Source organism: Protomyctophum parallelum, assembly GCF_964188405.1.
Source record: "Protomyctophum parallelum genome assembly, chromosome: 17".
NCBI lineage: Eukaryota > Metazoa > Chordata > Actinopteri > Myctophiformes > Myctophidae > Protomyctophum > Protomyctophum parallelum.
In genome coordinates, this window is record NC_139719.1 from 20,704,833 (window position 1) to 20,849,011 (window position 144,179).

The window sequence follows — 144,179 nt, forward strand, 5'->3', positions numbered from 1 at the left end:
GCCAACAGTAAATCATATTTTGTGGCAAAATTAAGTCTTCTATCAAATGCACTAAGCATTCAACCTAGCCCAAACATTTAGACTCTCGTAGAGGTTTTTTCGATTCTGAATCTCTCTCGGAATCTCCATTGTAAATGCGCAACAGAACATTGGCCGCGCCCCTAGCGGCCTGGGTTCTGTTGCGCATTTACAATGGGTGAAAACCAAGATGGCCGCCAGATTCCGAGACAGAGTATGGACATAAATACCTTTTTTATTGAAAACTACGGCCGTACGGAGTTTAATTGTTTGCCGAACACACACCGGACAAGTGGGGCAAAAAATAAAGCAGCTTAGATTTTGCATTTGTACGAGGTAAGAGTGATTTTGAGGCACAAACGTTCGCCCTGGACAAGCATTTCTGGTAGATCCGTTTAGACTCTCGTAGAGAGATTCGTCAGAATCGAGAAAAAAAAACCTTGAGTCTAAATGTTTGGGCTACATTCAACCAATGGATTGGGTCCAAGTATCAGAGTGTAATGGTTATGGGTGCAATGGTAAATCAAACTCAATTCTATTAAAATAATCCATTTTCAAAAGTCACACAAATAAGAGATCTAAAAGTTTGTAGGTCGACACATTTTGCACCTTGTCTGACCAAAAACGCCTTCTAAATAATGAAGTTTTCCCCACAAATGTTATGTTGCTATATACTGTAGTAGTGTACAAAGCAACAAGAACCCCGAAAGGGGTTCCCGTTCCCGTCCTGAACGGGTAAAACACCAAAAGGGGTATATCTCTTCAACATGTCCATAACTGCTCCAGCTGCACTGGACACGCTGAATTCATTCAGTTTTATTTCAGGATACAAACGTAAGAGATTTCAACAACCTGTTCAAGGCCAATTTTGAGCCATGCCTACTTACAGTACGTATGCGACAGGACTTTGAGCGATGGATTTTATTTGGAATTAAAAAAAAAGACCCTAGTCTCCGTAAGCATTTCTTTTTCACAAAAATCTAAACCATTATAGCCTTACCAAATTTCTGATTCTACAATCGGGCTGCTAATCTCAGTATGCTACAACTCTAATGTCTAATATAATATAACAGTTAAGTCGTCTCTACAAATTTGGAATTCGTTTAAACGACACTTTAACCTACAGACCTTCTCCACCCTGTCCAAACTAATAGAAAACCATGTGTTTCCTTTCCTCCCTCCAGATGGGGCATTTGCTTTATGGGCCAATCTGGGAATCAAACAATTCAAAGATTTATATATTAACAACGTTTTCGGCTCATTCCAAGAACTTTCAAATCTGTTTGATCTCCCCAGACATTTATTTCGCTACCTACAAATCCGGAGTTTTGTGCGTAACAGGTTTCTCCAATTTCCTAACGAACCCGCAAAAAGCCCCTTAGATAACTTTCTGGTTCAGGCACCGGTGAGAAAAGGTAGAATTTCATATTTTTATAATTTAATTCAGTCTCTATCCTCTGTATCTGCGAATAGTGTAAAGGAGCTCTGGGTGGAGGACTTGAAGATGGAAATCTCTGATGATCTTTGGCAAGATATGATATCGTGTTCACACTTGGCAAGATAAAAGATATCGTGTTCACACTTCAAAGGCTTGCGCTAGACATAGACTACTCCAGTGTAAAGTTGTCCATTGGACCCACTGGACGAAAGCTAAGCAGTCAAGGATATGTACGACAACATTGATCCCACCTGTGTAAAATGCCATCAGCCACCCGGTAACACACACATGTTTTGGTCATGTTCATCTCTGAGCACATTTTGGACTGAAATCTTTGAGACACTTACAGTATTAACTGGAACACTTATAGTGCCCAACACCATTTCAGCGCCGTTTGGCAATTCTCAACTGCCACCGTCTAGATCTCGAGCAGACCTTATAGCCTTTGTAACACTATTGGCAAGAAGCCTTGAGATGGAAATCATCCACCCCGCACTCCCATACACAATGGACGAGAGATATTTTTAAGAATTTGCAGCTTGAAAGGATTATATACATAATGAGGGGCTCTGTCATGAACTTCCACGTAGTATGGGACCCTTTCTTTGCCTATGCAGAGGGAATCACTTTCCCAGTCATCCCTGAATGACTCCACTTCCTCTTTTTTCTATTTTTATTATCTTTTTGTACTACGGACCCAAGTGCTATTATAAACTATAGTGGTGAAGAAGCTATGGTGTGACCAAAATGGTCCCCTCTCCCACGTGTTATGTTATGTTACGTTATGTTATGTTGAAGAAAAACCCAATAAAAAAGAATTGTAAAAAAAAAAGAAGACTAATCAATTTACTTGATTTTAAGTTGACTATAATAAATATATACATTAAACAATGTACAATGTAATGTGCTCCTCGAATATATTTAAAAAAAGTAATCAATAGAATAATTGCTAAGAAGAATCGATAGTTGGAGCCTCAGTAATCATTATTAATCACATGATAAAGCACATCACATCACATGCAGCATAGATTGGTTCAACCTGTGCAGAAAACGACACATTACCTACAATTAACTTGAATTTGGTTCGGCGTACTGACACATACAGTAATATACTGTATCTAGGATTAGGGCTTTAAGCAACTAGTCGACTATTCAACTAGTGGACTAGTAAATCCACTAGTCGACCATGTTGGTACTAGTTGACTAGTTGATACGGTTTTCTTTCTCTCCCCGTTTTTGTAGGCCTCAAGATCAGCTAGATTACAGTTATAGTCACCAATGTACACAGTTTTTAAATGTAGCCTACAACAAAAAATTTATGTTGTTTTTTACATAATAGGTAGGCCTAGTTAAACAACTAGTAGACTAGTCGACTAGTTAACTAGGAAACTAGTCAACTAGTAAAAATCACTAGAAGTGAAAGCCCTAGCTAGGATATGACGTGCATATAATAGACGGAGGACATTCTGAGTGGAGTTCTGCCAATACATAGTTACCAGTAAAAAAAGAAGAAGCCCGCAAGTGACAACATTCCTCCTTCTAACTGTTCACTAATGAATGCTTTCTGGAACAAACTGGGTCTGTCAACACTAGGCAAAAACAAACGTCGTGTCCCGACTCCCTACACTGCTGCAGATAGAACATAAATGCCTGCCAAGTTATTAGGGCTGCGTAACTAAAAGAACAGCCAGTCTCATCACGATGCAGATGTTTGGTTGCATTGATGTAATGTGACTGAATAATATTCAGTCATTTCAGTCACATGACCTATTACTGACAACAAGTCAGTACAGTATCCAAATACCAGTATCCAATAACTATAATAATATAGAGTTCTATTAGCAATAGCCAATAGTGCTGCAGCTATCAATATGGCTTATTGTTGAACAACTAAACATCTTCTACATCTAGAATGAGACATGCTAAAAATAAAACATTATATCTCACTCAAAAATCGATTACTCGGCAAACAATATTTTCCATCCGTGATAGAGCACACATCCTCACTACTGTATTGTTTCTTTGTTTTTAGAAGTGACCCACCCTCACCTTAGTGACCCATGCCAATCAGTACAGCAGGAAGCTGGCATGATCTCCATGTAACAGCCTTCCAACTCAAACACTCAAACACTAATGGTGGGGTTATTATTGTATTCACAATTCCCAACTATGTGTTTTGACTTTTGAGCCAAGATAGGTATGTTGAGTAAAACACACAATTTACTCAGATTTATGAAAGTCTTGCCCTCGCCTCACCACGGCAAGAATAACCATCTTAAAGAAAATACCAAGAGCAAAAGCAGCAACTGACCAGCCAGGCATTACCTGCAAGCTACCAAACCGGCCTGCAAACTGCCAGTTTGCAGATTCAAAAGACCACAGCACCCTCTAGTGAGCCAACATGCTTTCCTCGCTCTTCTGCAATTTGGTTAGTCAAGTGACAAATTAATCCTACACAAACAGCAGTGGCGAATTCCTTTTTCCCACCCCGAGTCAAAACCGTCCCACAGCAGTGGGGGGTTTCAAATACCTTAACATCATCTGCGGGTCTCCCCTCGTCAGATTCTTCCATGTCCTATAAAAACAAAAATGCAGAGAGATAATTCAGAGATTAACACTGTAGGTAGTACTAAAATGAGATGAGATCAGGAGGGGGGGGGGGGGGGGGGGACCACACAGCATTACAGGCCCAACATCCAGAAGCCTAATACTGTATTTCTCGCACCACATCCAAGACTCTCACACGACAACTTCGACAAGCAGCGCTCAACATGAAGGATGTATACAGTCATCCCGGGGGGACAATAAAAACAGCGCCTGACCTGACGGTGTCTGGGGCAGTAGACAAACGCATCATTACATTTATGCACAATGGAAGTATATCATTTTAACAAAGGTAAGGCGGCACCGACAAGCTCCACGCTACGTCACATGAGCGCACTTGCACACAAAATAAATCAAAGAGACCCACACGGAGGCAAGAAAATCTCACCGTCATCAAAATGCTTGCATGAAAAACTGTGCGTACTTTACTGTGCACACACAGTACACAGACAGAAATATGCAGCACCAGGCCCATTCTTTTCATCATCATAACCTATGAATCTGCACGTTTTTCTGCACAAGCTTGATTTCCACTGGTTTGCCATGATATGAATGGACATGTAGTAGATGATAACCCTAAACAAGCACTTTGTCCTTTTTTCCAAACTTGACTACGGTAGCAGTGGTCTCAAAAACATAAGGGAAACTTTGACAGAAAAAGCCTCGCTCACCGTATAGAAACTAGAAGTAAAACTCCTTAGACTGAGACTTAGAAAATATTTTTTCCTTTATTTTATCATGCTCATAAAGTGCTCTGTGCTCAAAGTGAAATTAGAAAGCTTTTTAATTGCACTTTGAGCACAGAGAACTTTATGAGCATGATAAAATTAACCCATTCTGACCTGAGATCAGATTCATACGAGGTTTCCGCCGGACACACACTGGTCTGATGAACCCATTCTGACCTGAGATCAGATTCTAAAAATGTCAGTCGTTTTTTTAGATTTTTCAAAAATAGCAGATCTACAAGCTCGTATCGCGCCACTCGGTGGCGCGATATGAGCTTGTAGATCTGCTATTTTTCAATAGCTAAAGCATAACATGATGCTGACACCAAAATGGGTGCCCGGTCAGAATGGGTTAAGGAAAAAATATTTTCTAAGTCTCAGTCTAAGGAGTTTTTAACCGTAAACATCAGTAATATATCCATTAAATTTGTGCTTATACTATGAGATATGTTCAAAGTATAAGAAACACGTTTGCATTTGCATTGCATGAATTGCATGGATTTATTTATCAAACATCAAAATAAAGACCAAAAATAAGTCAACTAGGGGTTTAACAATTGAATTAATTCAACTAATCGATTATAAAAAAAAATCAATAATCGATTTAAATAAAACTAAACTAGAATTCAAGACAGTTGCAGGACCAAAAACTTAACTTTTGAGCCCTGATGGCAAAGACAATACGAGCATGTACATTGGCTATTTTCGGCTAAGAGATCTGGAGCCCTATCTCGTGCTAAACTAATTTAAATAGTTCAAAGAGCCCATCTACAAGCTCGCCACGATGTACGATGCTATTGCTTGTCGATGTAAATCTGCTATTTTCACCATTATACAATGTTTTTGAAAATTAAAAAAGTTTAGACATAGGGGGTACTGTGAGGCACAAGATAGGGCCCCTGGTGTAGAGAGAAAAGAGGAGGGGAACAAGTATGTGGGAACCTTTTCACACAAGGAAATGCCAAGGGTATGCACGTGACATCATCGATTCGTCGTACCTGGAAGTCATGCGGGAACGCCCACTGAGTGGCAAAAAACTACTTTCTGGCCTTGACGGCTCATTCATCCAAACAGAAAAGTCCTGTCTGATTGCATTAAACAATGTTAAACTCACCAACATTGCTGTACGAAAAGCTTGAATTATCCTCTTTCTATCCGCAACGTTTTTGTTGTTGTTTGTTTTTGTAAAAATCCACCATAGAAACGTTATGAGCTACTTTCTGTCAAGAAATGTGTCAGAGTTTGGAAGTGCTTGTTTTCAATAACACAACATTTTGCTGCGCCCTGCATTATGTGACAATTAGAAATAGGTGGTACGCAGGACGGTTGAGTGATTTCCAACAAGCGCTTCCAAACTCCAACACTCCATGCTGCTCAGGCTTCGTACACACATATCAGACGAACATGCTCTGTGCTGTCCGTGTTTGATGGCCGCCTCAATGCTTTTCCAATGGAAGTCACGTGGTTTGACCAAACAGTTGTGTGTGATGGGGGGAGGGGTGGGGGGGGAATCAAACACAAGTGTCTTCCATTGGAAAAGCATTGGGGTGGCCATGAAACACAGGCAGAGCACAGCACAGTTGTTCTTTATGTGTATACGAAGCCTCAAAGTTTTGCCACAGTCTAGATGAGGGGGGGCGTGTCCTGAAGGGAAAATCATGCATGTGCATAGTATTTTAAACAGACTTATAGCTTGTTACGTAGACAGCATTAGAATTGCATTTTATGTAGTCATAGCACTTTATAGTACACATGTATAATATATAATATAGTATAGTATGTATAGTTTACATAGATACTCCACTGTTATGTTCTTAGTTTATACATTATTCATGATAACTACTTTTTATATATGTGATGTATGCCATGTTTTTGTTATTGCTTAATGTAAATCGCTCTGGATTAAGAGCGTCTGCTAAATGCCTAAATTGTAAATTGATCACCATGTCTGTTTAGAGGTGAAGTCATTAAGAGAATGTGAAACTTATTTAGGCAGTTGTTGATTATATATTCTACACATGAATATCTTAGTCAACAGTTGTGTCGTTGCCTAGGGAAATCTGATGCTTTCATTCCAAGTCCACCTGCATAGAAATGTTAAAATAATTATACAAGGTCGAGAGTGGGAAGATAGACTGAAATAAAATGGTGAGCGACACTAGCTCCTTTTCCGACATAACAAACACCAACATGGAACATTGCCAGAACATTCCCAGTGGATGCCAGTGGGAAAGGATTCTGTATAAATTGGCATAATCACAATTTCATATTGACATTAGTGCTGCACAATTCATCGAAGAAAGATCGAGATCTAGATTCAGAAACTTATGCAATCTCATTTATAAATTTGAGCGAGATTCGTGCAGCACTAGTTGGCTGTAAAATTCATTTTAAGGCTCATACATAGTCTGGATTTAGGTGGTTAGGTGACCACCGAACTACAACATGACGTCACGAGTCGCGGTGAAGAGCAAACCACCGCCACCGCTCCAGCCCTTCTCTGTTTTTACTCACCACCGCTCAACGTTATTTCAGCTCCGGTGGTCAGCTCACCACCGGAGCGGTGGTCACCTCACCACCGGAAATCCAGACTATGAATAGGCCTTAAGTCAAGCACTTGATGTTGTCTGTTTAAAGCCATAGTAGTTGGTTCCAGGTGCCACATTTCGAATGTAGTAATGTAATGTTCACCAACTACAGACAATGAATATTTTCATGGAAAAAACAAGAATCGAGTGAGAATCTTGATCTCAATTCTTGTGGAGGAAAAATCGACATTCACATTCGAGAAAGAATCGTGCAGCACTTATTGACATAATGTCAAAAGAATTGCAGTAACTTTTTGTCCTGGCTTTGCACCCAACAACACATCTGTAGTGAAAGCTCAACAGATAATGCCAGATGTGTAAGTTTAACAATTGTATCTTCTTCTCAGCAAGTATCATGACTCATGAGTGACAAAAACAAGCGCACCGAGAAATGAAAAGTCAAACACTAACCGAGTTGCGGGAACTGTCTCTACTGTCGTCATCTCCAGATCGCCTATCATCGGGATCGGCCAGCAGGGTCCCGTCTTCATCACCATAACTTGACGAGACTAGGCCCCCTCCACGGTCCTCTTCTTGGGAACAGAATGAGCAGATTAATGAGTTAGACGTTATCGCAGTGAATGGAGAATCTTAACGCCAACTCCTGGACAAACACAATGTGTGATTTAATTCTGACAAGCCAATGCAGACCAACGTTAAACAATGAGAGTGCGTGCGTGTCCCATCTCTCTCCCCCAATTCCTGTCTATAATATACTATACACTACTAATAAAATGCAGGAAAAAGTCAACGATTATAAAAACCAGTATTTTAGTCAGTATTGGCAGCTTTTTCTTATACTCTAATCTAGAGCCATGACAAGGCTGGTGGACTGCACTGGACTAATCTCCCGACAATAATGATTTTGGAGCGTTTTTTTATTTATTTAAGAAAGGCTAAAGTAAAAGGGAGTTTTTCTACAGGCACAAACATATTTTATCAAAAGCATTTGCATTGGAATATTAGTAGAGATAGTCACAGGAAGAACTTGCAATCCTCTTGTCGTTTTAAATGGCCAGATGTGCACCAATGTTGTCAAGTCCGATTATTATTAGTGACTTTGTGCTTGTTTGTTCTGCAAAGTTGTTTGCAAATATTGGGAGTTGCATTTCTTTTTTGCCTTATTTCTATTGCAGTTGCTTATTTGGGCTTGCTTCAGTTGAACCACTTTAACCCATCAGCTATTCAGCTATTTCAATTTGGAAATAGCTGAATGGATCTACAAGCCGATGTGAACTACAAGCTCGCAGCGCGTCGCTTGTAGATCTGGTATGTCTTGAAGGAAATGCGAAAAATCTGGAACATTTAAAAATACACAAATCTATTAAGGGGATCACTGCCAATGGCACAACATATCTTCAGATGGGAATTGACATGAAAATGTCAATAAATAAAAGACAATAAAGTTTGACTGACCTTCCCTAGATGATTATTTTGGGTTTGTTTTCATAGACCTGGTTGCTTGTTTCTCTCGCAAAATTTGCCAAACACTAACCCTAAATTGGTGCACTCTGGAGTGCATCCAAATATCTGTCCAGTGCAGCATGACCGCAACTCCAGTGCAGCATGACCGCAACGCAACTAAAGATTTTAATTGGCTTCACCACTGCACCTTTAGCAACGTTAGCCTTGGATCAAGACTACCATAGATGTATTGTATCGAGTCTGACTAATCAAAATACATCTAGGAGGGTCTTGATCAAAGGCTAGGTGAACCTATGCTGGTGAAAAAAATTAGGCACACCAATGCAACCAACTAAAAGTTGATTCGTAAGGTCGCCATTCTCTGCAATAACCACCGTAAGTACAATAAAAAATTGTTAAATCTGATAAATACACATGCACAACTCATGAACCCAACCCAAGTACTACTAAACTTGTCTACCAAAAATACTTCTTTAATGTCAACGAAGTCTACACTCGATCACAACACCAGAGGGGAGTTCAACAAAGGACCCAGATTCGGCTCAAACAAGGGATTAAATTAATTTAGCTCCTATGCCACTAAAATGTGTAACGCCCTACCAACAGCCATTATTAGCCCCTCTCGGAACCCTACATAAAGCTTTTCTGAAATTTTGATGAGTTTTATGTAGGGTCCCTGTTCATGACTATATTTCCGTATGGGAATTCTGGAACGCGGATGATAAACATGCTCTCTAAGATCGAATCTGCGGCGTTTGACGTCCTTTTTTTGTTTGCGTTATTCTGAATTCGGGAACTTTAAGTACCTATACATTCCGCTGCGAATATCTCCTGTGGTGCGGAAGCCGTTAAGTATTTTTAATCTTTGTTTGACCGATTTGGTCGCTTTATTTCTTCTTGTTTGTTTACAGTTTATTGTACCGCCTCCCGGTGTGCGGTTGGCTTGTGCCGGCTACGTCCCTGCCTCTGATCTGCTCTGTCATAGCTATAGCGCCACTAGCTAGCCAGATAGGCGGTACAATGAGGTGTCAATAAACAAGGAAGGAAGAGAAGAATCAAAGCGACCAAATCGGTCAAACAAAGATTAAAAATACTTAACGGCTTCCGCGCCACAGGAGATATTCGCAGTGGCATGTATGGGTACTTATACTTCACATATTCAGAAACCCTCACATGAAAAAATGTCGTCAAAGAGCGCAGACAGGCCATAAACACGTTGTTTATGTTTCATGTATGGCTGCGTACCAGGTGGCAGGATACTGCTGCAACAGGACCCAATGGTCTGTGTCGTCAAAAAGTCAGAAACTTCAGTACCATTGGGTTATGCTTGGAGGGCTAAGCCATTATGTGAGTGAGTTCCCCCCACCCACATCTTTTTTCCCATACTGTACATGTTTTTCCCTATTTTACTTCCTTGATCATTTTCAGTTTAATTGTTATGATGAATTGAAAATGGTGAACCCTGATGAAAACAAGTCTTGTGCTTTTCATGGATTCGTCCACAAAGTAGCAGTTTTGGTATTGACTTGTGCTTTCGTCTGAAATGTAAATGTATGTAATCTACATACTGTGAAATAAATAAATAAAAATGCAATCAATCAAACCTTGTTTTCTATTCTCTTAAGTGAAATGTTAAATGTCCTTTTGTAATGCGTTTGTTTCTTATGTCTTCTTGTTTTGTGTAAAGAACAATGAAATAAGACGAACATGCCTTGTTGTGACTTGTGAGTGGTAGCAACTAGCTGGCACTGCAGTAGCTAACACGATTTGGGCGAAAAGGGAACGTTAATTTCCCCCCTGACTTCAGTTTACTTGAATTAGATGATTGCAATTCATATTGTGTACCTGGATCGTCTGTTTCGGGTTCTGAATCGGGCTCAGAATCGTCCCCATAAGCCGCTAAAGATGAGAGAAGTGCACTCCTTTTAGCACTCGCCATTTCTGTCTCTAGATCCTTACACGCGTCGCATAAACGAAACGCAACAGGGTCGCACAGTGATGGCGTCAGCGACTATGAAAGCGGACGACGCATGATGCGCTCATTTCTTGTTTGGGAAATGTAGTCTACTCTTGACTCTTGATGTTTATATTTTTCTTTCATTTGAACAATGTTTGCTACTATTAAAATAGAATAATTGTAGGGCCTAAATGGTTACAACGTCTTTATTTGTTAGGTAAGTTCTTTATTTTCTTGTTGGAGTTCAAATTGTCATTATAATGTATATGACAGTAGTAAAGCTAATAAACGGCATGTAAAATAAAAGAAATGGTGAATGACCAATATGGTCAAAAATATGAATTAAATGGGTATTTGCCTGTTATATTTATTCGTTTGCCCTTGCGGCAGTGGGATAAAATTGTAAAGGTGTTTACAGGAGGAGTCTTGTGTTTCAGCTTAAAACAAATTCTGATTGATATTAAAGAGATACATGTGAATAATACACATTACATTATTTATCATTTGATGCTGTACCAGTGTCTTTGATGCTGCTATACTAGTATACTCTCTCTCTCTCTCTCTCTCTCTCTCTCTCTCTCTCTCTCTCTCTCTCTCTCTCTCTCTCTCTCTCTCTCTCATTAGTGTGGTTGCCCGAATGGGCAACCAGACTCTTGTAACTGTGACACTTTATTATTTCACTGGAGTAGTCTTTATTTTGACGCTTTATACCTCCCACACTGTACGCTGTACGCACTTGAGCCATATGTCAAATTGACCGGAAAAATCGGGAATCGTGTGCTTGTATTTTGTTAAGAGAAATGTTGTAGGCCTATAGTTTAATTGATATGAATTTATTAGTGAATTAAATTTCCCCATTGACATGAATGGGAAAAGGCAAAAATTCACATTCAAGTATTTGTTCCTCGGAGACTGTAATCACTATAGTTACAAAACCTTTAGGGATAATTCAACATTATCCCTAGAATTATTTAACCCTAAAATTTTATCGGTCGGCCTCATGGTGGCGCTATAACAGCCCACTTTACCTTTTGGCTTATAACTCTTGAACCGTAGGTCGTAAAATAAAAAATATTTTTTCCCTGGATTCCTTGGGTCATGACGCATCTCCCCATATAGGCCACGCCCATTTCCGCCATGATAGATTTTCCGCCATTTTGAATTTTGTCCAAAACACACTTTTTGCTTTTCCTCCTACAGATGTTGTCCAAATCTCACAGAAATCGGCACACGTGATCTCTGGACCCATCCAATTAAAACTGAACTGCAGAATTTTGTGCGTATCGTTCGGCCGTAATCGTCTTCCGAAGTTAGTAGGAGGGGCCTATATCACAAAAAATGCCATAAATCACGATGCCATTCAATCACATGTCCGGGGTGGTTCAATCAACCAAGTTCTAAAAGCAATTCCATTTTCATCCATAGGGGGCGCCGCAAATGCGAGAAATGTAACCGTTTGTCGCAAAAACATGAATTTCGGGGGTTAAACCCCTCCGAATTACTTACGCATGATCTAAGGCGTGACTTGAAATTGTAATTGGCTGGCAATACTAGTGGGAGGGGCATATGTAAGCCACTGCGGCAACCACACTCTGCAATTTTTTAAAATTTGTGATGCCTTTGACAGATGTTTGTAGAAGTCGTTCAGTTATTGTTACATCATTTTGTAATTAACCTCTTAAGTCCTACATAATATATACACTTAGTCGCACAACAATGTTCAATTGTAAAAATGGCTGATCTACAAACTCACAACACAGCATTGTGAGGCTGTTTTTGAACATTTGTAAAGGATAATTTCACATGTTTCAAGTGATTAAAGGAAGGATGGCTTTGCCGGCATTTAATGTGAATCACCACCAGCCCAGGTGAAATGTATGCATAGTTCTTGTGAGGCTGGAATCTATTTTACAGTATGGCTCTAGATGCGGAACATAGAAATGTTATGTCAGATTTTCACATTCAGAACCGTGTTAATCAGACCAGTGTGTGTCCATGTGGAAACCTCGTATGAATCTGATCTCAGGTCAGAATGGGTTAATCAGACCAGTGTGTGTCCATGTGGAAACCTCGTATGAATCTGATCTCAGGTCAGAATGGGTTAAATACTACTGAAGTTTCACTTGTAAGTTTGGGTAAGAAACTGTTTTTTTTTTTTTTTTATCAGCTTGCAGAGACTTTTTGTCTAATCACGTGGTCTGGTTCTTTATTTTCTTTACTTTATACGATAAAGCGTCCAGTACAGGAGTTATGTACAATTTGTCAATTTGCAGGTATTTAGAACAAAATTATAGACTCAAAATCTATACATGCTGCAAGTGCTCCGTCTTCCAATAAATAAGGTTTATCAAGTAGAAATACATGTTTGGTTATGGTGACATACATTTTGTGCGTTGTACATTTACATGACATTGGCAGTTATAAATAAAATTGATATCAATTAACATGTTTTGAGTACTGAGTTATTTCACCGAGCTGGTTCAGTTCAGGTGAAGAAGTTTAAATGGTTTAATGTTTGAAATTATGTTAATAAATTTATTATTAGCCAAATTTGTTTGATACATATCAAGTAGTGTCTAATGGGGGTCTAATGGGGGCTCAACAAATGTGGATTTGGGAACAACTGCAGACTGCAGTACAGTATTAAGTTATTAACAGATCCCTGATTGATCTAAAAACGAATCCACAAATCACCAACAACACAGCAATAAGGCATTGAAACGTTTCCTTTGGAAAGTCAGAAAGTGACGTGCAAAATAAAAAATAAAATCTGCCAATTTATACACACTATGTTACACGTATACCGACGGTAGGATACCGTGTCTTTTAGGGGCGTTTCTGTGGTCAAGATAGGGCTTTTTTTGGGTAGGCTACTGTAGCCTACCTGTCAGTTCTGCTGCTGGAGTCGGGTCTTCATGTAGGCTATAGCCTATGTGGTCTTCAATGTATAGCCTATGTGGCGTGAACACTAAATCCAGGCTAAAATCGCGAGATAGTCAGCAAGTCATTAATTACAGAAGTATTTCACACACCTTTGATTCGCTGTAATAAAGGAACTAAAAGGTGATGAAGCAGAGGGAAACACAAAAGTCAGTTGGCAGCGCCACAGCCCAGCGACACCCACGTTGTGGCCAGAAATGTCACTCCGTTTGTAAGCTAAAAAAGGATCCCACATAATGTAGGTTTGTAATAATGTAGTTTTTTGATGAATTGAACAATGTGGACTTTTGATGAATTGAACAATGTGGACCCTCTTAAACAAGTGTAATGCTTAATTGGGTCGTCCACTCACAGTTAACAGTCTTTGTATTGAGTTTGTGCTTGAAATGTACTGTAATTCTACAAACTATTAATAAAATATTTAAATCAATCAATCAAACCAGAGCTAGACTACACCATGATATATTATTAGGAGTACAATAACTTGGCATTGTGAATAAAAAGGTATTAGCCACAGTGGGGTTGCAGTGTAATGTAATGCTGAAGGTTTAATCACAGGGCTGTCTGCTTTATGTATTATGATTAAACGTGCATTCTGGTATATTGTGAATCAATGATTGAGAAAAACATCAGAGGGGTTTGAACCCGTGAAGTTACATAAAGTTGTATTAAAAGTCGGGTGTCTAAACCGCTAGACCACTGAGGACGCTGCCAGGAAGGGGACTGATGTCTGTATTGACTATTTATAAGCCGTGACGTAACCCGCTTCCGGGTCTTACTCAAGAAAGCTCCACGTCCTCGCGGGCGTGGCCTCACGTCACACCCGGAAGGAAGTGCCGCCCCCCCTCAAATACGGAAGAGACGCGTGGAGGGGGTTTTGCTCAGTGTTGTTTTGCCACGTCACCATGTCGGTCGTCGTCGTGTCCGCAGCAAGCAGGTACGTTCAATGTTATTTAATACTTAACGTTGTTGTTGTTCAAACATCTGTGATCACTTTATGATAACTTTGTTGTGATGTTTATATATTATGTTCGTGCCACTCTGTAAAACCGTGTTCGAGTAGCCGAATGGTTACCGTCGGCGCCTAGTAGACTACGGCCAGGGCCCGGGTTCGAGTCCCCACCGAGGACTGAGAGTTTAGCTTCATTTCTTACCAAACTAACACAATTGTTTTAGCTTTTCTCGTCGAGGTCCATTATTCATTCAGTATTTGAGCCTAAAAATGGTGGTCCCGTGGCTCAGATACCGAATGAATAAAGGACCTCGACTTGATGCAGACAAACAGTTGTGTTTGTTAAGAAGAAAATAAACTCGGTCATCGACTGGGAAGTGAACCCGGGCCCGGTTGTTCACATTATTACCATCGACGGTATCCATTGGGCTACTGGATCATGGTTTTATAATGTAGTTAGTAACATATATGAACACAACACAGTAGGAACAGAGCATTCTGGTTCACGACGGCAGCACGCTAGCTAGCTAACGAACTAGCGTGTTCGTTAGCTAGCTAGCGTGCTGCCGTCGTGAACGTGCACAATGATAGTCAACGGACCAGCGCGTTCATGTGTTTGGGGCCAGGCTGCAATACCTTCATTCGGCCACTATGTCCATTTGGCCTCAGGGTTTCCTCTGGGTGCCTTTTCTCTATTCATAATATACTCTATGCTCACAATGGTGGTCAGTGGCTCAAATGGGTCTGAGAGGCTAAATGGCCTCAAATGGTGGTCCGTGGCTGAATAAATAATCGACTAGAGGTGAACAGAGTAGTGTTTAGATGGTTCTGTTATGACTGCATGCTGTAGTGTTTAGATGGTTCTGTTATGACTGCATGTTGTAGTATTTAGATGGTTCTGTTATGACTTCTCCTCTGCATGTTGTAGTGTTTAGATGGTTCTGTTATGACTTCCCCTCTGCATGCTGTAGTGTTTAGATGGTTCTGTTATGACTTCTCCTCTGCATGCTGTAGTGTTTAGATGGTTCTGTTATGACTTCTCCTCTGCATGCTGTAGTGTTTAGATAGTTCTGTTATGACTTCCCCTCTTCATGCTGTAGTGATTAGATGGTTCTGTTATGACTTCTCCTCTGCATGCTGTAGTGTTTAGATGGTTCTGTTATGACTTCTCCTCTGCATGCTGTAGTGTTTAGATGGTTCTGTTATGACTTCTCCTCTGCATGCTGTAGTGTTTAGATGGTTCTGTTATGACTTCTCCTCTGCATGTTGTAGTGTTTAGATGGTTCTGTTATGACTTCTCTTCTGCATGCTGTAGTGTTTAGATGGTTCTGTTATGACTTCTCCTCTGCATGTTGTAGTGTTTAGATGGTTCTGTTATGACTTCTCCTCTGCATGTTGTAGTGTTTAGAATGGGGGTGGGCAACTTTGACGATGGAGACTATATTTCCACTATATTTCCACTCTCACTCCAGAGGGCCACGTTGCATATTGCTGTTGTAGCAAAAATAGCCGATGTACAAGCTCAAAACGGGTCACAGTGCAACGCGTTTGGGGCTTATTGATCAGCTATTTTTTTCCCCCCAAGACGGTGGATTGTGGCCCATGCCTTCCTGCTGTTATTTGTCATGTTGGTGTTCTCTATATCTTTTCGTCCTGGGCATGACGTTAAACTGTTCCGTTCGAGAGGACCGGCGACCCTCGAATGTAAACAGCCACGAAAGGAAACTATGTGTGTGTGAGGTGTTCTATCATTTCATTCCAGTACTACTACTTTGGGTAGTGGCTGGACGTTTGTGTAGATATTGAAAAGGAGGGGACGAGCAGGCTACCTTGTGGTAGGCCGTTCTTTTGGGCTTTCCATTTACTCCTCTGGTCATTTAACTGGACATAGAAGCGCCTGTTGTTGAGGAGGCTTTTCCCGACCATTGTGCGGTGTTGGACAGTGTCATAGGCAGCAGAGAGAGATCTCTGAATGCTGCTCCAGTTATTTGTTTTCCCTCAAACCCATCCTCCATGTGTTGGGTGAGGTTGAGCTCTGTCCAGCACAGGAGCGGCCAGGACGGAAACCAGCTTGGTCTTTAGTCAGCTTGGTGTCTGTGAGTGGTATGAGGCGTTGGAGTAGCAGCCTCTCTTGTAGGTGATGCAGAGGAGGGAAATGGGTCGGTAGCTCTTTGGGGGTGATGGGTCTTTGCCAGGTTTGGGGATTGCAACCACTTTGGCCTTTCTCCAGACAGAAGGGATGGTTTTCTGTGCCATGCATTTATTCAGTATCCCCACGAGCCAGGTCTTTGCGTTAGGTCCCAGGTGCTGTATCATTTCTGCCAGTATGTCATCAATCCCTGCTGCTTTTCCGGGTTTCAACTTTCCCATTGCAGTTTCGAGTTCTTCTAGGTCGAAGGGTTTGGTTTGAGGGCTGGCTGATTGAGGTTGGTCTGATACCACTGTGTGATGGTATTCTCCTGTGGGTCGGTGGCGGTGTTGGTCACAACTGGTGGCCAACAGTCGTAACCAACACCGCCACCGACCCACATAGAATACCATCGCACAGTGGTATCAGACCAACCACAATCAGCCAGTCCTCAAACCAAACCCTTCGACCTAGAAGAACTTGAAACTGCAATGGGAAAGTTGAAACCCGGAAAAGCAGCAGGGATTGATGACATGCGGGAAGAAATGATACAGCACCTGGGACCTAGCGCAAAGACCTGGCTTGTGGGGATGCTGAACACGTGCATGGCACAGAAAACCATCCCTTCTGTCTGGAGAAAGGCCAAAGTGGTTGCAATCCCTAAACCTGGCAAAGACCCATTATCCCCGAAGAGCTACCGACCCATTTCCTTCCTCTGCATCACCTACAAGCTCTATGAGAGGCACTAACATTTCTGAACAGACTATATTACATCAATATGTCTGGGTCCCCACATACTCACTCAGGGTTGACGTGTCACACCTGCAGTGATGGGAGGGGCACCAAAATGTGGTGTTTTGATTGGTTGATGGGGGCACTCCCTTAGTATAAAAGTGTATGTTTTGTGTACACATGACCTGATGAAGATCAAATAGATCGAAACGTTGTCAGTATTTCAATACAGAACGTTTTTTTTACACCTGTGATGTGCGGGCTCCATCCAATACCTACACCAGTTGTGATGCAACAGAGTTTGCTGTGACCTTTGTGAATTATGGGTGGTGTGGTCTTTGCCAAGACGGTGGATTGTGGCTCATGCCTTCCTGCTGTTATTTGTCATGTTGGTGTTCTCTATATCTTTTCGTCCTGGGCATGACGTTAAACTGTTCCGTTCGAGAGGACCGGCAACCCTCGAATGTAAACAGGAGTAGCAGCCTCTCTTGTAGGTGATGCAGAGGAGGGAAATGGGTCGGTAGCTCTTTGGGGATGATGGGTCTTTGCCAGGTTTGGGGATTGCAACCACTTTGGCCTTTCTCCAGACAGAAGGGATGGTTTTCTGTGCCATGCATGTATTCAGTATCCCCACGAGCCAGGTCTTTGCGTTAGGTCCCAGGTGCTGTATCATTTCTGCCAGTATGTCATCAATCCCTGCTGCTTTTCCGGGTTTCAACTTTCCCATTGCAGTTTTGAGTTCTTCTAGGTCGAAGGGTTTGGTTTGAGGGCTGGCTGATTGAGGTTGGTCTGATACCACTGTGCGATGGTATTCTCCTGTGGGTCGGTGGCGGTTTTTCGCGTCTCGGTTCCTCAGGTGCAAGCTGCATAGTTGGGTTTGTGTGTGTCTTTCTTTTTCTGTCTTTCTTTCTTAGGACGGAGATCAAGGCAGACGCCTTTGGAAGGCTCAACACAAGCCGATGCCCCTAGAGATCCATCCCAAAGCTTCCCTCAGGGAGTTCAGCAAGCCAGCTAGCCAGCAAGCCTGCCCAGTCAGCGAACGCAGCCAGTCGGCTCCGCCAGTCAGCCAGTGTAGAAAGTCAGGCTGCCAAGCCAGAGCATATCAGCCGTTGCAGTCAGCCACTGCAGCCATACCAGCCTTGCTCAGTCAGCTCAGCCAGGCCTCTCTCGAGGCCTGGCTCTCTGTCTGCCTGGCCCGGTCTGCCCTGCCCTGCCTTGCAGCAACAGAACCAGCCTTTCTGGCAAGCCAGCCAGCTCAGAATGCGAGCTGAGCAAGCCAGTGCAGCAGCAAGCCCAGACTAGGTTACCGCAGCCTTACTGTGCAGCCACAGCCACTCAGCCAAGACCAGCAGGAGCTGGCCAGGCTCCAACCCTTGCAGCGCAGCCTTAGGCCGGATAGTCCCCCTGCCTGCACTTTGTTGCCTTCCTGGCCTGTCTGCCTGCCTAGGCGCCTCGGTCTTCCTGTCTGTCTGCCTTGGCCTGCCTGTCTGAAACTGGTTTAGACTAACTGCGTGCTTGCCAGCTGCGTTGGCTTGCTGAGCTCGTATTCTGAGCTGGCTGGCTTGCTAGCAAGGCTGGTTCTGTTGCTGCAAGGCAGGGCAGGGCAGACCGGGCCAGGCAGACAGAGAGCCAGGCCTCGAGAGAGGCCTGGCTGAGCTGACTGAGCAAGGCTGGTATGGCTGCAATGGCGGACTGCAAGGGCTGATATGCTCTGGCTTGTCAGCCTGACTTTCTACACTGGCTGACTGGCGGAGCTGGCTGGCTGCGTTGGCTGACTGGGCGGGCTTGCTGGCTAGCTGGCTTGCTGGGCTCCCTGAGGGAAGCTTTGGGATGGATCTCTAGGGGCATCGGCTTGTGTTGAGCCTTCCAACGGCGTCTACCTTGATCTTCATCCTAAGAAAGACAGACAGAAAAAGAAAGACACACACAAAGTCAACTAAGCAGTTTCCACATGAGGAAGGCAGGCAGGAAGGCAGGCAGGCACGCAGGCAGGCACAAGCTGCCTGCGTGCTTGCTTCGCCCTCCAGTTGCTGCTCCAGTTATTTGTTTTCCCTCAAACCCATCCTCAATGTGTTGGGTGAGGTTGAGCTCTGTCCAGCACAGGACGGGACGGAAACCAGCTTGGTCTTTAGTCAGCTTGGTGTCTATGAGTGGTATGAGGTGTTGGAGTAGCAGCCTCTCTTGTAGGTGATGCAGAGGAGGGAAATGGGTCGGTAGCTCTTTGAGGATGATGGGTCTTTGCCAGGTTTGGGGATTGCAACCACTTTGACCTTTCTCCAGACAGAAGGGATGGTTTTCTGTGCCATGCATGTGTTCAGCATCCCCACGAGCCAGGTCTTTGCGTTAGGTTCCAGGTGCTGTATAATTTCTGCCAGTATGTCATCAATCCCTGCTGCTTTTCCGGGTTTCGAGTTCTTCTAGGTCGAATGGTTTGGTTTGAGGGCTGGCTGATTGTGGTTGGTCTGATACCACTGTGCGATGGTATTCTCCTGTGGGTCGGCGGCGGTGTTGGTTACGACTGTTGGCCACCAGTTGTGATGCAACAGAGTTTGCTGTGACCGTTGTGAATTATGGGTGGCTCCCTGAGGTCCTTGATCGCCATTGGGTCCAACAGTGGTCATTGAAGCGTGCACACACACATGCACACATGCACCTACACACGCACAGGCGCACATGCGTATGCACACCTGGACCTTTAAATGAACAACAACACAAAAACTAAGGCACTGGTGTCGGACTTCTGGTTTACCGGAACGGGGTTCAACTCCCTGCAGTGCCCTGCTCAATGTGTTGTATTTCATTCATTTTTTTTTTTTTTTTTAAGATATTTTTTTGTGGCTTACGCCTTTATTGATTTTTTTTTAAGGGACAGACAGTAGGCTGACAGGAAACGGGAGAGAGATGGGGGGATGACATGCGGTAAAGGCCGTGTCGGGTCCGGGAGTCGAACCCGCGGCACACCGCGACTGGATCACCAGTCCGGTGCCCAGACCATTACGCTATGGCCTGGGCCTGTATTTCATTCATTGGTCCATGGTCTCAGGTCATTGAGCGGCGCGCTATAGTGCGCGATTCTTCATCATTGTTGAGGATTTTTTAAAGGTGAAAATCAAGGAAAAGCAAAAGGCTATAGTCCATGGTCACGGACCGCATACTGGTCAAGGTCATTTATACTGGTGAAGATCATTTACTAGTCTTATAAAGGTCATTTATACTGGTCACGGTCATTTACTAGTCTCATGAAGGTCATGTATACTGGTCACAGTCATATACTGGTCACGGTCATTTCTACTGGTGAAGGTCATTTATACTGGTCAAGGTCATTTATACTGGTCAAGGTAATTTACTAGTCTTATTGAAGGTAATTTATACTGCTCAAGGTCATTGATATTGGTCAAGGTCATTAAGTGGCACGCTATAGTGCACGATTCTTCATCATTGTTGAGGATTTGAAAAAAGGTTAAATCGCAGAAAAGCGAAAGGCTAAAGTCCATGGTCACGGAGGGCATACTATAGTATGTTGTTTTTCTTTTTTTGGTGGTGTGCGGGCTCCATCCAATAACTACACCAGTTGTGATGCAATAGAGTTTGCTGTGACCGTTGTGAATTATGGGTGGTGTGGTCTTTGCCAAGACGGTGGATTGTGGCCCATGCCTTCCTGCTGTTATTTGTCATGTTGGTGTTCTCTATATCTTTTCGTCCTGGGCATGGCGTTAAACTGTTCCGTTCGAGAGGACCGGCGACCCTCGAATGTAAACAGCCACGAAAGGAAACTATGTGTGTGTGAGGTGTTCTATCATTTCATTCCAGTACTACTACTTTGGGTAGTGGCTGGACGTTTGTGTAGATATTGAAAAGGAGGGGGCGAGCAGGCTACCTTGTGGTAGGCCGTTCTTTTGGGCTTTCCATTTACTCCTCTGGTCATTTAACTGGACATAGAAGCGCCTGTTGTTGAGGAGGCTTTTCCTGACCATTGTGCGGTGTTGGACAGTGTCGTAGGCAGCAGAGAGATCTCTGAATGCTGCTCCAGTTATTTGTTTTCCCTCAAACCCATCCTCAATGTGTTGGGTGAGGTTGAGCTCTGTCCAGCACAGGACGGGACGGAAACCAGCTTGGTCTTTAGTCAGCTTGGTGTCTATGAGTGGCATGAGGCGTTGGAGTAGCAGCCTCTCTTGTAGGTGATGCAGAGGAGGGAAATGGGTCGGTAGCTCTTTGGGGATGATGGGTCTTTGCCAGGTTTGGGGATTGCAACCACTTTGGCCTTTCTCCAGACAGAAGGGATGGTTTTCTGTGCCATGCATTTATTCAGTATCCCCACGAGCCAGGTCTTTGCGTTAGGTCCCAGGTGCTCAACTTTCCCATTGCTGTTTCGAGTTCTTCTAGGTCGAAGGGTTTGGTTTGAGGGCTGGCTGATTGTGGTTGGTCTGATACCACTGTGCGATGGTATTCTCCTGTGGGTCGGCGGCGGTGTTGGTTATGACTGTTGGCCACCAGTTGTGACGCAACAGAGTTCGCTGTGATCGTTGTGAATTATGGGTGGCTCCCTGAGGTCCTTGATCCCCATGGGGTCCAACAGTGGTCATTGAAGCGTGCACACACGCACGCACACACACATGCACCTACACACGCACGGGCGCACATGTGCATGCACACGCTAACCAAATGTAACTCTGAGAGTGTAACACATGTAACCAAATGGACCCTTACAGCTCTAACTCTGAGAGTATATATGGTGGCCGACGGGCACGTACAGGTCTAGTGTAACCAAATGGACCATTTGGTCCATGTCTGTAAGTCTGAGAGTGTAACACATGTAACCAAATGGACCCTTACAGGTCTGTCATTCTGAGAGTGTAACACATGTAACCAAATAGACCCTTACAGGTCTTTAACTCTGAGAGTGTAACACATGTAACCAAATTGACCCTTACAGGTCCAACACTGGTTATCGAAGCATGTACACACGCACGCACGTGTAACCAAATGGATCCTTACAGATCCAACACTGTTTTTTGTTAATCATCGAATGAAATGTGGGAGGTCGGCAAAAGAGAAAGTTTAAAAAATCAAAGCAAAGGTAATTCGAAAATGTTATTTTTGTGCTTTTGTGTTTCTCTTCTTTATACATTACTTTACTGTTTGAAATGTAAAATTTACATTTCAACGATAGGACCTGTAAAGGAAAAAACCTAAGGCACTGGTGTCGTACTTCTGGTTTACCGGAACGGGGTTCAACTCCCTGCAGTGCCCTGCTCAATGTGTTGTATTTACATGGTTCATTGAACGGGGTTCAACTCCCTGCAGTGCCCTGCTCAATGTGTTGTATTTACATGGTTCATTGAACGGGGTTCAACTCCCTGCAGTGCCCTGCTCAATGTGTTGCATTTACATGGTTCATTGAACGGGGTTCAACTCCCTGCAGTGCCCTGCTCAATGTGTTGTATTTACATGGTTCATTGGTCCATGGTCTCAGAGGTCATTGAGCGGCGCGCTATAGTGCGCGATTCTTCATCATTGTTGAGGATTTAAAAAAAGGTGAAAATCGCGGAAAAGTGAAGGGCTATAGTCTATGGTGTCGGACTGCATACAGGTCAAGGTAATTTATACTGGTCAAGGTAATTTACACTGATCAAGGTCATTTATACTGGTCAAGGTCATTTATACTGATCAAGGTCATTTATACTGGTGAAGGTCATTTATACTGATCAAGGTCATTTATACTGGTGAAGGTCATTTATACATGTCAAGGTCATTAATCCATGGTCTCGGAGGTCATACAATAGTATGTCGTTTTTTTTTCGATTTCGGAGGATTTGAAAAAAAAAGGTGAAAATCGCGGAAAAGAGAAAGGCTATAGTCCATGGTCACGGACCGCATACTGGTCAAGGTCATTTATACTGGTCAAGGTCATTTATACTGGTCAAGGTCATATATACTGGTGAAGGTCATTTACTAATCTTATGAAGGTCATTTATACTGCTCAAGGTCAGTGATTGATTGATTGATTGATTGTCGAATTACAGTACATTTCAAGCACAAACTCAATACTAAAAAGTTCCAGCATGTGTCTCCACAGTAAGCTGAATAACAAAGTGTGAATGTAGTTTCTAGGTGAAAGTGATTTTTTAATTTCCCCATTGACATGAATGGGAAAAGGCAAAAATTCACATTCAAGTATTTGTTCCTCGGAGACTGTAATCACTATAGTTACAAAACTTTTAGGGATAATTCAACATTATCCCTAAAATTATTTAACCCTAAAATTTTATCGGTCGGCCTCATGGTGGCGCTATAACAGCCCACTTTACCTTTTGGCTTATAACTCTTGAACCGTAGGTCGTAAAATAAAAAATAGGCCACGCCCATTTCCGCCATGATAGATTTTCCGCCATTTTGAATTTTGTCCAAAACACACTTTTTGCTTTTCCTCCTACAGATTTTGTCCAAATCTCACAGAAATCGGCACACGTGATCTCTGGACCCATCCAATTAAAACTGAACTGCAGAATTTTGAAAGTGCGTATCGTTCGGCCGTAATCGTCTTCCGAAGTTAGTAGGAGGGGCCTATATCACAAAAAATGCCATAAATCACAAACGGAATGTCCAATCCATCCCACATTTCAATCACATGTCCGGGGTGGTTCAATCAACCAAGTTCTAAAAGCAATTCCATTTTCATCCATAGGGGGCGCCGCAAATGCGAGAAATGTAACCGTTTGTCGCAAAAACATGAATTTCGGGGGTTAAATCCCCTCCGAATTACTTACGCATGATCTAAGGCGTGACTTGAAATTGTAATTGGCTGGCAATACTAGTGGGAGGGGCATATGTAAGCCACTGCGGCAACCACACTCTGCAATTTTTTTAAATTGCGAATTTTCTAGTTGATGATGTACTGGGGTGCTGCTGGTTTTGTACAACTTAACCATCGTCACCACTAAATACATTATATTAACACATTATTTGTTAGCAATTGATTTATTACAGGACCTTGTGACTTCAGTCACTTCACAAATGTTTTGAGAAAAAAATGAAATTTTGCAAGTCTAAATAACACTAAACAAAGAGAGAAAGCGGCTAGCTGGCTTTAAAGCAAACACTAATCCTTTGAAAGTAGGCAAATACTATAGAAAATTACATTCAAAATAGAAAATTACATTCAAAATAGGAATTCTATCTTCTCACAAGACTACAGAATACTAAAAGACGGGCCCAACATAGATACATAGGTGCTGCCAAATTCCTGATTCATTCAAAGTCATGCATGGTTCAGTCATCGTGGTATTCTGTATCACACGTAGGGCCTACACATCTAAATCACACTGTTCTTCTTCATCTGTTTTATCTTCTGCTGCTTCTTCTCTCTCGGGGCACAGCAGCATCCATATAGTAGAGCAAAGATGCCCAGAGAAAGAGTTCCCAGCACAAATAATGCAATGACCACCATGCCACCCAATGCCCATGGCTCGTGCTGCAGACGAAGCAGGATCCACTCTGTCCATTGTTCAGGTGAGTCCGCAGTGTCTGGGCGATTTGGAACACTGGGGAGATTGGCAGATTGACAAACGATCATATGAGTTTGAAAGGACTGGACTATAATGTTAAACTGATAACCACCAATGGCCACTGAACACACTCATTCTGTTTATCAGTCAACAACGTAGTAAATCAACATCATCATCAGCACACAGTTTAAAGAAGTAGAAGAGGTGCAGAAAGGATTCATTATCTGATGATACGTCTAGTTTGGCAATTAAACAAGGTTCAAGGTTGTACCTTATTGTTACATCTTGTGTACAGTTATATAAGAGTAAAAGTGTAAAACTTATTTTTGTTTGCCTGAATCCTTCATGGTTTACTTTTGCGTTCATATAGGCAGCACTGCAGATGTCATGCAGGTATCAGCAGACAGAAGTTACAACATTACTATGGGTAACACACCAACACAATCCCATTTGAAAAACTTACCTCTCTACACTTCCACTCTCCATTTCCCTAGTGTTCACCTAGACTGCTTAGTGGGACCTGCTCAGTTCATGTAATCTGTTAATGGTTGAAATGAGCTCTTCTCAGTTCACTTCCTGATCCAGAACCGGTCCTATATGGTGGCTTGACAGAATATCTAGAAACCTTATTTAAGGTACCATCACTCAGTCCATTCTATATCTCCATTCAAATCCAAGCCCTGCCGATGCTTGTACGGTATTTCCACCTTGCGTTTTCAGAGTGAAACTAAATGTCGGTTTGTTTGCGGCAGTGCAGGACTAACAAGACTTTTCTGGTTAATGTTTACACATAATACTAGAGTCAAGGGAGAGGCCTGCCCTGGTGATAAGGTATGTATACAATGGTTCAGTCTCTTTACTGATTCGTTTTTTGATTAAAAAACGACTCACTGACTGGACTTGATTAAGTGTACAGAGAATTGTAGCGAGAAAGTCGTCCCAACATTTGGGTATGAAAACAAAATTATAATAACAATCAAGCAAATAAAAATGATCTCAAAAATATTTATTGTGTTTAATATTTTACATCACAGATTTAATTATTTTCATAATTAATCTGAATGTTACTTTTCAGTAACAACTAAGAATCACTATAGTCCAACACTGTTTAAATAACAATGTAGACGTGAACCATAAAATCTTGAGTGTGAATCAAATGGACACTTACTGGTCCATTTGGTTCAATTTGCACACTGAGAGTTAATATATCACTGAGGATTTTACTGTGTAGTAGTGCCACTGATGGCCACAGTTCTACAATGTTGTCATGGCAAAAACCTTCACTTATAGGAAACACTGATCATCTTGCTATACAATTAGCCACTGGCAAACGTTATAAAATGGTTAAGTACTCATCACACCAGCAGATGGCGCACTCCAACCTTTACATTGAGACATTTTCAATGGCAAACATTTATTGGCAGATTTGGCACACACAAACACATTGGAATTTCAGTCTATTTTCCACATGTTCAGCCTTGGAGCACACACTGGGAGTATTTTATATTCTTCATATTCACACCACCACAGCCAACTGATCAACCAGTTACAAACTCAGTAGGCCTATAAGAGCAGCTGAGTTACATTATTAAGTTGACCTTCCCATTGTTTCCTCCATCTGTCCTCTGAAAGCACAGTGTGTTTTGTTCTTGGGAAAAGATCTGCAGCACAGTGTGTCATTGTCCTTTAAATGAATCTTGATGGATTGTACCACTCTGCTGTCTCCCGAGGCTGTGTCCACCACCACGGCGGCCTCTGTTTCTGCGCGTCTCCAGTCTCCACCACAGCTAGTGGAAATAGCCTGTAAATATCTTCCGGGGTGTGCTTTCCTTTATCCATCTTTTCTTTACCCCTTTTTCCACAAAGGGATCACAGATCTAACGTTAATCTGGAGGAGAAGGGAGAAATCTGACGTGTGCAGCTCTTCTCTCACTAAACCGGGCACATCACTTGGGTTCACACACATCTGAAGGATTGAGGGAAGTGTGGCATCAGGGACGTGCACATGTCTGTAAGACAACTGCTCTTTCCAGACCACGAATGCAGCATTTACTTATATGGTGAAAGAAAATCAAATGCCACTCCTATCCATTCGGTGCCGGAAGGCAGCATTCAGGAGAATTGCTCCAGAACGTGAAGACAGTATTTTGCGTTGAACAAATTGGTTTAGAAATCACATGTCGTGCTAAAGAGTGCTGGGTTGCGCCCAAAAATAGCTCTCAATGTGTCGCAGCGCGACGCGTTGTGAGCTTGTAGATCTGCTATTTTCGCTATTTTTGTCCAAAGGTGCCCTCTTAACGGGATTTCAGCCCCTGCCCCTCTAACACTCTCCGCACGTCCCTGTGTGACATGTATTTACAGTAGAGGCATCAGTTCTTTGTCTCATCTTCAGACGGGCTGTAGAGGCTGCACTCTGGAGCCCTGGTACTGGGGCTTTCCACAACAGCAGCAGTGGACACAGGACAACACGATCAGGAACAGAAACGTGACTGCATGGAAGGAGAGAAAGGGGTTCGGGGGTAGAGTGGTTTGGTGCGCAAGAAAGGGGAGGGGGCATATGGAAGAGAGGTCAGACTCTTTTGTAACTGTTAAAAGCCTGATTTATACTTCTTCATACGACAGAGTCGTGCACCAACAATAGCCCATTGTGAGCTCGTAGTGTAGTGTTTTTGTCAGTGTGTTTTTGAGGGGCGCTAGCCCTTCTATATTCAGCTATAGTGTCGATTTTCGTCTTACACAAACATTAAATTCCCATTGACAATGAATGGATGATGTACGATGATAAGAGCACCCCTCACTTCACACGGGTGTGATGTTTGTCTATACAGGTGGTCTCTTATTTCACTATAATCACTCAAGTATAAGTAAGTATAAGTAAAAAAGCAGCTACTACTCTAAGTAACATGTTACTTAGTTAATAGTTATATGGTCACTGTGGGGGGGGGGGGGCAATCAATATGGCATCCCGACCATAATAACCATATTTCAATAAATTCACCCTACCAACCAATCACTCCCCAATTCATTGATGCTCTTTACTCTTCACTTAAAGGAGTAGTTCATCACAAATGAATAAGTATTTTATATCAATTACACACCCCAAGAAGGCTTGAATTCATGGAGAATATTTGGTTTTTGTCGCATTCCTAAGCCTACCGGAGGCTCAGCCGGTCATCAGATTATTGGCTTAGAAATGCGACATAAACAAAACAATTCCATGAATTCAAGGCTTCTTGGGGTGTGTAATTGATAGAAAATATTTTTGGGGTAACTACTCCTTTAAATGAGGTTCTCTATGCCAACTTAAATAGAACAAACTCCCAATTGAGCCATGACAGGATAACTGCATACGCTGCTCTGTAATTACTGCCTTTCCAAAAGCAGTCGAGTAGGATCAAACATCTACTGTCATGAACGTATCACTGCTTTGGGAACACATTCAGTGTTACGTTTTTCAGTGTACTACAACATGACTAATCTCCTCAGTGACAGGAACAATAGCACGTTGTAACGAGTTGCTTTCCACTGTCTACTCACCAACAAAGAGGATGAGTACAGCGAAGGCCCCCAGCTCCAGTGAGCTGGCCTGGGGGAGACCCTGCAGTTTGGTCCACACCTTCTGGAGGATGTCCATCATCTCCTCCTTCACCTCCATCCTGATGGTGCAGGTCAGGCAGGCGTAGGTTGGCCTCACGGGGGGAGAGAGAGAGACTCACGGCAGGGTCAGTGTCCCTGAATAGAAGAAAATCCCAAAGACACTTAACTATGAGAGTGTGTATATGCAACCGTCTGGTTAGATAATTGCTTAATAATTGATTAAATAATAATCATAGATAAATGAACACAGAGGATTTGACTTTGTGAGCACTTTAGCTCAAATGAAGCTAGCGGCCTGGCACACGTGTATAGTAATCATACAAAAAAAATGAATTAGTTATATTTATCTCCAGCTCCACCCTGTCCTCCACCCTGAAGCCACTGTGCAATTTTCCCTGCGTACACTGCAATTACTCTTCAAAGCTGGTGTGCACATATATGCCCTAGATCCTTAATTTCTATGTCTTTTGGAGCACTTGCTCATTTTAGTACAGCACTACCTCTAATTAGCACACTGATTTACTCCCTGTGTGCATGTACATGTGTGCGGCGTTAGCATGTGTCTTTTCTTTGCACATGCCGATGTACTGTATGTATGCCAGTGTGACTGTATATACCGTATAGTCAAAATACTGGTAAAGAAAGTCAGTTATTTTGTGTACACGTCATTTGACGACAACATGAATTCCGTTTTATGTATGCTTGATGTGTGGACAGCCTGCATGACTGACTCTCTGCCAGAGTCTGAGTGTACAGTATCTGGACCTGTGTGTATATGAGTGCAGGAGCACCGTCCTGTCCATACAGTGTAATTATAAACATGCCAGACTATTTCAGGCCTTGGTATTTCAGAGCAGGGCCTGTCACCACCACCTCCCAGACAGCTGTGAGGGGGCTGCTTATCGTAGGCAGATACAAGAGACGGTGATATTAAACCAGCGAGAAGAACCGTGTTAATTTCCAGTAAAACAGGAAGTTTCTCAGACACCCAACTGGCAAGACACTGTTTTTTCCGCCCACTCAAAAGTGATTGCAGTCAGAGGGTACAGGACTGAGTGAAAAAGCTCATTATCAACATGCATTATTCAAGATCCACTATATTTTATAATGCCACATCAAAGCAGTTGTTTGGAATCCTGCTGCAGGGACCAGACCAATTGTGCTTCTTTGTGTATACTATACGGCGCATGGCTATACACGGTCACATGTTTGGGTCTCGTGTTCAAGGAGAGCCTCTCCAGCTGTCTCAGGGTTACCTGACCTCTGTTGTTTTGTTTCTGTTGCTGCTTCCCCCCCCACACACACACACACTGCGATTTCTGCTCCTCTTTGTGCCTCAACCACCACACTACCAGTCCCAGATCATGTTAAACAGGTGGCAGAACAGAGCAAGGAACTCAAATGTACCATTTAAATGTCTTTATGTTAGTATAATCCATCATTTAATATGTAGTGCTGAACTCTCTTTATCAGCTATAAAGATTTGTGTTCCAAAAAATGTAAATAACATTGACAGTTGACACAGGACACACTGTAAACCTTATTGCGTACCAGTGTGGAAGTGTGTCCCTGTATTATCAATGATGTCATCCGTTGAATGACATAATTTGAATTAAACATATTGAATGAGAAAACATTTAAGACTGGCTCTCTTACCTGTGGAGGGAATGTGTCCAAGTTTACATAAAGTGGAGTGGAGTGCAGTGGAGCAGCTATAGCTTTTCTCCAGTAGAGAGAAGAAACTCAGACAACCCCTGTACGTGATGTTTTTAAAGATCCTTCTCGCTGCCTGGCACCCTCCCCCTCCTTCTATCCCAGTTGTTTTCTTGTGGTTCTTGACTCTCTCATTTAATTAGCTGGCTCCAATTCGGGTACAGACAGACAGGCTAATGACAAATGATGGTCTGTGCTTTTTCCTTTCTCTCTCAGTCGATCACTGGTGTAGGCTCGTCTCTGTAGGGCTGCGTGTAGAAAGCACAGCAGTGTCTCTTTGTACTCTCCTCCTGCTCTGCGTCTGTTTCACTGAAGTTCACTTTCCAACACTGTGTGTCAGTAACTCCTGTGTTTGGAAGGAGTTTGTGTGTCTCTCCTCCTCTTTTTCACCCTCCCTCCCTCCCTCCCTCGCTCCCTGCATGTCCAGGCCTCCCTCCCTCCTGCTTTCTCCACAGCTTTCACTGCATGTGTTCTCTCTCTCTCTCCTTCTAGTTCCCACCCTCTGCCCTGTCTCCTACCTCTCATTCACGCTTTTTTCCACTACCCCTCCCTCCCTCTCTCTCTCTCTGTCTCTCTCTCTCTCAAGGGCAGCTGCTCCTGTAGCCAGGCCTCCGTTTTTGTCTTTGGTCACCGTGGAGACCAGGCTCCTTCCACATGAGCAGGAGTAGGAGTAGGGGGTGGGGTGCATGCCTCTGTGTGTATGTGTATGCATGTGTCTGTGTGTGCGCGCTTTGTCCATCTGCTGACCACGCAGCACTGAGACACAATGCCAATGGGCACCTACAGTATATCTGTTTAGCTATCCATCTATCTATCCAGCTATGTCTGTCTTGTCTGTGTGTGTGTCTGTCCGTCCGTCCTTGTGCCTGTTGGCGCATGTGTGTAGCTCTGATTTATGGTCAAAACAACTAAAAAGTCTAAAGTAATGCAAATATAAAACTCAATAGTTTAGTGGAATAATATGTATTTATTTAACTACCAAGCTACCGGGGTATAAGCTTGAACTCAAGACTCAGACAGTTAACCAGACGATCCTAAACCATCAACCGTTGGCTGAGAAACTCACAGAATGGCTTTCGGCCCATGCATCACACATCGCACATCACAACACTTCAGATAGTGTCTCTGAAGAGGAAACTGGAAAGCATCAGGGTGCAGAACCTGTCACAGCAGTGATAACCTGCATCTACTTTAAAAAAGCTTCGGGGAGTACATCGTGTCCCGATCCTCGGCCTTGCCTATTGGTGGGGTAAAGTAGACCCTTCAAGCAGTTACCATTACTTTCAGAGTGTGCCGCTGAGCTGCGCGCATGCAAGGTCACTTCAGTGGGAGATAGATTGCTATATATTGTAATTTGTCAGGGCAGAGAGGGACACGTCAGAATTCTCCAGGTCAGACTCCCTCTCTGGCCTGCGCTTCGCGGGGCCCCCAAATCTGTGGACTCATATGATCGAATCCGAATTCGTGATGTAACAGGTCGTATTTGCTTTCATATATGTCTTTGCTGTTCATATGTATATCACATGACCATTCAATTTGGGATAATTGTGGGCAATCAATAAATGCCAGATCTTGTGAATCCATAATTTTAAGTGTACAGCCTGTTTCTTGGACTATTAGATAACCCTCTCACAGGATGGCGCATCACTATGCAGATTGTGCCCGGAGGGCACTTGCCTGGAATGCCTTGTACAGGATGCGGAGAGTGTGGAAAGATGGGAGATATGACCTCAAGAGGCGGCTGTTCGTGGCTAGAGTACTAGAATCACACTGTTGTAAGTGACCGAGTCATTGACGCTCACATAGTACATCAGGAAAAGGCCCTGGGTGTTGTCTACACAAGAATGTTACGAATGACACTTGATGTCACATGAGAGGAGAGGACCACTCCAGAAACCTCCCACAAGTCACGGACAAGGTCAGGGAGAGAAGGATGAGGCTGGCTGGCTGGCTGGCCACTATGTGTCTTCCGCAACAGATGGCGAAGGCACAGCTAGGAGGGAAACTGTTTCGGCTACTCTTTTGACAGCGACGGCGTGCATCGTCAACTGACTTACGTGGCCGGTTAAGACTGATATGAGGTTAGGAGACTTACGTGGCCGGTTAAGACTGATATGAGGTTAAGAGACTTACGTGGCCGGTTAAGACTGATATGAGGTTAGGAGACTTACGTGGCCGGTTAAGACTGATATGAGGTTAGGAGACTTACGTGGCCGGTTAAGACTGATATGAGGTTAGGAGACTTACGTGGCCGGTTAAGACCTTCTCTTTGCCAAAAATAGCAGATCTACAAGCTCGGGAACCCAGGCGTTAATATGTGACATGCCCAGAATAGGGGCCCTATGGTTCATGAACCCAGGCGTTAATATGTGACATGCCCAGAATAGGGGCCCTATGGTTCATGAACCCAGGCGTTAATATGTGACATGCCCAGAATAGGGGCCCTATGGTTCATGTGGTTAAATTAGATTTGGTTCAGTAGTTGATCACCTAATCAGTGCTTCATTAAGTAGCATGAGGTCACGGTATGCTTGTGTTGGAATTCAGTCGAATGAAATTCAGTCAAATTAAATTACCATGCACGTAGAGACGCCGAACAAAAGATTTGGAGACAAGTGGTCTCTTATTTGGTTGGTCTATTTGAAGCACGTTTTCTGTCTGTAAATTCCCTCTCAAAGCTATTACATCTGAGGTATGTTTTCCCTCAACGGAAAGGGTACCACCAAGAAAAAAGTGTTCATTTACCTTTGTCTTCAGAATGCTTTGCTGTCTGAAACAAAGCTGCAAGGAAATAGCGGTGTGTGTGTGTGTGTGTGTGTGTGTGTGTGTGTGTGTGTGTGTGTGTGTGTGTGTGTGTGTGTGTGTGTGTGTGTGTGTGTGTGTGTGTGTGTGTGTGTGTGTGCGCGCACGCGCGTGTGCGTGCACAGAATGTGTGTGTCTGGGGAGTAACTCATTTCCAACTCAGTCAAACCATTTGAATTACCATAGCTCAGTTCCCGGGACATTATTGTAACTTAGGAGAAAAAGGGGCACAAAGAGTTCTTGCATCTGAATGAGAGTCTCACTGGGGGTCGTTAAAGTTTAAACCACACTAATGACGATGACCTGTAAAGCCTTGACCAAATGGCACCCGTACAACACCATCATGACAGTAATACATGCCATTAGTGCCACTCGAATCCAAGAGAATTTAAAGAGGTGGTACAAGTGTGTGTGTGTGTGTGTTTGTGTGAGCATGTATTTTCAAATTTGCATGCGGCCATAATAAGCTCATCACTTGCAAATTTAATCTTTGGCAGCCACGGTGCCACCTCAACTTGTTCCTAATTAAACAGAACAGACACTGCGTCAGCCGAGAAGAGGGGAAGACCAACAATACGCAAGACGATTGTCTTTTTGTGGCCTGCGACAGTTTGAAACTACTTGTGTGCTAGACTTTGTAGACACAACAGAAAAGTGATCACGCCGACCGACGAACGTTCAAGAAAGACAATTGGCTCCGTTTCCATTCTGAAGCTGCTGCATAGATTGAAGTGTTAAAATGTCAGTGACGAGTTGTAAGCATTGGGTGTAACAATGGATTGATTTGCATCCCTCTCCCCATGTGATCAGACGTGGTGAGGTTTGGCGAGGCGGCAGCCTGTTGAGTCGGTCCTTTTGTTTCAGCCAGACCTTGTGTGTAACATGATAGGGCTTTAACCACTGTGACCCCCTGACACTGTCAGAAACAGGGCCTCTGTGAGACAGACTGCACTGGCCATGGTGTGTGGGGGTGTGTGTGTGTGGTGTATTTACCCTGCACTCCAATGGCATTCGTCCAAGGCTGTGTGGTGGGCTGGTGGCTGCATGTGTGGCGAGGGGCATAGACACGTAGTCCTGTATTTGAGCGTGTATGGCTTTATGCATTTTTATGTATGATGTGTGTGTCTTTGTGCATGCCATGTGTGGGCGGGGACATCTACTGTAGGGCAGGGGTGGGCTTATGGGTCATAGAAAGGCTGTCTTTGTGCAGGTAACTCTAGCGCTTGCTCTAAAATGGAGACTGCAATGCTCCAAAGTTCTTCATCTGTGCACAATGCACATGCAGGTGTGTTGAATGTTCAATTAATCACAGGTCAAAATATGCAAAACATTTCATGAACAAATACAAATCTACAAGGTCACAACCATAGAGTATACTCTAAGGTCACAACTCATCACATTGTGAGCTTGTAGTTTGGCTATTTCTGCAATTCGTCATACAACAAAATATATAGGGCATAGTTATCCGACTTTCAAAAATCAATTAGCATTTACCAGAAAGAGATGTGAAGGAGATGCTTAATAGCATCCATTAGGTCCCTGTTGGGTGGGTGATACATATGTATGACAGCAAATGACACACTGCTTTCATTATGCAAAACTACCATTTGAATTGCAAAGCTAGTCAGTTCTGCTCTTCTGTCAACAAACACAGCTGCTCTGAATTCTAAGAAGAAGGGGCCTGTTTTTAATCAAATCTTTTCTTTCTTGTGTATGTCACTCTGTCTGCAATGACTCTATATAATACTGTCATTCCATCCATCCATTTTCAACCACTTATCCGTAGTCGGGTCGCGGGGGCAACAGCTCCACCAGAGAGCTCCAGACTTCCCTCTCCAGAGCAACATTAGTGACTTCCTCCTGGGGGATCCCAAGGCGTTCCAAGGCCAGTGAGTCGATGTGTTTCCTCCAACTGCGCCTTGGTCTGCCCCGGTGTCTCATCCCAGTGGGACGTGCCTCGAGGACCTCCCTAGGGAGACACTCGAGAGGCATCCTAACCAAATGCCCGAACCACTTAAGCTGGCTCCTTTCCAGGCGAAGAAGCAGCGACTCTACTCCGAGTCTCTCTCGCGTGACTGAACTTCTCACCCTATCTCACATCTCTAAGGGAGATATTATACTGTACTGTATAGTCATGATATCAAAACACAAGGCAATGAAACTTAATATATTAGATCTGCAAATTAATCAGATTTGATAAGTGACATTTTGGTGGTCAAAGCTCAAGGTCAAGAAGATCAGTTATTGAGTAGCCCATGTTGGTCTTGCTGACAGTGATGCGTCTACTCTATCTTGGCGAGGCACTTTGTGTTGTGGGCGGGAAATCAGTAAGAAAAACATGTCCATGCTAGTGACCCCTTCTGTCAGGGATCTGAGGGAGATGGCATGAAATAGCTGCTGTTGTCCTGGTGAAACGCCTCGCTGCCAGGAGAATAGAATAAAACACATTGCTGTAGGCTACATACATTTTTAATACCGGTACTAGTTGAAGACTGATTGCATTTTAAAGTTTGTCTCAACTCAAGGTATTTCAATTTGCTGCATTAAATGTCCTATAAGATAATTATGCAAATTGACATTTGAACTTTGACATTTCATGCCTCAACTATGTACACCTCTGGGTTACCCTTTGTTATTAATAGCATATTACACTGTCTGGTGGCTTTATTCTGTCTGAAAGGTTCAGGTGAGTGAGTGAAATAACTCCTTGAGAGAGACTGATTCAACAACAGAGGGTGATAAGTTGACTATGTTCTTCTGTTCCGTCGATGAGTGTCTACAGTACACTGTCATATTGTCACACTTCCCACACTTGTGCCATCATCACGAATAAACACAACATGGCTGTCTCTGTCTCATCTTTGCTTTATCATCATTACAATATTGCAATGTAGGAATGTATACGTGAGGCTGCCAGTCAAGTGAATTAATTCAATGTCTTCCTTGTCGCCAATCGGTCCAAAAAAGGCACAAAAGGTGACAGTGAAGTGACTGGAAGAAACTAAAATGTAATGTCTCAACTTATAGCACGCACGCATGCATGCACATGCGCTCGCGCACACACACACACACACACACACACACACACACACACACACACACACACACACAGTGGTGGGGAAAAAGGTACAGACATCTCTTACTTTAAAGGACAACTTTAGTTTTTTTCAACCAAGGTTCATGTTTTAGGTTGTTATTAGAGACCAACCGCACAGTGTACACCCACACAGATGAGAAATGGCTGTGCTGCATGACACATGTACTGTCAGATTCTACCATCCTGGTGGCATTGTGGAGGTGGGCTGTGACATTGTTCTTTGTGGTTGAGTCACTCTGCTGAATCTCTCAGTCTTTTTCAACAGGAGCCTGCATGATCCTGTCACATCACCACCAACCCCATGACCAGCAGTATCCCGACTGAAAATAATAACCCCATTGCTCACTTTTTGGGGGTTACTATAGGCTACTGTACCAGTGGTCCTCAACCTGTGGGTCGGGACTCCCGCATACGGGGGGAGGGTCCCCGGCACGTATGACAGCGAAGTGACAATTGAAGGACTTTAAAAACCGTTTTAATACCAGAAAGAAAAAAATACCAATAACCATTACTGCATCAAAAGTAGGAACTATCCCTTCATTGACCATTTCAATAGGTGCACGCTAACCCCTCCTACACAATAGATAACATATTTAGTATTTTTTCCTCAGTATTTTTTCTTTATTTAATTTTTTCTCATTTAAAAAGAAATGTCTGTAATTCAGTTAATTTACAACAACGTGTTGGGAAAGTTTGAGAGCAAGAGTGTCTGTCCTGTTGTCTTTGTTTTGTTTGTCTGTTCACATTTGTCATTGTTTAACTGTTTTTTCGTGTTTATCACATTTATATATATTTTTATTATGTATTGTATGTGGAATTTACATTACCTGTCATTATCTTTCATTTTATATAACTGAATAACTCATTATCATTGTCAAGGATATTCTGAAGTTGTCATATACAAAAAATGCCTAATAAAAACAGCATTAAAAAAAAAGAAATCGTGCAGCACTAGTTGGCTGTCAACAATGTCAACTTTGATATTGTCTTTTTAAAGCCACAGTTGTTGGCTCCAGGTGCCACATTTTTTATGTAGTAAATGTTTAGCAACTACAGACTAAAGACAATAAATATTTTCATGGGAAAAAAAAAAAAAAGTAGGAACTATACTATAAATACTGGTCAAACATTGGCCAAACTGTCAAATAATATAAAGAGACAAAGATTGTGAAAATAGATGATCTACAAGCTCACAGCGCCCGAAGATTTATCTGTGGAACTACCGAGTCAAACCAAATTAACTAATTGTGATGCATCTCAACTCCTACAATTCCAAGTGTTTATCAGTCCCCAGTTCAAATGATTAATTTGGGGGGGTCACAGCCTCACAGGCCACAGCCTGAAAAGCTTGAGAACCACTGCTGCTAATATGCTATATGAGTTTAGTTACCACCAGCTAAATCCACCCTTCCCCCTCCACTTATTGCTTCCTGCTTCTGCTTGTACATACTGGTGGCTTTCATCGGGCAAAGTGCTCGAACTAATGGGGAAATATGATTAGGCTACACCTCAAGAGAGAAGAGAAGGGGAATCACAGAAGGCTGTTCAAAGGTTTGTAGCTCATGCCTGCCCTCTAGTGTTCAGTAGAATGGAGCTGTATACTAGCCACATAGGCTACTACTGTAGTAGTGTCTGTGCTAAATTAAAACGTATTTTAACGTATTAAATGTACGGTATTACTGCAGGAGATAAGATTCAAAGCCATATAGTAATATAATTAGGCTACCATGCTTAAACTCATTGTCCTATATCTTCATCTACACACTGTAGCAATCGTCATTATTGTGCTATACTAATGTATAATCAACAAAAATGGCATTTCTGGACCCAGCTGAGATGTACATTAAGATGAAACAAAGAAAATGTATCATCTGCCTTTTTGGAAAAATGCTTGAATCGTGTGTTTAAAAGAATAAATATTAGGTGTCCACTGTCCAGGTTGCTCAAATTATCTCTCATTTCTATATTCGATATGAGCTTCATTTATCTGTGGACCGTGGGTTGTGATTGTGAACCGTCCTCAATCAATCAATCAGCCAAGTCAAACCCCTAAAACGTTTTTGGTCATTGACATTGATTGATGGCTATAGTACCGACCCGTGTTGCCATGTCTGTTTATTATAAGCGACCTTGGGCTTGTCTGTAAAGTTAGTTGCTTGTAAATATTGGTGGTTAAATCCAAATTATTTAGATTATTGTTTAAACAAGTGTCCCTCAAACATTTTCACAACTCCCCAAAAAATAAATAATAAATAATATTAAAATAAATAAAAAATAAGTAAATGTAAGTGTAAATACATATGTGTTGTTAAAAAAACACTTTCCCCCACTAACGATTATTTTGAAAATAGTCAATATAGCCTACTGTAGTCTACAGTATCGGCTATTTTATAATACTACAGTCTAGTCTAGGGCTAGGCTATATTTATTATATAGGTTTTAAGTGCTCTTGGCCTAGTCGCTTCTTTTGGGCTTGTTTTCATACTAGACCTTTGCTTGTTGTTTACCTCGCAAAGTCTGGCAACACTGGTACCGACTGTGATGAGAGTCATTTTGGGAGATGGACACTGGAGGCTGGAAGCAGCAGGAGAGAGGAAGTGCTGCTGCCTATTGCAACATCACCACCATCATCATCATCTGCCACGTCTAGCAGTGTGTCTGTCTGTCTGTCTGGGCGTGTGTGTGTGTGTGTGTGAGTCTGCAGCACAGCAGCGGTCCCTGGAACAGCATGGGACGGGGGGGATGAGAGGAGAGGTGGGAGTGTGACGGAGGAAGGAAATAGAAAACACACAGACAAACAACACTTCTTCTTCCAACAGCTGACTTCCAGAGTGCAGATAGATACAGACGTATAGGCCTACGTTATTACGTTGATAATAAAGACAGTGGGTGTGGAGACTGCGTGCAAAAGGCGCCCATAAAGTGGATTTGTGTTTCGATATTATAATAAGGAGACTACTAGGGGAGGGCGTCAGTTATTCGTCGCCGGGTGCTAAGAGAGGACCAAACTGGATGTCTTTTGTTTAGGCAGCAGACGTCATACTGACTGTACAACATCCTCCTTGTGCATGTGAGGACGCGGCGTCCGGGGCGCGCACACGCGCGCGCGAACGCACACACACACATACACGTACACACACACACACACACGGAGAGAGAGAGGGCGAGACGCGAGAGAGAGAGAGAGCGCGTGTTCGATCCTGCAGTTCATCGCGGGCAGACTTCAGGCGGTGTTGTGGAGGTGGCTCATGATCCATGTTGCTAAGCTCAGGGAGAATGGAAGAATTCGTGACCGAAGAGGAAGAGCCATGGTACGACCAGCACGATCTCGAGCAGGGTAAGCAAAACACCCTCCTCACACCCTCTACACGCACGGCCCTCTGCATGCAGCATCCCAGCTGGGTGAGCGCAGCTCTTCTCTTCTGCACAAAGGTCTTTTTCATGCAAGAGCTATGATGTCACCTACACACAATTTGCTTTTAATTTGCATGTACTTTTTTTTGTATCATATAATGCACAAGCTAGGCCACTTTGACAGCTTAGTTGCCAGCAACCAGTAGATTTGTCACGGTTCCGACAACTGGAACACAGCTTTCTTTTGAAGTGATCAAAAAATATGTATTCGATCTGTTTGAAGTTTTCTATAACTTTGCTTATTATTAAACTCTGTAAACTATCAAGCACAAAGAACCCTCGGCAAATAACGGGACTCAAGTCTTAAAGAAGTTTACTTAAGCCTTGCATTTTGGAATAAAAGCTATACACTTTACAAGTGTACATGGAAGTATAGGCCTATTCTATTTGACTAATTAAAATCACACCCGTGTGAAGGGAGTGGTGCAACTCTGTGTGGGATTCCCCGGGGGGTCCGCGGAAGTTCCAGGCCCACAGGAACGCGGCCAGGATGCCGGCCCGGTTCCGATGAGCCGCCCGCATCCGAAATGGTCAAGAAATGACAGAGTTACAGTGTGGGGGTCCCTGTACTGTACTGTACTGTACTGTACTGTACTGTACTGTACTGTACTGTACTGTACTGTACTGTACTGTACTGTACTGTACTGTACTGTACTGTACTGTACTGTACTGTACTGTAACACCCCAAATCATCATATATACAGTTAATATGTGTTATATGTGTTAGGCTGCGCAACAGTGACACTTGGTTGTGAAAACTAACCAAAGGCTATTTCGTGCTCAGACAGACCCAGCCAGCCAGGCAGGGACAGACCCAGCCAGCCAGGGACACACATAGCTGTCTATAGGAGTGGTTGCACCACTCAAAAAACGGTGTCTACCCTGAAACTCAGATAGTAACTCTCTCCATTAAGCCCACCTACCATGGCATAACTGCAAGTCGGATGCAGTTGTTATTTGGTATTGGTTGCTTAAATATTTGGAGTTCTTGGAGTTCTCGACTCCATTGGATGGCATTTGGTAGTGTTTAGCCACTCACCTCATCCTGAGTGTGTCCTGATAATATGTTTATATTTATAGCCTATGGCACGAGTCATTTCCTTGAGAAACAATCTAATTATACCTACAACCTAAACAACAGAAACACCCTGAATATAAATGTCATATGCTCTTTAGAAAGGTAGTTATATGTTTCCGTATTCAGGTGGTATTTTGGTGTTTAAAAGGTTTACATTATCTGTACCAGAGTGAAATATGTGTGGTACTAGTACACAGCCAGTCTGCTCCCTGCATGTACGGTAAGCAGCCATTTCTCTGAAACATTCGAAATAAATAGAAGAAAGACAAATGACAGAATCACCCACACATAACACCGCCTCTCCCTTTGCACCACCAATTGTCATCTCCTGCCTTCTTAATCTATCACCTAGTCTGTGCCAAAGCAGTTATTACACAACCAGCTTGGTGCAATGAGCTGATGCAGACACACACACACACACACACACACGCACGCACGCGCGCGTGCACACGCACACACACACACACACACACACACACACACACACACACACACACACACACACACACACACACACACACACACACACACACACACACACACACATGCACACAACTAGCATGGCACATGGCATTGGTATTCTTCTTCACTGTATAATTTGCAAAATGACAGTGGAGAGAGGTACAGTCAGATACAACATATCTTGTGAGAGATATGCGTGTGAAATAGACAGCACTAGAAAGGACTGCATTTTTGCATATTGAAGAACAATTTGTCCTGCTTTTCTGTTCATCCATCTCAATGTTGCACTGCCCCTTTCCTGACCAGCTTGCTCCACAGAGGAGAGGACTCCCGAGTCCTGACCCTGGCGAGGGCCAAAATAATTCCACACTCACTCCACAGGGCCACAGTGCATATTACTGTCGTAGCAAAAATAGCCGATCTACAAGCTCAAAACGCGTCGCATTGCTTGTAGATCAGCTATTTTTGCTATATTTGAATTGAAAACCTGAAAAGTTACCTTTTTTATTGAATTTCAAATGTATTTAGTTATAGTTATGTTAACCTTATGAACTGGAAGTAAATCTCCTTAGACTGAGTCTTAAGAAAATATTTTTTATTTTCTTTTATCATGCTCATAAAGTGCTCTGTGCTCAAAGTGCAATTAAAACTCTGCTTTTTAATTGCACTTTGAGCACAGAGAACTTTATGAGCATGATACAATAAAATAAAAAAGTCTCAGTCTAAGGAGTTTTACTTCTATTTTCTATACGGTGAGCGAGTCTTTTTCTGTCAAAGTTTCCCTTATGTTTTTGAGACCACCAATACTGTAGTCAAGTTTGAAAAAAAGGACGAAGAAAGGCGCAACAGTTTTCTCAGTACTTTATGAACTGTTAACATAACTAAATTGGACACAAAAAGACAATAACATTTTAATACTAGTCATTAAGTACTAGTCATGTAATACTAGTCATGAAGTAATTAAAGCTGGATTTGGCATGTGGCCCCCGGGCTGCCAGTTGCCCACAGTGTCGAGTATAGGGTATGGTTCAGGGTTTAAAGTGCTGACTGGCTGTGCACACACCGACAGATGTGTGACACTGCCAGGTGCGATGACTCCATCAGAAAGAGAGACACCACTGGCATTGTATTACTGTACCTTCTAGCTGCAGAGGAACCACTGAGGTGGAATACCAAAACGCTTGTCCCAAAACGCAGTCGCTTTGGAGCAAATGCGACAACCTCTGAACAGTCTGCACCTTATCCCTAAATGTAACCTAAGTAAAACGCTGCCAAAAACCTAACCTTATTCCTAAACTTAACCCCTAACCTGCCTAACCCTACACTTATTTCTAACCTTATCCTCAGTAAAACAAATACATTAACCGTTGGGGGGGCGAGGGGTCCGCAAAATAAATGGGGGCGAGCGTGTTTTGGGGCGAGCCTTCCAGTTACCCTGAGATGATGTTAGGATCACTGGGCAAACAAAGCTCACTGGAAGGAAAGAAAAAACTATCCTGCATCCGTGTCCTGGAAATTCAGCAGATGTGAAACGTGGAATGTTGAATGATGTGAAGTCTGAAGTGGGAGTATGTTTGCCGATGTACTTGTGTTTCCGTCTTTCCGATACTGAAACAAAAAGAGTCAAGAGACTAAAAAGTAAATGTGTGAATAGGATGCTTCTTTGTTCAAGCCCTTTGTTAGTCAGCCAGAGCCTGTAATGGCGTTAGTCCAGGACGCAAATATGTGCCCAGACCAGCTGAGACAGGAGGCTAGCTAGGACCCACTGGATATCAAGGCTTAATCTAATGAGTAGCTTCCAGGGCAGTCTACTCTTATTACAGGCTATAACGTGCTTGCGCCACTTGAAGACACTAGCACTATAAACTTGACTGTGTTTGCTCTCTCAGAGTGGGTCTGTCGCACAGATCAGGTCAGGGGACAGGAAATGGAATGTTTTCTTCCACATTCCAATGATTCACAGGAGAGACACAAAACAACTCCTGTGCTGCTTTGCATGAGAAGATCACTATGTGTACCGGGCGGTATTCCACATGCATGCAGGAATAGGGGGCACAGATTGGCCTGCTTACACATGCAGCAACGTTGTGTGTGCTGTGCACAAAAGCATTTTTTAGATTGCATATGCATTACTGTATGCATGCGCAACTATAGGGCTGTCCATTGTTTATTAAAACGTGCAGAAAATTCATGCAGCACTGTAGCTTATGTACAGGCACTGACCCTGAGATGACGATGACAATGTCGTCCTCCTTGGGCTACAACACAGAGTTAAGATAAGCAGACTGTGAATGGCTGGTGGCCAGCATTGCATGGTTAACCATTTCAAACCTACAGTATATACTTTTTGGACCGGGGTCCTCCAGGGGTCTGTACTTGGTCCCCTCCCTTTTTACTAACTCTACACCAAATCTCATTGCCGACAATAGCTGACACATTGTGAGCTTGTGGATTTGCCTATTTTGCTGAATGCTAGTCGTCAATTTGACATTGCACAGAATAGGGATATTGAGTAAACCTGTTTTATCTCTGCAAAAGATATATCCCAGTATATCCCAGTATACTAATCATCATAGATAGAGAGACAGAACTCTGAATACAGACGCTGTTTGTGGTTGTCCGTGTCAATTTGACATTGCACAGAATTAGCGACGCTAGGGTTCATGTGGTTACTACTGAGGGGAACTTTAAACATTTATCTCTTCACTTTCAATTTCAGTCCTCTAGCCCAGCCTTCTCCTATCTTTCCCTCTCCCTAGTTTATGTTGTCCCTGAAGTGAGGGGATATTGAGTAAACCTGTTTTATCTCTGCAAAAGATATATCCCAGTATACTAATCATCATAGATAGAGAGACAGAACTCTGAATACAGACGCTGTTTGTGGTTGTCCGTGTTTTATTGGTTTTGTCTGGTTTGGGAGTTTTCAAACCCGCCCTTAGCTTTAGAGAGGGGTTTGGTGGTCAGTTGTCGGCAGACCTCAGCCAAAGCGGTACACATTCTCTGCTTGTTATGTAATTCAGTTTCTCTTTTTTTCTCTCGAGGAAAACAGATAATTTATGGGAGCAACACCATCCAAGTGGCTGTAAAAGCCACAGCTGTGCCGGCTTTTAAGTCATCATTACATCAGAAATAAGACAAGCACAGAGTGTCGTGTTTCTATTAAGCATTGACATTTCTAGCAGTGTCTCCAGTGCTGTCTTAAGCCTAATTTATACTTGGTCATAATATGACCAAGTATCAATCAATCAATTATTTTCAGCGAGCAACATGATCATATTATGATCATGTTGCTCGCTGAAAATAATAGATTTTCAACTGTAAAAAAAGGCATTCAAAATCAGTTATTTTCGGTGAGTAACATGGCTGTACAACTCAGTACACAGCTTTACATTGAAGCTGTGAGCCTTATTCAACCCCATGGTGAATAACAGAAGAACAGTTGAGTTTAGGACTATACAGAACCCATTCTTGTGTTGGAGGTGGGAGAAAAGAAATCGCTGGCGTATGAAAGAATAACTAATTATTGGTGAGCCATGTGCCAAGAACAACTAAGACAAGAAAATAAATCACTTGTGAAAGAGACATTGAAAATGAAGCCTATCAGTTTCATTTCCACATACCTCTTGCTGGTCAATAGGAAATAGGGATGGCTAGATTGGCTAGACAGACACACCATTGACAACTCTAGCATTTATAGTTGTGCGCCACCGAAAATAGCAGATCTACAAGCCCACAGCGCGTCATACTGCTATGCGTTGTACTGGCTAGTAGATCAGCAGTTTTTGCACCACACCTCTGTGTAACGGCATATAAACCAAGCCTAACTCTACGGATTGCTGCGTTCATTTGTAGCCTACCTGTGTGTGGCCAAACCCACACGGGAATTAATTAAGCTGTCAGTGTGGAAGCAAGCCTGTGAATTAGCCCATGTGCAGCAGCTGTGAACAGCAGCATGCTATGCTGTAGTATTCTCACTGCTCAGTACACATGTTTAATTGAGCAAAGACAGGAAGAGGCAGTGGCGTGCACAGCCATTTAGGGGGGCAGGTGGCGCTCAAGTGAAAAAAGGGCACCTTGTGCAGCTCGTGGAACCGGCCGGTTGCCTTAATAGGGTGAGATTTATAGATTTTGGGGCATAAATAATATATTACAGGGCAAGGGCAGGTGGTGCTCTAGCACCCCCTAGTGTCTATCCGTGCAGGCCACTGGGAAGAGGCAATATGTAGATGTGGTGGAAAAGCCTATGATGAGGAATAACGGGTTTAGTCGACACTAACGGTTGCCCGACTGCACGTGGCAAGTGAATAAAACGTTCGGGCCGGTGGAGTTTGCTTTCAGGTTGCCCGATGGACTTTGGGCAACAGTCTGTGGAAAATGAGTCATAGTAAAAGAAGTCATATTGTATAGCTATTGAGATATTTGCAATACAACTCTACAAGTTGCATGCATATTGAGGTATGTCCATTTTGAACGCCAGAAAAGTAAATTGAACAAAGAAAAAGAAAAAAGTTAATTAAAATTGTACCTATTACGGTTTGTAAAGTGGACATGACCTTTGGGCAAGTAGAACATGAATTGTACTTGTGTCCCCGAGACCCCTGGCTAACATCAAGTGTGTATACAGGTACATGCAATATTCTTTAAATGTCCTGTGTACAGTACAGTATAAATGCTTGTTTGCTGCTGACTGGCATATTGTTTGCTGCTGACTTGCATGTTATTTCATGCTTAGGCCCCTGAATGCAAACGCATGGTTGGGTCAGAGGTCAGCGTTTAACGAAAGCAATCAACGTCTGACTCTGGAATCACTCCCAGTGATCACTGTATTGATCGCTGAAGACAGACAGACACTGGTCTCAGCGTGACAACCTTATTGGCTTTTTCAGTGCAGCTGCAGCCCCGTCTCCCTTTCTGTTTCTCGGTTCACATCTTGCTGAGTCATCAGACCCAGCAAAATATGTACACACCGCACAGATACCTGTCAGTGCTGAGCGGAGAGTGACTCAGCATCCAGTTCGGCCTGCAATGACTTGGAAGCACAAATTAAGGCAATAAAGAGCAAAGCAACGGCTGCTCTCTTAAGTGCTTCCATTGTTTTACGACCCCCGGCCGACGCTGTGGATCGCTGAATGCTTGTTGCTAAAAGCTCCCTGAACGACGCAATGCATTATTTAATACTGTATATTACACTATATTGTAGTGTATGATGTGTGATTGCGCGCGTGTGTGTGTGTGTGTGTGTGTGTGATGTATAATGTATACTGTATGCAATATATATTATTTATTTATCTTTGGGGGGCACAATAATAGTATAAATAATGATACTCGATACCTATTTTGATGCATCGCAAAAAGAAGAAGAAAAAATGTACATCCTGCAGCACACAAAGTCCATAATTTGATTTGATGGTATGATTCTATAATTGTTCATTATAATTATATAATTATTTTGTGGAACACTGTTGGTACTTTCTTTCTTTTCAACCTTTCTTTGAATGCAAAGCAGTGCAAATGGACTGGTCTGTAAAAGAAAGAGGTCATTTTTACCTTTATTTTTTACATAATATATTTTTTTCATCTGTGCAAGCCTTGTGTTGAAAATCTGATTGTCTACAGTACACGGACATCCTGCACATGTTGAAAATCTTATTGTAAATCAGGTTTTTTTAATAACTTTCAATACAACTTTTGACAACTTCTATTACACGCATATTGCACATATATCGGAGGCTATATCCTTTCTGGCACATTGGAAGTTTCCCCCTGACCTTATTGTGAGCGAGGAGCAGCTCACTCACTGACTGGAATGCTTTATGAATCTCCAACTATTTTGGTCCTGATCTCATTGGAGAGGTGGGCTCTTCATCAGATTATCTTGGCACACATCATTGACCTTCATACACCGTCTGCAATGGGGGATGCACTGTGAATGCTCTCTCTCTCTCTGGCTCCAGCTCTCTTTCTTTCTCTCCCTGTAGCTGTCCTGCTTAATTCCAGACTAAAATAAAGTGCCGTGCCCGTCCTGACAGACACCTTTTTAATAACCTTTCCCAAAGTAGACCAATGGGCTCCATTAATTTTGAGCGCATACATTATACCAGACCTCTACTGTACCTCCAGATAGCCTAGATAAGAAAAGCCACTGCACCACTTTGTGTATAATGAACTCCTAAATGTCGCTTTTCATCTCCATCCTTGCGATTGTTCATCCACCATCCTCTCTCAGTCTAATTCAATTTTCCCTCTAGTCCTTTTCTTCTTTTCCTCTTACATCTATATACCACTCTGTCTCAGGGGGGGGGAAATTTTATTTCCTGAATTCCTAAATAACTGTTTGTAATCGTATGCAAAGGTCCTTTTGTAATGAGTCTTACTGAGTCTTAATGTTTTGTGTAAAGCACTTTCAATTGCCTTGTTGTTGAAATGTGCTCTCTGGTATCACTGCTATTCCCATCAATGTATCTTCAATGTCTCCTCTCTCTCTCTCTGTCTCTCTCTCTCCGTCTCGGCTCCCTTTTTGTCCAGACCTCCACCTGGCGGCCGAGCTGGGCAAGACGTTGCTGGAGAGGAACAAGGAGCTGGAGGACTCCCTACAGCAGATGTACATCACTAATGAAGAGCAGGTGCAGGAGATTGAGGTATGGACGGATGACAATTCATCAATGCGGTCCGGCATTGAACCTGGGAATGATTCTACAAATGCCTTCTAAATCCTGACAGGTTTCTGAAAAACCCATCTTTCTATGTCAGTAGTTTTTTTTCATGTCAAGGACCCCCAAAAATATAATGCAATTGGCCGCCGACCCCCATCTGAAAATATGTAGTTCCAGGGACCACCCAGAAGCAAAGATTTGAGTTAAAAAACGACCTACAAGCTCGTAGCATGGCACTCTGTGCCGCGATATGAGCTTGTAGATCTGCTATTTTTTAATAGCTAAAGTATTAAAATGGGTTAATACCGAGAGATCATTAGGATTCAGCCGGACCAAAAGAGGAATAGGAGGAGGAAGAATGAGCCACCCAGTAGTCTCCGTTTCTCCCACTAAAATGTGTATTCGAAAAGATGTCGTTTGGGATATTTAAAAGTGTCTGGGCTCTCGTTTTGATGATGAAATCAACAAAGGGGGTATATGTATTCATCTATTGGTGAGCTGAGCATTTGGCCAAACAGCAACAAACAAGTTCTAAGCCATTAACCCAGGTAATGAGTTGTCTAATGGAAACTGAGAATCAGTGTAGGGGGGAAAAAAATATTCAATCAAGAGATGCAGGAAAAGGAAACCCATTCCCCTCCTCCCTCCTCACTGACATAAGCCATTAAACCACTTCAACTTCATTGACCAGGATCCCCCGAGGGTCTGTACTTGGCAAAAGCGTATCGCATTGTCAGCTTGTGTAGATCAGCTGTTTTCACAGAATCTTTGCTTGATATGATCAATATAGAGACAGTAGGATTCATGTGGTTGATTTTAAACAATACTATTAACTGAAATGAGAGATAAAGTTAGTCAGACTCGGGACACAAATGAAGTGTCTCCTGTATAAGCCCCATGCATGTGGGCCTGTCTGTGTAAGGTGCGTGTTGTATACGATTTACCACTTTAGTTTCAACCTGGCATCCCCGTCAATATCAAAATCAAATTAATGTGTGGTCACTGTGTGTATGTGCATTGTGCATTATGTGCAGTTTAGTCAGTTTGACAAGTCAATACTGTTATGATGATTTATGCTTGGCTCAGTGGCGAAACACTCATCTACGTAAGCATATTGATATCCATGATATGATGACCGTCCACTACTGTATCAGAGAGACTGACAATGATATGAGACGCATGCTCTGTTCCTGCTCATTCTGTTCTTGTCCTCGTTTCCATATCTGCTAGGCACGTCATACAGCCACTGTTCTTACTGTATATATTTCTCTGTGTGTGTGTCTAATAAACTAGAATGTAAGTGCAATGCGTCCTGGTGTTGACACATGTTCTCTGCATGTGCGACTCAGCTGATCCTCACCCACCACCACCCCTTTGGTTTAGAGGGAGACTCATGAGGGACCACTCAGGTGGTCAACCAAAATCACAACAAATACATTCATGTTCATTTATGCCCTCCAGTACCTGTCGAAGCAGCTGGACGTTTTGCGGGACATGAATGAGCAGCATGCCAAAGTGTACGAGCAGTTGGATAGCACCGCCAGGGAACTGGAACTCACCAACCGCACACTGGTGACCGACAGCAAGACCTCACAGCACAAGATCGAGAGGTGACAGACACCAGGATTTGAGCTTTCTTTCTTTCTTTCTTTTTTTCTTCCTTCCTTCCTTCCTTCCTTTCTTTCTTTCTTTCTTTCTTTCTAAACCTCTCTCTCTTTCTTGTTTTTATTTCCCTACTTCCCTCTGTCTTTTCCTTCCCACCTTCCATTCTAACCGGAACACATTTGTGGGTCACAGACCAATTTTTATGGGTCACGACTTGAGGAAAAATCCTATTTTCTTTTCCTACAACAACATTTTTTTTTCAAAAGATTGTCCCCTCCCCCACCATTTAAGAAGAAAATCCATAATCCATAAATAAATAATAATAAGAGTAGTGAAAATAGACGATCTACAAGCTCACAATGCAGCGCGAAGCGACGCTTTTTGAGCTTGTAGATCTGCTATTTTGGGTCCCGGGGAAACATCAAATTTTGTGTCTTTGTGTCACAGGCTAAAAAGTGCAACCATGCACTGTCACTCCTAACCCATTCTCTTCCTGTGTTTGACAGGTTGACAGGGACCATTGAGACTCTGCAGACCCACGTGGAGTCTCTCTCAGGGCAGGTGGAGCAGCTTCGCTCCATGGAACAGCTCCGTGTGAAGAGGGAGAAGAGGGAACGCCGCAAAACCATCCACTCCTTCCCTTGCCTGAGGGAGCTTTGTACAGCACCCAGGTCAGGGTGAAACTATTTTATGGTTTTAAAATCATACAATATGGTGAAGAGAATTGTGATTAAAAAAAGGATAAAAAAGGTTTAAAAAAAAGGATAAAAAAGGATAAATGAAGGGGGCACGGTGGCACAGTTGGTAGGCTACTAGTGCTGTCGCCTCACAGCTAGAAGGTCCTGGGTTCGATTCCCACTCGGGACGCTGTGGGCGCTGGCGGCGTGTTTCCTCCTCCGCGTCATCAGTGCCCATACCCGAAGGCGGGGTTGGCGAAAGGGCCTTTCTGTGTGGAGTTTGCATGTTCTCCCCGTGTCCCCTAGGGTAGGTACCCTCACAAAAAACATGCAGTGATCCTGGTCACTAAACTGCCTCCCCCTGGCCAGCCGGGGCGCCTGATGGAGGGGAAAGGAACTGGTTGGAATAACGTGTTCCTTCCACGCGCTACGTCCAACCAGGGAAACTCCCCCCTGTCAGGTGTAAAGGAGCAACTTGGACACTCAGGCATGAAGGAAGCATGAGTTCAAGTCCGTTGCTCTCCCTTTGTCCCCCATATATGGGGACTAGGTTAGCGGAGGGTGTGTAGAGCCCAGGATCACATTAGATGATTGACACAGGGGTGAAAAATGGGTTACAAAATCGTGGGATAAAACATTATTAAGGATAAATATTGTATAAAATACTACTACTAGTATTAATAATGAGTACCTTGTTTAGTACCGAAAAAGACTAGCTAACATTGTGTGTGTGTGTGTGTCTGTGTGCGACTCGTGCGTATTTCTTTCAGTTACGAGGATGGGTTTGTGGTGGGCCGAGCTGAGAGTTTCTCTGTGGAAGCAAAGCGCCCGCCAGTCGAGGAAGAGAATGAGCGACTGAGGGAGGCGGTGTCAGCTCTGCGCTCAGCTGTGCGGGCAGAGAGGGGACGCAGGGAGGGAGCAGAGAAGGAGTGCCACCTTCTCCTGGGGGAGTTCTCTCGCCTGGAGAAAAGGGTGCAGGTATAGGCCTCAAGCTCCAATGAATACTTAATACGCCGTACCCAAATGTGACACGTCACATGATGTGACAACATATATGTCCTCAGTCGCCACGACTGATCATTTGGATTCCATAGACGCCAGCATGCCTTTATGGCTATTTTCTGTTGTTATTTTAAGATTAGAGCACTTGAAGTGGTCAAGCTATCAATATGTTTAGAAGCAACTTCCATAAAAACCGAATCGTGCCTAATTTGCTTTTCATGTAAAAGCAATGGTTAAAGCCTCAATCTGTGATTTCTTCACCCGGTTGGCTGGATGTATAACAGCAGGAACAATATTACTAAAACAGCTTTTTTTTAAAACATTATGTGTTAATTGTTGGTGCTAGGTGGGCTCCTTTCACACCGTTTCACAAATTGCACAGTATGTTTCAGTCGTGAGATTTTTTTGTTGCTTCAATAAATGTATGTTTCTCCCCCCGGCAGGACGCTGAGAGCTGCCAGGTGAGGGTGCGCGAGTTGGAGGTAGAGCTCCAGGAGCTGCAGCAGCTGCGGCGCGCGCGGACGTTCCTCCTGAGCGGCGAGGACGACGGCCTGGCGTTCACGCAGAACCTCCTCAACAACACCCCGGAGACGGACACCTTATTCCTGGAGGCGGAGGGGGCGGAGACGGGAGGAGGGGTGAGGGAGGAGACGGAAGGCGGCGGGGGAGTGGGCGGGGAGGCCCTGCCCACGTCCAGCCCGGTGAGGAAGAGCTGCAGCGACACTGCGCTCAACGCCATCGTGGCGCGTGACGCCTCAGGCCGCCGGAGGGGGAGCTACGCTATCCACGCCAACAGTGTGAGGAAGAGGGGGATGTCCATACTCAGGGAGGTGGACGAGCAGTACCACGCCTTACTGGAGAAGTATGAGGAGTTGCTGGGGAAATGTAGGCGCCACGAGGAGGGCATTTGTCACACCGGGGTACAGACCTCTCGGCCCGTCTCCAGAGACCCCTCCATGAAAGACTGTGCCATGGGCCCCAGCCCGGCGCCTCCTCCCACCCCCACCCTCATGTCCCCCTCCACCCCAGAGGCCATCGAGAGCATCAGCAAACAGGTGGAGGCTGTGGATAAGCGACTGGGCCAGAATACTCCAGAGTACAAAGCCCTTTTTAAAGAGATCTTTTCTCGTATCCAGAAGACCAAGACTGACATCAAAGCTACCAAAGCTTCTAAAACGAGCAAATCTAGCAAGTTTGGCAAATCTAGTAAACAATAATCACCTGGGGTTTTGAGAGTTGCTATGGGATTGCTTTGTTTTGTTCATAGTTTGAGTTTTCCCCTGACAGAAATGGAGCACTGTTAGAGGCTGTGTTTTTTTGCTTTGGATGTCAAAAATGTGAATACCCAGAGCCTTTCCAAATTATTGTTGCTAGGATCGATCAGATGATTTGGTGTGTGGTTGCGCAGCTGTAATCAACCTCCCCTCTCTCTGTCACGTTTGTTCATCGCTTTTTGTCCCGACATTGACGAGTGGCGCTCCCCTCCAAATGTTGAACTGTTTTATACTCGAGGTGCCCAGAGCATTTTGTCAAAATTGACACGAGCTGCCGAAAGCACTAAAACGAAAGGTGCTGGGAAGAGGATGGCTTTCTCATAGAAATGCATGCCGAAAGGCAATGGCAGCTCAAAAAATGCTTTATGGGCCGTGTCTAATAAGATAGTCAAATAAGGTAGAATCCAATTAGCATGAAATGAATTTAAATGACTACAATTAAATTCAGCCCTAAATTATAAGACATAAACAGCAATCAAATTTTGCACCTTTAGATGTGGCACCAATTGCATCAATTGAACATGTACTCTCTGCCTATCCTTATCTAAGAACTATGTTAATTGTCAGTTGCATTTTGCTACAAAACAACACAGCTATACTAACGACATTAACAAGATACAGCCAAGAAGATAACAGCCGTATGCCTCTCACACCATCACACTGCACCAAAATCATTTAATGGTTAAACCTGCCTCTAGAAATGTGCATCCGCTAAAGAACATGGATTAAATTTGTCTATCTGAGATTAAAACAGGAACGTGACATTGTTGAGCTCTATATAATCAATCCATTACGGCATACAGTTACAGTATATAGTTCAGTTAGTCTCCACTCTTCTCAACCATCTTCAAGAGTGAGCTGGCTAATAATTCAGAAACTGGTATATCAGTATATCTATAAAAGTACATTTTCTAATTATAAATCGTCAACTGGAGCATGTTGCTACTATGGCGCACTGCTCTTTGCTCTGTGTGTGTGTGTGCGTGCGTGCCCGTGTGTGACCTTGATACTGTATTTTATATTTTAGGGATGCCTCACCGTACTTAGAAACCCAGTGCTCAAATGCAATAGAGGATTAAGTAAGTTAATGTTATTTAGGCATCCACAATCCTATTTATGCACTTACAGTTGTGGAAATAATGTTTGAATAAGGAACTTTATCCTTCCACTGTGAAATTCTCAGTGTCATGCTACTTCACTCTAAAGGGAGCATATCACCATTAGGCCACTGTGCAGGAGTTGTTATCAACATTCATGAGTAGCAATTCTATATAATCAAGGCAGGCAAGTAAAATTATATTTAAGTATGATGCTGGGGAGAAGATTATTTCTTATTTCTCAAAATGTCCTGTCTCATTGAGTCCTCAATGTCGCGGAATGATAAACCCACTAACTGCTAGCAGAACAAAAGCTGCTGTCCTCTATCTTTGTGAAAAGATGCCGCAAACAATCTCTGGATATTGTTGCCTTTTCTGTGCCCTAGGTATTACGAACACTCATGCAAGAGCATATTAAATGCTAAAGGCTGTGAAATAGATATGTTGCTTATTTAAGTGTATTTTTATTGTCTTTTGTTCTGACACGACCACATACAGTATAAGCCGTTTACGCTGTTGGGAAAGGAGGTGTACTTTGCTGCCTCACCTCTAATAAACAAAACCAAAAAATGAATAAATAAACATAACCAGGCATAACTGTGATTGTGATAATAATGGCCAAAACATAATCTACTGGCCGTTGTATGAAGACAAGGAAAGGCTTGGGAACGTACAGTAAATATGGATAGTTCCTGATAAAGAGGAGCTTAGAGGTCAAAATGCCGTTTGCAGATATTTTTTCTCTAATTACAGAGGGACATATAACAGAATTGTCACCCTTATGCCATATAAGGATTCTAGCTTGAGCCTTTATATAACAGTATGATATAAAACTAACAAACCTGCAACCGTATTGCACCTTTTTTCCACTATAGACAGTACAGTATGTACCTATGCCTTTTTCTTGGGGTAAATTAAAGATTTAGAACTTTCTTAATATGAATGTTGCATATTTTATATCTAATTCTGCAGTAAAACCGTTTGAGGACATAGCGTATGTATGCTTCAAGCGTAGTGTGATGTGTGGTAATGTGAAATGTAAGTTAAGAGAATGGATTTTATTGCCGTTTGGAAAGTCCAAGAATCCTTTTGTTTTCTCTCAGGGTCTCTCAACGCATTCTGACTGGGGGACTGAAGTGAACTGTCTTAACTGTTGAAACAAAGTTCAGTCCTAGCTCCGGACTAGGACTGTTGTGTGTAGAGTTGAGTTCACAGGAAACCAACACCCACATGCCAGATTCAACAAATCAAACTGTTGATAATATGTTGCGTTGTTGAGTCACTTGTAATAGTATGACAGTAATGTATGTATGTAGGCAGTGGCACCAAGGAGTGAGGAACAGTACATCAAGCCATTGGCGTAAATGATGCCAAACCCCATGAGCCTGTTATCTCAGTCTTTTAATGTAATGGCTCTTATAGGTTTATGTGCTGCAATGTCTTACCTATTGCACTTGAAAATGTCATCTTTTGCATATGAAGACTTGTATAGTTATCTATTTATTTGTGTGTGAATGTTATAACATTGTTCTATAAAATAACGTTTTATTATTTTTGTTTTGGTGCCTGTATGCGAATGTCACTAACATATTCTTAGATTGAACCTAATTTGTTTTACTTACGTATATCATCCGGTTCAAATGTGTGTATTATTAGTTAATAGAATACTGGCATCAACGATTGGTCATACAGTATGTTAGCTCTCTTCATCACTGAGCTATGTTAATAAAGCATTGATATTATTTATGCCTCTTGTGTTGTGTTTAAATCTCACACAGAAGTGTTGGATTAAGACTTTTGATGACATGAAGCAAAGTTCTCTATACAGTAGGCCTACATTGATATGACTTTGGAGATCATTTGACTTCATGTTGATCAGATAGATCACATTAGGGCAAAAACAAATGCCTCTCTTGAAAGGTAACACCAACGGAAATGTAAATTTCATGGAAATCTGCCCATTAGACATAGATTGTGCAATTGTTGGGACATTTTTGGTCAATTGGCCCAAACCACACCAGTTGCAACTCCTTGCAGCAAAACAAAACACACCAATGCAACTCCTTGCAACTGCCATTAATTGGGAATAATGGTTGCAAGTAGTTGCATGTTGCAAGGAGTTGCATGGCGAGTCTGGCGACCCTCTGGTGTGGTTTGGGTTTAATGCAGGAGCATTGGAGCAAGTTAGTCCTCGTCCGTCATGCATGCTTGATGCTTCACGGAGCGGGGTAGGGTTACCACGACATTCAGACAGCAGCGGTTCATCCTTTAGGTTTGGACCATGAAAGTGCGCTGTATACCATCATCCTGATCCAGCCAGTATGAGTACTTTTCAAGGCTGAGTACTTTTTTGATCCAGCACGGCAGCACCCCTCAAAGTGTTTGGATGTGTTAGTGCACCTCTTGACCGCTATATTATTCAATATATAGGCCTATCTATCTGTTTGCTTGTGGCCAATATGTTGAACTTGACCAACTAACTGGAGGAGAGCTGAGACCCTGAATTTGAAAGGTAAAACACTGCACAATTCAAAACAATAATATCAGGGATAAGGATAACCTACCAAACTGAATGATTTTGATTTGTTTCACATGAGTGGGATTCTGAGAATGGAACAGAACTCCTGGTGGCTGGTGGGGTCGTCTAGCCTGGATCCAGCCCAAAGAACCCAGCCACTCTCTGAGTGGACTGCAAGCTACAGTCTGATAATCAGGCTAGGGGTCGTCAGTCATCTATGAAGTATCTGTGACGTACGGTACGACCATAGAGTATTACGACACGAATAGAGGCTGTTACATCATCGGCCGGAAGTTATGCAGGAACACCTCTGAGCTCTGAGTGGCAAAGAACTATACTTTCTGGCCTTGACAGCCCACAGTCCTATCTGATTGCACTAAACAACATTAAAGTAAACTCACTTTGCCACTCACTTTATGCATGCGCTTACTCTCGCTGCATTCCACAGAGGGGTGCTCTGGGTGCAGCCTTATACTCTATGGGTGCAGCCAGTAGACTACCGAGTACTTTTTGGATGAATTGAAAATGGTGGGCCCTAATGTAAACAAGTGTAATGCTTTATGGGTGTCGTCCACTCACAGTTGTTTTTGTATTGAGTTGTACTTCTTGTATTGAGTGTAATTCTTCAAACTGTTAATAAATCAATCAATCAATGGTGTAAATTTGTAATAATAATATAATACAATCAGCACTTTATATTAGCTACACCTGCAGTGCCCTGTTGGCCAGGTGTAGCTAATCAGTGCTGAATTTACACGGACCTCAGTAATGGCTGCGCTCAGCCGGCTCAGGGCACCCCTACGTGGAATCATCTATATTTGGCAAGGTTTCAGCAGTCAGCACGCTCTGATCGACATCACATCCATATAAAAGTTAAGTATTTCAAAATATATATATCGGGACAAAATCACACAGCTTGCCTTAATACACAGACCCTCAGTCCCTCATCTAGACGGCTCTGCCTCCAACGTTGTAGTAGAAAAAGACAACAAAACAAAACAAAACAAAAGTGGTATGGCAGTAGGCAATGCTATGGACTTTTACAAAACTGTAAAGTGTAAACATTATTAACTATAATAGAAATAAACCCAGACACATGACCTGATACTTTTAGATACCGGCCTCCACCACCGTCAATGCACCCAGACCGCGTGGCCTAATGGATAAGGCGTCTGACTTCGGATCAGAAGATTGAGGGTTCGAGTCCCTTCGTGGTCGTCTTTTGCTGCGGCTGGCGTAGCCTTGATACAAGATGCATACGAACACCAAGAGTGGAACCGGCAAAGACTATTTTGAACTAACCCCAAGACGGTCATTTCATTATGAGTTTATTATGACCGATATGTCTTCTTCAGATTCATTATTAGCTTGGCAGTAGGTTAGCTTGGCAACGAATGCTACCTTAAATTCACGATTTATTTTGTACTCAACACAGAGTAGAAGAGCTTCTGGCCGCCTGGCCCTGAATAGTGAATATATATATGAACTGTACTAACTAACGATGACTATTAACAACTGCGTGACCAACAACGTGACGTCAGAAACTCATGATTAATGGACGATTACAATAAATACTAAACAGAAGAGCTCGGCATGTACACAGCAGAGTGGCGCAGCGGAAGCGTGCTGGGCCCATAACCCAGAGGTCGATGGATCGAAACCATCCTCTGCTAATTTTGTGATATTTTTTTTTCCCTTTGCTTCTATTATGTGAAAGTGTCTAATAATTGAGAACGTCATATGCAGCAGAGTGGCGCAGCGGAAGCGTGCTGGGCCCATAACCCAGAGGTCGATGGATCGAAACCATCCTCTGCTAGTTTTACAATTTCCATTATTTTTTTGTTTCTATATGTCTTATGTGCGCCGGACTGCCGGTAGACTATCGCACACCCGCTCAGATGTCAGGCGTATACATGCCAATGGGAAATTATTTGGTAGAAGCCGTCTGAAATTTCCTTAGTCAAAAGTCAGACTCGATAAAATACAGATCGTTTTGATCCAATGCTAGACTGCTAGTATTGTTTCACTCCTACATCCAGGAATGTCCGTATGTATCATGTATTTAGACAGGTACATGGGTATCTTGGTGGTGTATCGAATCTTGTGGACCAGACCCATTGCAAGATGCTGTACTCTGTCGTCAACCCTAAGCCATTCCAGCCTGTCAAAGTGGGCAGGGGTGAGGTGGGTTCGGGGAGTTAGGCCAAGTAGTAGCCTGACCAGTTTGTTTTGGGGAGTCTGGAGCCTTGTTTTAAGGGCCTTTGAGGTGCTGTGGTACACAAGCTGATGACGCCACAGCTCACTGGGAGGCGGGGGACAGTGTTCCGTTCACCCCATGCACACCGCTATTCCCGTCAGTCTATGTCTACTACATTTATTTTACTTTCATCTTCAGATTTGATTTTTGTTACTTTTATTTCAGTCTTACAAGTATGTCCTGTCCTGTTGTTAACTTAAATGCCATTAAGACCTGTCTTTCAATGCCATAAATGCTTTTTGATGGATTCCCTTCCCATCATTGATACCCCTGCCTACCTATGCTGTTTTTAGCTCCTACAGTAATTAGGGCAGGTAATGAATGTCCAAACAAAGTGTACTCACTGTGCCGGCCTGTGATGGACACTTTAGTATATTTATATTTATATTTATTATTTAGTATATTGTATCTTTTCCCTTTTTTGCTTTCCATATGATGAATTCCTGTTCTGTTCTTTACCTACAGAGAAATGTCTATTTGTATGTCTCTAAATGTTTGTATGTCTTTAAATGTTTTGATGAATTGAACAATGTGGACCCTGTTGTAAACAAGTGTAATGCTTAATTGGGTCGTCCACTCAGTTGACAGTCTTTGTATTGAGTTTGTGCTTAAAATGTACTGTAAATTCTACAAACTGTTAATAAAGATTTCAATCAATCAATCAAAGTCAAACTTGATTTATGTAAAAGAATGTATTCAGCGGTACAAAATTATATCAAACTGAACTGCAGTATTATTAAAGTTTAATACATTATACAAAAATGAATATAAATAAAATGACAACTCAAAATAATTCAGTCAAAATCCACTCGTCTGCTCTGCTTGATTGTTGAAAGCATCTTCTTCTGTTTCAGCCGCTCCTTGTTGCTCTTGTCAAGCCTGTAGCACAGCAGACATGTCCATAATACAACAAACGTGTTCACTAGTTTAGCCGAATAGTACCAAAAATGTGCTTCTTGTACCAATACCTGGATTCTCTAATGGCTATTTCTTCTGCAGTTGGTTCATATGGCTTCTCACTGGCTTCAGCTATAATGTCAGAGATCTTCCTTATACAGTCCCCAAGGTTACGCTGCTGGCTCCTACTTAGCTCTGAGGTCACCAGCAGCTCCCCTGCCTTGTTGATACGAGTCTTGTTCTGGCAGGACATGCAGAATTATTTTTGATATTGCATACATACTCTGCTTTGAATGCAAAAGTCCAATGTCTGCAAACTGTTGCTCACTGTCATGTTAGTGCAATTCATACTATTTGATACATCGTTATAGCTTTCTATAAGAACCAACAGAATTCTTAGACATGAAGAGGCCTACCTAATTAATACTGCAATCCAATGCTTCTCTCACAGTTGTAGTGGTGTCAATAGAACAGCAGATTTAGGTGATGGCCAATATTAGTGACTGCAGCCTGACCGAAAGTGTTCTGTCATTTATTTTAATAACCTCAACTTGAGATGAGCAGTGAACTGATTCTCACTCATTTTGCAATTTGTCTATCAGTTTCAAGTTGAAGCGGTGTGGGACAGAAATTGAGCTTTGGGGAACACCGTAGGCCTAAAGAGACAAAAGGTTCTGCTAGTTTTATATATGATGTAATTGTAATTGTAAACCATTTCAGGGCAAAACCAACATGGATGGCTTGGAGAACAGAATGGTCAGTGGTATAAAGAATGGAGCTCAGGTACAGGAGGAGCAGCGTCCTCCTGAGTCAGCGGCCAACAGCAGGTTCCAATCGCTAATCCTCAGGATGGAGGACACAGAATTTGACAGGAACCAGAATGGAATTTATCAAAGAGATCATTATTGCAGAGATGAATGATGATTAATATGGCTTTTTCAATTACATTTGAAATGAGTTGAAGTTTGGAGATGGGTCTGTAGGAAGGACAGTGAGATCTAAGTTTGTTTTAAGAGGGAACTTTTTTCCCTCTTTTTTATGTGATTTACTGATGCCCAATTTGCAAGGCAAGGTAACTTTATACAACAAGGTTGAAACAAATGAATACTAAAATATCAAAGAAAAAAATACATAAACAGGGCAACATAATGCAGTGGAAGCAGCAACTCTTAATCAGTACAAGTGAGTTTTCAGACGTGATTTAAACAGACAAGGTTTGAGAAGCTCTAACATGAGGTGGAAGTTCATGATTCCACAATGTGGGTGCTACAACCTATCGCCCCGGGATTTCAGCTTATATTTAGGGATCTTGAGAAGTGACTGGTCAGTCGACCTCAGGGCCCATGCCGATACTTTGGGAGCTACAAGTTCCGATATATAGCGATATATAGACTGGTGCCAACCCATTTACAGACTTAAAAACAAACATTAAAATCTTAAACGCACAGGGAGCCAGTGTAGGGAGGCAAGGATCGGGGAGATGTGGTCATACTTCCGTGCCCCTGTTAAGAGGCGAGCGGCCGCGTTTTGGACTAACTGTAGTTTGTGACAGACAGACTTGGGTAACACCAACATAAAGTGCATTACAGTAGTCAAGTCGGGTTGAGATAAAAGCATGTATAAGATGTTCAAAATCATTAAAGGTTACAGCAGACTTGACTTTCGCTAAAAGCCTGATCCACATAACAGAAGGTTTTGGTGACATTGGCATATACGTGTATATAGGGTGTTGAATGTAGCTTGTAAATAGTTTGTCATATTTCAATACAAACCTTTTCAAGGATTTTTTGTCTGACATCTTCTGCAATCCAGTCTGCTGATTTCACATGGAATCGCACCTGTGCTTTTGTGTTGACTATGTAATGGGAAGAGAAAGAGAGGGACATGGTTTTTCTTGTGCATTTATACCGACAGGTTTTATTGAAAGATAAGCCTAGAGCCCTAGACAATTGTACACTCCACCAGAATAACCTGAATTTGTTCAGTTTGGCTGGCTACATACTACATTATGACATCATTCAGAACTTCAGGTGGGCCTGGCCCTTCATTCAGAGATCCTTTCCCATCAACCTCATTTCAAGCCAAATTCCCATATCTACCATGACTACGGTATCTCCCACTGGTCCCACTACAATTCATGTGGACTAAATAGCCAGTTATTCAATAACTACAGTAGCAGAACTTAGTACCCATTTGTATCCAGAAGGACTATAATTTGTGGATGTCTATCGCCCTCTAGGGGACATACCATGCTACTTTAGTGGGAATTGTATCAGGAAACGGTAACATTTTACATTTCATGTCTTTCTGTGTGTATATTAGTTTCACAGTGTGATTCCAGTAAATTACCATTTATCAATTAGCCAATTAGTTAGTTTAGATTGGGATAATGGGATTTGGATTCATTTTTAAATCGGTCTGTACTGCTAATATCTGTCAGGCAACAAACAATTACCTTTATTGACATGCTGACCCCCTGGACCACTGCTTCGGCTGTAACATACTGTTAGCCGATCTAATTAACCCAGAATGAGAGGAATACATTAGCAGACTATTGGAAGACGCAACTGACATCAAATGTTCTTACTATGAAAGTACAATATGTTGTCAAAACAAAAGATGTGCTTATATTTACCAACTGGAACGTGAACTTGGGCATCCTAGGATAAAGACAGACAATGAAAAATTAAACAGTTACTTCACGTTGATTGATTGACATATGTATTAACAGTTTGCAGAATTACAGTACATTTCAAGCACAACTCAATACAAAGACTGTTAACTGTGTGGATGACTCAAACACCAATAAAGCATTACACTTGTTTACAAGAGGGTCCACCTTGTTCAATTCATAAAAACATTTAGAGACGTACAAATACACTTCTAAATAGCCAAAGAAATACAGGCAAGGTTACATGCCTAAAACATTTGTTACTGTCTGCACATTAATTATTGTGTGTAGCAGCTGTAGCTAGGCAATTGTAGCTTCTTCTGCCATATATCGTTCACAGATTCGTACCTCATGCGTATCTTGTGTTCCTCGGTTTCTGTACCCAACCACACTTAGATAGATGCAACGTCTGATCAGAGTGTTTCTTTCACACGTTTGATTTACTTGAAAATTTATCAATCTGTTTATACACATGGACGTCGCCATGTTGAATCAATCGACTCGCCAAGCAGTTGTTGTTGTCCCCGAACCTCCACCGGGGCATAGAGTAAAACCTTAGAGTATACTAGTAAAACAGAGTTACGAGATTGAGGGGGCAGAGAACAGCCTGGTCACGTGGTTCATGTACTCGCGCGAGCCCATAGACTCCAATGCATTCCGTAAACTTCTGGTTGTGTAGAAGAGACTGGCCCCATGAAGTGATTAGTGAATGGAGTTGTCGTAACACTGTCTTGGATTTTAAATGATCACGTGATCAAAGCGTGACGCAACCCTCCAGAGTCAGAAAGGGGGCGTTTCCTATTGGGGGGCGTTCTCCAACTATCCAACTTTTTACAAACGCTGTTTGCGCTGTTAAAATAATAACAAAGCACCGGAATAGAATTATTATTAAATACATAAAGTCAGGTTCCACCGAGATTTGAACTCGGATCGCTGGATTCAGAGTCCAGAGTGCTAACCATTACACCATGGAACCAATTCACCCGATTTTATAGATATTTTTTAATATAAACATTAAACCACAATAAGAAGGACGCATGCTCAATCGATGACGTTTGTACTATGACGTCAATGAGTCATCTCCAGATTTGGGGCAAAGTTTGACTTCAGTATCAAATTAAAGATGTTATCCATGAACGTGATTTTGATTTTGACCAATCTGTTTGGTAATAAACAACATGTATGCCATAATAATGCAATCAATGTATGCTTAACAAGAGAGACTGGTTTTCACTTTGCAGACTGTCATAAGGTTTGCTTTTGGTGGTAGAATTTCTTAACAACCTTAAGATAACCTAGTGAATATCTTTCTTGCATTTGAGGACAGTGTGAGGGAGTTTTTCTTTCATTAACATATTCTATATATTCATATATTTATGACCTTTATCTGCTTGGCCCAGTATGTGGTGTGGTGTATCGTATCACTCATCTATGTAAGCATATTTGATACCTGCGATGTGAATGTGATGGTCAGTGTACTAAACTAAAAGTATATTTCCATTACTAGTCTAACCGATGACCATCAACACTATTTGATCGTCTATGCACAAAATGATACAAGATGCATGTTCTATGTGTGTTATTGATAGTGGGGATGAATGGATCTAGACTCTAGAGCTCTAGGCCCTCTTCGCTTCTGACTAGAGTCAACTTAGTCAAGTGAGTATTGCTATCAGCTTATATTGTATTTGGAAACCTCTCTGTATTTCTATGGTATGCTTTACTATGTGAGAGTGTCACTCCAGACTGGGTGAAAAACTATCACCCCAGATGGGACTCGAACCCACAATCCCTGGCTTAGGAGGCCAGTGCCTTATCCATTAGGCCACTGGGGCTCGATCTGACTAATTTTAAAGCAATATTTTTAAACATACAAATAAGAGTGTTATAACTGCGTTGTAACAGTGTAACAGCAGTAGTACTAGCATGTTACACTCAGCGACGGCTCCAGAAAACTGTGACTGGGGGTGTTATGGGGGTGCTGGCTATTTAGAGGGGGCTAATGAATCTTGGTTTACATAGAAGTCAGTCAATTGGGCTTGTTTTGAGGGGGGGGGGGGGGGGGGGGCTTAGCCTCCACCTACACTACCTTGCAACTGGGGATTTCATTCCAGCTCTGAATGTCAAGTCAACATTTCCCCCACTTAAATCTAAGAATTCTAAGCTGCATGACATCCACTGCAGCAGCCAATACCCAATTTCCGTGTTGAGTCTGGTGGTAGTAGCTTAGTTGAACAGGCTCATTAACTCGTTATAAACGTTAACTAATCATGTCACGATCATGGACAGAATAAATGTATTCTCCTGGTTAGGAAGTCCGTCGTCACATAAATGTGTTCAATTTATAAATCGGTCAAGTTTGTTAGATTGAAATGATATGAAATTCATATTAACCCAGTACTATTCTGTCTTCGGTAACGCAGTCTTACTTCAATGTGTAGATTAGTAATGTTATCGAGTCACTCGATACTCGACAGTAGCAGCAGTGTTGTTGTCCTTCTCGCTTCCACCCAGCAAGCAGCAGGCAGAGTAGAGCCACAGTGGAGGAATGGTTGGCAACACCGGCCAGTTCATTTGGTAACGCTTGTCATTACGTTGTCGCGGATTTCGAGTTATATATGTCGCATATAATGAATTTACTACCGTCCAACCCGCATGGGAACGGGCTCCTCTATGCCGGATTTAACCAGGATCATGGTAAGAGCAGTCGGGGCGGCGTTAATTTATCTTCCCAAATAAATGGGATTGGCACAGCGTCGTGGATGCTAAGCTAACAACGCTAAGTCGACGTTCATGGTTGATGTCATGAGCCAGGTTCAACGGCTGGTTGGCTACTTAGCTGGCCAAGAGATACAGACAATTAAACAGCTGAAAACAAAAATCTGTTTCCTATCAGCCTAACGCATTTAATCTGTATGCCATTGTTAATCTTATTTTGCTTTATGACAGCTGAGCTGCTATCCTTGTCTGACGGTAAACAACTCTACAGTTAGCATGATCTCTTTTGTCGTTTTCTACCCAACGTTAACGCACACACACTACTATGTAAAATGTAAAAATATAAACATTGACTAGAAACTAGGCAACATCAAAACGGTTCAGAAGCAATTTGGAAAACGGTTCAGAAGCAATTTGGTCAGTTAGCTAAACCCTAAACCAAAGCTAGTTTAGTTTTTAATCGAGTCGGTGTAGTAGTGTGACATTAGCTACAATTGCTAGCCAGGATTGTTACCTTCTGTTCGGTGATGGTTGATCCTAGATTATAATATGCACACACAACGAATGTTAACACTGTAAGTCTATGTAAACTTACAAGCTAACATTGGCTCTCTTTTAGCAGAACTAGTACGTGTGGAGGGGGGGGGGGGGTCACGTGATTTTCTTTTAAATGGAAGTTAGTGTCTTTTTAGTGCGATACTTTACTGTATATAAATTTGTCTGCTAGTTATTACAGTTGATGTATCGTTGTCTCGCCACTTTTATTTGTGTCAGTGTTGGGTTGATCAGGATTAGCCTGCTTAATGTGTATGTTATTATGACACAAATAAGTAACAATAATCAGCCCAATTAACATAACTAAAAATATCTAATGACGTTGTCAAGGAAGTTTGATTACATTTTTTTATTATAACTTTATAATATGGCAATTTTCAACCCCCTCCAACTGAGACTAGCTCATCAGGAAAATCTGTGTCCTCTTTCTCAATGCAGACCCCTGCTGCTCCCAATATCATATCCATAATCATATCCACATCTCAGCTGGCCCCACGCCCATGACCCCTTCTACTAGAATCAAGTAGAATCTAGATAGACAGATGACATCGTGAAGCCTCTTCAGCTCCTTACCTAGGCTCAAAAGCCTAGGTAAGGAGCCTAGCCTGAAAGACGAAGGTTCAGCCACTCAGGGGTCACTGCTGGTGGAGATGTTGATGGGTCATGCTTTAGTTATGGGGTAAACAATGCTATTAAATGCTCCCAAACAAGTGGATTTCATTGCACAATGTTTTGACCGATGCCTGAAGAAGGTCCGGAGGGACCGAAACGTTGCATTATTAAAAGAACATACTCATGTACCGAGCAGATCCAGTGTGCAGGTGTATTTTCATTCCTTCCATTGATGTCCACTGGCCTACGCACATGTGCATATGCCTGATTTCTAGGTGTGCGAAAGCTTTTTCCTACAATGTTTTGACCTGAAAAGGTCTTTATCAGGTATATGCCAAAGACATTTTCACTGTTTTTTTTAATCCATCTTTTTCAATGTATTGTGCTGCATGATGCATTTTCTTGGACAATGAACAATGCTAGCCTATCATGAAAAGTGCATCTTTTCAATGCCTATATTTTAATTGAAACTGACATGCAAGATTTCTCTGCCCCGTAAGGCCCACAGAACAGATTGCACAGTCAATGTGTTCTATTGTTTATCCTGGCAATGTTATTGCATATTCAATGTCTTGTATTTGCATTGAAAATGTTTTTATGTTTAAAGATGAAAATGAGTTTGTGGAACTCAAAGTTGTGAGACTGCGTCCATTCATTTTGTTTGACTATGAAGGTGCAACAATTGCGTAATGTTCAGTATTCTGAATGCTATTTGTATTCAGTAACTGACTACAAGTAATTTCACCTTACCCAACCCTGCTGTGTGCCATGTGCTTTGCAGAAGGTATATATTTACGTCGGTGGCAGTAGTCTGTATGACCGTAAACAAAAATAGGTGCCAGTGAAATGTGTGACCTCACATGACCACCTTGAAGCATCACAGTGCTCTGACATATTAAGTAATTAATAGGTGAAGGCAAACTGATGAATCTCTGATGAATACATGTTTGTGTTTGTTTCCATGTGACAAACGTTTAAAGTTAATAACAAAAGCGATTTGGTTGATCTCATGTTGTGCTCTCAGGGTGCTTTGCCTGTGGAATGGAGAATGGATTTCGTGTGTACAACACGGACCCTCTTAAAGAGAAGGAGAAACAAGGTAAAGAGCACAGCATTTGTCAGCAAACGTTTAACCATGTAATTAAGCACTATATCCTTAATTGTACAAAAATAGCCAGTCTACAAGCTATGATACAAGCGTATCATAATGCTGCGTTGTTTGACCTTGTAGATATGCTATTTTGAAATGTCTTAGAATTTTTCTACCTATATGACATACACAAATTAGGGATGCCTTGGTGGTGCATAAGCAATATTCAATGTCTTGAAACATTTTCGTTTGAGTACCTACACAGTATGTGTAGGATGAATGTGAATTATCGATTAATGCATTAATAGTTAATTGATACGTTTTGATAAGGTTATCGATCGATTAGCCGGTTAGTTGATAAGCAGCGTTTTTGTAAAAAAAAATCTAAGAATCTTAATTTCCCCCAACATACAAATCTACATTAGCTGATATACAGAAATAATACAAAAGACATATTATATTCCTTAATCAAATATGTATTTGACCATTGACGCAGTGCCGTGCACAGACATTTAGAGGGGCAGGTGCTCAAGTGAAAAAAAGGGCACCTTGTGCAGCGCGTGGAACCGGCCGGTTACCTTAATGTGAGATTTACTCAATCATTAATGTTATTTTTTATATTGTTTTAATGATGACGATAACTGTGGGGGGAGGGATGGGGTGAGGGAGAAAATGTGGAAAAAATGGTATGTTCAAACTGTACTAAATTGTTGAAACCTATTACCAATAAACATATATTGAAAAATAAATGGAAAAAAGTGAGATTTATAGATTTTAGGGCATAAATAATATATTAGAAGCTTTTTTTTGTATCAAGAATTGATCAATGTCACCATGGTCCACTTGACTCCACTAAACAAAAAAACGAGCTCTAGCACCCCCTAGTGTCCATCTGTGCACGCCACTGCATTGACGATACAGGGCCAGGCAATGGCATCTTTGTATGTGCGTTCCTCGGCCACTCGTGAATGTAATGCTGTCTGCGCACAGCATTACATTCACAGAAAACCACCCAATGATAAAAACGCATAATTTTCGATTAATTACGATTAGTTATTAAATGTTAACGACTACTGACTAATTTCTTATCGGCGATTAACTATTTACAGTCCTACTGTCCTAGTAGGATCATGCCAGCATTGAGAGCTTGCTGTTTCAGCCTTCGGATTCCATCACTACAATAGTACAATTTGTAGCGCCGTTCAACATTGTTAGTCGTTGACTCGTTGGCAGCCCTTTTCAGCAACTGGCAGCTAAGTTTAGAGTCTTTCTGATGTATGTATGTAGAACAATAGTAAACCAGGCAATTCTGATGCATACAGGAACACAGCAACTCGCCAGCAAGACACAAGGTACTTCCTTCCGGTGCTCGATGAGAATTGATCTGGATATAAGTCTATAAGGAAGTTAATAATTCCACAAAAGATGCCTGCACATGTGACTCAGCACATGACCAGTTCCAAAGTAACCTTTTCGATGTACTTCTGGGAATTAACAAACTACTGTGAGGCGAGGAGTTTTACTACGCTAGTAGTCAGACGCAGCCCTGGCTTTTAGTGCTGACTCACATGCAGATGGTTCTGGTGGCAAACGTTTACAGCATGAACTGATTCTTTTCCCGTGGTCTTGTGTGCACGCTTTTACACCAAGAGGCTTGTTTCATTGTGTGGAATGTTTCAGGGGTTGTCAACTTGTCATTGTGGTCTGGGCTGCAGAGTGAGATAATTTGACATTTAAAAATCCTCATGCCTCCAATCAAATCATCATAAGCGTTTGTTTGAAAATGTGATTTAGATGTTGGCACAGTCAATTCCAAACAGTTTGATCTCTTTTTGGCCGTGTTGCTTCCTGGATTGTAAAATGCCTGGGCTCGCTTGTCACAGTGAGATTGGCAATGAAACATTGTCTTTTGTCTTTCAGAGTTTCTGGAGGGTGGTGTCGGCCATGTGGAGATGCTATTTAGGTGTAACTATCTAGCACTTGTTGGAGGAGGAAAAAAGCCCAAGTATCCTCCCAACAAAGGTATGGTACTTGCAACTATACTATAGTGGTTTGCTTTAGTTTAGTTTAGCCCCCCCCCTCCCTTCTTCTTCTTCCCCTTTGCAGCTCCTCGGGCTGGTTCAGGCACTTTCATAGTAGTTACATTTGATGAAACTGTGTCATTATGGCTTATGACTAAATTAATGTCTCTGGTTCTGGTCATTCTAGTGATGATCTGGGATGACCTGAAGAAGAAGACGGTTATTGAGATTGAGTTCTCAACAGAAGTCAAAGCGGTGAAGCTTCGGCGTGACAGGTACAACTCCCACTCCAATAACCCTGATGTTTTGTAACAGTTCCCACATAATTGGGCTGCTTGTCCTTCCAAGTGTTGCATTATTCAACAGATGGAGAGAATGACACAAACCTCTTCATGCATCTGTTCAGACACTTTGAGTCAGCAGCCATTTAATACAAATAATTGTACTAGTGGTGTAGTACTGAGATTACTAGGCCATGATGCAGTAATAATACAGATGAGATGTGTTGACTAGACCATTTTATATGATCAAAGTAAACGTGATCAATATTTGTGACAAGTAACAATTCCAACGTCCACTGAAGCGAGACTTCTGTAATGTAATCTGGGAACAAAATCTGTCATTGCATTTGCACGTTCGTTGTAGCCTGGCTGAGAGACACACTTCCCAGCCACTGTCATCAAACATTATATTCCATTAGATTTTAAAGTGTCATCCGTAGAGATTGACAGTTTGTGTCCATTGTTGTACTGATAGTGTTATCCTTAAAATGTGTCCATAACGCCATATATATTGTATAATGCATATAAGAATACACAGACCACATCAATTTACTCATCATTTATCCTCTAAAGCAGTGGTTCCCAAATGGTGTGCTGTGAAACAAGTCTGGGTGTGCCTTGGGATTTGGTGACAAACACACAATATTTATACAACTACACAAAAGGTTTATCTTTTAATTGACTATATCAGTAGTTTGTGCACACTCAATTCCCAATACAGAGGCAAATTCTATACAATGAACTGAATATTTTAATGACTCATCCCTATTTTGGACATATTTTTGGTATGAATAGTTTGAATTCAGGTGTCCCTTGAGATTTTGACTTGCGGCTGCCCAATGGTGTGCCTTGGGCACACAACGTTTGAAAACCACTGCTCTAAAGTCCCTTCTGGCTGTAATTGGGTGATATCCGACCCAAAGTTTAAATTCACAATTGTGTGCATTCTGCTATACACATTTTGTCTGAAATGCTGTGTGCACTGCTGCTTCTTTGTGCTCAGGATTGTGGTGGTCCTAGACTCAATGATAAAAGTCTTTACCTTCACCCACAACCCCCATCAGCTGCATGTGTTCGAGACCTGCTATAACCCCAAAGGTCAGTCCATTCTGCTGTCCCATCTCCAACATCGAAACAACCTGAGGCCTGTAATGCGAAGTAAGATTTGGGGATAGCAGGGTACAGGCAGGTTTAACCCTGGGTTTTCATGATTATGAGTTGACTGGGCGTTCAATGCTTACCGGGGTACCGTCACCATGGTAACTCATACCTGACCTGCACCAGAGCAGGTTATGTTCGAGATAACAGATAAACATGTATAAAAGCACTGGCTAGTGGCTACTACTGTAGTTTTCTTGGAGAATAGTACCCTCACCATTCATAGACAATCCTGTGGTGCTTTTGCGCACATTGTGTGCAGGTCTCTAAACCCTTTGCTTTTCCTATACATTTTTGAGGGGAGCTAGACCCTCCTATGTTCAGCTTTTGGTGTGTGCACAAACCTTGTCCTACACAAACATTAAAATGATGTATGATAATAAGAGCGCCCCTCACTTCACACGGGTGTGATTTTTCTTATAAGAGGTATATATTTTAATCTGAGAGTAGGTTATCTGTGTCATGTTCTTGAACCATGAGCTGTTGGCTGCCAGCAATAACTAAACCATTTCATTTTGCTTTTGTATACCCATATCATTGCACAACAGAGACTGCTAAAGTGTTAAACCCCTATTGTATTGTACTTAAGGGTTAGGCCTACTTGTTCCGCTTTACTTATGATTATATTTATGTATTATTTGCTCCCGCCCAAGTCTCTTTTACACAGCCAGGATTTGCAGCTGAAGGAATAAGAATATATGTATATTGTCTCTAAGCACACATTAATTTTACGGAATACACAAATGTAGTTATAGTCAGATCTACATACAGTATATGCTAAATGATGGGCCAGTGAAAGAGGCTGTGTTGTTTGAAACGTGTTAAATAAAAATGCGGATGTGGATCTTTCTACTATAATCTACAAGGTATTTCATTTAAGTTTTCGTGTTGAACAAGCACCAATGTTATGGGAACTTGGTATTTATTTTATTGTCTCCACCAGGCCGAAGGCATGGGGAGAGAGTATGTTTTGCACTGTGTGCATCCGTCCGTCCGCCTGTCTGTTACCTGCTAATCTCCAGCACCATTAACCCGGTCGATGCCAAATTTTGCACACACATTCCCTGGATGCCAACGATAAACCTCTGCCCCAAATCTTCCAGAACTGCCTGTTATAGCGCCACCAGGAGGCCGTCTTTTGTAAAACACATTTTTATATTACTCCTTAAGATTCTGTCAAAGTCCCACAAATCGTTACACAGTATCTCTATAGTCATGTGTTCAAGACGGATCTTTCCGATATTTCATATTCCATCCTATTTGGCTAACATTGGCTTTCAAAGTTTGCAGCATTGGCCCGTTTTGAAGAAAAAGACTCAAATCATGAACGCAGCGTGCAATTTACGTGAAATCTTTCACAAACTTTCCTACTAGGCTGAGGAATATATCCCACCTTTTTCACATTGGCCTGTTATAGCGCCACCAACAGGTGGATTTTGGCAAAACACATTTTTGGAACATAATGCCTCAAATCATCCAATTGCCGTCTTGCAAGGCGTAAGAAGAAATAGCACCACATTGGCCTATTATAGCGCCACCAGGAGGCCACGACCTGACCTGGCCTGGTGGAGACCTGTGCCCCGAGGAGCACTTTATCTAGTTATTTCTTATTTGCAGTGACATTACAAGCCTATTGACTTAAGCATTTACAGTCTTACATTTGGCAGCTTGAGCTGTGTGGCTTGTGTTTGAATTGGCTAATATTATAGTTTTCTGTTAATTTGTGAAATATGCCTCTCTGCTGCCACTGCCAGTAGTTTTGTCCATGTTTGTGATTGTTCATATCATATGCCGTGACCCCTTTTATGTGAACGCGCTTATGGCTAGATTGAGAAAATCCTGGGTTGACTTACCAAGTTGATAGCTACCTTTGCGAGACTGCTTAGCATGATTGTGGTTTTTAAGGTTAGTAAAGCCAGATAACGAAAAGATATCGTAGATTGTGTATGTTGAACTTGCTTCGTAGTACAGGCCTCTTTTAGACATGCGACAAACAGCCATGTAGTGAGTAAACGGATGAACGGGTTCACTTCATAACAACAATGCCATCCATGTATTTGGAGGGGGAAAAAAATCTAAACGCAATACACTTCAACCACTTCCAACGTCATCTAAATTTGCCTCCATCTCCTTTCCTCAGGTCTGTGTGTACTGTGTCCCAATAGCAACAACTCTCTGCTGGCGTTCCCTGGAACCCACTCTGGGCACGTGCAGATTGTGGACTTAGCCAATACGGAAAAGCCCCCTGTCGACATCCCTGCCCATGAGGGGGTGCTGTGCTGTATCGCACTAAATCTGCAGGGTACAAGGATAGCTACTGCATCAGAGAAAGTACGCCAAACATGGAATATTCTTTGGCATATTCTTAGCAATTGCATGTTTTTGTGGGGCGGATATTCTTTTAAACACACACACACACCTCTATGTTTTAGGCTATTGTGGTCTTAATCTCATTTGTCGCTAAGATGTGGCTTATTCATATTTATTGTCTTTCCATAGGGTACTCTGATAAGAATCTTTGACACTTCCGCGGGTCAGCTAATCCAGGAGTTGAGACGAGGTTCACAGACGGCTAACATTTATTGGTGAGTAACACTCAACATTGAGGGGGGGAAGTACGTAACTTTGGGAAAGTGTCATAGTAGCTTGTTTACAAATGAAACGGACTTCCTGTGCACTAACTTCTTCTTCAAAATAAGAGCCACATGTAATGATTAGTCAACACTAGTTTTATTTCTAAGTCTACTTACACGACATGAACATAGTACTCTTATTATGAATATCGCATTCTCGCCGAGAAATATTTGAGTTAAAAAAAGGGAAAATAATTATAATAAAAAAAAACCCATTAATTAAGATGCGAGTGCCAACCCTAACGAGCGAAGGTTCGAACCCCGAATGTTCGGGGACAGCCTTAGACGTCTGGTGCGTTATCCACTCAAAATAACATCATGAAAAACAGAGGTGATGATCGCACACAGTAAAGTAAATTTCAATAATTTTTGTATTTTCTACATAGCAGAGACGGACGTTTCGTCTATCCAGCCTTCATCAGTGCGATTCATCACACCGATGAAGGCTGGATAGCCGAGCCTGGATATCCGAAACATCTGTCTCTGCTATGTAGAAAATAAAAATAATTGAAATGTACTCTTGTAATCCATTGCCTCCGTTGTATCTACCTAGCCATGATATATAAGTCCAAATGTTGTCATCTTTATCTGTTACTTCTGAAATGGAAGAACAGGAAGTAGCGATTCACTCATTGCATGTTTAGCTTACAATAATTCACAATATCTGGACTTCTAAAACAAGAGTGAGAACAGGAAGTAGCGATTCACTCATTGCATGTTTAGCTGACAATAATTCACAATATCTGGACTTCTAAAACAAGAGTGAAAAAAGGACTGACTTACTCAAACTGATACAAAGACATGATTCAAAAGAGGAGAACTTTCCTGACTTTAGATCTTCTCTGCCCACTCACTGCTACCTAGAGTCGTTCATAAGCCCTTAAAACCCATTTTGGGCGGGAACCCCTTTTGGTGTTAAACATTATTTTATAATTTAGCTATTGAAAAATAGCAGATCTACAAGCTCATAGCGCGCCACCGAGTGTCGCGCTACAAGCTTGTAGGTCTGCTATTTTTGAAAAATCGTGAAAATATTTATTTCAGAAAACTGGAGGATTTAGAAGAAGTCAGGCCTAAATGGGTTAATTTCGGTTCTGCAACCACCACACAGCTCTCAGTTCCAATATTGAAATGGTTCCAGTATCAGGACAGATTCTGTTCACCAAGCCACCTCACATAGGTTCATCTAGTGATAAGTTAGGTTAATCATATCATCATATCATCATACTATAATTAACCGAATGTGTGTGTGTCCGTGTGTGTGTCTGTCAGAAACAGTGCCGTAACTCCTTACTGCCTGCACCAATCGCTCACACTTTTCACACCCTTTTTTCGATTTGACACATTAATGATTATTTATTTATTTATTAATCAATTACAAACGCACCCGGTATTTGTTTTGCAAATTTGTTTTGCGAATCCCAGAACCCACCCCTACTACTCTGTTAGATGTCTGCTGTAAAGTAGGAATAAACTGATGAAGGCCTGTAGACTGATGTCATTATTTTCCTTCTGCTTTGTATTACACAGCATTAACTTCAACCAGGATGCATCCCTTATTTGTGTGTCCAGTGACCATGGCACAGTGCATATTTTTGCAGCGGAGGACCCCAAAAGGAATAAACAGTCAAGGTTAGTCCTTCAGGCTCATTCATATCATTTAGGGCTGCAAATATTGATTATTTTACTTCACTTTATTGATTATGTTTATCGAGAAGAACATTTTCATACATAGTCTCACAGCGTGTCGTGAGCTTGTAATTCTTTCTGCCTCTGTTTACGTTGCTATGGAAGTATTATTGATTTAGTAGTAGTAGTAGAAATGTATTAAGTGGCACTGCATTGGTCCTGTGTCACCTTGTTGGGTTTATTTTGAAATCGCCAACTGTACACTGTATCGCTGTACATTATCCTTTACATAATGAATAGCAGCAAAGAACATAACCTGGTGGGGTGTAATTGTAATTGCTTTTTATGTTTCAGCTTGGCATCGGCCAGTTTTCTTCCCAAGTACTTCAGCTCCAAGTGGAGCTTCTCCAAATTCCAGGTTCCGTCAGGCTCCCCCTGTGTGTGTGCCTTTGGAACAGAGCCCAATGCTGTCATAGGTAGGTCCATGTTGGGACAAGGCCGTGGCATTTATGATGTATGACTCTCAACTGAAAACCTTTTTCAAACCTTTTTTATTTTCAACCTTTCAGAAAATGTCATTTTTGTCATACAGAATGTGATTTGTTGACAGGGCTGACAAAGTGTGTTTTTTTTTATACCCAGTGTAGGTATGCTTAGCACACAGACTCTTTTTCAGCAATGTCCTGCACGATTACATAGACCCACATTAAAAGCTGCCTAGTACAACTAGTCTTAAACTGAGCAGCTCCACTGGAGCAGTTACGGAGGGATTCAGTGCCTCGCTCAAGAGCACTTCAACAGTCTTTTTTCTGCCAGTCCGGGGAAACATGAGTATTAATCCAGAATTAATACTATTACATTTACCGTATTTTAGGCTGAGCTAAGCAAAGTCATCAAAATCCCAAAACTCTCACGCATGCAATCTTTAGCTGCGTTTCTCTCAGAATTGAGGTGATATGTGGAATGCCCTCCAAAGTGTGCACGTTCAGAGTCTAGACAATCCCTCTTGTTGGTCTGTAGTAGTCGTCGCTAGTGCAGAGACGGAACACTCAGCCCTGTTGGGATCCCAGTCGTCCCACCCACAAACACAATTGTGTTTGTTGGAGCGCCTGGCCAAGCTGGAGGCACCGTGGAGGAATCAAAATCGTAAACTGATTTGTCATTGTCTACCGTCTGTTGGCGTAAGTGCTTTAGTCTCCACTCTTACTCGCTTGCCTGGGCTAACCTAATTATTCCTTCTCCTTATCTCTCCCTCCTCAGCCATTTGCGCTGACGGCAGCTACTACAAGTTCCTGTTCAACCAGAAAGGGGAGTGTTCCAGAGATGTTTACGCCCAGTTCCTGGAGATGACGGATGACAAGATATGACCTTTGACTTTTCTTCCTTTTTGTTTTTGGAGGGAGGAGAGGTCGTGTGTCGCATCCCTCCTCATCTCAATTGACTCTGTAAAAGAGCATCAGATGGGGGTGAAAAACTAAAGACAGGAGAAGCACAGCTGTGGAGTAAATGTGCACTGCAAGGACGAATGCACAGCAGAAACTGGTGATTTTCATGGATGTGAACTGATGTGATAAGTTGCCTCTGGAACCCTGACTTTCTGGAAGACAACAGGGATACAAACACTCACTGACTTTAAACCTCCCAAATAAAACACTAGAGGGAGAAGAAGAGGGAAACTTATTTTTTGAAAGGACAAAGTATTGCTTTTTTTTGTCTTCCGTGGAATTTGCAATGGATTATTATGGCTATTTTTTAATCACATTGTAGATTCTAATAGGTAGATGGATAAAAAAATATATATATAGGAGAAAAAGATTTTTGTCAACTAACACCACCTAATCTAACTATAGGGAGTGCCTCTGAGCTGAGACTGGATGTATGCGTGTACATATATTGCCATATACGTGTGTGTGTGTGTGTGTGTGTGTGTGTGTGTGCGTGTGTATATACATACAAATAAATGTAACTGTACGACATCAGCGGTTGGCAATGCAGCTTAAGGCCCATTTATACTGCACTTACTTCATCCTTCGCTGAACGTTGTCTGAAAGCTTACGAATGCTAAATGTATGCAATGCATCCATAAGATTCTACCCCGTCCGTAGCAAACTGTGAGGGAAGTAGTGATCCCTGCAAGACAGACGGGCAGTGTCTGAAGTCACTCATTCACTACTTCTACTCCCAAACTATATAGGTAGTTTTATGTAGGGGTCCGGGGACTATCGGCTAAATTAGGAACGGCATTTGCAATAGTGACCATCGGTTGTATCCTACTTTTCACAGTGCATTGTGGGATACGATGAGTCCACTAAGTAACATGTAATTATCACTAGATACATTTGGACACCCCAAATGGTATAATCACTATATACCTAGTGCACCTATATTGAGTGATTTTGGACACTGCCAAATGCTACCGGATCGTTGTTACTCTATCATGCCCTCTAGCGGATAAAATGAAGTAGAGTTGACAGTAGAGTTCTTTATTGGAGAATAAATGGGCCATTAGAATTAATTGACTGGGGTGCATACTTAGTTTAGACTAGTCATTGGTTAGACATGCGTTAAGGTTAGGTTTAGGTGTGCTGCCCCATGGGAGGTTAGGTTTAGGGTGAGTGTTTGAGATGGGTTGTAGTTGTAGGACTAATGACTGGTCTAACCAATGACTTAGTCTAAACCAAAAACTGTCTAAACTGTCTAAAGTACTGCACCTGAATTAACTGACTGCCTGAAATGGCCCCCTTTCCTTCTATTCTGATGGTGTTCCATTGACCAAGTCACACTTTTGGCTCAATATGAGTTAACTCTTAAGATTGTTCACCCGAGTCCAATGACTCAGGTGGTACTGCTTTGTAAAATCCAAATCCCAGTATTATTACATTTTGCTTATATTTACTGTATAAACACAACTGCGGCCAGACTGACCATGTAACTGCTTAAAACTGTACAGAATATTAACAGGAAAAAAACTATTTGTTTTTGTCTGCTGTTTATGTGCAATATACACTTTAATTGATTTTGACACACTTTTTTTGGTTTTGTTTTTGGGGATCTTAAGAATGAGCGCTTTCTAAATGGGAAGGCCTACAAACCAAAAACAACCATTCTTTCAGTTTGTCCCATCAGGAGCAAAACATATAGATACCAGAAAAAAATACCTTGGTAACATTGCAAACAATACCTTTTCAATCATTTGCAGTGTTCATTCACTGTTAATTGAACCGGTAATTGGTCTAAATAGATTGATTAAATCAAAGTTATCTGCGTGTGACTTGATTGTTCCCTTTTTTGATACGTCGCTTTGTTGGCCAGCAGTAGCTGTCCACTCAATTATATGATGTCACTTTTATTTGTTTACAATTTTCTTTTTAAAGTCTTGATACTGAGATAAGTGATAAGCTGGTTTGCTTCTAGACAGCCATTAGCCACTGAAAACCCAGCATCTTTATTGTGGGGAATGCTTTCGCATGCTCAGTTGTGAGCTTGCAATGTCAATCGGCTATTCTCAGCGAAAGCCTTCCCCACAATAACAGAAAACTGAAAATAGCCTAGTATAGAGCCCTGGTGGAAACCATGGGGTTTAAGTGGTTAACACATTCAGCTAATTAAATGGGGTGGGGGGTCTGAAGGGCTTTATGCAAGCCAGTAGTCATAGAAAGGAGGATCAGTAGACCCCGTCCAGTGAACCATGTACAAGAATCACATATTCATGTCCTTTTAGTTGCGCTTTAAGCTAAACTTTCTACGCAACGTACCAGCATTTCATTTTTTTTATCAAAGGTTGTGCGTTGGACGGTAAGCAGCTCTGGGAATGCAATTTATTTGTTGCTTTCTGCTTTAGATTGTACATTTGCGTGTTAACTCACACTACATATTACACAATATTCATACAGTGCTTGGCGGTCATTGGCTACTACTGTAATGATGCTGCACAAAACATTTCTGTGACAAATTCATAAATGATTGTAAAATCCTACATTTAAATTCCAATAAAAATGCAATGTCTGCTTTTACAATTGTACAAAAGTCATCTAAGGATATTCCATGTACACTTTGAGTATGCCACACCATGATAATTTGTATTTTTCCAATTTTGTTCCCAATAATTTAAAAAGGCTAGAATAGTCTAGATCATTAGCCCTCACCCGTAGGTGGAAAGTAACCAAGTACATTTACTCAATTACTGTACTTTATAGCACAAATATTTTTACTTAAGTATTTTCAATATTCAATACCTTTACTTCTACTCCACTACATCTCAGAAATAAGTACATTTAAAGTAGCAGTACAAAAAGTAAATTGTCAATAGTGTGACAAAGAATAGAAATGGGGCTTAAGAGGGCTTCCTTAAAATAAGTCTTAAAGAGCTCTACAATCCGATCCTCATTGCTGAAGTTTGTTCACTCTTTATTGAACAGCAAATGCTATTTAAGTTCAAAATACAAATTTTCAACCCCTCTGGCATGCAAAGAAAAGCCTTCCTCCTACGTCCCCTGCTTTCTACAGCAGTCTGGGCTTAGAACAGTGGTTCTCAAAACGTTTTCAGCTCAACTGTCGAGACCCCCCCCCCCCCAAAGTGCTAAAGGCCCATTTGTATTAAAATAATACAAATATTTGTATTAAAATACAAATAGGGAATATCTACAAGCTCCCAGTGTTGCTTGTAGTTCTGCTATCTTCACCATTTTGGAATATTTTGGAAACATTAAGGTTTTAGAAGATTTCTCAATCCGGTAAATTGTAGGGAAGGTTAAAGAACAGGATATTTACTCCCGTTTAACCCTTTTGGGCTTAAGAAGCATCTTTTCACACTTGTAGTAGAAAAGGCACCTCCCTCTTGTACGTTTGTGCAAATAAATAACAGACAAAGTTGCGATAGATGTTTTAAATTAATTTATAAAAAAAAGCATTTACCCACTTAAGCAGAACAAACATCTATCACTTGTTTTCCTTGTGAAACATAGAATACAATCTGAATAGACTTCTTAGCCTGAACAGAATAAAATAACTGAACAAGGAGACTTCCAGCTTCAACACCAAAAGAGAAGAAAAAAAACAAAAGAAAACTAAAGAAAAAAACAAAATAGCCAACGATGACATGGAGAACATAAAAGAAAAAAAACAAAGAAGAAAGAAAAATAACAATGAGGGTAAGTGCAGCACTGGTCAGAATCATATAGCATAGGTTCAGTCTAATCTTCAGTTCCATATTCAGTTATCTGCTCAAGTACATAGTCTCTAGATCCGTAACATGCAAGCTCAAAGAAGCATATGGTCAAATACGCATGGGAATATACTTTTTTATCTCTTAGGATATTTGTAAAATATGAAAAAAATCTGTAGATGTACAGTGATAAAGTTTCTTTTGCATTTGACTGAGCAGAAGAAAAAAAATATATGAAAAGAACAATCCACTCCATATAGTGTTTTCTTTAAGGAAAAGGAGACTACATTCATTTCACTGAACAAAGAGTCCACATACAAATAATAATTAAAAAAAGATCCCAAAATATCAGGTGTCATTTAAATGATTTTTTTTAAGACCCCCCCACTTATAGCTGATAGTGTCGTCTTAATTATTACTATAATATCTGTGCCTCTGGGGGAGAATTAACAAAACAAAAACAAAAAACGGAGAAACACTCAAAAAAGATCCAAAGATACACATGTACAACGGAATACTGCATATCTACTCACAACTGTATTTAGGTAGGTCAACATGGAGACTAGCTGCCGAAGATGGGAATGTCCTCACGTACACACGCTTCCCTTTGCGGAAAGCAACCACTTGTCATTTTGATTTCCAGTCTTCTGTTTCCTTTCTCTATCAGACACACACACAGCGCTCGTCCGCAATGCTACCGGGACGATGGCGTTTTGGGTCCTTCCCTTCCTTGGGGAGCACGTCTTGAGTAAAAATAAAAATAAAAATAAAAATAAAAAAAATAAAAAAACATACCGTCCAAGTCGGCCTCTCTCTGCGGGGATGGCAGAGAGAATCGTTAAGCTTCGTTTAGACTCCGTCATACGATGTGCCACTTGCCGGAAATAGGTGATCTACAGGCCCTCAATGTGTTGCGACGCGCTTCGGAGTTATAGATCATCTATTTTTTCGAGCGACACCATCTTACGATGGAGTATATATGAAGCACCATGCTTGGCTACATGACTAATGTCAGGTCCTTTTTTTTATGTTGTTCTACAACCGTGTGTTAAGTCTCATTCTCTTTTTAAGTTATTTATTTTATTGAAACCACCTGTGCTTCTCGTTATCGGTAAGTCTCGAAAATCGGCGTGGGGGGGGGGGGGGGGTCACAAACATCAGCAACTTCGTTCGTTCTTCATTTTTGTTTCGTTTCACTTTTCATTTTGGTCTTAAGTTCTTGCATCATATTTCCATGTCTTTTTTTTTTATACCCAGGAGGGGGGGGGGGGGGGGGGGGGGGCTCATCACACATTCTGTAGTCCATAGGTCTATTTTGCACGTCTTCTCCTTTTGGCACCTTGGAGTAGATGAAAGCCAGGAAAGGGTCGGAAGAGGGAGGGAGGTTGAGAACTGAAGAGTGAGTTAAGATGGAATAGTAGATTCATTAGGCTCAAAGGAGTATAGCAGGGGTCAGTATCGAGGTCAGAGGAGCTAGTTGTTGACAGCCTGTTCCCTGGCCCTCCCATCTCCGTCTCTGTCCGTGTCGGGGTTGTCGTTAATCGCGGGGGTTACATCCGCCCCGGCATCCTCCATTTTGACCCTCTTGTTGTCGGGCTGGTCTTGCTGTTGGTCTCCATTCTGCCTCTTGGTAGGAAGGGATGCAGAGGCCGATGCGTGGGTCGCCAGGAGATGGAGAGGGTTCGCCACGGCTGGCAGAGGAAAACAAAATGTTTTTATTTTATTTTTTATACTAGAACAGACCACAGCAGCCAGCGTTTGGACATACATTTTTGAAATTTTCTCCACTACCGTTCAGTATAAGACATGGTGTCAGGTGCTAAAATGCACAATAAATAGGCCGCAATCTGCAACATGGCATGCGTAAGGAATTGCTGTCATGTTCCATGAAGAATTTCCTCAGTGAAATAAGAAGCACTTCATTCAGTTTTCGGTAAACGGATTGATTGAGAATCGGATTCATAAAAATGCATGTGCATGCAAAGTACTGTCTAACGTTTTATGTATTGCTTTCGCAGTGGTCTTGTGATATCACATTATTTACCATACTAAAGTACGGTAAACAATACATACAGCTTTATACAAATCCTCCAGCCGTTTGTTACCTGTGGTAAGAGCAGTACTGATGGGAACCAGGTGTGTCCCATTTTGTGTGATGGCCTTTATTGGAAGCTGATGCTGGCCAAGCGGGGCTTGTTGCACAATGGTAACAGTTGTAACAGGTGTGGCCTGAGAGGTCTGGATGATGCGACCTCCACCTATAGAGGTAGTGATGGCTGGAACCTGCTCCACTTTTACTACAGAGAGAGAGAGAGAAATAGATTTAGAATGACTTGCATGTGGCAACTGAAGTTGATGGCAAACGGTTTGAAGCTCTATCATTCAGAGGTAATTGCAATGATGTCCAAAACTACAATAAAAGGCAACGACACGGTCAACCAGTAGGGAGACCACCAACAGCTGCATTATAGTAGGTATATCGTATTTAACATACAGTCCCATACACATTGTTTAAAATGCTTTATTCATTACAATGAGTCCCTTGTTGTAGCTCTAAAACCAAGACCTTTCAACATACAATAATAACAAGTAAGACGCGCAAACGCGGGAAGCGAACGCAGCTCGTAAATTGCAATAACAACAATTTGAATAAATTACGTACTTATTTTTTCTTTTTAGTTAGTAATTTTTGTAAGTTTTCTACTGTGTGTGTGTGAGTGCTACAGCTGCGCCCTCTGGTGGCGGGCAGGTGGTGTCACAGCGGGACAGACACACACACAGACATGATCTGCAGGGTCTCATAGTTAGTGCTCATTGCGACCCTGGTGTCCCTATGTATGTTTAAGGTACCAACAGGAGGCGCTGTTGCACCACTCATCTGGTCAGGCTCCAATTTCTACTCTGTGACACAACAAAACTAATTAGTGACTAATCGTCCGCTGATGCAGTGTTTGAGTTGGGATGACGACACGCTTTAACAGTACACTTAGTTAGAACCCGAGAATACTAAGAGAGTGGCGACACGCTTTGTTCTCGAGCACTTCCGCATTCCATTGTTACAATGGGAGTCAACACTAGTGTCGCCACTCTCTTACTATTCCACTCGGGTTAGAACCTGACCGGACCACCCCTTGGAACAAAAAGAAAAGGAAGATGGAACCAAACCAAACCTTTGATATCCTTGTGGTCTCCGCCTCCGTTCTCCTGAGGTTCCGTCTTAATGGCGGCGGTCGTCATGGTGACCGTGGGGATCTGGTGGACGACGTGCACCGTTTGCATGACGGAGTTGGAGTTGGCGGACGTGACCATGGTGGGCGTGGCCATGGTGTAGGTCACAGGCTTCATGGTGGCGGTCTGAGGCGTCATCTGGCGCTGCACAGCGATCAGGACCGGCTGGTTGTTCAGCGTCGAGCCTATTGAAGGGAAGGGAGTAAGGAATTCCAGAAGAGGTCTGGCTATGTTGTTTGTATTCAACACAGAAAAGACAGGACACACGTTTCAATGCTTGGTTTTCAAACTCTTTTTTTGCGCCCAAAGGCACGTCACCAATGGGGCAAGTCAAAATATCAAGGCACACCATGTATTCATTCATAGTCAAAATAGATCTTACATGCTCGCAACGCGCTATGACCTTTTTTTCTTTTTACATTTCAGAATGTTTTGCGATATAAAAAAAAATATATATATTTATATATACTGTACAATGTTCATGACATCTATAATGACGTGTCTAAAATAGGGGCACCAGGTTGAAAGGTAGATAAAGCATATTTTTTTGGAGTATAGAATATTCCTCTGTATTGGGAAATGAGTCTGCACAAAGTACTCATAGTCTTGAAAGTATAGTTATATTGAAATAATATGTGGTCACAAAATCCCATGGTACACTCTAGAGCACCGAAGTCTGACGTCAATATCGGTAGAGGGCACAAAAGTACACGGGTTCATGTACTTTTTATTTGCATTGTAATCCCCATAGGGGTATTTTAGATCGCCTCATATAAGTACTATTTCACTCCTATGGATATAAAGAATCAACTAACTGAGAGAAAATGTTAATGTTACTGCTGCTGAATTAGTTACATTTTCGCTAGAAACAGACTGTATCAAATATAAGTGACTGACTGTCGTAAACGATACTGAGGCACCTCCCTGACAATATCGCAGAGACAGCTTGTTTATTTTTGGACCACAATGCTTATGAGACGATTTCAAGATGACCCAATGTTATTCTCTATAGAGAAATTGCTTCCGTGAACCAGGGGATGAGCGAGTGACGTCAGGACTTCGGAGCTCTATTAGTGAAACCCTGCTTTACAACCCTCAACCTTGTTATACGTTTCCATGCCAAACTCTGCAGAGTGTGGAAAGACGTCAATGGAAAAAGGTGTCACAAAAGTCATCCTGTCCTGCTGGGCTTAGGCTGGATCAAAAATTCAACATGAAAAAACAATAAAATCTGCACACATCGTGGGTATCATTTATTTACCAATAAAAGAAAATACCTGCAATGGGTATGGTGCAGGTATGGTGGTGATGGGTGTGCAGATTTGATTGTTTTTTTCACACAAGAAAAGTCAATCATGAACGATTGATGATGGAAACAACTTGGATAGCGTGGCCAACCATTTTTGTGACCACAAATCAAAAACAAGCGTGTGTCTGGTATAAATGGTATGGCATGCAGGGTAGGGTACTGCTCTGGTCTTTTACCAGGGGCATTCTGTGCGAAGCGAGCCTCTTGGATGACAGCGAGTTTGGGTTGGACTGTAGTGGTTGGGGCGGGGGCTGGCGGTGGGGGGGTGGGCTCTGGCTCCATGGGAACTGGGGAGCCCTCTCTGGACAGGCTGTCTGGGGTCTGGACCCCACTGGAGTGAGCAGACAGCGCCCCTGTGTGGTTGGGAGAGGCAGGAGCACTCCTGGGATGAAAAGGGGGGGGGGGGAAACAAAATAAAAACTGAGATACGCTTTGATTCTTTGCACAAGGAGAAACCACAACGCTGAAATTCTTCCCCACTATTATTTTATTTTAACCAGACGGGTGACTCCAGCTTTACCTGGATGATAGGGGTCCCAGCGGAGTCCTGAAGCAGGGTACGCCCCTAGGCCTGCGCTTCCTGAAAGCCTGCTCTATCAACTTGCTCTCGGAAGATGGGTCAATCCTCCAGAACGAGCCTTTACCCGGCTCTTCCTGGGACCGCGCTACTTTGATGAAGTAACGGTTCAAGGACAGGTTGTGGCGAATTGAGTTCTAGAAGACCAGGAAAAACAAGCAAACATAACATGGGTGGGAAAATCATTTAATGTTTTTCTTCACGGCATGGCCAAGACTTTGAACTGTTCGTCGGTCTCCTTGACAGTAGACCATAACAGCTCCTGACACTGTGTGCACGACATCATGAAACAGAGGCAATTGACAATATTCAGATGTGCTAACTAGGTGCAACTTCCCATAGACAGCCCATTCACACAAGTATTGGAGTTTGGAAGCACTCATTTTGAGTAAAGCCAGCATTATGTGAAAATTCAAAACAGGTGGTATGGCTGTTGAGTGATATCCAACGAGCACTCCCAAACTCTGACACTTAAGACAAAAAATAACCTACACAGAATTTCTTGACAGGAAGTAGCTCATAACATTTGAATTTATGAAACAAAAACAGATTGAAAGAGGATAATTCAAGCTTTCTGTACAGCTCCAATGTTTGTGAGTTCGACATTGTTTAATACAATTAGATAGGACTTTTCCGTTTGGATGAATGGGCTGTGACTGTCTATGGGAAGTTGCACCTAGTTAGCACCTTGCTGGCAAGATGGCCATATCGTCAATGCAGCATGAAGTCTGCACAAACCCAAGGTTAATTAAATAAGGTTAGGACGCGAAAACCGTACGGTGGACTCCATGTTGCTCCCTGGAAGGAAAGAAACATGCACAATGGGCTATATGCAGCCAACACTTCTGTGTTCAGCTTCCTTGGTCTCAATTGCGCATGTTTCTTTCCTTCCAGGGAGCAACATGGAGTCCACCATACGGTCTTCGCTTCCTGTCCTCATTTAATTGTCATGGTCATGTGACTGTGCTGCGCCATGACACTTTCATGGGACCCAAATCTCGCACCGGAAGTTACATATATACAAAGCAGTGAGATCCTGACCCACAGGAACGCACCCAGGGCGGGGGTCCCTCTACTGTACTGTACTGTACTGTACTGTAACACCCGAAATCACCATATATACAGTTAATGTGCGTGTGTGTGTGTTAGGTTGCACACAGGTGGTGAAAAACAACCATGCTCAGACGCACCCAGCCACCCACAGCTCCGTAAGGGAGTGGTTGCACCACTCCAAAAAAAAGGCAGCGTACAACACATTGTTTTGTTTTTCTTCTTACTAATTATTTGATCGGCACAAAACATTGCGTTTGTTGTAATGATTTGTCACAACTCGAGTTGGCTTTGTACGAGGCTTAAAAAGGTCTTTAAATAAGTATTTTTTTGAAATGTCTATGGGGAATTATTTCCTGGGCCCTCGAAAGGGGGCGGGACTGTAGACGGGCACAGTCCCACTAGTTGACATGCACACAAGACAGTTTTTGAGCGGCGCCTCCGCTCCATTACGCAGCTATGTGTGTCCCTACTTATGCGTGTCCCTTTGTCTGTTCCAGCATGGAAAGCGTCAACACGGTAAACATGTCATTTCTCGACCGTTTCGAACGCGGTAAGGCTTGATGGAACCGGGCCATCCCCCCAGTAACTCATCTTTCAAAGATTTATTTTCCAAATATAATCAAAGTACAATACAGAGCACAGTACACTACAACAATACAGTACAGAGCACAGTGACAGTACAGTAACTAACAATAAATGTATAGTTGCATCGCTCAGTTCACACGTGTGATTCACCACTGCATTGTGATTTTATTGGTTGTACTTGTGTTCAACAACTGCACTCACAGTAAAAGATTGGGCAGGGAGGCTACGCCATCCTTTGACTGTCTTATTTGTTTTCTGTGTCTTTCCTCTTTCTTTCTTTAAGATAGAACAGCAGAGAGACAGGAAATTAAGAAAGAGTAGTGAGAAATGTAACACTGGTCTTTGAATTGGGGACGCTGCATGGTTGGAGCAGAGTCCAGTCAGCATGCCCCAGGGAAGAATCATTTTCAAAACATGTTCACGTACTGTTATTATGGGATCTAATGAAAGCCATGACAACTGGATGAATGTTGAAGTGTAACAGAGCCTGGCACATCAGACATTTAAGAAACTATAGGCCCCAAAATCAATGCATTTCACTGAAACAGCTCACTGTACCACAAGAAAATGGAAGAAGTGTGACTTAGCAGAGTGGAGACACTGACCTGCCAGCCTTTGTCTGCTGTCCGGTAGTAGGGGTAATTCTTGGTGATGTGAGTGTATATTCCATTCAGTGTCAGCTGTTTGTCTGGGGCCATGGTGATAGCTTGAACTATTAGCTGTGCATATGAATACGGAGGTTTGGAGTCATCCTGTGGAAAAAAGGAAAAAAAAGGAATGTTAAAAAATGTTTACAAGTTTACTGTCTCACACATTCATTTACGCACAGTTAAAAAGATCAACTAGGCTTTGTGCTCCAAAGTCTGGGTTTTCACAGGTGTTGGGTAATATTTAGACTTCAATGTCACCACAAATACACACATTCAATGTCCCTTGATATCTTCACATTATCATTGCGTACACACATTCTAAACCCCTTCAAACATATGAAGGAAGATTAATTCACACCACAGCTGTTCCTCTCATACCTTGGGGCTGTCTCCACCTGAGGCCTCTTTGTCATTTTCTGATTGGGAGTTGTCCCCTATAAGGTCAGAGGTCAAGACGCGGCCCATCCTGTAGCTGGACAGTCCTGCCCCCCGTGGACTTGAGGGGCAAGAGTTTGCCGCACTGTGAAATGAACAAGAGTCCCTTGTGAGTCTTACTTGTGTGTGGCACAATGAAGGAGGTGACGCACACAGAGAAAGCTAGCATTTCCATCTGATGTTAAGAATTCTGTTCAGTCTCACCTAAGGGTACCGGTTGGTGAAGGCAAGGGGCTCATGAGGTGGGCTATGTTGTCTGGAATGTTGATGGTTAGCGGTGAAATCTGTGGCTGGACGGGCTTGACCGGCGACTCCGGCACGTTCCTTCGTTCCTTCTTGTCAGTGGACAGGGCTGTGAACGTGATCTTTATACTTGTGCTGGGGAACCGAAAACAGCACCTGGGGGGGGGGGGGGGGGGGGGGGGGGGTGAAAAGATTAAACGTGTTTTAGTCAATCACACAAAATGCTTATATGCTTGATAAATCTAATTAAGACAACACAAATCAAGACAACACACACTAGGGTCAGTAGGGTGATGAACAAAATCAAATATCACAATATTTTTGGACCAAATACCTCGATATCGAGATGATAGTATTTTTCAAAGACTTTCACAGACATTAGCAGGTCTACAAGATCACAAGACTATTTTACAATTGTTAAAGTATAAAATAAGTGACTAAAACCAGGAAAAGACCAACACCTATGCCATATTACAATATATCGATATAGTATTTAAATATTGCCCTTGCAAACCCTGTTTGCGAAGGTCCATTTCCAAAGAAAAAGGCCAATCCTGCACGTTTCACCTTTGATTTATAAAAGAAGAGGGCGACTTTTGGTCACAAGGACTTTTCTTGAAAAGGCTATTGTAACTGAAACATTGACCCTCTTTTTAATAAATCGATGTACAAGATGTTAAATCTTGTGTGCAAGTGTGCAACTCTGAGTCTGAACCCCCCACCACACATATAAACTGTACTTTTTGGCCAGAAAGGGGTTTTTTTCACTGGAGGAAAAATATTCTCTATGAGGCAATACTCTGGGCAATATCGGTAGAAGGCGCAGTGGAGTAACAAAGTATTTTTTTCCCGGTGGAAACAAAATCCCCCTTTGGCCAAAAAGTTACGTTTATACGTGTGGTGGGGGGCTCTAATGACACAACCCGCCTTTGTTTTGGTGAGTAGCAAAAAACGTTTTTTTTATTTACGCTAAAGACGAGAGACTGATCTGCATTCATGCGAGCGGCGGAAGTCGAGAGTAACATAGCTCTAAATGCAACGCATTAGAGCTATGGACCAGAGCTACCCTAATGATATCACTGGCAACATGTAAGCCAGTTGAGTGTCAACAGAAGCTAGGTGGGGGGCATTTGGACAGGATTTAAATATGGATGTCCATCACAGCTGTTATGTAACAGGCCATGTCTAAACATGTCTTATTTATTATTAATAGGATATATTTGGACCACTTGCTGACTGGTGGCATTCATGTTACAGCAAATTACTTCCACTGCAGGGATTCAATAAAAAAAAAGAAAGGGTAAGTTTAAAAAAGAAAATAAATGAAAATGCACATTAAAATGTTGGTCACATTTATTAACTCTCATTTAAAATAACCAATGGTGCAAGTACACAAGTGCAATGCCTCTAGTTGAGGTACTTGAGTATTTCCATGTTTCGTTAAAGTTTATACTACAATATCAATAGGCTACATCAGAGGCTAATGTAGTACGTTTTACTACACTACAATAATTTGACAAATTTAGTTACACTGCAGATTGATTATGAATATAAAACATACATTATCTGATAAACAATGCATTGTTGTTGTTGTTACTGGTTAAGCTATTCATTAGCACAAAGACCGCCTTTACCAGCTGCAACGTCAAGGTCCCATCAATAATTACATTGCGATTGTGAAATGGGACATTCTTCATATTACTTTAGTCTTTAGATACAGATTTTGATGCCAATACTAAAAAGGGGGGGGGGGGAATGCAGGACTTTTACTTGTAACAGTATTTTTGCACTGTGGTCTTTCTACTTTTACGTTTAATTGCTTAATTGGGTCGTCCACTCACAGTTGACACTCTTTGTATTGAGTTTGTGCTTTAAATGTACTGTAATTCTGCAAACTGTTATACATATTTCAATCAATCCTTCTTTCACACCGTTGAAACTGAAAATGAACCTAGGAGCTTCCTGTGCAAGGACGCAGCCAGCAGTGTAAACACTCCACCAGCCAACATGAGGCCAGGGTTGACATTGAGCCAGCTCAACACACGGTCCACACACTGACTGACTGCACTCCTTTACTAGCCGCTAGAACACCGTGCACGCGGCTTACTATTAACTACACTACACAACGTTAAATCACGATATGTGGTTGTGTGTGTAAACGAAATACTACTACTACTGCAGCAGCGGGCCAGTAGTTAGTTACACGAAGTAAACAGCTTCAATTGTTTGCTCCTATGTTAGCATTCCGGCTAGCGTGTTTGGGTGTTGCTGCTTGGACACAACACGTGCAGCGGCACAGCAACAACACACACAACAATAACACAAGAGAGGACGTTCGATCCGCACGCCGTTTTTCTGATCGTGGCTCATTGATATTCTTTCCGATCCAAAACACAAACAATTGATCAATGTATATATTTTTTAATCTTACATCCGTGGCAGCTGGAGAGGTGGAGCCCCTCGTCTCTGGAACACCCCGTCTACAAACACCCCGTTTTTCCCCAGGCATCGGAGATAAAAATCCCCGCTGCCGGTGCCGTCCTCGCCCGCGGTGAAGATCTCCAGGTGCCGCCGGGAGATGAAGCTGGAGTGTCCCATGCTGACGTCCACCGAGCCCTGCGACGAGTTCCGACCGATCGTCACCGACCTTTTCTTCATCAGGTACTCGAATTCTCGGCCCTCGAGCCGGGCTACTGCCGACCCCGACATCCCGCTTACCACCGCCATCTTCTAGCTGCTCTCAATTTAGGTTGAATATGGGAAGATAGAGGCCACAATTTGTGAGCACGTGCTCGGAATTTAGTGGGGATGGGAGTAAATATATTTTTAGGGGGCTCTTTTAAAAAACGGGGGATCCGAATTTAATCCGTTGAACAATTTTTAGAGCAGGAACGTGCCAGACCGGGGACACACAGCGGCTCCGACCCACCGCCGCGACAGAGAGAAAGAGAAGAGGCATCGGCCAATCAAAAACGGCCAAACGGGCGGAAATACCGCGACGGGCGTCGCGTCCGACCAATGAGAGGCGACCATGGGCAGGCAGGCTGGGTCGTGTTTACCAATGACAACAACAATATAAATAGTCCGTAGAAATGGTTGGTTGCACCGCAGGGCCCTGACACGCAGATCGACGGCAGGTTGTAAATTGTGGCTCTTTGAAAAAGCACGGATTGGAGTTTCAGGGGCTCTGAAAATGTGTACTTGTTTATGTCAACAATTTGTAGCAAATTGTTGACATATATTAAGGCCTATAGGTCTCACTTCTGGCTCCAAAACTGTGGAATGCACTTCCCATTGCAGTCAGAACTGCAGCATCACTCCCAATCTTCCGCCGTAGTCTGAAAACCCACCTTTTTAGACTCCATCATGGCCCATAGCACTTACCCTACCGGGCCTACCCCCTTAGATAGCATTTCTGTAGACTTATAGCATGTTATGTAGACAGCACTATAATTGCATTGTATATAGTCATAGCACGCCATAGTACATATGTATAGCATAGTAGTATATATATATATATAGTTTATATGTATAGTCTCATAATATAGAATAGATATTCCACTGTTACTTTCTTAGCTTACGCATGTTTTATGATAAATGCTTTTTTGTGATGTATTCCCATGCTTTTGTTCTTGCTTATTGTAAGTCGCTCTGGATTAAGAGCGTCTGCTAAATGCCTAAATTGTAAATTGTAAATTGTTCTATGTCCAAACAACAAACATGTTTAAATGATTGAATAAAGCATACATGTATAATGTATTCTTTATTTCATTTTACATTTTGGGGGAAATATAACTCATGTGAAGGACCCCAATGGAAACTAGCCTTCTTGGGTTTAAAATAAATACTCTTATCAGAGTATTGAAAGTACAATTGAATTGTACTTTCCTGTTCTTTTTTCTGCAAACTGTCATAGAGTAGGCTATTCAATCAATCGATCAGCACAAAAACAAACATTGAGGTCCCACTCCCCAGACGTCTCAAGTGTCCACTCTACGTGACCTGTCCTGAGATCAGCTAGTGGTTCAAGAGCTTCACAGTTCACACATTAAATAGATCAGACCAGTCTCTCTAGACGGATCACAATGCTATGACTGTGATTGTGAACAGTGACTGACAGGTCTGTGTCAGATCTGATGTTCTCCAAAGATACCATTACATACAATCATACATCACTACATCTATCTATCTAATTTAATTTCCCTGACAAATGTATATAAATAAACAGAATAGTGAAATTATGCCAAGTTGTATGAATATGTACTAAAGTCTCTGTGACTACCTGGTGGGCAAGACAAGACAGAGCAGAACAAATAAGTGTAATACCCATAGAGTTACCAGATGGAAATCCAAATTCCACGAAAATCCTTGCCAGGATTTGCATGCAACGGGTTAGTTTACAATCCTCTGTTCAGTGGAATGCTATGGAGGTCGTTTATTATAGTGTGTGTGTGTGTGTGTGTGTGTGTGTGTGTGTGTGTGTGTGTGTGTGTGTGTGTGTGTGTGTGTGTGTGTGTGTGTGTGTGTGTGTGTGTGTGTTGTGAATGTGTACGCAGGCCAGGCATTGACAATATCATTGAGGGTTGCACACCACGTTTTGTAGTCGATTCGACAAAACAAAAACAACTCTAGTGATTATCTAGATTGTGCGGCTGCAAATAGAGAAGGCAATGCATTCAAGAAAACCATGCGCCATCCACGCGTGTTCTCTTTCGATGACATCATCACCACACACATACACACCATAGAGTTATAAGATACACACACACGAGCGTAACACTGGCGTGTTCAAGAATCGACCCTGCGCTAATAGCTGCGCATACTGGGCTGCGCATACTTCTCAAACTTTATTAATGTCTTGTTACAATCCTTAAATAGCAGATCTCCAAGCTCACAGCTGGCAGTGGTTATGGTTAAATTGATTTTGATGTTGTTGTGTTAATACATTTCGCTGGGGACTCGCCGGGACCCCACTTTGAGAACCAATGGCATACAGGATGATGATGATGATGATGACGATGATGATAAATAGCAGTTTATTGAGGGGTTGGTAAGTTAGTTGAAGTTTAGTTAAGATACTTTTACTGTTTTATTGTCCCAACTTGGCTAGGCTACTGCATGGTCAACAAACGTATTATTTCATTGGTGTGCTGTGCTATGCATGTACCTCTTGTACCAAGAGGTGCATGCATAGCACACCAAAGCACCTCAAAGGCCCTTAAAACAAGGCTCCAGACTTCCCAAAACAAACTGGTCAGGGGGCTCCTACTTGGACTCACTCCCCGAACCCACCTTACCCCTGCCTACTTTGACAGGCTGGAATGGCTTAGGGTCGACGACAGAGTGAGAGTACAGCATCTTGCAATGGGTCTGGTCCACAAGATTCGATACACCACCAAGATACCCATGTTACATGTACCTGTCTAAATACTTCCTTAATGTTAACAAAGTCCACACCCACAACACCAGAGGGAGTGCAACAAACCATGTGCAACCCAGATTCGGCACAAACAAGGGACTAAATTATTTTCGCTCCTATGCCACCAAAATGTGGAACGCCCTACCAACAGTCATTAAGACATGCAAATCCTTTGACTCCTTCAAAACCGCTCTCAAAGGGCACCTACGGACGGCTGCAATTCGAAACTGGCCCGTACAATCTGAATCCCCAATCACCACCCACCCACCCCTTTTCCCCCTCACTGTATATGTTTCCCTTTTTACATCCTTTTTTTTTTTTTTAAGATATTTTTTTGCGGCTTACGCCTTTATTGATTTTTTAAGGGATAGAAAGTAGGCTGACAGGAAACGGGAGAGAGATGGGGGGATGACATGCGGTAAAGGCCGTGTCGGATCCGGGAGTCGAACCCGCGGCACACCGCGACTGGATCACCAGTCCGGTGCCCAGACCGTTACTCTACGGCCTGGGCCCCTTTTTACATCCTTTATGATTAATTCCTGTTCTGTTCTTTGGCTATATAGAATTGTCTATTTGTACGTCTCTAAATGTTTTGATGAATTGAACAAGGTAAAACAAGTGTAATGCTTTTGGGTCGTTCCTTTGTATTGAGTTGTGCTTGAAATGTACTGTAATTCTGCAAACTGTTACATATTTCAATCAATCAATCAGTGTAAACAAATTGATACCGTATATGCTGTATACAGAATAGATACATCATCCTGAATCTCCTGATTCATGTGAGCTTTCTGTTCTGTGTGGGCATCTCAGTGGAAGGATCCTCGAAGGAACTGATGTATGAGGCACAAGATGATTACATGTTTAAAGTAAGACAAATGTAAAGACTGAATCAACCTTTATGAAATTGTGGCTTCAAATGTTATTAATTAGGCCTACTACTATTCCAGTGATTACAAATCAATGAAACAGTAGTGTACACACCCTGGGGTTATAAATCAGACAAGTAATCAAAGTGGCAGTCAAAAGTCTAAACTAGAATAGTGCTGTGCTGCCATCTGCTGTCCTTGTGTTTTTATGCAGTGTGCTAATGTTCTTGTGATGACCTGTTATTTAGAAAGAATGACTTACATATATTGCTCATGGGTTGCAATATATGTTGCATGCTTTGCGGAATAATTCAATACTAGAAGTAAATTTCTCAGATAAATAATCTGCAACCATAATATAACTATAATGCAAATGTGTTTGACTTGCTGGTTTTGAGTCCTTGAGAAGAAGTTGCATGGTGAAATTGCCGTGACTTGAGAACAGAGTATTTCATGCAGCACTTAGGCAAATTGGTTCCAGGGCCAAGTAAAAAAGGCTTATTTTATTGTCTTAGCCCTGCAATGCTCAAAAGCATCAACCAAGGTCGGGTAGAGTTTAGGACAGGTGAACTGTGAAACGCCATCACATCAAGGGACACAAGAGGCCATGGAGTGTGAACTGTTGGCAGCAAGACAACTACCAAGCACTGAGCTGACTATAGTCTGGTAGAACTTAATCCCTGGCCTCTTTGTCACCACGGCACTGTGTTAAACAGTGTCGGGTTCAGAGGACCCACGGCATGTGTGCCTGGGTGTTTGTCTACGGTATATGTGTGTGCATTCTCGCTGCGAGGTACTTGGCAACGACTTCTGGAAAGACACATAAGGTGCGAACTGGAAACTTAATCCTTGGAGAAGGTTTTCAGAATTTTGACACCTAAGAATCGTATGTCAACAGAGTAACATAGCTTAACTGCCATCTTCATGCATTGTTTGTTTGGGAGGCAGGGCTACAGCGATCAATTAGTAATGCATGCCTGACACATTTCCAAATAACTTCCGTTGTGCAAGGCTACATGACTGTGAAAAAGCCCACCATTTGAAAACACTACAGCCTTTGCAAAGTGGCAGAGATAGCTGGTAAACCAAACTGTCTACTCTAAACCCTAATATAATTATATGGTGTGTGAAGCCTGTATGATAATGATGGGGATTTAATAATCATAATAATGATTAACTCTTAAACGTAAGTCAGACTAATAATAAAACAAATCATGTATTTCCTAAAACAGCACACATTAGGCATTTACTAGAAAAGGCTATTTTCCAAAACTTCAAATTCACAATGAAATCAGGACATTGCAAAAAAGCTTAGGAAAACAATGTACTGTACATATTTTACCTAATTGCTGTATAAGCCTGATTTACACAACACTGTAATTTGTCAAGTGACGTGATATTTCTGTTATTTTCGCCAAAGCATAAATCAGACCATTTGACTTTTGTCAGTAAGACAGATGATATTCTTCTATTGTTCAGTAGATGGGAGTGTCCATGGTTGCAACAGAAACATCTCTTGTGCCACACACTAGACTAGATGACAGGATTTGAAATGGGTGCAATGTTAATATCGTTTAATCCTTAATTAAAATGTTTGATTACACCAAACTCCTGTGTCATGTTAGGGAAAACAGCTGCTTTCTCTTCTGAATCCCATCCCCATTCTTGTAAAACAAGAGCACAGCACACTACCCAAGTAGATAATGGATCCAGTTCGACTGGTTTCTGCTGAATGGCTTGAACAACCAATTCTCAGATTTCACAATAGGGAAATCACAAAAGAAGCTCTTCTAAATAAACATGAAAATGCTTTCCTCATTGCCATGGCTATTGCTATAAGTAGAAATACAAATATTTATTTATTTATTTATTTGTGTGTTTTAAAAGAGACTACACGGTAAGATAATGTCGCTGATTCATGTCCTATTTCGTATTTATTCGTTTGGTAAGACTTAATTTAAGACAGTCAGCTAAGTGCAACAAGATAAATACAAAATTCTAAAATAGAAGCATGCCAACTTCATGAACAAGGCAAGTCTGAAGAACCATCTCAGGTTCAACTGTCATCCTCCAGGGCACCACGGTGGTATTATGCAATAAACAACCTAGAAGAAAAAGAGCTGGTTGAGTGATTTCACTGTACAATAACACAATTCAATAATAACCTGATAGTAGCTTGTATATAATGATCATTTTGGACCAATTTCAGGTGATACTGTATGCCCAGAAAGTACTGTAAATTAAGCCATTTTGATCTGTGATCGTGTCTTGAGTCTTACATGGCCGTCCAGCTGTGAATCTCATTTCAAGGCAGTAGCAGCTCCTCTTCAGTCTCCAGGTTTCCCAGATACCAGAAGATCCAAAATGCCAAACTGAGGAAAATAAGCAGAGGTCCTGTGAAGATGAAGAAATCCCAGAAGCTTAAGGGGGCAAAGATGCCGATGAAGAACAGAATGAGGCCTGCTGCGTCAAAGAGAATCGCAACTATGAAGAAAGTTAAGCAGCGGCCAACATAGGGCGAATAATCCATTTCTCAGCAGAAGCAGCTTGTTAGTTTTATCTTCCTCTGTGCGATTATTCACTGCCTTCACAGACAATTTATCTGTCCGACATGTTCAAAATGTTTACAATGAAATAAATCTCCCTTGCATCTGTTCCTTTTGCCTCTCTGTGCTGTTTGTCAGTCGGACGAGGATTGATTTCTTCGCCAGGTCACATTCCTCTCAGGATCCACTATCTGATGCATATTTCTCATAGCAGAACTTTGACAGAGAAATGTGTTTACCCAAAATGACAACAGATTTTGTGTTCCGTGTTCCGCCTCTTACCTATGGCCATGTTTGTTTGACATATCTTCATTTCATAAACCTAATGCATTTCTGCATCCATAGATCCAAGCTTTATCTCAGGTCCACAGATGGACCCAAAAGCAAAAACATATTAGTCTGTTTTGACATGAAACATCTACAGTATGCATAATGTGTGATACACATTGCACATTTATTGGCACAACACACCGGGTAGGTGTGCCATGGTGAGACACATTCAGGTGTGTGCCCTGGGAGTTGAGACAGACAACCACACATTATTGCAATATAGTATATTAAAGGTATATTCAGTGATTTCACTCAAAAAATCTTAGGTTTCGTTTTTGGCTGGGACCTAAGCCTTTCATCCAATCAGGATAGAGAGCCAAAAACGAAACCTAAGGTTTTTTGACCCCCAGGGGTTAACTGGGGACAGGGAGGAACTCCTTATATGGTCAGCACACTCTATAGTAGAGAGGATTATCACAACAAAACAAAAAAAGTGATATTTGAATTAAGTGAAATCACTGAATATACCTTTAAGTTATGATTCGTTTAATTACTAGATCAGTAATTTGTGCACACTTATCTCCAAACAGTCAAATTCTATACCCTAAATACATTTATTTTAAACTATTTGGCATTTAGTAATTAAAAATGTGATGTTATAGAGGCTATTTTGCACGGATATGAATACAGGTGTGCCTTGACACAAAAAGCTTCCATGGCATGTGGCATGAGGAACCACTATCTCCATTTTATACTTCGTCATACAGTGTCACGTGGCAAAAATAGACGCTCAACGCGATGTGAGCTTGAAGATCTGCTACTTGAGCCATTTGTTTTTTGAGGGGCATCTGTAGAACATTTTTTGCCAATAATTGCTATTATGACAAACTAGGGACGCCAGATTTAAAGTGATCAAAGAGGCAGACGACAGAAACCAGACAAGGAAATGGAAGAATTACTGTGTAGAAGATTGACCCCACCTGTTCCTTACACAACTCACTGTGTGGGTGTTCACATGTTATCACCCTGCCTTTGATCATCCAGGGTAGCACACAGACAGACATGACCACATCGTTTTCTATGAAAACAGCCATGACCACATCATTTTCTATGAAATTTTTATTCAAAAGGAAAATACTGTCACAAAAAAGCAGCACATTAAAATAGAACTTTGCTATATATACAAACATGTGGGGGAACTGAAGACCTTTCCATCTACTGTGCACAGCCCTTTTGTTTATTGCATGTGAAGGGCTTTTCCCTGAAAAAGAAATCGTCTTCTCTATTAAAAGTATTTCATTCATATCTGGTAAAAAAATAAAATATATATGGTGGGAAGGGAATGGGTAAAGCAGCACTGTAGAGGGAGTCCATCCTTCAAACCAGATCAAGCCAGACTTCACCTGCAAAGTAAAGGAATTGGGGAGAAATTAATAAATCAGTATCACTGAAGAGAGTACATTTCTATGTATTCAGCAGTGAGGTCTGAATATCTAAATTTTGCATAACCATTTCCTTTTCAAGTAGGTATAGCTTCCTGGCACCAGACAACCAAATACAGGTCACGAGGGAAATAGATACGTAATGCACTACATAATTATTATCTGAATGAACTCTTCAAATCGCAGCTTGAGAAAAACAATGTATCAAATAATAAAAAGCTAACTTCCCATTTGAATTGAGGCCCACAAGTGCTGCAGTCCAATCATAATTTGATTATTTATGTGATAACAGAGCCTCTAAAATCAAAGCAAATATCAGTGCAGTTGGTGCAACAGCAGTGTGTACTGTAATAACAGCAAATACAACCTTTAACCTAATCTGGCTGTGTTACTCAACTGCTAATGAAATCAGTTAATCAGTTAATGTCTTCTGGGAAAATTATGTTTGTCACTGTGCCAATATTTATTCACTCTTAGTCACTATTGCGTCCAAATAAATGCATTGTCATAATGGACAGGTGGCCTTTACACTTCCAATGTTGTCCTTTGGTGGAGACTTGTTAGAGGAATGTCCAATGATCAAACAGTTATTGCCTCTTAAGTGCAGGGCTGCAAATGCTCCTTTGTGTACAAGCCATATCATATTTTAAAGTAACCACAATGTATGCCTGCCTACACCACTATAGTATATGCGTCTGTTCATTTGACCATTTCAAACAAGTTTCCCCACCCGTTCGAGATCATTACCCATGTTAAATAATGAATCAACCTAAGTGTCATTAAAATAACGTATCAGGAACAAATTAAGGGGAGCATAAGAAGACAAATATAATCATCATATTCGGGGCCTCAGTGAGGTGACCCATAGACTACAACATTCTGCTCCATTGAATCAATAAGTGCTCTGGGAGTTCCATTAAAATGTAATTGAGTCTTTCAGCCCAACGGGTGTCTGGCTTGCCACCCAGTTATAAGCAATCCTTAACTGACAGTTAAAATAATGCAGAAGTGTGAAGGTGAATAGAAATGGCCTGGCCCATTAATTAAAAGCTGCCAAGGGCCACTGAAGATCTTTTCAGAGCAGCCAGAAAAAAAGAAATTAATTATTACAAATATTCATGAGCAAATGAACAATCAGGTATCATACATTCCACAGGCTTGACTGTGTATTTCATTTGATCAAGTGAGACCATTATGTGACATCTCATAATAAAGATTAGGTTCAGATGAGCAAAGGGACTGCATTATACCAACCACACTCAAACAATAAAATGATGAAAGAGAGTTCTATTTAAATCCTATAGAGCAACTAATGGTAACAAAAACACCACCACACTGCCTTATATTATTACTAGCCTTCATAGAAACCAAATTAGAAATGTGCAAGCCTATAGCCTATCCTCCTACTGTATGGTGAGATTTTGTGGATGTGCACGCACTTATAATATTGATGACATTCCATTATTGTTGTTTTGTGGGACCATTGGCTGCTGGCAGGTCATACATATTTCATTCCCTTGCATTACTTTCAGGAAATGCAAGGTTATGATGTCAGGCAGGGCATTAAGTAGGTTAGGGCTTAGGCCTTAGGGGGATGTGTGGGAAAGTCTGTACACAACAACTATAGTTCTTCTGAACAATACAAAGCACAGAAAATAGAGCGGATATCCAGGTGGCTGAGGAGTGAGGTTTGTTTTGTTTTCTAATGTGAAATACCCACCATCACTTGTTAGAGCAGCCTTTCTGCTTTGCCATCCACAGTCTGCAGAGACACGTCGGAGTTCTTCAAATTCAAAATGCCCAACTCCACAGTTTTGTCAGAGGGTACACTGTCAGTACTCCTATCATACGCTCTATTGTCATAACCCGACATTGTGTTATCTTCCCAGGTAATCCGAGAGGGTGCATGAGCAGGAATTGTTCCATTTATCCCCTTCTCATCCCCCGTGCACTTCTTCTCGCCAGCTTCCAGGCTTTTCACTCCACTCTGGGAGAGTCTTTCCGACAGTTTCCTCGCCCAGTGCGTGAAGTTAATGTCCAGAGCTTCCAGCGTTCTGTCCTCCGAGTATATTTTCACGTTGCCCGTGTACCACATAGTCCACCAGACCAAACTGAGGAAAATGAGCAGTGAACCCGTGTAGATGAGGAAATCTCCATACCACCGTCCGTCCCATTTAGGATTGGCGAAAATGCCAACTAAAAGAATTGCCAGTCCCCCCACATCAAAAGCGATGGCGAGGAAGAATAACAGCGCACACTTCCCCACGCAGTTCTGACTCTGAGCCATACCTACTGTGGAGCGATATGCACTCAAATAACGGCACGCAACAAAACTTGTTTTTCAGAGAGCACATTTCCTATCACCTTATACCTGAGAAGCACACCTGTGCATAGCCCCGCCCCCCTGTGACGTCGGTGTGAACGGGCGGACCGGCGGTGGGTGTTCAGATCTCATCTGTCTTCTGTACAGTAGGTCAGTAGCCCTGCCACTTTATAGCTTTTTGTCTCCACCAGGCCGAAGGCATCATAGCCTAGGCATGGGGAGAGCTAGTATGTTTTGCACTCCGTGTGTGTGTGTGTGTGTGTGTGTGTGTGTGTGTGTGTGTGTGTGTGCACATTGATTGATTGATTCATAATTCATTTATGTATTTATTTACAGTTTGTAGAATTACAGTAGGCTACATTTCAAGCACAACTCAATACAAAAACTGTTAACTGTGAGTGGACGACCCAATAAAGCATTACACTTTACAAGAGGGTCCACCTTGTTCAATTCATCAAAGACACACACTCCCTGGCCCTGTACACACATATCAGACAAATGTAAATGTGTTTACATGTGATTGGCTCAAATCATGAACGCAACGTGCAATGTGAAATCTTTCACAGACTTTCCTACTAGGCTGAGGAATATATTCCACCCTTTTCACATTGGCCTATTATAGCGCCACCAGGAGGGCACGACCTGACCTGGCCTGGTGGTGGAGACCTGTGCCCCGAGGAGCACTTCATCTATTTATAAAGTATAATACAGGAAATTCAGGTAAAAATACAGCACAAACTGTAGCTGTCCCAGCAATGGGTATTTTGTAATATTATTTTTTATTTTATTGTTTACCTTTCTGAAAATGTATAATATATGTGAACATTATATGTATGTTTATTCGGGTACATATTGTATTGGCATGCTGTGTGTGGTGCCTGGTCTTTTATTGCTGTTCATTATGACCTAGAAGGGCATGCAGGAGCAGAGCCCTGTGATTAGAGTGAGGCAGCATTGATTGCACCTGTGTGAGCTGAACTCAGTCAGAACAAGCTGCGTTTCAGTGGTGCAAGGAGCTCTTCCCACGTCTAAAAAGAGTGTCCTTAAATAAAGAATATAAGTAGCTCTCCTAAAAGAATCTGCAGAAGGCGCACACGGTATGTTACATGTTGTTGTTTTCTTTGTTTGTAAACAGTGTTGTAATTCTGTCGATCGTTTAATTGTTTGTGTACATCTCATTGTTTGTTTATATATAATACGGACATCATGATTGACTGACAACAAGGACATTCATAATCCATGTTTCATTGTGTTTAAAAGGATATTGTTATGTTTTGTGTTGCAGTTTTTCACGTTGTCTTGGGGAAATAAACAACCTCGACATATCAGTTGGAGCGTTTGTTATTCTGCTAGATAGGAGCGGTTATACAAACAACAACAAAATTAAAATAAACAAACAGGACAAATAAACAGACAAACAATATACAATAGTGCGATAATTACGATATGATAATATAGCCTAATGCTAGGATAATCATTAGTGTATATATTGTATACCTCATGAATGTTATGTGCTGTCTTATTTTGCACATTGGAGTCTAGACACTTAAAGATAGAAAGTGGATTTTTGTCTTCTTAATATAGGCATATATATACATAACATACAAATATGAATTTAAAATCGATATTTGTAAATTGTTTAGGGGTGACTACATTATAACTGACCCTATATGCCAGGCTTGCCGGCCCCTTCTGTGGCATCAGTAGTACGTGGCATGAGAAGTTGCTGAGATTAGTTACCCACCAGGGTATGCTGCTTATATTTCAACAAGCTAAACGGTACATCGAAACTGCATGTTTTAATTGATTTCAAGACTTATTAAGCCCATAATTAACTTGGATATGTAGAAGATGGCATGGATTGCCTCCAGTGAACTCTGTCATGGCTCAGAATTATTTCTTGAACAAATTTTGCACGCATCTGCTGTAGAAAATTGGAAGAAAATAGAAACAGGGATATGCAGTCCAACACACCCAGAGAGAGGAAATGATAGTGAGAGGGAGCATGCATGGAGACTGAGGGAGAGGTAGCCTACAGCTAGGCAGGCGAGGGAGAGGTAGCCTATACACTGACACAAACGCGTATTCAGGGCGGAGTCACCACCCCCAGGGTAAGTTGTGATTTGCTCTCGTTCACTGCAATGCAATTTGCGGCATTTCCAAAACAATATTGCGCAGAGTAGCGATTGTCAAACGTATTTGCAATGCCATACGTTGAAAGATCTGTTGCCCGTGGACAAGGCACGCTATCTCCTCAAGTTAGATATTATCGGCATAGATGTTTGTCCGTATGTGATTAAGGATTGGAAAAAGTTGCATTGGCAGCCATAGAAAATTCTGCCCAGGGTAAAAAACCGGATGTGACGTTTTTGGGCGTTCCTGTCTTGTTTCGTGTCAGTGTATAGCTAGGCATAGCCCTCCAAGCAGAACCCAAATGCTACTGAAGTTTCTGACATTTGTTCGACCCAGTGCATTGGGTCCTGTTCCACGTCGTCCATGCCACCTGATTAAAACATTTACTGGCTCATGTTTACATGTTTACCGCCTCCCCGCGCTCTTTGACGATATTCTTCAGTATGAGGCTTTCTGAATATGTAAAGTATAAGTACCCATACATGCCGCTGCGAATATCTCCTGTGGCGCGGAAGCCGTTAAGTATTTTTAATATATGTTTGCCCGGTTTGGAAGCTTGGATTCTTCTTTTCCTTCCTTGTTTATTGACACCTCATTGTACCGCCTATCTGGCTAGCTAGTGGCGCTATAGCTATGACACAGCAGATCAGAGGCAGGGACGTAGCCTCACAAGCCAACCGCACACCGGGAGGCGGTACAATAAACGGTAAACAAACAAGAAGAAATAAAGCGACCAAATCGGTCAAACAAAGATTAAAAATACTTAACGGCTTCCGCGCCACAGGAGATATTCGCAGCTGGATGTATAGCTACTTAAAGTTACCGAATTCAGAATAACTCAAGGAAAATAATGGCGTCACATGCCGCGGGTCCTATTTTAGAGAGAATCTCCACTTCCGCATATAGGAATTTCCATACGAAAATACAGTAGTGAGCAGGGACCCAACGTAATACTCAACAAAATATCAGAAAAGTTTTACGTAGGGTCCCGAAAGGGGCTAAGCTAGGCAGCTAGGCAGGCAGGCAGGTGAGGGAGAGGTAGCCTACAGCTAGGCAGCTAGGCAGGCAGGCAGGCAGGCAGGTGAGGGAGAGGTAGCCTACAGCTAGGCAGCTAGGCAGGCAGGCAGGCAGGCGAGGGAGAGGTAGCCTACAGCTAGGCAGCTAGGCAGGCAGGCAGGCAGGTGAGGGAGAGGTAGCCTACAGCTAGGCAGCTAGGCAGGCAGGCGAGGGAGAGGTAGCCTACAGCTAGGCAGGCAGGGGTAGCCTACAGCTAGGAAAGCAGGCAGGCAGGCAGGCAGGTGAGGGAGAGGTAGCCTATACAGCTAGGAAGGCAGGCAGGCGAGGGAGAGGTAGCCTACAGCTAGGAAAGCAGGCAGGCAGGTGAGGGAGAGGTAGCCTATACAGCTAGGAAGGCAGGCAGGCGAGGGAGAGGAAGCCTACAGCTAGGAAGGCAGGCAGACAGACAGAGAGCTACAGAGCAGCATGAGGAGAAGTAATACGAATAAGAACAACACATTTTTAACCACTTATCTTTTGTTAGACAGTAAATAAATCTAGGTTAACCTAAATTAAAACTAGTCAGAACACATGTAGCAATCACAGTGGGTAGATGACAATGGAATTTTAGCCAAACTTGGCTTTTGTTAAACTTGGGCCAATGTCCAATGGCTGCAGTGTGTCTCTGTTTTGTGTGCTGCTCTCCCTCTCTGAGATTGCAGGTAGATTGCTGCCAGGTGGTACTGAGGATTGGCTGTCGTATTTAGGGACCTATTCTATGCTTTGTCTGTCTGATTTGCAAGGAATCTTGTAGCATTTCTAGGAAATATAGATGTTTCATTGTGTCTCATTACAGTAGGAAGGCAGCACCTGAAGCATATAGTTATAGGCAGCTGGATTTGAAGACACAGCTAAAGTAGGCCTTTCCCATTTCTCAGAATCCTTGGCTGCATAGAATATGCACATGCAGGATTTCTTGACAGAAGGTAGCTCATAACATGTCTACGGTGGATTTTTATGAAACAAAAGCTTTGCTGATTGAAAGAGGATAATTCAAGCTTGGCCTACAGCTGCAATGTTGGTGAGTTTAACGTCATTTAATACAAGCAGATCGCAGATGCAAATTGGATGAATGGGGAGTCAATGGAGGGTATTGCAACTCTAGATTCATCCCATTATGAAACAATCCAGAGTTCCAAATTGCGGCTAATCTAGCTAGGGCTAGCTATGTGGTTATTCAGCTGACTTTAGGCTTACTTCTTGTTATTTAAATTATTGACTTAATTTTAACTTCCTCATGCTCAGCTTCTTACAAATACAATAAAAATAAATCACATGTTTTAGTATGCCTGTTGTAGTCATAGTCAGTTCCCATCATATTATTCGGGTTTTATCACTGTTACTATGCTGCTACAATGTCCAGGATTTGGGGTCCAGGAGGATCCAAACAAATATGTTTTACTCTTGTGTACGGTACCAGTACCAAGACATAACAAGAAAGAATCTTGAACCTTCAGTTCTGTCAAGGAGCTACAGTCAATTTGTTGGCAAATGGCTTGATTACCAATGCAATGCAATTGCATCCCTCTTTTCTTGGTTGTTTGTTAGACCTATTTGTATAATTTATTTCTATGACTACTTTTTTATTTATTTAAAGGTATATTCAGTGATTTCACTTAATTCAAATATCACTTATTTTTTTGTTTTGTTGTGATAATCCTCCCTACTATAGAGTGTGCTGGCCATATAAGGAGTTCCTCCCTGTCCCCAGTTAACCCCTGGGGGTCAAAAAACCTTAGGTTTCGTTTTTGACTCTCTATCCTGATTGGACGAAAGGCTGGGTCCCACAGCCAAAAACGAAACCTAAGGTTTTTTGAGTGAAATCACTGAATATACCTTTAATAGATGTTTCATGATGCCTTGGACCACAAAACAGTAGGGCTGTGAAAGACAGAAGCACCATGGGAGTAGTTATTTTAGGTGTGGGCCGGGGTAGCCTCATTTCCTTGGGCAATACTTCCGCTAAAATCCCACAACTTGCACACACAGCTGATTGTCTTTTCAGCGTAGGTCTTGCCCATGGTGGGGCCGGGGTGATCTTGTGGTCCCTACTGCTGAATTACTTTGGTCATGCTGGTCAAACAGGTCATGCAGCTTGTGACGACCCGCCTCCTTCAATCTTGGTTGGCTTTCTCCATGGGGGGAGGAATGTGACGGCCAGAGTCACAATTGACTCTTAATTGACTAATTGACAAGCCATCACCACTCAACGATGATTGACACCTGGCAATCTCCCTGCTCACCACTGAAATTGCCACAGGTGTGTGTGAATCAGTGTGGAAGAAGTTTGTTTGTATGCTGGCAGCAGCTCTTCATGACAGTTGTCCAGCGCTCTACTCAACACTCTTTACCCAGTGTTTTAGTTTATCCTTGAAGTAGCTCAAGTTGGAGCAAACTACCTAAACAGACTATATAATTCACTAACTGAGGATCTTCAGGCTGCACTGCGTTTTGGAATCCAGGGAGAATTGGAGCTGAGGAGTGAATTGTTTGGAGAGGGAGTTGTCCTTCAGGATTTTCGTGGATTGGCCTGTTTTGAGTTAACCTTATTCACCTAAGGACCATACAGGTAACCCAACTCCATATAGGGAAAAAGGCCTACTTAACTGAGAGCAAGAGGAGTTTTGCCCCCATTGCCTAAACAGAAAGAGGATATTAACATTGAAGAGGATCGTTTTGTTTTATTTAGAATTTAACTGATTCATTCCTGAACTGATTTATTTCCTGAAGACTCATTTTGGTTATGTTAAGTTTGAATTATTCAATTTGAGTTTGAGTGAAAACTTGAGTATATTTTGATTTAGGAGACTGGTTCTGGAAGTGAACTGACAGAATATTGAATGCTATTTATGTTTGATTTTGTTATTTTCTTTGAAAGCCAATGTTGTGATCTAACCCATCCCTGCTTCTAAACATTCAATACAAACTGTTCCAATCTAATTTAAGGGTTCTTTATCTTTTATTGAGTCCTTTGTTAGTTTTCCTTGATACCACGGCTACACAAAAAAAGGAGAGGCTAAGTTCCTCTCTGGAAGGTACACGCCTGCATGGCACCCCAAATAAACTCCTGAGGAAACCGTTACAAGCTGGACCTTACAACCCACGTGACCTAAATGGTTTGAAATTAATGATGAAAACGGATCTCTGCAGATCCTCATGCCCACGATCTCGCTGAAACGTCTCAAAATAGAAAATGTGCTCTGTATAAGTATAACATGTTATTGTTAGTCCGACCGATTACTAACACTATCCCAAACCCAGTCTTAACCGGCCACGTAGGTCGGACTAATGGGAGGTCGGATTTACGGGCAGTCCCCCTGTAGAACAGCTGTTGCAGGCTGCTCGTCCTTAAGGTTTTGTGGTCACACTGGCATCCTTTTTTGGAAAAACATTTCACAATAACTTTAAAGTACTAAGTTGTATATCAGATCTACAACTATATGTAAATGTATTTAATTTCTGTGACTTACTTGACTTATTCCTGTAGGCTCATAGGTGGAGCATAGGGCCGCAATCACACCCCGACATCGGACTCTGTTTTGAGCTGTTTTCTTCAGCTGGGCCCACGATAATCCAGTCGACTTTGCCTCACTCTCTCACTGATCTTCTCCAGGTCTGTTTTGGCCTCCCCACTTTTCTTTTGCCCTGTGGGTTCCAGTCCAGTGCTTGCCTAGTGATGTTGTCAGTAGGTTTTCGGAGGGTATGTCCAATCCACCCCCACTTTCTCTTCTTCACATCCTGGCTGATGGAGTTTTGGTTGGTTTTCTCCAACAGGCTGGCATTTGATATTTGATATTTCTGTGACTACATAGCATAATTAATATTCAAATACCCAGAAGCAGGCACAGCCCACGGGTCGAGCTAGTCGACTGTGTAAAAAGTTCTTCCTAGACAAAACCTGTTTTGTGGATCCAATTCAGAATGTGTGGCAAGAGACAAAACCATGTCTGAGACAAAATGCATGGGGCTGCACTGGGTGCTGATGAAGGCCTGATGAGCCGAAACGGGTCAGTTTGTCAGACTGCTGCTGCAGTAAATTATAATAAAAAAAAAATCAGACCCATCATGTGAAGTGATGGGCGCTCTTATCATCGTACATCATCTAATACTGGCCAATCAGAAGGCCTGTTGCCACACATTTACTGTCATATTTGGCGGACATCTGTCCTGATTTCTCCTTTCAATGTCGATGCCAATATGGGACGTGCGAGGACAAGATGACGTGAATTTTCCCTTCATTGTCAATGGCATTTAATGTTTGTGTTGCAGACATTTGACCTAATTTCTCGTTTCATTGTCGATGGCAAATATGAGATGTCTGGGGACAAGATGACGTAAATGTTCATTGTCAATGGCATTTAATGTTTGTTGGGGCAAAAGCTGTATATGGTGAATGCAACAGTCCCTGTCTGCACAGTCAGAAAACAGTTTGCCTCCTATCAACAACACCTGCAATTCATTAGGGACAGGGTTAAATACCCTCTCTGTAACTATGGCAACCTGAACTTGACCACACCTCTCAGTGGACATCATTGGCCACAATTAGGAGACTCAAAATGGCGCTTACACACCCACCCCCAATTGCTACTGGTGTGAAAACAGAGCAATTCAAAACAAAAAATACAAAGAGCCATTAAAACCCAAAATGCAATGAACAAAACAAAATACAACATTTTAAGCAATAAATCATATTCATTTCAAAACTCAACTCAAATAGTTTTACACAAGCAGATTTTTAGAGAGGGGCTGAATGAATGTCAGAGATCTGCTTAAACTCAGGCATGTTCTGCTTTTATCCGTTTCTTTCTTGAGCTCTCCCATCTTCTTTTTCTCCCCTTTCTCTTGCTCTGCCATCTTTTCTTTCTCTTGCTCTGCCATTTTCCTCTCTCTCTCTCCTTTGAGCCTGTAGCTGCCATCTTCTTGGCAACAGGCTGCTTGGCCTTCATCTTCTCGGGCCCTTTAGCCGCGGTCTGGATCAGAGTGTCTTTTGCTATCAGGCTCTTGACCTCAAGCTCAGCGCTGCTGGGGCCAGTCTTCTTGGGTTGTGGAGCTGCTGCCTTCTTGGCCTTGGCTGGAGCTGGAGAGAAGGATGGCCTTTCTGCTGGAGCTCGAGTTGGAGAGAAGGATGGCCTTTCTGCTGGAGTTGGAGAGAAGAATGGCCTTCCTGCACTAAGTGGCCCTTTCACCACTTTTCTGGCAGCTGATTCTTCAGCCAAGCTACAGCTGATTATGGCATAAATCCCTGTATTAGGTGCTACTGGCTGCTGACGGATGAGGAAGTTTAGACGTGTGCTGAAAGAACTGAGGTCCAGAATGTTCGTAGAGTGGATATTAAATTATATTTATTTTCCTTACAAAATCCTATACTTTGAAGGCAAATAACATAAGTAACAAACGGTCAACGTGGTGAATGCAACAGTCCCTGTCTGCACAGTCAGAAAACAGTTTGCCTCCTATCAACAACACCTGCAATTCATTAGGGACAGGGTTAAATACCCTCCCTGTAACTATGGCAACCTGAACTTGACCACACCTCTCAGTGGACATCATTGGCCACAATTAGGAGACTCAAAATGGCGCTTACAACTGTACTTACCTTAGTCCACCTTATTTAACTCATGTTAAATAAAAAGTATTTTAGTTAGTGAGCTAATATTAGATATCCCTATACGTTATTTATAGCTGTAGGTACACTGCACCATGGGACACACATGAAACCATGACGTCAAACTGTATGAATCCCCATCATTGTAGTATGGAACTTGCATGGTAGCTAAGCTACATTCCTGGGTGGGTAACCATGACCATTGATATGACTAACGTCATTTATGTCAGTCAAGGATTTAACAGCTAAAATAGTGTACAGTATGTATATTATGTCATACTGCTCCCAGGCCCTGTACACACAGCAACAATAGCCTATGCTTGTTGTAGCCCATATTCCTTCTGAAAGTTTTGAATAGCTGTAGCCAGCCCTGTTCCCTTTTCATCGCCTGCATTTTCCAAGCACTATCAAGTAAGTTTTGTGTAGTAATGACACTCTCAAACATCATCCCTATAGTATAGACTAGAGAGTATGTATGCACATGCATGATTTTCCCATGCATGTGCACACGCCCCCCTCATCTAGACTGAGTGGCAAAACATTGAGCAGCATGGAGTGTTGGAGTCAAGAAAGCTTAGAGAAGGAAAAGACACCACCGTCATGGTGTCACGTGACTGGACGCCAGGGCTGCGCCATGACACCCCACCACGCCCTCATGTGCAAGAACTCGCAGCGGAAGTTCGATGAATACATTGGAGTGGATGGGAGCCCGCTGGACATCTTGTAAAGAAACATTATTTATGAACGATAGCGACCTTTGTCATATAATCGGTCCAGGAATATAATAGAAGACATATCACAGATTGTTTTCCGACTGGGTGTTTTTCGACTTGCTAACTGTTTCATTTTATTCAGAAATTTAAAGAGCACAGGGTACGTTTCTGGGCTGCATGGGCTTAGCCTGCTGGTGGCAGTATTGGGTTCACATCACAATCCTGCCTTCAAAAGCCTATATTGTTTTTAATTCATCAACATTACAAACTAAATAACGCTTTAAAAATGTTGAGAATAAAGGATTTTGCAATATTACAAGTCAGTGGTGTTTGATGAAATACTTTTTTTCATATTAACAGTAGCCTTAGGACCAACCCGCCCACCTCCCCCTATTTTCACACCGTGTAAAGTACCGTGCCGAATTCAAATAGCCACTACTTTGCATAACAACAGCTTTAACTGTTTATATACCTGAGCTGACTGTGAGCGCACGTAGCCGGTAAGCATGCCATGCACACTTGACTTAAGTTACAGGAGTGTGACTGCTATGGCTCCAGTAGGCTACTGCTGCTGTGTGGTGTTCTCCTCCATCAAATAACAGTTACAGATATATTCGTCCAAAGCAAACCTTTTAGTTTCGCTAGTGTCCAGTAAGGATGTTTGTCTGACCATTTTAAGTCTACTTTTGTGTTTTAGGCTTAGGCTATAGCCTACAGCTGTTCTGTGTGCATGCCGCGATGCGTGCGTGCGTGCGTGCGCGTCACGTTCCGTGGTACCAGTACAATTTCATTTATCCAGTCATTCATTCATATTTAACTTGAAACTGAATAAGGCAATGTCTGGAGTTGATAGAGCAAGCATTAACTTCTTTAAGGTATGCCTATGCCTACTATATTTTGAGGGACACATGACTCTTAAATCGTTTAATTACCTCTACATTTCACATGCAAATATTATACTTTCACTACAATTATTAGTTATTACTGGACTACTATTAAGTTGTATTGTACTACTTAAAACTACTGTTGTATTATACTAGGTGGGTTGGTCCCAAGGCTACTGTTAATTTGCGTATTTATTCTGAAACTTAACCACTTGTAGAGCATATTACATTGTGATACTGCTAGGCAACTTTTACTTTAGTGAAAAAAAGTATTTCATCAAACACCACTGACTTGTAATATTGCAAAATCCTTTATTCTCAACATTTTTAAAGCGTTATTTAGTTTGTAATGTTGATTAATTAAAAACAATATAGGCTTTTGAAGGCAGGATTGTGACGTGAACCCAATACTGCCACCAGCAGGCTAAGCCCATGCAGCCCAGAAACGTACCCTGTGCTCTTTAAATTTCTGAATAAAATGAAACAGTTAGCAAGTCGAAAAACACCCAGTCGGAAAACAATCTGTGATATGTCTTCTATTATATTCCTGGACCGATTATATGACAAAGGTCGCTATCGTTCATAAATAATGTTTCTTTACAAGATGTCCAGCGGGCTCCCATCCACTCCAATGTATTCATCGAACTTCCGCTGCGAGTTCTTGCACATGGGGGCGTGGTGGGGTGTCATGGCGCAGCCCTGGCGTCCAGTCACGTGACACCATGACGGTGGTGTCTTTTCCTTCTCTAAGCTTTCTTGGTTGGAGTTGGGAAATCACTCAACCGTCCTGCGTACCACCTGTTTCTAAATGTCACATAATGCAGGAGGCAGCAAAATGTTGTGTTATTGAAAACAAGCACTTCCAAACTCTGACACTATAAAAATAATCAAATGCAGGCATTTCTTGACAGAAAGTAGATGGAAACGTTTCTATGGTGGATTTTCATGAAATAAAAACTTTGCAGATGGAAAGAGGATAATTCAAGCTTTTCGTTCAGCTGCAATGTTGGTGAGTTTAACATTGTTTAATGCAATCAGACAGGACTTTTCTGTTTGCATGAATGGGCCGTCAAGGCCAGAAAGTAGTTTTTTGCCACTCAGTGGATAACTTCCAGGTACGATGATGTCACACGCATCTATACCAAAGGTGAACAGGTTAAGTACAGGTGATCAGGTGATCAGGTTAAGTACAGGTGATCAGGTTAACTACAGGTGATCAGGTTTTAACTACAGGTCATCAGTCTGTCATGCACTTTTGCAAAGATTATGCGACAGGAGGACGATCCTGAGCTGCTTGAAAGGTGCCATTGATTTTTCACCCCAAAGCCCAGCTGATGCAGATCAAGTAGAAGTGTAGTACTATATACCTGTACTATACAGTGTGTAAGATTTTACAAGCTGCTGTGGTGTACAAATTTATACTAACAATTGTATAGCAATACTTTTCTGGGCTGCTAGAGGGCGCCAAATATCTTCCCAACCAAGACAGTTGCTGTACCCTGCCAGAAGCATTGCATTGGAGCTATACACTGCATTGCTTAAAAGCAGCTATTTGCACATCAGGAAAAACACTAGTTTTTTTTAACCATTTATAACTGAATGAATTTAGTTATCTTAATAATGTCCCTTTGTTTGTAAAGTCAGTTTAATTTCATACATGCTGATACACACATACAAAACACATCTCTCTCATACGCAGACAGACTGACGCAGACGGTCACTCGGTGTAGTGGTGGCATTGTCTCATTGTCTTCAGATGGCTCCATCGTAATACATTATAGGATGTAATGGGTTAAGTTTATATATTGGGGACTGGAGGTGTGGTCTCAGTTCCTTCATTCTTTACTTTTTTAATTTCATGGACCAGGACCCCAAATTTGATATGCATTATGCCATTTAGGACTATTTGTTTGTTAGTTTTTTTGTTATTAATCTCTAGGATCCCTAGTCTCTAGTAAAATCCCCAGTGGACATTTTACTCTGAAGGAAGGACAGAGTGAATCATATGGAACCAAATGGACCTGCAACGGCCCATTTGTACACTCCATTTGTTACACACCTATAATTTGGTTCCTAACTATCAATGATTTTGGTGGGGAGTACTCTGGACCCAGTCTCAAGAACCCCTGGGGGTCCACGACTTCCCGGACCCCACGTTGATAGCCATTGGCGTAACCTATTATTGGTACTGACTACTGACTACATACAGTATAGCAGTTAGGATAGGATGCCTCCAAAGATCTCTCTACACTTACATTGTACTGCAGTGGTTGTATATCTTCTCAGCAGCCCTAGAAATACACATGCTCCCACATTATGTGCACACAACACTGTGCAAATAGGTGTATAGGAATAGGATCTTTGACAAAGAACGTGCCAGGTTGTGACTAAAAACTGTTAAAGTTCTAAACAATGCTGACGTACTTGTAGCTGGGTTATTCTATGATGGACTATGAAATTTGCTAGTTTGCTAGTTAATTCTGTTGAACGTTTCTCCACAATGTGCCCCAAATTACTTTATTCTCGCTTGCAGGCACGTAGCGTGGATACATTTTTTGACTGGGCCAATTATCATCGCGAGCGGTCGGGTGACGGTAGGGTGAAACCGGTTTTGCCCAATTGCTAATGGGGGACCATTTAAAACAAAAGCTCCTTGCTGTGGTTTGGTGTGATTTTGGACGCGTTGGCTATACAACAGAAAGTTGCATGCACAGTGGTGAGGGGCTGCAAATGTCACTTCGAGGTGAGGTAGAAGCTGGAAAGTCTGTGGTGACACGTCTTTTGTTGCTAGACTGGGCCAAGATCTCAATTGACTGGGCCTGTGCCCGGGTGGCCCAATGGATGCTATGCGCTTCTGTTCTCGGTGTCCTATAGGCTAATACCGAAAACGTCACATTTGCATAAACTGTGACTGAGACAAGGGATCTGTGAAGTTGACTTTTGGTTACTCTGCTGTTTAACTATAAGCAGTGTGCCTAGTAGTGTGTAGATGATGTTAGCTGTGTATTATTTTCTTTTTGGATAATCGCCTGCCAATTAGAATTTCCCTATAGTTGTTGCCCATGCCCATAGGCTATATTACACAATGCATCCTCCAAGAGTTCCTACCCATAATAGGCTATTCCCCTTAATTCTTGTAGAGCCACACATCAACTGGTGTCTGATTTCCATTTAATTGTGTTTTCATGGTTAAGAAACTGCCTCGCTATCGTAATGAGTAAAATTGTGTTTTAGGCCGGAAGGAATACTGTACAATAAGCTATGAAATGGGCTGCACCGGCCTAGTCACTTATAGACCGTGTAGGTGTTGGAAAAAACACCAAAAATGCTTACTTACCCAGGAGACTGGATTATAGCGCGGGATCGATAAAAAGACATTTCACACAAACGCATTGTTTTACCCGGCAAAAGGCAAGGTTGGAGCGTTAAACCTTCCCCTTTTCTCTTTTGAGTAACTTATAGAAGCCAAGGAGCACCGGAATGGTATTAAATAATTGAGCGTTGTAAGGTAATTGTGGACATAGATCAATAATATCTAGGGGGGTTGTTCTCATTACGGAATATACCCAGACACTTCCGAAAGATATAGCTCAATGATGATGAAGTTGGTGAGAAAGAAAGTGTGAGGGAGGTAGAGCGAGGCAGAGACAGAGCAGAGGGAGAGAGAGAGAGAGATCTGAAAACTTAACAAATGAGGCCCATTTCACATCCCTGTCTCTCTCATCAGTTTCATATCAAGCCATTCGATGCGGCAGGTGGTTTGGACGCCTTGCATTTCAAAATGTCAGATCTTTGCGCTTAGAACTGGGTATATCTTTCCAGGGAGCCTGACGGTTTCTCATGCCCTGATTTCCCAGAGGATTGTCAGTCTCGTCACGCATGAGCGTCTGCAAGCGTTTAAACAGGCGAGGCCCACCACCACACACAAACTCCCACCTCCTCCCACTCTATAGGTTCCCAGTTCCTTATTAAAAAAAAACCCTCTCCTCTCCTCTCCTCTCCTCTGCAGTTCTTATTATATGCTCCATCACCTGTTAAAAGGGGATTCACGTAACTTTGAAACTTTCCTGGCAATTGAACAGGGTCATTGGGTGAAATGTTTACACTGCCTCTCTCAGTGTTAAGAAGCCAAGATGTGAACATGATAGCGGCAGGATTGTTATATTTTTTGCAGAAGTGCTGCTTTTAAACCAACGTTGTTGGAGCTGCAGATGCGGCTTATACCTGTTTATCCCTCATGTTAGAGAGAGAGAGAGAGTGAGTGAGAACTATACTTAACTAGATTAAGTATAGGAATGCTAAAGTTTCTCACCAATCACCACACACACGTCGCACGCACAACTAATCTTTAACTTCCTAAAACCTGAGCGCCAGTGTCCTCACCTTCTGTCATTTCACTCTTGCACGCACGACAGCACGCACGCACGCACAAACACACAAACACACACACACACACACACGCACGCCTATTGACTCTTATGTCTGCCTCTGTTTGTTTCTCTTCAACATTCTCTCTGTCACACACACGACACGCGCGCGCGCGCACACACACAGCTCAGGTGTCTCTACGAGGTCATGGGGTCACCTCCTGTCAGCTCTAGTCCTGAGACGTGCCCTCCACGGACACCTCCTCTGGGGCTGTTTATATTGTTACAATGCTGGCCTCTATAGTGACGCTGCAACACAGCAGCCTGGTGGACACTGACTGCCAAAGTCATCCTCCTCTCGCCCCCTTCGACCTCCCACCGTCCACCCTGGAGAGCCTATTGTCTTCACCTCCCGGTCATATAAATCAGACACGCTTCTGTGAGAGTGGTTGGGTTGGGTTGGGGGGGGGGCGGGGGGGAGATGGAGATGGAGTGGGCAGAGAGACGGAGAGATGGGCCTTACAACCACGCTGTCCTCTTCAAGGTCCTCACAGTGATTGGGGTTGGTGCGTGTGAGGAGGATGGAATGTAGCAAATGAGAAATCGCAATGTTGTGTGTGTGTGTGTGTGTGTGTGTGTGTTCTCATCAGCTGCTGGGCGAAGTACAACAATGTGCAAACACAGCAGCAAGATGTGTGAGCTGCTGTGATAGGAGAAGGATATCAAATGGAACACAACCACCCTAAAGACTAATCATTGTGTGTATTCCTGCGCTATACCTGCATGCATTGAGTGATCTTGGTACATTGTACTTGTATTTTGTATTGTACATTGTATTGTGCTTTCTGTTTTGGCAATGTAAACGTATGTTTTCTCATGCCAATAAAGCCCATTGAAGTGTGTGTGCGCGTGTGCGCTTGCGTGCGCATAACATGTGGGCATGTGTGAGTGTCTGTGTATGAGTGAATGTAAATGTAAAAAAAACAGACGCTTTCGGATGCATTTGGAACCTTTCGGGTCCATTTTGACACCCTCGGAGTTAAATGAACGGTCCGTATTTAACAGTGTATGCACTGACCTATATTTATATGCAAGTGTGTGGGCGTGTGTTTCCTTTGCGCCATATCAAATGTTCAGCACATCCAACACAGCCCTAAGAGCACAATATTATATTACTATACAGACTGTAAAGTGTGATATACAGTGGCGGAAAGTAACTAAGTACATTTACTGTACTTTAAGTACATTTCTGAGGTATTTGTACTTTACGATTTCCAGTACTCTTACTTCTACTCCACTATACATGTCGGAGGCAAATATTGTACTTTTTCGCCACTTTGAAAACCTTTAGTTACTAGTTACTTTGTAGATTTTGATTTTGATTTCAAAACATACACTAACCACTTCAGTCCTATTTTCGTTTTCCGTCCTAGTTAAAAAGCTGATATTGAAAAATAAGCCAATTTTCTGATTCAGATTCAGATACTTTTATTTGCCATTTGTGTATACACACATAGGAATTTGTTTTGACATAACATGAGTGCATTCAATTCTTTTTTCACAAATAGACAGACATAAGACAACACCGTGCAGGGAAATAAATATAAAGTGCAGGTTTATACAGTAGTACATAGTGCATCAAATGTTGCCGGTGATTAAAGTGCCGGTGTCACTAGGAGGCAGGGGTGGAAGGGAAGCCAGAATCATTGAGCAGCCTGGCAGCTGAGGGGAAAAAACTTTGTCTGTGGCGGGCTTTCGTAGCCTTCAGCAGCCGCAGTCTTCTCCCAGAGGGGAGCATGGCGAGGAGGCCGTGGCCAGGGTGGGAGGGGTCGGCCATAATTTTCCTTGCTCTCTTCAGCGCCCTGGAGTCGTGCAGGGACTTGAGGGAGGGCAGAGGGCGGCCAATCACCCTCTCCGCAGAGCTAATCACCCGCTGCAGCTTGGTGAGGTCTTTAGCAGCTGCAGCGGGGAACCAGGTGAGGATGGAGTGAGTGAGGATGGACTCCACAATGGCTGTGTAGAACTGAGCCATCATGAGCCTCGGCAGCCTGAATTTTTTCAGCTGTCGGAGGAAGTACAGCCTCTGCTGGGCCTTCTTCAGGAGGGCCATGATGTTCAGCTCCCACTTGAGGTCCCGAGAAATTGTCATGCCCAGGAACCGGCATGACTCCACTGAGGTCACCGGGGTGTCTCCCAGCATGATGGGAGGGGGCGGGGCTGCGTTCCTGCGGAAGTCCACCACCATCTCCACTGTCTTAAGAGCATTAAGCTCCAGGTTGTTGTTGCTGCACCAACTCTGCAGCCACTCGATCTCCCTCCTGTAGGCCGACTCATCCCCCTTAGAGATGAGGCCCACCAGGGTGGTATCGTCAGCAAACTTCAGTAGCTTAACTGACGGATGGAGGGAAATACAGCTGTTGGTGTACAGGGAGAACAGGAGTGGGGACAGGACACAGCCCTGCGGGGAGCCAGTGCTGGTGGACCTGGAGCTGGAAATGTTCTTCCCCAGCTTCACCCGCTGCGACCTGTTTGCGAACGCAGTGAGCCACTTACTATGACAGCAAGGGCTGAATGTCTGTGTGTCTGTGTGTCTGTGTGTCTGTCTGTCTGTCCCGCTGTTACACCACCCGCCCGCCACCAGAGGGCGCAGCTGTAGCACACACACACACACAGGGCGCAGCTGTAACACACACACACACACACACACACACACACACACACACACACACACACACACACACACACAACCACACATACACGAGCTGCGTTCGCTTCCCGCGTTTGCGCGTCTTACTTGTGGTAAGGAAGTCCGTAATCCACCTGCGAGTGGAGTCCGGCACTTGCAGCAAGGACAGCTGGTGCTCCAGGATGGATGGCAGGATCGTGTTGAAGGCCGAGCTGAAGTCCACGAACAGGATCCTGGCGTAGTTGCCTGCAGTATCGAGGTGTTCAAGCGTGTAGTGCAGGGCTATGTTCACGGCGTCCTCCGTGGATCTGTTGGCCCTGTACGCAAACTGCATCGGGTCCAGCACAGGAACTGTGATGCTCTTCAGGTGAGCCACGACAAGGCGCTCCAGGACCTTCATGACCACAGAGGTCAGGGCGACGGGTCTGTAATCATTAAGGCCCGTGACCTTGGCCTTCTTGGGGACGGGGATGATGGTCGAGTCCTTGAAGCACGCTGGGACGTGACACAGCTCCAACGAGGCATTGAAGATGGTGGTGAACACCGGGGCGAGCTGGTCAGCGCAGTGCTTCAGGACAGAGGGGGAGACAGAATCCGGGCCGGCCGCCTTCCGGGGGTTCTGGCTCCTCAGCAGCAGTTTCACCTCTCTCACCGTGACAGAGAGGGGGGGATGCGGGGATGGTGGATGTGGCAGGGGGGGGTGATGGGCGGGCTTTCGACACCAGACCAGACAGAATATTGACTGAACGCAAGATACATGGATCAAATCGATCATTTGAAAATAGGCAAGATCTACAAGCTCACAATGCGTCGCGATGCGACACATTGCATGTACTGTATCTTGTAGATCTGCTAATTTCAAAAGATTTGTATACTTTTGAAAACTTGAAACGGGACATTCTGCATAATGAGTACTTTTACTTTTGGTACTCTAAGGTAATTTTTAATCCAATGCTTTTGCACTTTTTACTCAAGTACATTCCGGGATTCCGAACTTTTACTATTTCTATATTGCAGTATTGATACTTTTACTTTAAAAAAAGTGAGTACTTTTTCCACCACTGGTAATGTACCCTATATGTGTGCAAAGTCATGCTGCAATCCTGAGCATTACATTTAACATTGAGTGTGTACAGAATGGAACCAAATGGACCCTTGCGTGTTAAATTAACACGTACAGATGTTCGTGTTAAAATGAACACTCAGGATTATACTGCCTTGTATTGTGTGTGTGTGTCATAATACAGCCGGTGTCATAATTCTAAGTGACAGCGAGTTGATGACTATCGCTGCTTATTTGTTCTCATCAGCGTGATGTGTACCATGTGTGATCTCGCCACACAAAAGTGATGTGGTGTGTCTTTTACTGGCTGCCCTTTCCAGGAAGGAAATTTTTTACCACTCAACCACTTTAACCCATTTTGGGGCGGGAACCCTTTCTGTTGGTTTTTTTTTATATATATTCTTTTTATCCCACGATTTTGTAACCCATTTTTCACCCCTGTGTCAATCATCTAATGTGATCCTGGGCTCTACACACCCTCCACCAACCTAGTCCCCATATATGGGGGACAAGGGGAGAGCAACGGACTTGAACTCATGCTTCCTTCATGCCTGAGTTGCTCCTTTACACCTGACAGGGGGGAGTTTCCCTGGTTGGACGTAGCGCGTGGAAGGAACACGTTATTCCAACCAGTTCCTTTCCCCTCCATCAGGCGCCCCGGCTGGCCAGGGGCTGGCAGTTTAGTGACCAGGATTACTGCATGTTTTCTGTGAGGGTACCTACCCTAGAGGACACAGGGAGAACACCTTTCTGGTGTTTTAAGCAATAATTATTATGCTTTAGCTATTTAAAAATAGCAGATCTACAAGCTCCGAGTGCCGCGCTATGTAGGTCTGCTATTTTTGAACAAATCGTGAAAATGTAGCGCAAACCTTTTGAATATATATTCTTTCAGAGCGAACGTTTTTAACTCAAATCTTTGTTTCTGGGGGGGGGGGGGGGTGGGTGTGTCTGGAACTACATATTTTCAGATGGGGGGGGTCGGCGGCCAATTACATATAATTCTGGTGGTCCTTGACATGAAATAGTTGAGAACAACTGATCTAGAAACATATGTTTTTCTGAAAACTATCATGATTTAGAAGACATTTGTAGTATCTGGTATCGGGTCGAAATGCGTTAAACCCTATATTTGTTGACCGAGGTCCCGCAGAGCTCTTTGTACTACAATCTTAGACGAAAATAGCCAATCTACAGATCACGGATGAGTTGTATTGTCGTGTTGTGAGCTTGTAGATTTGCTGTTTTCACTGAAGGTTTGCCCCCAGAATATTAGGGAGGGGTGCTATAGGTTTCATGTGATTAACCCCTATATGCTATACTTAACTTCGTCCCCTCTATTGTTGTAGAAAGTTCAACTATTATGACATGCCCAGAACAGGGATGCTAGGCCTCATGCACAGTAGTAGTTAACTCAAAATTGAACCAAATGGACCCATTAGTGTCATTACAATACAATACTAATAAAAGCTGTAGCCTAGTTTTTCTGTGGAGATATACTGTAACTGCCTACAGAGATGAATATAGAGGAGATGAGAGGAGAGAGATGAGAGAGATGTGAGAGAGAGAGAGCGAGAGAGATGCCGGCAGATTGGTCGGGAAGATGAGATTTCTCTTATCTTCCACACAGCAGTTACACACGGTGGACTTTCGTCTGAGCCGGCTGATACGCATGTGAGCTTTACTTCATCTCACCTTTAACCCATTTTGGGCGGAAATCCCTTTTGGTGTTTTATAGCATCATGTTATACTTTAGCTATTGAAAAATAGCAGATCTACAAGCTCATAGCGCGGCACAGAGTGCCACACTACGAGCTTGAAAAATCTTGAAAATGTGGCGCAAATCTATATATATTCTTTCAGAGCCAACGTTTTTAACTCAAATCTTTGCTTCTGGGGGGTCGACGGCCAATTACATATTTTTGGGGGTCCTTGACATGAAATAGTTTGAGAAATACTGACATAGAAACATAGGGGTTTTCAGAAAACGGTCAGGATTTAGAAGACATTTGTGGAATCGGTCTCGGTCGAAATGGGTTAACTGATTAGCTGTTTGTCAACATTTCCCACAGTTTCGCTGCCTAAAAACCCAAGGGGTCTGCGGCTTATTGACTCCCACGCCAACAGAATGTTAAGTCTTGACTCCTAATTGAGTGGAGACTCGCTTCCTCACAGCCAGTGCTTTGGCTGCTTTAGCTTGTTTGTACTGTAGCCCATATACTGCCACGGTGGTCTTAACGATCGACCCGTAGCGTGTCGATAACCGTTCATATCGTGTGCGGCCCGCAGGGATATTATATGCTCTGTGATTAAATAGAGATGTCTTGCACTTGCAGCCATGCACTGGGCTGGCTGCAGCATGAATGGAGGAGAGTGCCGACTGGATTCCAGCAGTGGCGTGGCATCTGGCTGTTGATTTGTCATTGGTTTTGTTATTAGCCATAGTGTCATTCCTCTGTCCTCCCCGTGACCAAATTTCTGGACGATTAAAAACAAACAAATGAACGAGTTGAAAGGCATGATGTGATTAAAAAACGATCAGCTGCGTTGGTGGCAGGAGCCAGTTTGCGTAATTGGATTACTAATGGGGAACACAAATGAATTCTGGGCTGCCGGAGCTTTGGACAGGGCTGGACGGGGAGTGATTCTTATTCCGATGCTGCAGTGGGCTTATTGTGAAGGGAAAATAAGCACTATAAATCATGTCTTTGTCCCCGAAGTAAGGAGTCATTAAATTTCTCAAATGGGTGAATTTGAAATAACCCCCAGTCCAAGTCCCCTCAGAAATGAATTCTCGGCCAATAAGGCAATGTCTCATTAATTTGATGAAATTAATTCTTTTCCAGTAGCCATTCAATATGGAAACCCGGTGAGAACGTGGAGAACTGGCATAACCTAATATATCCAGACAGCCGGCACAATTATCAATCCAGTAATAATGCATTCCTAATTTCAAAAGATTAAATGTAGGAGGAACCTGTCATTCTTCCCAAGGACAATGCTCCAGAGATTTACAGCTCTGCCACAGATCTCAAATTCTGTGAAGTTAGATGGTGGCTTATCTGTTTGGGGACTGGATAAATACCACACTCTAAATATATCCATGTCAACCGGTAGAGATGCTCCGATCAGGTTTTTTGGGGCTGATCACCGATCACCGATCACTGGAAACAGTATAGGCCGATACCGATATTGCCGATACCGATCACAGCGTCGTGAAATCCATATTTTTTTCCATTGTGTAGCATATATACTTACTGTATTTTCTACTGTACTCTTCTTACACATCATTGACATTGTAAGTATAAAAATTAGGAGATGAGAAAGTTTTTTTGCAAGCTGAGGCAACGTGCAATATTTCACTCTAGACTCTCTTAGAGACAACTTGGAGGTTACAGAGTAAACTGTAGAGACTCAAAATGCAGTGGTTCCCAAAGTGGGGTCCGTGGACCCCCAGGGGTCCTTGAGGGAGTTCCAGGGGGTCCCCAGCTAAAAGGATAGTTTGGAACCAAATGGACCCGTTTGGGTTAACACTTAACATTGATTTTACAATATAAATTGGGGTCTCAGAGATAGGAGTGGCATTAAATGGGGGTTCGTAGTCAAACTGGGGGTCCTTGAAATTAAACTGGTGGAGAAATTTGAGAATCACTGCTACAATCTTCTTATGGGGGTCCATGGCATATCTTTTCAAATGGGGGTCCGTGGGCTGCAGTGTCAATTTGGGGGTCCTTGACGTGAAAAGGTTTGGGAACCACTGTCTTAGAGACAACTTGGAGAGTAAACTGTAGCTTTCTTCTTTCATCAAATACAAAAATATAATAATAATAACATACCGTACATGTTCAGTGCACGGACACAGACAACTGAACATTTCACTGTACAGACTAAAATAAAAAGCAGGCTGCTAGTGTTGTATACTGTATAGGCTCGCTGATCGTTAGCTTAGTGCTTAGATTAGCGTGTAGCTACTGATTCAACCCACTGATTTAACTTCATCTCCGCCTTTAATCGAATTATTTTTTTTATTGACAACGTGAACGAACCCCGACACCAGCGCTGCAAAAATAGACAGATCTACAAGCTCTCAACGCGTAGCGAACTGCGCTGCAGAAACAGGCAGGACGCGATGTGAGAGCCTGTGTGGATCAGCAGCAGCACGGCACTCCCAGCCTCCAACGGCGCGGGGAGGCAAGACTTCTCCGGGGAGGAGGAGACTTGGCCACTGGGCAGGCTGCATGTTGCTGTGGCTAAAAACATCACCAGCCAGTGGTTGTGATGTTAGCTTCAAGCTAACAAGCTAAGCTAATAGCTTGGCTTGCATCTGCTTGTCCGTTCCAACTTCACTTCATCTCCACCTGTAACTTATGAGTGCAGTACTTTCATCCGACGGAGCATTGGTCCGAACGACAACCTACCTCCTCCCTCACCCTAACCCTAACCTCCCCCGGGGCAGACACCTAAACCTAACCGCAACCCTCTCCCGACCCGCAGCGCACCTCGGAGCATTGCTCCGTCGGATGATAGTATGCCTCCCGTAACTTATTTCTTATTTTTTCCCTGGCTGCGGAGCTGCGCTGCAAACAGACGGATCTACAAGCTCTCAACAGCGACCAGAGCTGCAAAAACAGGCGCCCCCTTAAAGGAGACTTGCCACTGTCCCACTGTCTGTTTTGATCGGGCATTTTGATCGGCAATTTTGATTTATTTTGAGAATCCGATCCGATCCGATACAGGCATGATCGGCCGATCATGATCGGTGGCCGATCGATCGGCGCATCTCTATCAACCGGGTTATTTCTGCTGTTGTTGTTGTTGTTTTCCATTTTTGCCGGCACAGAGAAAGTGTAGATCATTCTACAGTATGGCCTCTCTCTAATTCCACATGCCTGCAGGCAGCAATAAACCAGAGACATGTTTCCTTTGCTGAAAGTCTACCGTCTTATGCTCTTTCTCTGCGACAGAGGCCACATCATTATCCTCACAAGCAAAAAAAAAAGAAAAAAAAGCTTTTTCAATCTTGCTGTTTGAACCTTTTTCTGCTTCACTCCTCTCACCATGCAGAGTCTCTCTGTTACAGACATACAGTGAGTCGAAACAAAGAACGGGAAAAGAGAAAAACATCACACGCACACACGTCTGTTAAAAAGTGCTGATGCCTTTGTTCTCATCCCAACCGAGGCGGCGGTGAGATTCTGTGATGACTTTCCAAGAAGGGGATGCAGAATAAATCAGAAAAGGTAGCGGGAATTGTTTGATGCCTTGAGTGAGAGACCCTTCCGTCTAATAAGAAAATGCAGCGTAACCAACTACTGTAAATCTTTCTGTTAACATGAGTAAAGTGACAGAGCGACTGAGTGTAGGCTACTGTGAGAATACAAGTGTTTCTGGCTACAGGCCCAGAAAACTATTGATCCTAGCTAGATGTTCTTTACTGTGTGTGTGTGTGTGTGTGTGCAGTTGGTACTGTTGTGTCTGTTTGTCTGTCTGTCGGATAAAGTGGAATAAGATAATTTGGGATTAGACAGCAGTGATGATGATATCTCACGGTGAACAATCTGAAGGTGGATGTGCGTTAATTGGTTTCAGACATGAGATTCTCCTCCCAGGTTCACCCACAGTCAGTCAACCCCGGATTCGTACATGGAAGGGAACAGAAAATAGCCGATGTACAAGCTCACAATGCATTGTGCAGTAATGCCTTCACAAGGCATTGTAGATCAGCTACCTGTATATTTGTGACACCGACACACAGCCAAGTATCTGCAGGCATCGGTCTAGCTATTGCAATGGTTGCCACTAGATGGCGATGTTTATTTCTGGTGAGGAGCCTTTTTTTGTTGACAATGCATGCCAAAACTAGGGGAGAAATCAAGAAGAGTTCTTTTTTTTTTCATTTTTATTCAGGAATCAGGAATCAATATTGTTATTTGACGAATCTTCCACAGCCATGACTGATAAATGATGAACAATCAATAAGAGGAGCTTGTATAACAAAGAATTCCACCCACTTTCTTACACCTGTGAGTTGAGAATAATTTTAGTGACACAATTAGCCCCTGATCTACTACAGTGAAAGTAGCAGATCTACATTGAAGCTCACGTCACAACTCACAACACACTGCTATATGTGACACAGATTTTGGACATTTCGGCTAATTTATGTCGCCAATAACGAAATGCCCAAAATAGGGATGCCAGGATGGAAGTGGTTAAATTATTGTTTCCTCTATACACTGGCTCCTATGGATTGGTACTTGGGGTATTTAACCTTAAGACACTATTATTATGTGGCGATTTAGTAGATTTATTTTATGAATAAAAAAAAGCAGAACAGAACTATAGTCCCTGCTCTCGTGCTCTGCATGTGATTTCCTTGCCATCTCATTGCCGATGATGACACTCAACTGTTTCTCTCGCTCTGCCATTCAGGTGGAAGAGCACACATACATGTCTGGTTGACATCTCACAGTGGATGACTTCTTTCCACCTAAGCTGGCCCCATATATGACCAATTAAGCGTCGCTTCTTCCCAGGTAAGTACTGTCCGGATCTTACTATTATCATATTAACTATTTCCATAGACCAAGGGTTACCAAACTTTTAACGTTGTGACCACCCATCGATCCATCCATCCATCTTCAACCGCTTATCCGTAGTCGGGTCGCATGGGCAACATGCAACCCGACTACGGATAAGCGGTTGAACATTAGTGACTTCCTCCTGGGGGATTTCGAGACGTTCCAAGGCCAGGTGTTTCCTCCAACTGCGCCTTGCTCTGCTCCTCCCAGTGGGACGTGCGTCGAGGACCTCCCTAGGGAGACGCCCGAGAGGCCTCCTAACCAGATGCCCGAACCACCTAAGCTGGCTCCTTTCCAGGCGAAGGAGCAGCGGTTCTATTCCGAGTCTCTCTTGTGTGACTGAACTTGTATAACCCTATCTCTCTAAGGGAGATGCCAATGCCTAGCCACCATTCTAAGAAAACTCATTTCGGCCGCTTGTATTCGCGACCTTATTCTTACGGTCATGACCGACACTTCATGACCATAGGTGAGAGTAGGAATGAAGATTGCTCGGTAGACAGAGAGCTTTGCCTTCTGGTTCAACTCTCAAACAGTGTTGACCACACAAAATAATCTTATTTGAATTGGTGACCACCACCCTGTCAAGCACTTGGAATTGTAGCATAAGCATTGCATATTGTTTGACTCGGTTCCACAGATACATTTTGTGAAAGTATAGCCGAACTACAAGCTCACAACGCAGCTTGTAGAGCGGCCACAATGTTCCCCTCTTTTTACATAATATTTGACAATTTAGCCCGGTGGTTCCAACAGTGTCGTTTTTGGCAGCAAATCTCTATTTTAGTTTTAGTCATAGTCTCTTGAATAGTTTTCACTTAGTTTTAGTCACATTTTAGTCACCTGTTAGTCTAGTTTTAGTCGACGAAATGTCATGCAATTTTAGTCGACTAAATCTACAGGTGTTTACTAAAATGTGTTTTGGCGGGCCTTGATGCCATCGTAATGGCAGATTTTATACCGATCTTCAAGTTCACAACGCGTCGTATTTGTGTTAAAAATACAGGAGCGTAGAACTGGCCCATGCATCCTATTAAGCTATGCGCAGTTAACACAGGAGGTAAATGTATTCCTTGAATCTTTGAGCGGTGGCGGTGGGAACACCGTCTCCTATATGAACAGCTACTGTATGTCTGACTGTCCCTATATGTCCGCTTGAGTACGACCTTTGACCCCTGTCTGAGTAGGACCTATTTACCCTGCAGCTGCTTAAGTCAACAACTCTGCTTGGCTCCAATTAAGGCACTCCAAGGCACTGCACACGCTTTAACACAGAACACAGTCACTATGTAACTACGGTATAACACACAGTAACTATAACAATAAATGTATAGTTCCACCGCTCGGTTTGCACAGGTGCGATATTGTTTTTTGTTTTTGTTCCATTCCTAAGCCATTAATGCTGCTGCTCTGGCGAAACTCTAAATCTAATCACTAATCCAACTGATAATCTGTTCTCAAATCTTCTTTTAACGGCTAGATATGCTGTCAGGCCCATTCCAGCACGGCTGGAGAGCCTATTTCAACCCTTGGTCAGAAGAACTACCTGTAGTAATATACGTATATTTATATTTCATTCCACTTTTGTCTTTTTTTCTCCTTTTTTGGGCGACTCCTCTGTGCACCACGAGAGGTACACGTACCACAGGTTGAGAATCACTGATTTAGCCAACCTGGTATTAAAAAGGTCTTAAAAGTATTTTAGTAATATGCAGATACCCTGTATACACGTTTACTGTACGTTGGTTTGTTTACTGTTGAGTGAGAAAACAATGTTGCACATTAAACTAATCATCTGCGGACCACCAAAAAAAATGTGGGGACCCCCTGGGGGTCCCGACCCCCAGTTTGGGAACCTGCCCTGCCACAGAAAACCCCCTGTTGGTTTTCGTTCCCATTAACGGCCAAGAGCCTTGGTGTTGTCCTGGACAGTCAGCTCTCGTTCAAAGCTCACATTTCAGCGGTCACACTTGGACTTGATTCTGTAGGCTTTACACCAAGGGCCAAGGAATCGATGCTTGAATTAAAGCCCATTTCTGGGTTCTCTTAACAGTAAGAAATGCAGTTCCTATTAATTGACCACCAGATGTTGCTATCTCACCTTCCACAGGGCAGTGAAGGCTGCAAGGAAAATTATACTCTTCAATACCCAAAAGTGAATGAGGTTTTGGGCTTTTGGCCAGACTTTACACTTGATTTTTATTACCTTTTTAGTAAACATTTTCATAAACCCTTATAGCACAAGGGGGTTCCACCACGCCTCGAGTCTGGTCCGTTGAGAAAAGAAGCTGGTGGCTTGAAGCTCGGGTATCGGAGGAGACCCGTGACTATCTTCATTCTCCCAATGACCTTCTGTGGGGATTTGCCGGGATGGACCACCAAATTGGGTACTATGAAGGGGAGAAAATATACATTTCTTTTACTTTTTGGGAGGGGCTCGGGGTGTTCAGTAGCATAGTCACCTTATTATTTATCTCTGTAGGCCTACCTATTACATGCAAACAAAATAACTCGGATCTTATGTTGTACTTACTTTAAATCTGTCATATTACCCAAGGAATATGATCTGTGATCATGACTATTACTGTGTCTACCTGATCCTGGGATATCTTTCAGTGAAAATCTAAATAAAATGATTTATATATATATATATATATATATATATATATATAAAAATAAATAAAAAGTCTGGTCCGTTGCATCTCAGGAGCAGGACGGGTAGCAGGAGGGAGGAAGGTACTGGCGCAAACTCAGACAACAACAGGCTTGAGGCGCGGTGGAACCCCCTTGTGCTTAACCTTACCCAGTGACCATTCGGACGGACACTTCTTCCCCGCGGCTCGCCGCCTTCATCATGGGAGACTGTCTTCGTTCCATTACCCGACGAAGATGGTTACATTGAAACCTTGTCGTTTCTTACCCGCACCCTGTTTAACAAAGGCGTTAAAGGACCACTTCACCACTTTTCAACCCATCTTCATATAATTGGTCCTCACTAATAATCTTGATAAAATGGCACCATTTTTTTCTACTCAGTCTGCTTCTCATAGGAGGACTGTGGGCAGTTCAGAAACCCGTCCAGGCGCGGAAGGTTCTTCCCCCAGCCATAATATTATACTCGTATAACATTCGAAGGATTAGACCCTTCCTCACCCAGGAGTCAGTCCTTAATTATCCAAGCCTCACTCATATCAAAACTTGATTGCGGCCTCCTGGAACGTGCTCAGCTGTATATAGTTTCAATGTGCCAGATTTGTATGTTGATAGTATTGCTTATAGTTTAGACTGATGCTAAGTTATTGACTTACAGTACCTGTGATCTTAGTTTGGTGAGGCACCACACTGCTTCTCTACATTTGATGTATATGCTTATTTGTTACCTTGCTTATTGGTCAAGTCGCTCGATCTGCATCAGTGTTTTCGTCGACTAAAACTAAAACAAAAAATGTTCGTCGACTACCTTTTTTTCACTGACGAAAACTAAATGGAAACTAAATGAAAGCTATGATGACTGAAACTAAGACTAAATATACTGACAATTTCGTCAACAAATTAAAACTAGACTAAAATGTTAGGAAGGGACTAGTGGACAAGAGATCCAGTCATTTTACACTTGGTTGCATGCTGAAAATAGCCCATCTACAAGCTCACAACTGAGTTTGTAGATCAGCTATTTTCAGCAAGTGTAAAAACATTCATTACAACGGCATCAAGGCCCACCAAAACACATTCCAGTCGACTAAATCAACTGTAGATTTTAGTCGACTAAAATCTTATGATATTTAGTCGACTAAAACTAGACTAACCCTAAGATACTCCACGTGACTAAAATGCGACTAAAACTAAAATGAAAACTATTCAAGAGACTATAAATGACTAAAACTAAAATCAAAATGTTGCTGCCAAAAACAACAGTGCTCTGCATATATAAGACCGTATATATAGACCTGCTAAAATGCCTACATTGTGAAGTCCAAGTGCACCAGTAAAGGTGTCCCACTAGCTGTGCGCAGACGGATCATGCAACAGGACTGCGACAGTGGAATGTGTGTAGAGTATAGAGGGGGGAGCTGCCTGGCCTGCATGGCCACGTTAAATAAGAGGACTGTCGATAAGCCATTGCCAGGCAACACTGGCTCTCCTACACGACGTGGAAATTGATTTGCAGGGCTGAGAGTGATGCAAGCCACTACTGTTCCTGCTATCGCCGAGTGGCACAGTGTCACAGTGACACACACTGTGTGTGCGCGCGTGTGCGAGCTTGCGTGCGTGCGTATGTGCGTGTGAGTGTTTTGTTTTCTCCCTCTCAGCCTCAGACGGTGCTATTGGAATTATCAGCATATACTTTACACAGTCGGGTTCACACGATGTTACGTATAAAAGCACTAATTCATTGCCGTGTGTGTGCGCGTGCACGCGTACGTACGTACAGTATGTGAGTGTTTTTTTCCCGCTCAGCCACAGACTGTGCTATTGGAATTATCAGCATATACTTTACACAGTCGGGTTCACACGATGTTACGTATAAAAGCACTAATTCATTGCCAAGGGCATAAGTTGTGGCGCGCGTGTGTTTGTGCGTGTGTGCGTTTGTGCGTGTCCCCCTTGTCTCATGAGAGAAGCTATTGTGGGAAGGGTCAAATAGGCGTGGGTTTGATTATTGCTCAGAGAAAAAGAGTTCTGCTTGTAGGCGATATAAGCACCCCCAGGCAGCAGAACCAAATGCATTGCATACGTACAGCACTCTATTGATGCTGCCTGGACACTCTACACCCAGACTCCTTGTTTGTCAGGGGAAGGAATTGGGCCGACCTTGGATCACATTCCGCATATCGATCAAAACAAATGGAACAAGTTGAGTGGGACAGCAGTGGCCAGACATGCATATAAGCCTGAATTATACTTTGTCGCATGATAGTGTCACACACCATAGCCGACACTCCGACAGTGGTGCACTGGTGTACTGTAGTAGGCTACTTAAGTAACATTTTGATTTTCTTTTAACTTTTTCTCCTAAACTTCAAATACCTTTTACTTCTATTTCTACTCCACTACATCTCAGAGACAAATATTGTACTTTTACACCACTACAACGATTTGGAATTTTAGTTACTTTAATTTGTAGATTTGGATTATTATTACAAAAACTATTTTACCACTTTACAGCCCTACTGTATATGCATTTCGGCCTTTTTGAAATAACGTTTGAAATAATGTTTCTATATCAGTGGTTCTCAACCTATTTCATGGCAAGGACCCCAAAAATGATATGTAGATAGATAGATAGATAGATAGATCTTTATTTGTCATTGCAACGTGTACAACGAAATTGTATAATTGGCCGCCGACCCCCATCTGAAAATAATGTTGTTTCAGGGACCCCTGTGGAAGCAAAGATTTGAGTTAAAAACTCACTCTGAAAGAACATATACAGTATTCATAGATATGTGCCGATTTTTCAAAAATAGCAGCGTGGCTCTCAGTGGGGTTCCCGTCCAGAATGGTTTAAGTACCTTTTGATAGTATATCTCTACATTGCAGAATTGATACTTTTGGTCAAGGCGCTCATCATGGATGGCTGTGTGTGTGCTCAGCCTGCATGCGTAATGTGCATGTACAGTATGTGTATACAGTATGTGCATGCATGCATGAATTGTGCGTGCGTGTTTATAGTATGTGTGCGTGCATGTATCCATGCATTCATGTCAGTGACGGTGTTGATTTAGACGGCACATTTTGATTTAGTTTTAGTCATAGTTCTTTTGAATGAATGATTTTGAATGAACGTTTCAGTAATCTGAAATGTTTTAAATGTTAGTCTAATTATTAGTCTATAGTTTTAGTCGACTAAATATCATGCGATCTCAGTCGACTAAATCTACAGTTGATTTTGTTGAGCTAAAACGTATTTTGGGGGCGGGCCTTGATGGCGTCGTATAATGGCAGATTTTACACTTGGTTGCATGCTGAAAATAGCTTGTAGATCTGATACTTTCAGAGCGCAACTCAACCAAACAAACTGACTACTGGATCTCTTCTCCACTAGTCCCTCCCTGACATTTTAGTCTAGTATCTTTTCTTTCCTTTTTTTTTGACAAATTGTCAATATATTTAGTCTTATTCTAGTCATTTTTAGCTTCGTTTTATTTAGTTTTCATCGGTGTGAAAACAGTTACTTTAGGCCGACGACATCAATCAACACTAATGCATGTTAATAATGCAGCATGCTCCTGTGCCTGCAAATGTGCGTTGCTGCCTGGACAGTACAGTAAATAGTTTGGGGTGGGGGGGGGGTTGACAGCAGCACGGCTGTCGTTCTGCCCAGGGAGGACAGCTCATTACGGCGGACCTCTGTCCCGGTGTGTGACAGGGGGGTCCTCGCCTCGTCGCCATGTGTCCTTGACGGGGCTGTCATATATAGCAGTATGTGCACGCGCAGACGCACCCAATATGCAGAGCTCCGTCGCGTCCACTCATCTATATCATCATGCACACTCAACTCAACATATGTGCGCTGCCAGGCCGCCACACGCATGTATACGCACGCGCGCACACACATTTGAGATACTATTCATACAGTGGTCGAAAGTAACCGAGTACATTTACTCAAGTACTGTGAAAAATGTATGTGATATTTCCTAGAGGCAAATATATGAATGCAAAACCTACATCAACCGCTTAGAAAATATAGCCAATATGCAAGCAACGCGTGTACATCTGTTGTTTTTTTGTCCGACACGACGAAAAATCGGAATAGCCTACCTTTACTTTGGTATACTGTATCGCTGATGATGCCAGCTATATAGGCTATACCTTTTGAACTCTATACTCAAGCACAAATCTGTATGTATACCTCTATTCAGACGTATACATTGAGATTGAGAGGGATATACCATACACGGAATCACCAGAATCTGTCATCCTGTCCAGGCCTAAATGTTATCCTGCAGGGTGTGCGGGGGTTTGGAACCCACCTTGTGTCAAGAAGAAAGATTTGTCTCTCCCCCCATCCGCCGTCCCCCGTCCCCCCCCTCCCCTCTGGATTTAATGACATGTCAGAGGCAGGGACACAGACAGGAGTCTCGGCAAATGCAAGCATTTCTAGACACACACACACACACACACACACACAGGTGGTATGGGGTGGTGGTGGGGAGGTGCGTGTGTGTGTGCGATGTGTTGGGTGCACATTTGTGCGTGTCATATAGACGGCGCAAGTGTGCATGTGGCATCTCATTCTGCGCCGCCTGACCTCGCGCCAGCGGCGGGACGCTCCCGGGGTGTCACCTCATTCAAGAGCGGAGCGACATCTCTCCCGCATGCAGCTCCCCACCCCCCCGTGCTCGGGCCCGCGAGTTTACAAGAGCGAGAGGTACACAGGCGATAAATCTAAAGAGGCAGGGCAGAGGGGTAGAGGGGGAGAGAGAGAGAGAGAGGGGAGAGCTGGGTGAAGGAGGGGAGAGTGATACAGGCCACTACGGGGATGGTGGTGGTGACAGGGGAGTTTGAGAGAAATGTACTGATGGAAGGCACGGAGGCGTGATGGGGGTGGAGGTGAAGAGATGTTGTAATGGCGTATAGAATAAATAGACCATTGTTTCTCAAACATTTTCCTGTCAGATATGTTGGGAGGGGGGGGGGGGGGGGACCCGGCCCCGGAGTGATGCGACGTATCTGGCTTTCATGGTGTTCTGCCAGGGAGTGGGGACCCCCCCCCCCCTCCCCCCATAAGAGAAGATTTATGTTGTCAAAATGTTTGATTATTGGGGGGTGCCAACCCCTCCTATGCCCAGCTTTGTGTTTGTGTGTGTACACCATAGCGATGATTTGATTGGCTCGAGCAGTACCCCATAGTGATGATTTGATTGCCTGAGCAGTACCCCATACAGCGATAATTTGATTGGCTGAGCAGTATACCCCATATAGCGATTATTTGATTGGCTGAGCAAAGTACGTATTTGAGGACAAAAAAGTGAGGACAGAAAAGACGGAAGACAGAAAAGTGAGGATGCAAATTCTGACCGGCCAGAATGAGATGATGCATGATGAATATTAGCGCCCCTCACTTCACACCATGGTGTGATTTTTCTAATCCATTGCAGATTTGAGGGTTTGTGTAAACCCAACGCAAACATTGAATGCCATTGACAATGAATGGCCAGCTTTGAGCATTTGTGTAAAACGCAAACATTGAAGACAAAAGTGAGGACGCAAATTGTGAATGAAATGCATGCTTTCTTACTTCACACATCATAATCAAGATCATAATTGTCCAAAAATATCCGATGGCTATAATTGACTAAATTGATAATTCTGATTAATAATAACAACTCGTTCTTTAATCCATGTAAAACTCAGTTCGCCCCTTAAAAAAGTTCCATTGTCTTTTCTCAAAGGTTGAGGTCAGGGTACTTTGAGGAACGCCCGGTCTGCAGTGTCATGGTAGACCGACCGCGGCACTGTCCAGTTCGACACGCGGCACAAGGAAATGTCAGAGTCATTACAGCCTCCCAACCGTGCCAAAGCAATGTCATAAAAACAATGATACTTAAACCAAACCGCCTAACTCAGGCTGCGATGCGTCACGGCGGTCTGTCCACACAGTGCACACAATGCAGTCCTGGTAAGAACTGAAGTATTATTACAAAACATATACAGTACATTAACCACTTCTTGGTTATTTGAAAATAGCTGATCTACAAGCTCACGTTGTCCATCATCACGGCGTGATTGTGAGCTGGTCGATCTGCTGTTTTCAAAAGATTTGAATACATTTTACACACGATACCATGTGAAACGGGACATTCTGCATAATAAGTACTTTTGGTATTTTAAGTCTATTTTGATGCCAATACTTACTTTTGTACTTTAAACTTAATGGTAAAGCTTATTGGTATATATATATACCTCACTTATTGGTACTTTAATTTTGATTACCGGACCTTTTACTGCAACAAAGTGTTTCTACATTGCAAGTATTGATACTTTTACTTAAGTAAAGAAACGTGGTGCTTTCCCCACCACTGCGGTCAACTCAAAGTCGTTGGCTGGGGTTAGATTAGCATGCCAGAGCAAGTAATGTGCAGAGCTGCCGGAATGACGTCACGAGAATGATTAAATGACAAGTGAGTCCAGCCACAGGAGAGAGAGAGCACTGCATGGTGCGGTGATACTCAACCTTCTTCTGTTCAAGGACCTCCCACTTTGATATGCGTTATAGGCCACGGACATTTGATGCCATTGGATGTGGAATGCCCCGACACCATCCCTTTAAAAATGTGGATCACTGGCTTCTTTCAAAACGCGTCTGAAAATCCATCTATCTGGAGACCACAAGGGATCGAGGTAAACTCATTTTTTCCCCCCATAGAAAGGAGGTGACATTCACTGCCGACATTAAAAAAAACATTAATAAATAATCTGAGAGTGGAGCCAACCGAATGGACCCTTCTCATGGCAGTATACAAACAAAAAATGCACTCTCTCTCTCGCGTGTACACCAACTAGTAGGCCGTGTATGGCCTACTTGTGCGCAAGCAGTGTGCCATGAGGTGGCACAACTCCAAGGGCTCCATTTTCGTTATCGCTAAACCCCTTATCTCTAAACTTCTTTGCCTTTTTTCACTATTTTGAAAAACATTTTTGAATAGTTCAACTAGCCAATCTACATTGACACGTTGTGAGCTTGTAGACTGGCCATTTTAACTATTCAAAAATGTTTAGCAAAATAGTAAAAAAGGGCAAAGAATTTTATGGATAAGGGGTTTAGCGGTGACGAAAATGGAGCCCCTAGAGTTCTAGAGCTACTAACTTTTTGATTGATTGATCATTTTATTAGACAATGAAATGAAAAGGGTACATGGTACAGTATAAAGCACATTGGTCCAAAAGGACAGCACCGAAGAACAGACATCTTGTTTCCATTCATTCAACGTGACTATTAATGTCTAATACAACTGCTGTTCTAAATCCTTTAGACCCGTCATTGACCTTTATACCAACCTTGAAACGTAGTTTAGTTATGTCACCAAGACTGGTCGTCCCTTATTGGCTGTGGATGCTGACGTAATCTTAAACAAGAGAGGACGCCGACATACTTACACATATACCCAGTCGATCGCAGTACTTGCGCGCTCTGCTTGCGCCAGTAATTATATTTGAACAGTGTCAACAGTGTCATATTTAGACGCCCGTAGTAGCATGTATCACATGCTTGAGGAGCCCCTCCTATATGCACAGCTTTGTGTGTAGGTGTGTTTGTACTTGTAGCATGGAATGTGATGAGTTGTATTCATATTCGTATATGAAGAGGTTTAAATCAGGCTTTGGACTAAAGCTACTGCATCAGTGTTGATTTTGTCAACTAATATGACAAAAAATGTTCGTCGGCTACCTTTTTTCACTGACGCAAACTAAATGGAAACTATAAATGAAAACTAGGCTATGATGACTAACACTAAATATATTGACAATTTCGTCAACAAATAAAAACTAGAGTAAAATGTTAGGAACGGACTAGTGGACAAGAGATCCAGTAAGTCATTTTACCCTTGGTTGCATGCTGAAAATAGAAGATCTACAAGCTCACAACGCTTGTAGATCTGCAACGCATTGTAGATCGGATATTTTCAGCAAGTGTAAAAATCTGTCAATACGACGGTATCACGGCCCGCCAAAATACATTTAGTTGACTAAATCAACTGTAGATTTCGTCGACTAAAATCTTATGATCTTTAGTCGACTAAAACCAGGTGACTAGTAAAATGTGACTAAAACGAAATAAACTATTCAAGAGAGTATGACTAAAACTCAAATCAAAATTAGCTGTCAAAATCAACACTGTACTGCATGCATTTACTCCCCTTTGCTCTCATTTAGTCATTCCTCGGTCCTAAGCTAACACATAAACGGCTAGGAAGACAGCAAATTGTGATTGTCATAGAGAGAGAGAGAGAGAGGGGAGAGAGAGAGAGAGAGAGAGAGAGCCAATTACCGACATTGATTTACTTCCAGGCAGGCTTATAGGCGACTTAGCTTGCCGGTCAGGTTCCAGGTAATTCAAAGGATTGCATCCATTGCCATGTACTTCAGTTATCGCCGCGATCCCATCTCACAGCCTCCACAAAAGCGCATTGGTGAGACAGGAATATTAATAAGCAGCTGTGCCGCTCAAAGGCTGACTCCATAGGGTCTATCGTGACCTGGAGCAATGCCTCCCTCCATCCACTCTGAGGGACATGGTTTCTCATACTATATAAGCCTCCGCTCATGGGCGCTGCGGGGTGAATACCAACATATCTTATCAACCATTGATATTTCTTTTATATTCCAGGCCCGGGTGTCTTTCTGCCTTGTTTGGAATCATTTCAAACATGCACATATATTTTTTCTGTGTGTACACTGGCTAATTATTCATATACTGTATAGTTCATACCCGTGGGGCACGGTGACACAGCACGGTAGTGCTGTCGCCTCACAGCTAGAATGTCCTGGGTTCAATTCCCGCCGGGGACGATGGGGGCGTGTTCCCTCCTCCGCGTCATCAGTGCCCATACCCGAGGCGGGGTTGGCGAAAGGGCCTTTCTGTGTGGAGTTTGCATGTTCTCCCCGTGTCCCCTAGGGTACGTACCCTCACAAAAAACATGCAGTAATCCTGGTCTCTAAACTACCTCCCCCTGGCCAGCCTGATGGAGGGGAAAGGAACTGGTCGGAATAAGCACCCGGAAGACTTCTGGAAGTATAATTATAACTCAATGGCTCGAGTGAGCGGACGTTTAGCCTAGCCTAGCCCCGGACCTCAATTTTGAGGCTTATACGCACGTGACGTCATGAACGTCCGTCCACTTCCATTAAAGTGTTGCAATTCCACATTTTTCCAGTAGGTAGTGGCATCTTCAACGTTGGATATATCCTTACTGGGGGCTTGGTGTCAATGTGCATGCGAGTGCTATGGAAAAGGACATCCATAGTGGCCCTCCGCTCGTATACTGTCAGGAGATGGACACGGCTCCTAAATGAAAGTCCTCCACAGTCCTTTTGTAGCAACTTCGCTGTGGGAGAGACTAGAGAGATCTACCGTCATTCTCACAGCTTAATCCCATAGCCTGCGGGTACACTGTAACCATGACGACACACTACAGCCTATGAGCGTAAGAGCCGGGGGACGGTTAAAAAACTGCGGGCACAGAGTTAAATAGAGTTTCCGATAAATGCTAAGAAACTGAAATACAATTTGGTGAAGTGAAAAAAGTGGCTTCGCAGTGGCGTGCATTTAAGCTAATGGTCAATGCCCGTGTGCAAATTCAGAGTAATTGGTCCAGGCGCTGAGAGGCGAGCAGCGAGGACAGACAGACGGACACAAACAGACAGCTAATAATTATGTGAGCATATGAGCATAAATTAGGCATTTATGCTCATATACAACACTGTTAAGAGCTTGTAATGTAGATCAGGGGTCTGCAACCTTTTGTGCCATGTGCCATGTTTTTATTTTCTAGATCGTCAGTGTGCCATATCAACATTAATTAATTTTAATGACACCACAGGAAAAATTCCAACTTATTTTGATTGTCAACAAATATAAAGTTTTTCCTTCTTCTTAAATATTTTCTTTCACGTTGTTATAATGATCATTAGACTCAGGGCAGAGTTCAGTTTTAATGAATGTAGAATGCAGGATGTAATTTACACACTAATGTGAGGGACTTCATTTATTTGACTGCATTTTTTTTTAAAGTTTATTTCAAACCAAAAATACTTTCTCACACACTTGCCAGGGTGCCAGTGATCACCCTCCTTTGTGCCAATGTTGGCACTGGTGCCTAAGGTTGCCTACCCCTGATGTAGATAGAGCTATTTTCTTTCCATGTTTGATGGTTGAATCATGCCCCCCCCCAACCCCTCCTGACTCCCCCTTTGGAATGTTGCTAACTTGCTATTATAGCGTCTGCTTCTTCCCATTCCGAAGCTGAAGGGCAGGAGCTGAAGGACACGAAGCAAAAGGCCCATGCACACTGCGCTGCAAAATGTGATTTTACTGTGTATGACAGGCCTCGTTAGGACTCGCACACACACACACACACACACACACACACACACACACACACACACACACACACACACACACACACACACACACACACACACACACACGGTTAATCTCTCTCTCTCTCTCTCTCTCTCTCTCTCTATCTCTGTCTGTCTCTCAATCTCATCCACTCGGTTTCTCCATCCCTCAGTCAATCTCTCACCCCTTGTCTTTCTCCACCCACACACTCATCCACCAACCAGCAGCTACCCCTTTTTTCCCTGCATGTCCAAAGCAGGGAAAGGCTGCCTCTCTTCAATCACAGGTAGGTGTGTGTGTGTGGCCCGCCGTATAGAAAAAGCATGGCTAATTCAATCAAAGTCTATTATTCCTGAGGCCATGCTATCAGTGGCACCACAAAGGCGTTTTGATGCATTGCTTCCCTTCCCTCGCTCCCCTGCATGCGCTCCGATTGAAATCAAAGTTCTTGTGGTCCAGAGGGGGGGGGGGGGGGTCGTCATCAGGGACTGAGAGTATAGGGGGCTTGTTTCTGGAAGGAGACGGCGTTTGTTGGCCAGATGGGACGGCATAGCTATAGCGATCAGATGGGACAGGCATGGCTATAGCGATGACACGTCATTTACGAGCAGCACCTCAACGCGTCACAGCAGGCAGCGGGGAACAAAGTGTCAGGTGCCAAAGTCACAGAACAAGTAGCTGTGATCACGTTACGCATTTGTGTGCGCGTGCGTGTGCACGTGTCTGCGTGCTTGTGTCTGTTTCTATGCGTTCTTTGAAGTGAGGTGTATAATCCTTGTACCGGCATGCAATTGCTGGTAAATATGAGGCAAGGTTGAAGGACATAAAACAGTGATGGAATGGATGGGTGATGTGCAGTGGTGTAAAGTAACTAAGGTACTGTACTTGAGTACAATTTTGAGGTATTTGTACTTTACTTGAGTATTTCCAATTTCCAACACTTTTACTGACAAATTATGTCAGAGCTATAATTTCTATTTTTACTCCACTACAATTATTTGAAATCTTTACTATAGTTTTGGAGATACATTTTTCTATCAGAAAACATACAACCACTTCAACCCTATATACATTAAATAGCCGATCTACAAGCTCACAATACGTCGCGATGGGACGCATTGCGAGCTTGTAGATCGGCTAGTTTCGTACACATTTTGAACTTGTGAAATGAGACGTTCATGCAATATGAGTACTTTTACTTTTAGTACATTTTGATGCCGATATATTTTTGTACTTTTACTTGAGTACATTTTGAATACGGGACTTCTTTCTACTTGTAACGGAGTACATTTACATGGCAGTATTTATACCTTTACTTAAGTAAAACATTTGAGTATAGGCTACATTTTCCACCACTGAGGATATCATATTATGACCGTCAGAATAGTGAAACCAGAGACGGGTGTGGACTGAAATTGGAAACCAAAAAGTCTGGTTTCCAATTGACAGTGATTGAAAGAGAGGGGACGAAACATAAGAGGAGCGGCCACAAGGAAGTGAGAGGAGCAGCGGCGAAAGGACCTGGCGATATATATATTTAGTTTAGGCCCCCTAAACAAAATATTGTGTGTGTAATGTAATGTCTGTATATTATAAGTGCAGCGAGGGCTGCAGGCTATATCAGAAATGACTTTGGACAAATGGAAAAAAACTTTAAACTTGCAGAGTGACTGAATGGCTGGAGAATGTGAATTAAGAGTTTACAGTCAGTTTGTATGGTTAATTTGGTGGTGGGGAGGAGGGGCGGGGCGGGGGTCGCGAGACATGGCCAAAGCATTTCCCGGCGGTCCCCAGCCAAAAAACGTTGAGAACCCGTGTCTTATACTTTACCTGGGTTACATCTTCTGACGTTGTACTTGAATGTTGACATGGATGACATAATAATCCCATCTAGTGTTTCATTTGTGACAAGTTGTCAAAGTTGTCAAACGTGACAAAATAGGCTACAGCTGAGCTTTGTTGTGCTGCTGACAGGCAGCTGCATGAGCACATGTCAGTAACACACGCGTTGAAACAAGGCTGTGGTAAAGATACCAAGAAGGAGTGGACAGAGATGTCACCGTTATGCAACACGGAAGTAGTGCAGACTTGAAGCTGTTTATAAACCGGTCAGTCAGTGACATCACTGACGAATCCTTGGTGTTTACTCTTCCTGCAACCGAGCCTTTCTTGGGGGCTGCTGGGCCCGGCCCGGTGCATTGCACCGGTTGTTGCACGTCAATATGTTCGCCTGTGGAGAGGAGAATTAAGACTGAGACAGGCTGAACTGAAGTTGATGACTTACAAATTCATAAAAGGAAATAACGAAATGGAAAGAAGAAAGTGAGTCCATGAGAGGGAGAGACTAGGGAGTGAGAGAGTGAGAGAGATCAGAGAACGACTCTATTTAAAGACAGGCCGTTCATGTCAGAGCTGTGTTTCATTTAGGCCATTAATCACATCTGGAGACCCAACCACGGTGCACGCACGCACGCACAAGCACCGGACCGACATAATGGCCACAGGGGGAAGGGGCTATAACATTATTGAAAGGAAAGCCGATTTCACATATACCGTATGTAGCACTAGCAGGTTACTTAGAAGCAGGCAATGCCCTTGTGTGTGTGAGAGAGACACAGAGAGAGAGAGAGAGAGAGAGAGAGAGAGAGAGAGAGAGAGACAATGAGTTTGAGGGCCTTCTGGAAGATAAAGATAAAGATAATGGCTGGAGGATGAAGAACTGAAGTCAGAATTGTATTTTACAACTGGTTCACTTGGCGCCATTATATGATCATTCATACTGCACTGACTGGTATAATAATGTCAAGGAGGAGGTGGTGCTTTATTCCATGTTTGAATTGGGAAGGATATTGTTGTTAATGTACATGAAACCATACTTTGCTTAAATAGCAGATCATCTACAAGCTCATATAGCGGTCATCTCTATGTGGGCAGGGGCAGGATCCTTAAGGATCGGGAGGCCCCGTTCATGACGTCCTAATTTTAATAATTCATAATCAGTGGCAATTAATAATTATATATAAAAAAATAAAAAATAAATATATATTTATTTTTTGTCAGTGTGTATTATCGGACTTCAAAGCATGAACAGCATACACAGCCAAGTAGAAAATACACAAAAGCAGCTTGCTTGATTAAACCATTTTTTACTTTAGGTATACTGTAACTTAGCCATGGTTGAATACGAGAGTCATGGCTTAACTGCACCCTGTTTTTGGCATTTTTATCCAAGCTGTTATTTTGCTTTGGCTTTCAACTACGCGCCCCGAGGAGGGTGGCACTCGGTGTGTTCGATATAGGTACGCTGACCACCCTGCCAATACAGACTAATAGGCGAGTGCGCTCCCGGTGTGCAACTGTGGATTTCCCAAACGAACCCTGTTTGAAAAAAGTAGCCGGGGCGCTCGGATAAAAATGCTTTTTATTAAAGAACGCGGAATGCAGCAGTGCTAATCGCTGGTGCAGCAACTATAACTAACACCCGTGGGACAAATTGTGAGTACTTTATATTTGAAATGTTTATATATACGTTTTTGTTGTAAATGTAGCGAGCGCCAAAAACAGGGTGCAGTTAAGTCATGACTGTCATGATGATCATCATGGCAGTCATGTTTCAGGGCTAGGTATAACTGGAAGGCAGCTACTGTAGCATAGGCTATACAATGATGCAATCGCAACTGTCAGCGCTGCTAGTGCAGTGAGTGCACACACTGGGAAGTGGGAACAATTACAACCAAACAACACACTATACTACTACTACTATTTATTTTTTTACATAAAAGGCCTGGAGGCTCAAGCCCCGTTTCAATTGAAACGATTGAAACATATATGGCCGCCACTGCATGTGGGCTTGTGATGGACATAGTTGTCAAACAATTATTATTATTCTTTTGCCACAGATCTACAAAATGACTAGTTAACTTTTATATAACCAGAAACACCCCTAGACCTAACCCTAAATGTATAGGATATATTAGTGGACTCCTAATGTACACATTTTAAAAAGATAGTATTTCTGTATTAATTGAATCAGTGTCCTACCTATTCTGAAGAAAACCTATAGATACTGGCTGCATATACAGGCATCAATGCAGCACGGGAGAAAAGGTATTGTTTGTTTTTCACTTTTTCACACAACACAAGTCTGTTATTAAATGAAACGGACGACGTGAGCAGGCGTGATGCGTGTCAGTCACACAAACTCGCGTCAACAATGCCTTCAATGTGTCAAACGCCCTTAGGGCGATTGAAATGTGTCTTTTCTCATATCCCTCTTAGTTAACGCCTGCATACAAATTCCACATGTGTCCCTCCACATGTGTGTTTCATCGGAGAGAGGTCAGGTCAGAGTGCTGGCTCGACTGCAATGCAAGAGCCCCTGGAGTAGTTTGGGTGTTCGTTGCGTTGCTCAAGCCTATACTTTGGCATGGGATGAGAGATAAAGGGATGCTTTACTTTAACCCATAACGACCTGTGGCCGATTCTATACACTGGGGGGGGGGGGTACCACAGAAACCTGTGACCTGTAGAATGATGTTACCATACGTGCGCGTTGCTGTTTGATAACGTTGCGTATAGTGGTCCTATAATGGGCAAAAGAGGTGGCTGAAATGTGCCTGAATATGTGGTTTTATAATATGTGAAGCCATTGAGGGTGGCATAATACGCCTAGACCCAAGGCAGAGTAATTATGAATAGTGTGGGGCAAGTGGAGTGCTGGTAAGCTCGATGCAGGAAACACAAACCACATCAACCCCCCCAGCAAGCCAAATGACGTCATGATGACGTCCTCTGGTTTACGTCATTTCCAGGACGTCTTCACCAGTTAAAATAATATAGCTTATTCTGGGCTAGATATGACTTCACTTGAGTTGATCTGGCCTCGATCGGACTCTCTCTGATTCATCCAGGGATGTCTGTCTTGGTGGGCAGAATTTAGGATGTCTTCCACATCCTAAGAGTTTTCTGAAAAAATTTGCTACCAGTGGTGCTCAAACGTTTGCATGTGCAAGGACCCTCAAAATGATATGTACTATATCCTTTACCCGTTGTGAGATATTCCCCCCTACCATAAATATCTTTAATTGCCGTTCATTTTAACCTGTATAATATATTCGTGTGTTTTTTTTAATGATTAAAACTGCACCCAAAACTAATTTCTTGCATTATAGAGCGTCACAGTCCCGCCCCCTTTCATGACGACGCCAGGCCCAGGAAATAATTCCCAATGCATTTTTCCCATAGACATTTCGAAACCTTATAAGCGTCGTACAAAGCCAACTCTTGTCGTGACAAATCATGACAACAAACACAATATTTTGGACCAAACAAATAATTACAAAGAAGAAAAAAGTGTTGTAACCTGCCGTTTTTTTCTACTTTCTAATTC

General features: G+C 42.6%; 5 protein-coding genes and 2 long non-coding RNA genes across 16 annotated transcripts in view; 2 read left to right on the top strand and 5 right to left on the bottom strand.

Moving 5' to 3' along the window:
* The window catches only part of sap30bp (SAP30 binding protein), a 24,973-nt gene extending 14,203 nt beyond the window's left edge, over window positions 1-10,770 (bottom strand). For 3 of the 7 annotated variants that reach the window (XM_083788279.1, XM_083788278.1, XM_083788277.1), the window contains exons 1-3: window positions 10,647-10,770; window positions 7,788-7,909; window positions 3,987-4,031 (exon numbers count right to left, since the gene is read on the bottom strand). In XM_083788279.1, coding sequence (XP_083644405.1) covers window positions 3,987-4,031; window positions 7,788-7,909; window positions 10,647-10,740 — 261 coding nt within the window. In that variant the 5' untranslated portion in view covers window positions 10,741-10,770. The remainder of the gene's footprint in view (window positions 1-3,986; window positions 4,032-7,787; window positions 7,910-10,646) is intronic. The other 4 variants (XM_083788281.1, XM_083788276.1, XM_083788282.1 and 1 more) reach the window with 3 other exon arrangements.
* A 15,236-nt stretch (window positions 10,771-26,006) lies between these two features.
* Window positions 26,007-30,699, bottom strand: LOC310875154. The gene is made up of 3 exons (XR_014570617.1): window positions 30,269-30,699; window positions 28,553-28,747; window positions 26,007-27,504 (listed from the first exon to the last, which is right to left on the bottom strand). It is a non-coding gene; the product is annotated as an uncharacterized lncRNA (long non-coding RNA).
* An 8,249-nt stretch (window positions 30,700-38,948) lies between these two features.
* On the top strand, window positions 38,949-55,228 carry LOC310874934 (cerebellar degeneration-related protein 2-like). Of its 2 annotated transcripts, XR_014570599.1 has the most exons (7): window positions 38,949-39,561; window positions 47,704-47,816; window positions 49,293-49,441; window positions 49,943-50,107; window positions 50,884-51,091; window positions 51,559-54,649; window positions 54,688-55,228. XR_014570599.1 is itself a non-coding variant. In XM_083787867.1 (6 exons), exons 1-6 carry the CDS (start codon window positions 39,480-39,482, stop codon window positions 52,330-52,332), a joined length of 1,491 nt encoding a protein of 496 aa, XP_083643993.1. In that variant the 5' UTR covers window positions 38,949-39,479; the 3' UTR covers window positions 52,333-55,228. The 2 variants fall into 2 exon arrangements, 1 of the variants encoding a protein (XP_083643993.1); XM_083787867.1 differs by having other exon boundaries at window positions 51,559-55,228.
* A 3,765-nt stretch (window positions 55,229-58,993) lies between these two features.
* Window positions 58,994-62,346, bottom strand: mrpl58 (mitochondrial ribosomal protein L58). The gene is made up of 6 exons (XM_083787842.1): window positions 62,178-62,346; window positions 61,794-61,818; window positions 61,614-61,673; window positions 60,931-61,013; window positions 59,230-59,399; window positions 58,994-59,140 (listed from the first exon to the last, which is right to left on the bottom strand). The coding sequence occupies exons 1-6, from the start codon at window positions 62,313-62,315 to the stop codon at window positions 59,056-59,058; spliced, it is 561 nt and encodes a 186-aa protein (XP_083643968.1). The 5' UTR covers window positions 62,316-62,346; the 3' UTR covers window positions 58,994-59,055.
* A 1,924-nt stretch (window positions 62,347-64,270) lies between these two features.
* On the top strand, window positions 64,271-78,552 carry wdr45b (WD repeat domain 45B). Of its 2 annotated transcripts, XM_083787840.1 has the most exons (11): window positions 64,271-64,526; window positions 66,739-66,813; window positions 68,127-68,156; window positions 68,725-68,826; window positions 69,013-69,100; window positions 70,110-70,204; window positions 72,405-72,595; window positions 72,764-72,849; window positions 74,428-74,529; window positions 74,881-75,002; window positions 75,787-78,552. In XM_083787840.1, exons 1-11 carry the CDS (start codon window positions 64,448-64,450, stop codon window positions 75,891-75,893), a joined length of 1,077 nt encoding a protein of 358 aa, XP_083643966.1. In that variant the 5' UTR covers window positions 64,271-64,447; the 3' UTR covers window positions 75,894-78,552. The 2 variants fall into 2 exon arrangements, with proteins under 2 accessions (XP_083643966.1, XP_083643967.1); XM_083787841.1 differs by lacking the exon at window positions 68,127-68,156 and having other exon boundaries at window positions 64,273-64,526.
* Window positions 78,553-79,404: 852 nt separating this feature from the next.
* Window positions 79,405-90,934, bottom strand: foxk2a (forkhead box K2a). Of its 2 annotated transcripts, none has more exons than XM_083787839.1 (9): window positions 90,202-90,934; window positions 87,732-87,926; window positions 87,471-87,612; window positions 87,048-87,194; window positions 84,748-84,941; window positions 84,404-84,609; window positions 82,861-83,103; window positions 81,796-81,987; window positions 79,405-81,381 (listed from the first exon to the last, which is right to left on the bottom strand). In XM_083787839.1, the coding sequence occupies exons 1-9, from the start codon at window positions 90,495-90,497 to the stop codon at window positions 81,164-81,166; spliced, it is 1,833 nt and encodes a 610-aa protein (XP_083643965.1). In that variant the 5' UTR covers window positions 90,498-90,934; the 3' UTR covers window positions 79,405-81,163. The 2 variants fall into 2 exon arrangements, with proteins under 2 accessions (XP_083643965.1, XP_083643964.1); XM_083787838.1 differs by having other exon boundaries at window positions 82,861-83,145; window positions 90,202-90,930.
* A 5,036-nt stretch (window positions 90,935-95,970) lies between these two features.
* Window positions 95,971-96,761, bottom strand: LOC310874146. Its single transcript, XR_014570535.1, has 2 exons — window positions 96,335-96,761; window positions 95,971-96,160 (listed from the first exon to the last, which is right to left on the bottom strand). It is a non-coding gene; the product is annotated as an uncharacterized lncRNA (long non-coding RNA).
* Between the last annotated feature and the right edge of the window lie 47,418 nt (window positions 96,762-144,179).

Coding starts and splice junctions, on each gene's coding strand:
- LOC310874934 (XM_083787867.1), top strand. CDS start 39,480: ATGTTGCTAAGCTCAGGGAGAATGGAAGAATTCGTGACCGAAGAGGAA. Junction 39,562..47,703: donor CCAGCACGATCTCGAGCAGG/GTAAGCAAAACA, acceptor CTTTTTGTCCAG/ACCTCCACCTGGCGGCCGAG. Junction 49,442..49,942: donor TCACAGCACAAGATCGAGAG/GTGACAGACACC, acceptor TGTGTTTGACAG/GTTGACAGGGACCATTGAGA.
- mrpl58 (XM_083787842.1), bottom strand. CDS start 62,315: ATGGCGACGTCCATGTGTATAAACAGATTGATAAATTTTCAAGTAAAT. Junction 59,400..60,930: donor GACAAAAAATCCTTGAAAAG/GTTTGTATTGAA, acceptor ATGTCCTGCCAG/AACAAGACTCGTATCAACAA. Junction 59,141..59,229: donor ATAGCCATTAGAGAATCCAG/GTATTGGTACAA, acceptor GCTGTGCTACAG/GCTTGACAAGAGCAACAAGG.
- wdr45b (XM_083787840.1), top strand. CDS start 64,448: ATGTCGCATATAATGAATTTACTACCGTCCAACCCGCATGGGAACGGG. Junction 68,157..68,724: donor ACTCGCCAGCAAGACACAAG/GTACTTCCTTCC, acceptor TTTGTCTTTCAG/AGTTTCTGGAGGGTGGTGTC. Junction 72,850..74,427: donor CAGACGGCTAACATTTATTG/GTGAGTAACACT, acceptor TGTATTACACAG/CATTAACTTCAACCAGGATG.
- foxk2a (XM_083787838.1), bottom strand. CDS start 90,497: ATGGCGGTGGTAAGCGGGATGTCGGGGTCGGCAGTAGCCCGGCTCGAG. Junction 83,146..84,403: donor CTTCGCACAGAATGCCCCTG/GTAAAAGACCAG, acceptor CAAACAACATAG/CCAGACCTCTTCTGGAATTC. Junction 81,382..81,795: donor CAGTACTGCTCTTACCACAG/GTAACAAACGGC, acceptor TTCCTCTGCCAG/CCGTGGCGAACCCTCTCCAT.